The following is a 129,630-nucleotide window of genomic DNA, read 5'->3' on the forward strand; positions in this document are numbered from 1 at the left end:
CGTTGGACTTACTGATTGCCCATAAGCAATCTGTAAAGCATTAGTAAATGATTTATTAATCAGATACAGCCATTAATTACAGCTTTTGTAAATGGTCATTTATTAGAAAGTGGTATCCAGTCATCTGATGAAGACTGTGTGATAATATCAAAAGTTCAAGAACACGCCAGTAAGTAGACATTGAGCTGAGATTGTTTAGTCAAGTGCAATTCCAGGGTGGGGAATACATTTTCTCCATTACCTGGACTTTTCATACTTCAACCTCAGGTCCCTTTGGGGACAGATAGCCTGCTGACTCTCTAATAAAAACCCACCTGTATAGACTGGGTATATGACTTTTAGCTGTTATTGACTGTAAAGGAATGACTCTGTAATATGGTGAAATATAGGTGCATGAGGACAGGAGTGTGTTATGAGTGATCACATTACTGCAGTGTGTGTGTCTTCAGTCAGTCAGTAAGTCGCGCGCGCGCGCGCGTGTGTGTGTGTTGCTGGCCCTGCCTGCCTGCCTGCCAGAGAGGGGAGTCGAGAGCTCTGCTGGGAACTACATGGTGCTCAATTTTTCAAGATGTCGTCGCTGGAACAGAGGCTGTCGCGAATCGAGGAGAAACTAAAGCAGGAAAACGAAGAAGCCCGCCGGAGAATCGACCTCAACATCGACATGAGTCCGCAGCGATCACGTCCCAGGCCGAGTGAGTGTCCACCGGGGAGGACCAGGGAGTCGGTAACGGCTAGAATAGCAGGGGGAAAGATCGGAGAGGCGGAGGGAGGGAGGGAAGGAGTGGGGGTGTTAATGCTGCTCCTAGCTACTACATGCTAACAGGCTAGCTACATAAACAAACACCGACTCGGCTTGGTCGGTAGAGTTTTGTGTCAAATCACTTACTTAACCTGTGGGACAATTTCTATAGTGAGTGAAACAAAATTTTAAAAACCCTGAAGCGCTGTCATGAAATATGTCGCTGGCAGTCACGTCCCGAAATCTGTTTTGATTCTGTCCTGTCAAACATGCTAGGCTAACGGGCTAGCACTCTGAGTGATAGTCGGTGGCAGGCCCAGCGTCAATCAGAAAATTTGATGTGGTTTCCAGGCTGTTTAGGCAAATATTATAGACGTGCCATTTCACCTAACCGTTTGTGCAGTTTCATATAGTTATTAAGCAGTGTATTTGCCCATGACTCTTGTGGCAAAGTGAATTTTCCATGCCATTTTTGACCCTTGACGAAACAGACGCTAGTTTGTGCCAGCTACCAACATCTACCGTTAGCTAACGTTAAACATACGTTAACTCCCGTCGGCTGTGGTGTAATGCTGGTAACACGGTTTCTACTTTACACGGTGTGCTAAAATGTCAGTCAGCCGCTGACCCAATGGATAAAATCCCTTCAGAGTTTTTCAGTGAATATGAAGTCAGTGTTGTAAGAAGTGGTGAAACAGTAAACGCCGGGCCCTCGAACCGTCTCAGAGGGGAAAACTCAACCAAACAGCCCGGTTAGGTGAGCAGGGGAGTCAGCATGTTACACGGAGACAAACACTGTGATGGAGACAGAAACATCTCTATTATCATAGCAGCGTGTGATAGTGAACTTTTAAAACTACAAGCAACAATATAACAAACTTTGGTCACTCACTGATCATTCTTCCCAACAGATCATCACTTCTTGTCCAGTCATTTGAGGTTTAAGAGACATTGACCATAAACTTGCTTTATTTTTCCTTTTCTGATATTTTTTATTATAGTAGTATTGTGAGGTGACATTAGCTGCCTGAAAGTGGGGAAAGTGTGAATGAGTTAGAGCAAAGGCTGTGTTTCTCTTATACTCAGCAAACCCCATGAAAAGACCAACACCAACAATTATCTGATCCTACTAACAAGTATCATCTGTGTATCCAAAGCCTGATATGGCTTTTCTTTCTCTGTTTCCTCAATCAAAAACAAGAGACGCACTGAACTATTATGTTGGTATCACACACTGACCTTATTAAATAGATCAGGTGACAGCCATGTCATAACCAGTTCACAGTAAACACTGTTTCTTTATCAATGTCATACTGAAAGTCAGTGGTTTTCCAAGACCAGTCACCTTTATTCAGTCACCACAAGCCATCAACTCAGTTTTCACTGCACCAGCAGTCCCTCTCCATACTTACATGCAACAAGTATGGGGAAAAAGAGAGCATTGGTTCTCTGTTAGAATGATACATCCCTATCAAAAACACTGCAATGAGCCTCAAGGCTGCACTGCTTGACTGTGCTCATTGCCACATGGACACTGTAGCTTACACCATTCTGCTGCAGTATATACTCTTTAGTGCACCAAATGTGTATTAGTCTGCAGTCCCCAAGAAATACTTACCCCTGTTTGAGTAATGTTTGCTAAAAAACCACAGTGTCCAGCTGTGTTAGGACATTAATGAACATTTTTGAGAAATGAAACTGTACATTTCTGGATTTGTGACTTTAATAGGAACCAGTGGGAACCACAGACAGGGTAGGAAAGTGTGAAAGTATTGACACAATGATGCTTTGTTGACTTTGGTCTTTTCACGGGATTTGGCAGACAATAAGAAAAAGAGAGTAATGCCAGAATTATATTTTATATACTGCACAGATTTGTATGTATGTTTTTACGTGTGAAGAGTGAACAAAAGTCGTTGTTTTTGCTTATTTGTTTGTTTGTTTGTTTGTCGCTATTTGTGACATGATGGAGCACGTGTATGTGTGTGAGCACGTGTGATCGCCTCAGTAGTACAGTGCAGTAATGTGTGTGTGTGTGTATATTTTTTTTTCCTCTGTCTAGTCATCGTGATCCAGCTCAGTCCTGCTCCAGCCCCTTCCCAGCGTGCAGGTATCATTCAATCCATCGCTCTCTCTGCCACTGCACCTCTCTTTCTCCCCCTCCAACACCTGTGTCCCCCGTTTCACCTCCCAACCCCTCCTCCTTCATCTTTTCTAGTTGATATTACTTTATTGATTTTGTAATTTATACCACCCTTGAACTTATCAGTGAGTGTTATTAGCTTTGAAACGGGGGAGTTATTTACATTCTCACGTATTTAGCTTCCTTTGTTTTGCTCCAGTAGATTTTAATAAGCTCTCAATACTACCACTTTACTGACTGTTATTACTCACACTTGTTTAACACAGTTACACACATTTCTTACTGTCAGTGTGTAATTTAAAGTCTAAGAAAGACAGACTGTGTGGAAAAAGAACAATTACTCATTTTATGAGTGGCTGTAAATGTCAGTTTATTCTCCCGAGTAAATACAGGTGCACACACAGTTTCAGCCAGACCAACTACATGGTCTTTTAGTGACATATAAGATGCTATAACTTAAGTATTCTCACCAGCTGACAAAGTGTAGTCTGGTTTCACAGACATTGTGGATTATAACCACAACTTTTAAGCATGTTGACTTTGTATTTCAAACCACCCTCCTGCACATGCACACGCACACGTGCACACACACGCACACACACACACAAACACAAACACAACTTCTCTCCCACTCACACACTTCACACACAATTCCTTACCCTCTATCTCTCACCAGTGCCTGATAGTTTTACGACTGAATGAGAATCTCCGCTAAGGGGGGGTGAACGTTTTATTCATGTTTGTGAAACCAGTCCCTGACCAGGGCTGATATTTTAGCCCAGCATTTATTTACACCTCCTCTCAAATCACATCCTCCCTCCATCTTTCCATCCCTACTCCCCTCTCTCTCTATCTCTCTCTCTCTCTCTCTCTCTCTCTCTCTCTCTCTCTCTCTCTCTCTCCCTCCCTCTCCCTTTCCTTTCCCTTTCTCTTTCTCTCTCTCTCTTTCTCTGACTATGTGTGTGTCTGTGCCAGTGGCAGGGCAGTGTTGGTGTGTGTGTGTGTTTGATGTTCACAGTGTATGTGCGTGGACATGCGTCAGATGATTAACCTTCGTTTTGCTGGAGGCAGAGAATCACGGTGCATGTGGCTTTTGTGCACGGCACGATGTTTTGGGTTGTGTTTTGTTTGACACAGTCTCTAATCCAGCATCCCCACTGGTCTGTCTGCAGGAGTGCTGTGAACACTCTGGCTTCTCTTTCTCTCTCTGTTTTCTCTGTGTGGCGACTGAAGACTTGCCTTCCTGTCCGAGTCCGACTGACTGACTGTCTGACTTCCAGCTTAGTCTGTGCTATGCAGTTTTGGCTGAACTTCTCCTCTCTTTCTCTCTCTCTCTCACATCAGACTGTTTGATGTTGTTTGTCTGTTATTCATCTTCTGGCGTCCCTTCCCTCCCTCCTTCCCTTTGCAGCGGCACTGCACGAGTAGGAGGCGGTGCAGCAGTGCCTGCGAGTATCTGTGTTGTTTATGTGTCTACCCCCTCCTCCTCGCTCTGTCTGCCTGTCTATCCTCCCATCCGTCCATCTGGAGCCAGCAGAACTATGGAGATGCGATCTGTGCCAAAGACTGCCTGAGTCTTCCTTCCTCTCCACACTAACCCCTCTTCCCCTTCACTAACTGATTCTCCGTTTACAGGCCCGATCTATCCACAGGTGACTCATGGATACAAACACCCGCCGGCACTCTCAGAGGAGTTGCCAGCCTGCTACTACAAAAACAATAATGATTATGATAATAACAACAGTTGGCGTGTTCCACGAAATGTTTTTCAGACTAGTTCTCAACATGTAGAAAAGTTGCTGATGTGAAGTAGGGAGTTAAAATCTTAGCTGCCGACTTTCCATCTGAGCATTTGGTGCATGACAGGTCTGTGCTGATACTACTTTGGATTATTCTCTTGAAATTCTTTAACATTTCCATTCGAAAATGAGCCAGTTCTTGCATGCATACCTGATATTACAAGACCAGCAGAGTTTTAACATGTCCCTTCACGCATGATTTACGCCTATGTTTATATGGAGCCAGAAGCATGTTGCATATCCTGTTTGGATATTGGATTTCAGTGCCAGTCAGTTGTGAACTCTTAATTTGGCGTCCAGGGTTATAAAATCATTTATGTGTATCAGTTAGGCTGCAAGGCTTTGTGTGAATAATATTGACTTTAACCGCAAACCACGATTTATTATAATTTGGGTTTTATTTTCATTGCTCCAGCCATCAGTTTCATCGATTATGACAACATTGTACTCACCAAAATAATTACTGAGATCTGGGGACGTCACTAAAAAGATGTCCAACGGGGCAACAGACAAGTAGTTATAGGGTGTACAAAAGACACTCAAGTTAGCCAAACTTTTTTGGAAGAGAAAACACAGGCTAGGAGTAAAATTATTATTATAACTTTTCGTTGTAAACATTTCAGAGATTAATTTCTTTGTTTCACTTCCAAATAGACTGTTAGCTTGTTTACAGTCTATATGATCAGCTGACTGCTCGTGTTTGTTCCCCCTGTTAGTCATATTTTTAGTAATGCGTGTATGTCCTGAGATCTCTGCTGTCGCTTTAGTGAGGACTATGCTATCATAATTTAGACAAAAAAATAAACAATGGCTGGAGCTGGCAAAATAAACCCAATGTTTTAGTAATCTGTAGTTTTTCTTTTGAAAACAACCTGCAGACATCCACATCCCTAAACTGTACCTCCCAAGCTGTGGGCTAACCCTGTGCTGTCTCTCTCTGCCTGAGAATGGTGTTGCTTTTGCTCTGAGATAACCGTCCTGTTTGTTTTAACATTGGGTCGGGACATCAGCGAAACAAAAACAAAGCTGTAACTTTGAGGGGAAAAAAACCTCAACAAGTTCATATGCTGGTTAAATACTGTGCAGGGTCTAGATAGCAGCGCTGCAGCGAAAGAACTCTTTGACCTCGCCAAGGCCAGATTCTCTTCTGCTCTTGGAGTCTCATGGGAAATAATTTTCAGTCTGTATTGCACAGGATATAATAGATCACTTTTTTTAAAATTCAGACACTTATTTTGTGGAACTGAATGAAGGCCAGATTTCTAGGAAGGAAATACAAAGTCAGAAAACACAGAAATTTGTCAAACAAAGCTAATAAATCAGAAATAATAATACGTTATTACCTCCACTATTTGTGCACAATATCCTAGAATCACTAAAATAATGGCATCAGTGAATGCATGAATGAACATAGCCATCTAAGACCCTCTGGCATGCTGGCCTCTGGTGTAAAACACACCAGTCTACCCACTAGTCTCCTGTCTGTGTCTAATGTGTCATGTCCCCCCTCCCTACACCCCACCCCCACCCCAGCGCTCCAGTTGCCACTGGCCAACGATGGAGGCAGCCGTTCGTCGTCTTCAGAGAGCTCGCCTCAGCACCACCCCTACCCCAGCCGCCCGCGACACATGCTCACCCTGCCCACACCTCCCTATGGCCTACAGAAGAGTCTAGAGAAGTATGTTGACTCTTAGACACATGCTGGTGTTAATGACTTACTGCTACTTTAAGATAGTAGTAAAAGATTGTTGACTGATTGTTGATTCAATCTATTCAAAGAATATTCAATATATCTTTAATGCTGGATAAATAATAGCCTTCTGGGAATGTTAACTAAGGGATCAGTAGCAGTAAGTGCTTTTTATTAATGAGTATTTTACACTCAAATGCAACTAAGGCATCACAACTTTGAATCTGAACTCTCTGGCCTGAGAATGACACACACATATGAAGATGGCCACAAAGGATGAGAGAGAGTCTTAACTCTCTTTTTAAAAGAGGGATTTAAACATGGAGACGAAACAGACACACACAGTGACTGATGTTAAATATACACACACAAGATTGTCACATGAACATCCACATGCCCTCAGCTCAGCAATACACACACGCTGAGGACTGAGCAGTATGAAGGATCATTTAAAGCAGAGCAGGTTATGTTACACTTAATGGATCCACATGCAGAGAGTGTGGGTGGAGGAGATGTACAGAGACACACACAGCATCCATTTGTGAATCAGAAGTCTCCCCCTCTCCCTCCCTCTTTCTCTCTCTCACACACATTTCACTGTGGTGGTTTCACACTGAAACATACTTCATGTTGTGTTTACACTCCCTGACATTGTGCGTCCTTGTGTGTTTTGTCCCCACAGTGCAGAGATTGACCAGAAACTTCAAGAGATCATGAAACAGACGGGTTATCTGAAGATCGACGGTCAGGTGAGATGGACACATACAGACACACCTTGAGTTTCTCTAGTTTGGAATTGTTAATCCCTTACACGTTGTAAATTTATACCTGAAAACCAGGATGAGATGTCATATGTTTGTTGATATTTTTCTTGCTGTCAACAAAATTACATACTCAAGACTTGTTCTTAAGGTTTTACATCTTCAATAGGAACCAGTTAACTTTGGGTGCTACAGACAGGTTAGGAAAATAGGAAAATACAACTCATGGACTTATCCTGGAGTTCGTTTTTTTCTTCAGGCAACAATAAAAGCAACCTTGACCTTGACAACAAGAAAATAGAGACACAATCACAGTCATACATAGTAACTGAACTCTTAAGTATTTTCACACTAAAGGAGTTTTTTAAAAATGTTTTATTAGCACACTATTCTGAACAAGAAAAGCCTTTTTTTCACCACAGCGAAAAAGCAGGTAGGGTGTTTGAAGTGAGCACAGAGATCATTGTTCAACTAGGGCAAGGTTAAAATACTATTACAGCAAACATCAACACCACTGAAGTGTCCTTGAGCCGAGCACAGAATCTCAATCAGAAAAAACAACAGCTCTGCGTGGCATTTTTTTCTCTTTGACAATAAACAGAACATTATTTGTTTGTTGTTTTTGTCTGCCAAGATAAAATTGAGATTGATTGTGCATTGGCCTCATTTTTTTATTTTTTTATTTTTTTCCTCTTTCAGCCTTCAGGTCCAGTATCATAGTCAGAGCCAATCAGGGTTTAAAGAAGTTTGAAACGATGTGACTCATTGCTGCACTCAGGATTGTTTTTACTTCCTCTCATTAGCCCTGAGGGGTTGCTGCGTCATGCACTCAATAAGCTGTCACTCACAGCATCTCAGTCACCACTGATTTAATTTTAACAAAGCAGGGAAATCATGCATCTTCCCACTGTGTGCTGGTATTCTCAATTGTGGCCCGTGGGGGAGCAGCTTAATTACACATGAAAACATTTGTTACTAAAAGGCCCAGAGGGGTTCACTGTTGCCTCATGATGCAGAAAGTCAAACACTCTCCTCAGATTTTCATCTTGAAGAGTTTGCATCGAAAAATAATAACATTCAGTTAACTGTGCAACCAGTAAAAATGTCTAGAGAGGGATCTAAAATCTTGTTTTGTCATTGTTTGTGCTTTCTCGTGCGTCCACACACAGCGGTATCCAGCGGAGGTGACAGACCTGATCAGCGAGGGGGAGATCGGCAGCGGGACCTGTGGACAGGTCTTCAAAGTGCGATTCAAGAAGACGGGCCATGTCATCGCTGTCAAGGTAAGACCCTCCCTCACTTACCTGTTTTCACTGTTCACACAACCAGCCACATCCTGCCCAGACTGTGTAAACAGCTTCAGACAAGCATAGCAAAGTGTATGTGGTTAGTGAGACAGAGAGAGACAGGAGAAATACGAGTGAGATGGCCTCAACTTACTACTTTTAATGCAGCTGAATTTATAATGTAGTTGTATTCATTTACATCTTTACACTGTCTCTTGTCGGACAATTGAATGAGTATGAAAGCTGATTATGGCGTATAAATACTAAGTTAATCAGCAGATGTTATCAAGCTGTTCAGCTGCAGATAAAATAATAATTTTATAATCATGACATTATCAGACAAAATACAGAAAAATGCAGGTTAATAGTAATGTGAGGCTATATTGTTATTAAACAGCAAAAGTCAAACTCCGTCGTCATATTCAAGACCAGCTACTAAGCATCTGTCATTACAATGAAATCCGCTGCAAATGTTTGTTTATTTTGGCGACTGATAAATTAAAACAGAGGAACATTTTATCAGGCATAGTCAGTGAGGCTGCAAAGTTGATAAGAGTTGAACAGAAATCTTTTGAAGCCACAGGCTCTTACAAATGCAGATAAAGATGTTGTTGATCTGAGTCAACCTTTTTTTGTGAAATGAAATCTCTTTGCTCCAGGAAATGTTTTCATGTTCCTCAGTTTAGATGTAATAAGAATAAAATGTTTTCTTCCCCATGCCATAAGTTTATTGTTTACAGGATCCTCTTCAGCTTCAGCTTAAGTTAGTCGCCCTGGGATCCATAAATACATACAAATGGGCCTAAGTCTAGACTAACCCTTGACAAAATAATAACCAGAGAAATTTAAAAATACATCAACAATTAAATAATTAATAACGCAACTACTTTAAAACAGGACTGAAATGGAAGATAAGTACCAGATATTTACATTAGATTATTATACTACACTTATATATCACTCAGTTTGAAGTTCTTTTTAATAGTAATGTATTTGATGGGGTTCCAATCAGAACAGGCTCTGTACAGAACAATCAGCTTCAGATCATTTGTCTTAGGTTTGTGAGAACATAATTGACACTTCTAAGCATTCCCTGTCAGCTGCTGCTGTTTCTGGCCACTGTGTTTAAGCAGTGCGAGAGAGAATTTAGGTACTTCAGAAGATGGGTTTCCTATCAACAGCAGCTTTGAAAGGAAGCCACAAGTCTTCTCATAATGCATTTTCTGGTGTCTGGTAATATCTGATTGGCTTATATTTCATGCACGCTTACTGAAAGATAGATAGATAAATAATAGATAGATGATAGATAGATGTACAGCAGAGACAGCAACACTAGGTAACAACAAACATTATGAAAAGAGTAAGGAGTATAAATACTAAGAAAAATCTTTAAAATATATATACAGGAAAATAATTTAAGTTGCAGTTAAGGGCAGGATTGCAGATAAGAGTAGTTGCTGACTGCAGCATAAGGATATTTACAAATTCACAGTCTCAAATGATTAATAAATATAGTTATGTGCAGTATTTTAATCTAAGAATGGATGGGCAAAACTGGCATTGAAGTATGTAAAAAAATATGTACAATATTCCAACTACTGTGAGTGAATAAATAGTCTCAGTATTTTCAAAACGTGTACAGGTGGCAGTGTTCACGTGACACGCACAGGGGAGTTGTTAGAGAATGGCAGGAATGATTTCCTGTAGCTTTCCTTGTGACAGCGGAGCTGAATGAGTCTGTTGGGGAATGAGCTCCGCTGTCTCTGTAATGGATTTAGAAGGGGGTGAGATGGGTCGTCCATAATGGACAGCAGTTTGTTCAGTGATCTCTTGTCCCTCGCTGATTCAGACGTCTCCATCTTGTGTCCAATGACAGTCCCAGCTTTGCGGATGAGTTTTTTGATTCTGTTGGCATCCCTAGCGCTAATGCTGCTCCCCCAGCAGACTACAGCAAAGTAGATGGCACTAGCAACCACAGATTAGTAGAGGATCGCCAACATTTTGTTGCACATATTGAAGGATCTAAGTTTCCTCAGGAAATACAGTCTCCTCATCCCCTTCTTGTACACGGCATCACTGTTAGTGCTCTAGTCCAGTCTGTCATTCAAGTGGATACCCACATATTTGTAGTCCTCCACAATTCCAACCTTCCCACCCATGACAGTTATGGGTGTGGTCACAGTCCTAGTCCTCCTAAAGTCCACCACCAACTCCTTGGTCTTGTTGATGTTTAGGAGCAGATGATTCTTGTTGCACTACTCCACAAAGTTATCTATTAATCCCCTGTACTCCGACTCCTGCTCATTTCTAATACACCCCACCACTGTAGAGTCATCAGAGAACTGATGACATGGCATGAATCAGTGTTGTACTGAAAGTCTGAGATGTATAGAGTGAACAGAAATGGAGACAGGACAGTCCCCTGAGGTGCTCCTGTGTTACTGACCACCACATCAGACAGGGAGGACCTCAGCCGCACAAACCGTGGTCTATTTGATCCAGGACACGGTGGACATGCTGACACCCATCCTGAGCAGCTTCTCACTGAGCAACAAAGGCTGGATGGTTTTAAAGGCACTCTCACTGTGCCTTCACTGCCATCCATGTGAGAGTGGGCACGCTGCAGCAGACAGATTACAGCATCATCCACACCCACATGAGGCTGAGAAGCAAACTGAAGTGGGTCAAGAGCAGGTTTCACCTGTGGCACTAGGTGGGCCAGAACCAGTCTCTCCAGCACTGTCATCACATGTGAAGTGAGGGTGACCGGCCTGTAGTCATTGAGGCCAGATGGTGTGGCCTTCTTAGGTACCGGTACTAAACCAGCAGACTCAGGTTGAAAATGTGTTGCAGGATATTAGACAGCTGGGTAACACAGGACTTCAGGACCCTGGGGCTAATGCTCTAAGGTCCCGCAGCCTTGCCCTGCTGGAGTTTTACAAGCTGTCTCCTAACCTGGTCCACTGTCACAGTCACATGAGGCAGTGTGGTCAATCCAGATGAAGTTGGAACAGGGGGGTTGCAGTTAGAGGTACCGAGCAAGCAGGAATGGTAGTGAGGTGGTGGTGGAGTCGGCGTCTGAGAGGGTGTGAAGAGTGGTCCTTTGTGGGGAAGGGCCAGCAGGGAGTGCTAAGATGAACCTGTGGAAAAACACTTTCAGCTCGTTGGCTCTGTCCAGGCTGTCCTCCTGCTGATGGTCTTTGATGCTAAAGCCTGTGATCTGCTTCATGCCCTTCCACACCTCCTAATGTTGTTATAAATATGATAAGATAAATATGTAAAACCAGATTTCCTCACAGGACCATAAAGACTAAAAGTCTCAAAAATCCAGTCAACTTGATCAAAATACACTCAGAGCTTGATGCTCACCACGGCTTAGTCCTGCTCTTTCATTTTCTGTTGTGCTTTAATTGTGACTAGTTTACCAACACAGTGGCAGTAATAACCCCACGTAACAACCCTCCAATTAAAGAGTCGACTTAATTGTAGCCGTCCAGACTGTTTAACAATTAGGCAGGCAGTCAGTTCACCGGAGGAGTCTTTGTTTTGTGATTTCCTAATGGTTTGGTACTTAACTCGTTCACACAGCATGGTGTAAGTTTCATACATTCAGATGCCGGCGGGAGTCTCACATGTCTTTTTGTTTGTGTGTCACTAGCAAATGCGTCGTACAGGAAACAAGGATGAGAACAAGAGGATTCTGATGGACCTGGACGTGGTGCTGAAAAGTCACGACTGCCCTTACATCATCCAGTGCTACGGCGCTATAGTTACCAACGTGGGTGTCCTCAGAATACATTACTGTGTACCAAAATAGATCATTTGTATTTCTGTGTCTTAACACGGATATGTGTCTGTGTGTGTTTGTCTACACATACAGACGGATGTATTCATTGCCATGGAACTGATGGGAACATGTGCGGAGAAGTTGAAGAAGAGAATCCAGGGCCCCATCCCAGAGCGAATCCTAGGAAAGATGACCGTGGCAGTAAGTGGAAAAAACACACGCATACACAGACGGGGAAAGTGTAACACTGCTCACTCGATTGTTTTGTTCTCACTCTTACTATGTGTGTTTCTGCTCCAGATAGTGAAAGCATTGCAGTACCTAAAAGAGAAACATGGTGTCATCCACCGGGACGTCAAACCCTCCAACATCCTCCTGGACGCTAAAGGTCAGATCAAACTGTGTGATTTCGGCATCAGCGGACGCCTCGTCGACTCCAAGGCCAAGACCCGCAGTGCCGGCTGTGCTGCCTACATGGCAGTGAGTGAAAAACACACACACACACACACACACACACACATACAGTGTACACTCAAAGCAAGCTCAAACAACTCACATCCTGTCAGTCCTCTGTACACATGCAGTTAGTCATATTTGTGGTTGTAGCCTTACAAATTTACAGTTTATACACGATACACACACTGATTTCCTAAACAGTTTTGCTTGTTGTATTCCTGCAGCCTGAGAGAATAGACCCTCCAGATCCCACCAAACCTGACTATGACATCCGAGCAGATGTGTGGAGCCTCGGCATCTCTCTGGTAAGTCTTCCATCTTTTTATTATCATATATAAAACAGGTGCTAACCTGATTGGTCAGGGGTTCCACGAGATTTGTGTAGTTGTTTTTTTTTGTTGGAACTATAATAATAATAATATTAAATCTAAACAAATGTTTCAGATGTTCCTGAATGGAAAAATACACAACAAATATCTCACTAAATTGTTGTAATGCACAACTATGATGGCTAATATTTTGACTGGGTTTAAAAACTTAAGGAACAACTGTCTGTCACTATCATGTGATGCCACTATGTCACTATAAGATAAAAAAGAAGCAGCTGAGCATTTGGTGCATGATATTTGTATATGGTCTCAAACTTGTGGGTGTAAACACAGTGTGAATAGACTCTCCTGGTCAGCACAGAGATCTGATGTACTGACCTCGAACCAGTGTTCACTACCAGGCTTTGTACTTGTTTGCTTAACATGAACTACGAGCCCTGTTTCTGACAAGCTGTTTCATGTGAGGACAGGGATGTTTTCTTTCATCTGAATTTCCCACTGTAGGTTTATCAGTCATGAGTGGTTAGCTGATGATGCATATCTACCGCACATCTGTAATCAGTAGTCTCTTTGAATAATAATAATATAGCAATAATCCCCTATGAATCAAGGTGTGGTCTTGAGATGTGTTATTTATTCAAAGATAAAGATATTCAGTTAACCATCACCCACATGAAAGAAAAGCAACAAATCCTCACATTTGAGTCTCGGGGTCCTGTAGGTGGAGCTGGCCACGGGACAGTTTCCCTACAAGAACTGCAAGACAGACTTTGAGGTTCTGACCAAAGTGCTGCAGGAAGATCCTCCTCTGCTGCCTCTCAGCATGGGCTTCTCCCTTGACTTCCAGTCCTTTGTCAAAGACTGGTGAGTTCAAATCTCACACTAAAACTGACTCTTTTAAAATTCATGCATTGCAGCATCACTTCATGTGCATGTCTCTCCACAGCCTCACAAAGGATCACAGAAAAAGGCCAAAATACCACCAGCTGCTGGTAAGTCACCAGTCAGGTGTAATGAGCAATTGGCAGAATAACCAGAATTTCCCCAAACTCAATTGTAAGCAAATGTCTCCATTTCTTTGTGCGTCTCCTTCATCCAGGAGCATAATTTCATCCGGCGTTACGAGGTGCTGGAGGTGGACGTGGCCGGTTGGTTTCAGACAGTGATGGATCGCACCGAGTCGCCTCGCAGCAGCCAGTGTTACAGCCATCAGCACCAGCTCCACTCGCTCTTCAGTAGGTAGCCTAGCCTAGCCCAGCCCGGCGTTAGCTTAGCCATGCGCTAGTCTAGCCTAGCTTTAGCTTTGCCAAGCCCAGACTCAGTCTGTCCTAGTCTAGCCCAGCGTCAGCAGCTAAGCCTAGCGTTAGACCCAGCCCACCTGTCCATCTGTCCACCGGAGAACCTGACGAGGTGGAGGAAGAGAAGGAGACTCGATGGAGGACTCTGGATGGACAGATGGAGTGATGGACGGAGAGATGGGACTGATGGATGGGTAGACGCTGCAGGTGGTTCTCTTTAGGTTTGTGTCAAATCTGGACAGGCAGACACGGGGAAGGAGGGGGCTGAGAAAAGGGTTCACACTGTAGTTAGCTTCTTTCATTTACACACTGTTACATCACGTTACACTATCATATCACGTCACATCACAGTGTGTGTTAACAGACACACACACTTCAGTACAAACTGTGTGTGTGTATGTGTGTGTGTGTGTCATATGTGTTTCTACTATTTCCTCCACCCTTCATTAGTTTTTCACCTACATGTCTGTCTCCAGCATTGATCCAAGCCGTTTGGATTAGTCAACAGAGTAGTCACTACACACTGGAACAAAGCATCTGCTATGTTAGCAATCATGAATCGCTCTTGTACATAAACGTTATGGTGGACACAGCAATGTCCGGTGCAATTATGATTCTTCAGGTGTTTCTACTATCACACATTCTCAGGCTGTAGCTATGTGTGTGTATGTGAGTGTGTGTGAGTGAGTGAGCATTCCTGTGTTTGTGTGTGTGCGTGTATGAATAAATATCAAGACACAGTCACTGGTTGTTTTTATAAGTGAGATTATATTTCCTAGTCATTTATTCACCTTCACACTACAGCTCTAACACACAAACAAGAACAAATTAATCTGTTGGCTTATTTTTAACATGTAAAAATAGTAATTCTCATTAACATTGCTATGAAATGTGTTTAGAATATCCATCGTTGTATTTTGCAGCTGCACAATTGGAAAAAATACAAAAAAATTAGTTTTGCGTTCTAGCTTTGTAGAGGAGTCGTTTATGGGTTTGTTTTTGTGTATTCAGGATAGAGTTAGAAGAGCGTTAAAAGACAAGGAGGGATACTAAGAGGAGTAAGAGAAGAGGAGTCTCCGACTCTTTCTTGAAGTGTGGGGAAAAAAAGCAAGAGAAAGTAGAAGGTGGGAGCCGTGCGCTCGTTGGTGACCATTTGTAAGACTGAATAACTGTTACCAGTGTGAGGAAGGAGAGAGGTGAAAATGGGAGCAGAGTGCTTCATCATTAAGAGGGCTAAAGAACAGAAGCTTATCTTGTACAAAGAATATAAACGGAGTAGATTTTATTACCTGTGGAGCATTTCTTTACTTCACTCTCTGTTTGTCTACCTCTTCCTCTTTGTCCACCTCTCCGTCTGCCTCTGCTGTTTAGTGTGATGTAGTAGCTCCATTGTGTTTCCAGACCAAAGGCTGCGTGTAGGATGTTGCTGGTGGAGGCCAAGAGATTTAGACCTGCTCCTGTGAAATTTCAGAACCACACTCTTTGGTGTTTTTCGAACCTAGCGCAGGGGTTTCAAATAAAGAGGCCCGCATTAAGAATTGATTGTTAAACGACACCCACACATCAGTTGTTTTGTTTTATTCTATCCCTGTTTTTTTGGTGTGTGTCTGTCAGTCTTTTGAGGCTGATTTTAAAGTAGGTTTTTCCTCTCATTTCAGTCCAGAACTTTGTGATACTCCGTTAATAGAAAAGCAGAAAACCTTCATGTTGGACCTGATGTGATTTTTTTGCATTTTTGCTTGAAAAACTTTTGAAACAATTAATCATCTATGAAAATCTATCTGTGTATTGATGATTGAAGTAATGGTACCTTCCTACTATGAGCTTCAGACTTAGCATAGCGTACCTGACACTAGCTCAGACAGTTTTCAGAGACTTGGGAAAATTGATTAAGTTTTTGTGGAGTTTAATGTGACTTGTTTCTTGTCTCTCAAGGACAAAGCTGTTACCCTCCTTCAATACAGTCTGAAGCAGCATCACTCCACTTCACATGTAGAGCAGTATCATATTTATGAGAGAGAGGGGAGAGAAAGACACCCCCAGGTAATTTGACTTTGAGACCCCTGACCTAGAGGATTGTTAAGGTGAAAGTGAGTGTGTGTGTGTGTGTGTAACAGCTGAACTGGTCAGTGTGTTTAAAAACTGCAGCGTATAGATGTACTTCATGAGCGCAGGTCTGCAGAGACTGACCGACTAGAGTCCTACTGCCTCCCCTATTACAGGGCCACCGCCAAAGCCTGCTAGATGTGCAGACTCAAAACCTCCTACGCCCCGTTACGCACCAAACCAAATCACTGCTAGACACAGAGACCTGAGGTGTGGCATCGATCGAGACAAGAAACCGTAAAGTGTCGGGAGAGTGAGCGAGAGATCCAGGGATGTTGTCAGGAAGGCAGAATAGATGAGTGGAGATGAAACGACAGGAAAAAGGGAGGAGAGGATGGAGTGAGGTGAGAAGGAAGACAGGGAGCATTAAGAAAGTGGGATGGGAAGTTAAAGAAAAGTCAGAGACAAACTGGAGTTGGATGACAGGAAGTAAGAGTTTGAAAAAGGAGAGAAGAAATGGAGGGAGAACATCAGTCCAAGTTTCACGGGGCTGCCGAGCTCTGAGGCTAGCTAGTTATTGTAAAAAGCTTTCATGGTGTTACACCAACCTACCAATTATGATTTTAGCGAGTGAGTTAGCGTGTTGTGTTTATGATGTTGATGTTCTGTTCAAACTATGTTATTTATTACATTGCTACTGCTGCTACTTTTTATTGCTTTAGACGCTGCTGTCACTTCTTTTCCCCAAAGGACAAATACTTTATTCTTTTTCTTTTAAGCCAAATAAATGAAATAATGCAATGTCTACACATGTTACCAAATACTGAGGAGCAAGTGTGAAGAGGGCAAAAGCAAGTGAGATGGATTAGAAGAGAAAGTGCAGGGAGGTTGGCTTCACAAAAAGTACTAACTCACACAAAATGTAAACACACACCTCACCTCAAATGTAGCTCTATGTGTAATGGAAGTAGTTAATCATTTATATCCCATCGTCACACTACAACTCTGTACAGTGTAGATATGATTAGCGGGGATGTCTGTCTGTCCAGATGCTTTTTGTCACATCCATCCTTTACTCTGTCCATCCATCCCTCCGTTTGTCCACAGGTCGCCTGCAAGCTTGACAACCTTGACAGTTCACACCAAAGGTGTCCACAACTTAAACAAAAATACAAGAGCGTTGTTGTTATTGTTATGACTATTGTTATTGACATTATAATTGATTACTCTCAGCTATGATATATATGAAATCTCTCTATAGCTAGTGGGAGAGGGTGGGGGGGGCGCTGTAGTATAGCAGTGCCGTGTTTGTGTCATATACTGTACAGGGGGAGACTGGTGCATTAACATACGACAAGGGCCAAGCAATAAAAACCAGCTGGCTCCTCTTTCTGCTCAGTGAATCAAACTGACCACAGGCCTGTGTCAAGAAGTGAAGTTCATATTAGTCTAGGTCTCTCTCTGGGGCTGCCTGGCTTCACCGAGCCGCTGAACATCCTGGGAATCTGGTATCGCACAGCTGGTTACCAGCTGGCTCCGTTAACTCTGGCTTTACTAACACAGCTAATTCAGAAAGAGGCAGAGTGCTTAATTACAAACTAATTGAATGTTACAGAAGCAGCAAAAAAAAAGTGGTATAAAATATCATCACACAACCAGAAGAGTTTAATTAGATTAGTTTTCATAATTGTGTAGGTCTTTGTAGACGCTAAGTCTCTAAAAAACAATGGATTTCCCATAAATACAACCCTGATGGTTGAGGAGTACTAGTCCTGCTAAGTAAACTGAATTTTGTTACAATGGAGTGCCCCTTTAAATACAGTTGGTATTGTGGGTTAAGAGTGTTAAAGATAATTACTGTCAGGCCATTCATTAGGCTGTTAGTGTGTTAGTGTATAACCTCTTTATTTTATTAAGTCTGTGCTCCCAGCCACATCAGAATGATTGCGCCATGTTTCCTGAGATCTGATTGGTCTGTCTGTCCAGTAGATTGCTCTCTAGGTTACCATGGTGATCTACCCTGGTTATAAGTAAGCCAGCATTGTGACACCAGAAAAAAATCTGCCCCAAAGATAGTCCATGTCACTTCATGATACAGGCCCCTGAGCAGATGAGATGGAGAGTTGGCACTAGCTCCGTTAGCTCAGCCTTTGTCTGGTTTTTAATCTTGAGACCAGGACGTGACCTGGACCTGATGTAAAGCCATGGTTTACCTTCAGCAAAAGAACAGGGTTGTCCTGCTTTTGTAAACTCTCCAAAAATTAGCTAGGATTGAGGGCTGATCATGATCCGACCACTTAGCCTCCCTGCTCAAACTGTTGTATATAAACCTGGATCTGGTGCTCAGCATCCTTCAGGCTGGACCTGCGGTGCCAGCGCAGCCTGAGGTGTTCTCATTGGTGCAGTTTCAAATGTAAATCACAGTAGGAGACGGTGCAACCCACTCTCACTACAACTGTTCACTGTTCAAACTCTTGTTTCTGTGTTAACTTGCGTCCAAACGCAAAGCTGGACCCAGTCTCCCACTGTCGAGGTTTCTCTGTTATAAAGCTGATGTTGTATTTTACAAAACACGCGCACACACTCGCTCATCCGTTGCTGTTAGCGCGCACTTTACATCCAAAAAAACACACAGACTGGGTGACGGTGCCACGCGACACCTCTGTGAAACCAATCAGTCAAGTCAGGCCAGGTGTGCATCTGACTGTGTGAGTAGGTATGTGTGTGTGAGGAAATAACATGTCTGACACACACATTCACGCTAATGTATAAAGTTACCCATTCAACACAGCAATGCTGGCTACTGCCAATAGTGGCTTTATGTGTATATTAGCTTGCCGGGTGCGAGGCCAGCCGTGTATAAAGACACCTAGTTCACAGCGTGTACCTGCGCTGTGCCTTGGCACCGAGCAAGAGCGCGTGTGTGCGTGGTGTGTTGTGTGCGCGCACGCACGTTTGTGTGTGTGTGTGTCTCGTCGCCCCCCATCTGTAAGTAAACCAAATATCATTTTCACTATGCAGTCATTCAAACCATGTCAGCTTGCTTCGATGGGGAAAAAAAAGCCTCCTGTACATACACAGATTTACGGATAAACTGGAGTTAGCGACAGTGTGTTTTACTTTTCCTCCCTCTCCCTCCCCTTTCCTCCCCCCTGCAGCTAGTTCACAGAGAAAAAGAGAGAGAGCAAGAGATATGTTTTGAATGAGCTGACAAATATTTAAGGATTGTATTGGGGTCGGGGAGGGATGCGGGTTAGACTTGGGGGTTTGTAGTGTGTGGGGGAGATACAGATCAATGCTGTAAAGTATATCAATTGCATGTTATTGTCACCGCTGTAACTGCCATTGTTTTGTTTTGTTGTTTGATTTTGTTTTTTTGTTTTTTTCCAAGACAACGGTCGGTTGGGGCGGGGATGCACAAAACTTTATCCTTATTTATGATTTTTACACATATAGTCTGTATTTTTGTTTTTTGCGAAAATGTTGAATTTATTGTGTTTTTAGGAAAAGACACAGTTTTTTGCCTTTTTTTTTTTTTAAAGTTCTGTCGACTTTGCAATATATGTTTTCACGTTGGACCCGTAACTAGTTGTTGAGGAGGAGGAGGAAGAGCTGTATCTTTATTAGCAGACGGTGTTTGTTAGACAAATGTCCTGTTTCCCCTCATTCATGTGCCGTGTATCTTTCTTTTCAATTAGCTGTGTGAGCGAGCGGAGAGAGTGTGTGTGATGTTTATTCGTCTACCAAAAGTCTTTATTGATGGTGATCATTATTATTATTAGCTTTTATTTTTGTCCATTGTTTTTTATTATTATGATTACTATGATTACTGTTTTTATTATTATTATTATTTTTGTTGTTGTTATTATTATTATTATTATTCAGGGCAAAGATGACACCAAATTGAACAAAGAAATAAATGGGTGATCCCAGACAGACAGTGCTGAGAGCGTCTTTCTAAAGTTTTCTTTTTCTGGCGAGGTGGAGCAACAGTTTTTCTCACTGTAACGCTGTAGTGTCTGTCCACCTTATTTAAACTGCCACATAAAGATAACCTCTGAACTGAAAGTCTAATAGTATTTTATTATTATTATTATTATTATTATTATTATTACATATTGTTTTCCTTTGATCAGATATCATGATCAATTTATTTCTTGTTACCCCAGTTTGGGTCATAAATTGTGTGCTGTTATTTTATTCTTTTCCCCCTCTTTCTTCATCCCTGCCCACTGCTTTTGGATTTTATTTTTTATTTTATTTTCTGGTTATTCTTTTTTATTCTTTCTGGTTTGTCTGATGCTGTAGTATTGAGCTGATTGGTCTAATTACCAGAGCTTTTTTTTTTTTTTCAATCTTTTATTTCCCCTAATGCTGAGACTGTTGTGACTGATGTTGCACTTGTGATGGGTTTTATTTTGTTTTTGTTTTGTTGTTGCAGATTTGGGATTGTTGTGCAGAGAGGAGAATATTGGGTGTTTTCCTTATTTTCTTAAAGTCACAGCAGTTATTTTATCAATCATATAGATCTGTGACACAGAGCAAGAAAATGATTCAACAGTGTATTTTTTTCACTGATATTTATTTATTGGTCATTTGTATGTTGTTGTTTTTTTTTTTGGTTTGTTTTTTATGTGTATTGCTTTTTTTGTGGAGGGCAAACAGGACTCAAGGTAGAGGAGTAGTCTGTCATTGGCATTTTACCATTGTGTACAGAAAGCAAAATGTAATCAGTCATCACACTAACATACAGTTTATAAAGTAACAGAGTAACAGGTTAAAATAGAAACCTACAGTGCAGTAAAGTGAACTGCTTCAGGCTTTACTGTGACTGTCAGACTCACTGACATCCATTATTACCCTCTCAGACGGCCCTGACAAAAACAAACTGTTCATGGTTTAAAGCCACAGCATGGTGTATTTGAACTCTAGTGCTTTGCTATGAACTCACAGTTAAAGCTTGTACTGTTTGAATCTCGGATGGTTTTTAATCAGTAAAGCACTGAGCGCTGGCTACAAAGCAAACTAGATTTGTTTTTGTTTTTTCTGTTTAAGTTTTTATGTATTTGAGCTGATGATAACTACTATGATAGTGGACTGATTGGCTTGTTATTAACCTGCACTCCCTGTTAGTCGAGGTGGGACACACCTGCTTTGAAATATCATTGAGGTTTGACGCTTGGTTTTTTTTCTAAACGCAGTTCTCAGTCTAGATTGCATGAGTTTGCTAGTTCTGCAGGGTTGGGGGGAGGATTGACTTCAGTCACCGCTGTTGCAGTTCAAAGGCTTCTTGTATGTACGACACCACGGATATATTGTCTTGACAGTTGTATCAATTGACACAGCTTTACTGCCTGTTTCTTTAATTTTGTTTGTTTGTTTTTGTTTGTTTGTTTTGTTTTTGGCTGTATTTTATTCCCCCCCCCCCCCCCCAGTCTCATTTCAAACAGAATAAATGCCATTATATTGTGAATACCTCAGGATTTTTTTGGAGAAAAAAAAATAATAAAACACTTAAAAATCAAATAAATAAATAAATAAAAACTCATGAAAAGTTGATGTGTCGTGGTCTTTTTTTCCAACGGCATGTTTCATTAGAAAAGCAGGAGTTTTAAAAAAGAAAAACAACTCCCAAAATGCTTTGCTTTTGTGACCTGATACGTCATTATAATCATTAAACATATTTAATCTTTATCACAAAGAGCACTGAGCTTTAGTTCCTTAAATTTGACTGATGTTCAGTTCTGGCAACATAATAAAATAATATAGTGACAGTGTGTATTTATTTTTACAGTCGTTGGTACAGTCTGCAGTCGCATTCTCAGACTCAAGTGATCAGGTGCAGAGAGGTGAAACCCTAACAGCTAAAAATGTCTGAAATGTATTTGTTGCTGTTCATGAAGCTTTAGCTACCGTCAGTGCACAGCGAGCAAATGAACATCCATCTTAATCAGTTCCTCCTACAATTTTGAATGAGACAGACTGTGGGCATCATCAGGGTTATTTGTGGAGAGAAGACATGATACAACTGTTTTTACTCTTCATAACAAGTAAATGTAGCTCTGTGTGTAAAATATTCAATATAAAGTGTCAGTCCATATTTTTAATTTAACACAGGTATACATGTACAGTTTTTTTGCAATACTAAAAATGGAAAATTCAGCTCAACTTGTAGTTTCCCAAGTTGTCCACAGCAGGGAGCTCTGCTCATTCACCATTTCCTTTTACCTGAGACTGATGCCTTCAGGCTGGTGTAACTGTGTCATATCACAACCTGTTTTACAAACTCCTGTCACTTTGTTTCAAATGGTGCTTGAAGTCTCTTTTAGCCGGTGTCATCAATGGAGTGGATTTTGGACAAGAAACTGTGCGTTTGTGAGTCACTGTGCTTCTATCCGTCTCGTTCATCTGAAATAACTCTGGCGCTTAAAGTAAAATCTGCCCTCTGTCTGCTCAGCACAGACAGGCTGATGTGCTCAAACACGTCTGAATAAATCTCCACGCCGACCTCCTCTGACAACAGCCTTCACCCTCTCTTTCTGCTACGGCTTCTGCACTTTCCCCCTCAGTGATATTTACCACAATTACCTGCATGACATGACATGACTTGACATGACTCTGTTTTTGCTCTTAGTTTGACGCTTATGCAACAACACATTATGCAGATTTTAACTGACTTGAAACACTTTTTCTTCAGTCCACGAGATGTAATGGCATCTACACTGTTGGTCTGTGTACAAAGCAGAAAAAAATTGACTATGATCACCTTTCACTGAGGCCATTATGAGGTGTGTGAGGCTGTTTCCATGTCCTGAAGTGAGCTGCAGGAAGCTGCCATAATGTGAAGTGGTGTAACAACAGACTGTGCCCTGTGGCTGCAAAAACAAACGAGTGATGACTGAGAGGAGAAGACTTTTCATTGCCATAGATTCTAATAGAGTAGATGTAAGCTGTTCAGATCATTGTAATGTGGGTTGTTGAAAGTACTTGTAGCTCAGTTTTAGGAAGTTATAACCTTGCTTTAACTTCATTTATTTACATAGCACGTTACAGTTACAAAGTGCTTTACAAAGACTGATAAATACCAGATCATGTGAAGAAGATTGAAAATAATACACTGACAAATGAGGTTAGAACACAAGTGTACTAAAACAGAATAAAAACTTTAAAAAGGTGTAAAAAGTAATGGCAACACGCTGAATCAAGGGTTTTGCAAATGAGGCTTTTGTATCTGAAATGAAACATGATCTGTTCAAGTGTTAATGCTGTTTTTATCCCTCACAACATGTCGGCTAATCTGTTACCTTGTGAGGATTAAACCAACATCACTCTTCAGTTTATGTATGTTACTGTTTTATTTTATTGTCTACATTGGAAAAACAGTTACACTTTATAATGCCAACAGTGTGTGTGTGTCCATGTGTGTGTCCTTGCTCTATTTCATTCATGCTGCGACATGCCACCCCTACATTTCTATCAGACCATCTTTGATGTGTGACAGACTTGAAGACAACAGGAGGACCAGGGCTTGGGGTAATGACAGGGTTTGAAAAGAAACTTTACACCGCACCAAAAAAAAAAAAAAAAAAAGAAGAAGACAGAAAGAAAGAAAAAAACACAACAATAGTCCACGCCTCCCTCCACCTCTCTTCTCTGCACCCATCTCTTTTCTGGAGATCTCTCTCTCTCTTTCTGTCTACTCTCTTTGACCATATATGGTAGGAAATTAAACCAAAAGCTCATTGGTGGATGGGAGACAAAGTGCAGGTATACATTTCCCCTTGTTTGGGACTTTGTTGTTGTAATGTATTTAATTCATGTCTCTTTTCCCTTGATACACATGCATTTATCTTAAATTAGAGAGAATATAACACAACATACTGTGGGAAACTACTTTACACTGCGCTGTGTTTTTGCACTGTCACTGGACCCATCGACTTGTAACAACAAAACCATTCAAACATTAATATAAAAAACATATTGCGTGCAGAGGTCTTACATGTTGGTTTATCCTCTTTACATCTGGTTCCTCTCTCTACACAGTCAGTTATGTGTTTTGTGTCATATTTCCACCTTGGACACATCAGCAGTGCCACACCCCTGCTCCTGTTGCAGGTACAGACGAGGCTCTGCATTCCTACACACACACTCACACAACACTATCTGACCAGATACCACATTACAAAATCACTGTCTCGCTTGCAACAATGAACATATCTCAACACACTCCTTCTGTCTATAAATGGTGAGGCTGTTGATCATCTTTCAGAGTGAGAGTAGGGTGGATTATGTTTACATTTATACTGGGTTCTGATCAATGTACAAACTGTGTCATATCCACAAGATAATGCACACATCAGACTGGGCTTCCAGACAAATGAAAGTTAAACATGAAAATAACAAATATTTGTAAGCTATATGCAGTATGACTATATTCACTGTCTCAGTTTGTTTTTTATTAATCGGCTAATTATTTTGTAAATAAAATGTTGGAAAATACTTCATGCCTATTACTATTGCAAGCTCCCAGAGCCCAAAGTGAGTCTTCAAATTGCTCGTCTTGTTTGACCAACAGTATAAAACAGAGAAAAAGCTGCAGATCCTCTCATCTGAGAAGTCTAAAAATAATATACATAAACAACTTTAATTCTGAATACATAGGAAACATAAACAGTCTTTGCATGTATCTCATTTGGCAGGAAGCATTATTATTATTACTGACAGCAGAAGTTTATGGATCAGTCTGATGAATAAAGTTAGCTGTAACTGGCTACATCAGCATCAGTGATTTCAGTGACCATGACTCATCCTGTGTCCACTGGCCTTTCTGATCCACGCTGTAAATGCTGCCTTCAAGGACACACAGGGACACATGATTCACCATCTAAAATCTTGGTAAGAACAATATAAAATGAACATTATGTCAACAGTTGATCACTTGTGTTCAAGAGCTATAAAACAAAAATCTACTCGCTTTCGATGCTCTGCTTAATTTGACTCAGAACAGCGACATTTCTAAACTCCGGGTTTTCACGCGGAGCTCTTGAACGCGGCATGCACCGCGGGGGTTGTTGGGAGGGTGGGGGTGTGAGGGCGGGGCGTTTAACTTACCTGCGAAAAATAAAACTGGGCGGATCAAAGGTGCTGGCCGTCCATCCTCGCAGAGCCACCGAGCTGCTGGACCGCATGACGGAGCAGAGACTGTCAGCTGAACAGAGAAGAGACAGAGAGAAGAAGAGAAGGACCGAGCAGCTTCTTGTTTTTGTGAACAAAGTGTGGTGGAGCGGGACCGCGGTGCTGCAAACACGGACACAGGAAGACGACCCGAGCTCACCCACAGTGCCTGCAGCTGAAAACCAGGTGAGACCTCTTTTTGTTTTCGTCTGTGCCGGGGGACAGAGCAGGGTGGTCGCCTGCTGTCTGTGTCATCACGAGCTAATGTCAGAGTGTAGTGAAGGAAAAGTCCGTTTTATTGTAAGATATACACCCAGAAATAACTTGAGATAAGATGAGAAATAGGACGCACCTGGCCAGGTGTTCTCATCAGCACTTTAAACCTGCGCATGCTCAGATGTCACAGAATATCAGACAACTGATTTATCTCTAATGTTTTGCATTATGCATTATATAGGTTGATTAAACCTTTCAGTAGTCCTTGACTGACAACTAAGATTACACCTCTGTCAGTGATGCTCACATGAAAAATCAACCTCCAGTAAAACCAGTAACATCAACCAGTTATAGCAAGAATTTAAATGATAAATTGCTACATGAAGGCTTCTTTCTCTCCAGACAGTTTGATAATACAGCCTAATAACATTTTAGGACAGGTTATTTGTTTCCTTTATTTACCAGGAAATAATAATATGCTCAGTGATACCAGCAGCTTTAACAGGACAGGAAAAACAGGCCCGTCCTGTGGTATGAAAATTCACCTTTTCATCTTAGGCATATTCACTGTTTAGTTTTTATCTTATGTCTTGTTATGGCATATTTACTTCAGTTGGATCCTGTGGTGTATATTGTCTTATTGTTTGTGAACTGGTTTGCATGAGATGAGCACTTTTTTTTTTCCTTCTTCTTAACATAAACTGCCCACGCCCTGCTGCTGCTGCTGTGTGTGTGTGTTTACCCTCAGGATACAAATTAATGTGCATTCACTAAAGAGGATTCGGCTGTGTGGTTTTGTGATGAACTTGATCTTTGAGAACCAGCTTCAGCTGGGGTGTATTTTTACCCATGACTCGTGAAAATATTTTGCTGATAAGAACGTAGTCTTCCTCTTTTGCTTCAGCTCTGTAATTTCACACCATTGCTGCTACATCTGGAGACATAAAGAAGAACACCCACTCATCACTTTTTATACATGTTTTATTCAAGCGAAAGGAATAAATGTTGACTTTTTTAAACCTATTTCACATCTTTTCAGCAAACTATGTCCGCCCGTCCTGCCCCACCCTGAAACCTGACCGTTTCAGAAATCAAACATCTCCTCATTCGCCGCACTCGTACTTTGGCTAATCCCTGATGCCAATGGCACCACGTTGTCCCTTATCAGTCCCTCACCCCACAGCACGGGCTGCAGATGGCAGGGCTCGTGCTCTCTGCGTTAGGTAAGAGCCGTGGAAGCTCGGGGTAAAGCTGGGATTGACTGGCAGCCAAGAACAGGAGAGGAGAACAGGAGAGTGGAGATGCTGTTGAAAACATGCAGACAATAGGAATGCATCTGCGGCGATGACTGAGTCTAGAGGCTGTCCCCCCTGTGAGGGGATCTGGATCGGTTCTGTCTCCAGACACAGTTAGACTGGTCTTTACATGTTGGTTGAAAACCTGTCCAGTTGGACACTTTAGGTCTCATCCTTCATCCTGACCTTAGCATGATTTTGAAAGGGGATGTGCTGGATATTCTACTGCTCGTTTCCTTTTTAATCACTCGGTTTTAATTACTTGTCATTTGAGTCGATACAGAAGAGTGGACATGAAGACCGAAGCAGTTTGTTTTGTCATTTTGAGCCACAGTGTCAAAATGTGGCAGAGGCAGAGTTTGAGCAACTTCCTGAGGAAGTTAGCCCATGGATAGCATAAGCCACACATGTGAATGTCACAAGTTGAATGTGTAGGTCTTCGCGTGAAATCGCTTTGTGGTTTCAGTTTGATTATTAATGATGCGTTCAGGGCCTCTGTATATACGTGATGCTCTCTGTCTTCCCTGACCTCCCTCTGGAGACGCTGCAGTATTGCACAGTTTTTTTTTTTCTGCAGGAGTTTATTGCTGCATGTTAAAACCAGAAGAAGTGTCGGCGTGTTCCTCTTCCTCCTCCCCCACTGATCTTCAAGAGTCTGAGCACATAATGAACTTAGGAGAGACACAGATGACACCTTGTGCACTGATCCCTTTATCCCTCACTCTGTAAACACACACACACTCTTGTGTGTCTTTATCTCTCTCCACACACACACACACACACACACACACACACACACACTGTATATGCTCTGCTGTTTTTCTTAATCATCCATCCTCCACCTGAGAGGCTGCGGCTGCTCTGAGCGACGTCTGCTGTACAAACATTCATATATAAACATTTGTATTAGTGTTTATATTTTGTCGCCTCTGTAAAAAAGCCCCTGGGAGCTTGTCCTCATCTGAACGGCAGGTTTAAGGATAGAGGGCGTGTACAGCTGCTGCACAGGTTACAAAAACCCACTGAGACAAATTTGTTATTTTGGGCTGGATGGATAAAATCATTTAGGACTGAAGAGTGATGATACTCCTGTCCTGAAAATAAACCAGTGTGTGGACATTACTTGTAGGTCAGAGCATTTTTGTATTTACATTTATGCAGATTAGTGATATTTATGAAGCTGGCTTCACATGCAAGAACATGTCATTGATTCATTTCCAAATACATTTTATGTACATTTAATTGCCAAGTTTGTTTTGAAAAGTTGTTACAGCCATTTACCTCCAGTGTGTTTATTGAAATACTGAACAGTTAATCAGACATTACTGTTTGATTGAGCCGCTTGCAACTCAACTTGTTTTATTTGTTTATTGAGTCAACCTGGAACCTGACAAGGAGTCATGAGCAAAGATTACTTTTGTTTTTAAAGGGTTAAAAGCTGAAATGGTTGGGAGCCACTGCCTTAGTCTTAACAGAAGCAGGTAAAAACTCCTTCTGTTTGAAAGCTCCCTATTATTGGGATAACTTCCTGTCACACATTGAATCCATAACCTCTTTGATTTTATCCAAAACAAGCTTTTTTAGTTAGTTTAGTTTTATATTCACACATTACTGTCATAATAATCATTTTGTTTCGCTGCATGTTTTTGGTGCACGACCCTCTTGAAAATTAGATGCTGCATCTCATGGTTATAAAAAATATATATATATTTAAGATGATGTTGATTAAAGCAGAATCCAGGTGGTAGAGCATTTTTCTATTGAGTCTTCCTCCAGGGAGTGGTTGGGGAATAATGACATTTCTCTCTCTGCCTGGACTTGCCCCCGACATTCCTCCTCTCCCCTGTAGCTGCAAAGCATCCCTCCACCAGTCCCTTATCAGGACTTTTATCTGATTTTTAAAAAACTACAGTCTTTAGATGCACAGATCCTGATGCAGATTATTGTAATGGCTGCGCATTCATTACCTTTGGCGGAAATTGCGGACATGAGGGGAGGATTGCGGATAATGAGCAGTGGGAGAAGGAGTCGGGAATTTGTGGAATTCTGTGTAATGAGCTGGTGAGGAGGGAATGTGGGCCGCACGGGGAATAAAGGATGGACAGGTAGAGGGAGAGAGGGAGTCCTGCTGTAGAGCTCAGGTGAGAAGTGATTAATTGTTTTGTCTGACAGTGTCAAGCCTCAGGTCATAAATACACTGGCAAGGACTGAAATTTAAAATGTTTGACTTTATGGGATTTTTCCTGTGATCATCAACATTAGAGAGTTTTCACCTCTTCTTTGTTTACATTGCTCTGTTCTGAAGAGCTTCAGTGCACAGTTAGGTTTATAGGTCACAGGTAAAGAATTTGCATGCTCATAATAATACAGTAGAACATGACAGCTGTTGCAGAGATAATGTGCCCAAACCTGTGCTGTACCTCCAGTCACTTCCCAGCGGTGCAGTAAATTTTATCGCCTCGACGATTGTTGTTGTCAGAGTGTGTGAGTTTATGTCAGCACGCGCATCTCGGTTAAATATTGATGTGATATGTTCGTTAGCTGCATGTCAGAGCTAAAGTCATTTACACAAATAAAACAGGCTCATTATCACACGTGATAAGTGACAGTTCAGTCGCATGACAAGCAGCAATAACAGAGTCTGTTGTAGAAGTTCCAGGATCTGCAAAGGCCTCTTTAGTCGCGTTAAACTGAAAGGTGCTGACAATTATCTGTCTCCCCTCTGTGTGTAAAAGGAGGGTGAGCAAATCTTTTCAATATCATGCATCCAAAACACTATAGAGAATCATGGAGTCGAACTAACGCCTCTCTGACAGCGTCAACAGCTCAAAAACTGCAGTTAAAGTTAATGACTCATTACCAAGACTACACAGTCCTCTAAATTTAACGATAGAAATAATTATGGATATTTTTTTAAAGAATGTTTTATGCCATCTTTGCCTTTATTTGATTTCCACACCAGAGAAATGCCAGGAAAAAAAAGAGAAAAAGGAGAAAGAGAGGAGTGCATATGTTTAGAAACTCTTAATCTGAATCTCAATCTGCATCAAAATACACACAGTCATAGTCGGTGATGATGATTGGGTGCTGGTGGAAACTGGTTTTAAATAAAACCTAAATCCTGTTACTGAGCCAAGTAAAATAAAAGGGTTTTGTGCAACAATGAAATGTGCAAAGTGTTAAAGTGACTCAGACTTCTTAGCACTGAGTCATGGCTACTTGAACTTGTTATGAGGCTGTCGAACCACTTGGTTTGTAATTAATTACTTGAGGAAGTTAATGCCAGGGCTTTTTGGTTACTACTACAATTCTATATTGCTAAATAATATAGAATATCAAATACTACACAAATACTACACTACTCTCCGGTTCATTTAAATATGGTTGTGTTGTTGCCAAATTGTGAAACTGGGACTTGATCTTATTCTCTTTATTTGTGTTATTTGAACAGTGCATTATTTGTCTAAAATGTAATATTGCTCTGTCCTGAAGCTACCATGACGGACGCAGACAAGTTCCTGTATGGGGATCGCAGCGCGATTAACAACCCTCTGGCCCAGGCCGACTGGTCCTCCAAGAAGCTCGTTTGGGTTCCCTCTGAGAAGCTCGGCTTCGAGGCCGGCTCCGTCAAAGAGGAGCATGGAGACGAGTGTGTGGTGGAGCTGACGGACTCTGGCAAGAAGGTAAAGACTAAGGATTTGTCTTTTGAGTCTTAATTTGTTCATATCTTAGCATTATGAGTTGAAATTAAGTTGTTCGAACACCTTCGTTAACTGGCAACCAACCAGCATTTTGGTAAGTAACATGTTAAAGTTTAATTCACACGAGCAACAAACAGTAGGTTTCCTGTATCAAAGTCTTGTTCAGATGCTCATCTGACTGTTGTCTCTGTAAATCTCAGGTGAAGGTCAACAAGGATGACATTCAGAAGATGAACCCACCCAAGTTCAACAAGGTGGAGGACATGGCGGAGCTCACCTGCCTGAACGAGGCCTCTGTGCTGCACAACCTCAAGGATAGATACTACTCCGGACTCATCTATGTGAGTTTGGGTGTGGATGCCCGTGTTTATACAGCGGTGCCATGAATGTGTATTTGCACAGAATTGCATGTTACAGATCTCCTGTCATGGTATTATTTTTTTATTGCGTGCGCTTGTTTAATTAAACCTCTGTTAACACGCTTCTCTCTGACAGTAAGTGTTTGTTTTTACCCAGACATACTCTGGTCTCTTCTGTGTGGTGGTCAACCCATACAAGTACCTGCCCATCTACACTGAGGACATAGTGAACATGTACAAGGGCAAGAAGAGGCACGAGATGCCCCCTCACATCTACGCCATCACAGACACTGCCTACAGGAGCATGATGCAGGGTACCACAGATTGATTTTTGTGGAGAAAAACAATGTATTTGTATTAGACATTATGCGCCACAGTACATATAAGGTCCTGGGAGTGTGTATACATCAATATCATCAGGACTAGACAATAAGATTTCTTCAAAAACTTATAGATATTTAATTTACCAATCTTCATATTTCAGCAGCTGGACCCAGAGAATGTTTAGCATTTTAGCCTCACAGAGAACTAACAGATTGTCAAAAGAGTTGACAATGAATCAACTGAATTCCACTACGTTCTGCCACAGAAACTGCAGAGTCAGTCACCCACCATGTTTTTCTCTGCTGATTATTGAGCTTCACTTCAGCTGCCTGTGTTTTTTTCTATTATGTCAGCTTTGTTCCTGATCGGGACTTTTTCTTTTGTTCTTTCTCTTCCTCTAACAGATCGCGAGGACCAGTCAATCCTTTGCACGTAGGTCAATCTTTTCTGTTGGTACTTTCCCCCGTAATCTGGTTTAGAAAAACATGCACTTATTTCTTCAGTGATCAGTCTTTTTTTGCCTAAATTCACACAGACTCCTGCACAGTATGTCATCTATGGGTTGTCAAGACTGGATTTTGTTTAGCTCTCAACATCCTATAGACATAAGTCAAATATCCATTGTACAATAGAGCCACTTTTTTCCCAACAAAACAATCCAGCTTCATTTGGAGCTTTTGATCACATCACATGGTCTTTATCAGCAGATAAAGTACCAAATGCCCAGTTGTCATTAAACTGTAGACATGTAAATTACCTTTGTTTTCTTAGCACTTGGAGGAGGTTCAAAGTTCATTCTTGACATTGGAAACCTTGTATTGCTGAATAAAATGGTGCTTTTAATGTTGCCCAGTTGTGATCAATATTGCAGCTTTTTTATATCTGATTGACATATTCTGTGTATAAATCTCTGTATGTGTTGTCTTTTTCTGCAGTGGGGAGTCAGGAGCAGGAAAAACAGAAAACACAAAGAAAGTCATTCAGTATCTCGCCCATGTTGCCTCATCCTTCAAATCTAAGAAAGATCAGGTCAGTAAAGTGCTGCTGTTTTCCTTTTCATTCCCTCTCTCCTTCCACAGATGTGTAAAGGCTGCGATGGGAACCCCCTGTACTTTTCCTCTCCTGACATTCCCTGCTCGTTCCTGTCTCCTTGTTCCTCCCCTGTTTTGTAGATTTCCATGTTGGTCCATGTCTGTAATGTTATCTACCAGGGCAAGATGTATGGAGACTACTGAACATTCCTCTTGCAGGCCTTGACGTGCCTGCCTCTCGTCCCTGTGGTGACGTGAAGCGAAGCAGAATGCAGATGTGTGTGCGTGCGTGCGTGCGTGCGTGCGTCGTCGTGCGTACTCTTACACCTTATGTACAGGTTGTTTCACAAGACAATACATGAGAAGTATTATTAATCATTTCCTCATGAATCATCCAGTGACACCAGGCTTCCTCTGCAGTTACAGAATTTTTGTGCTGAAGTTATTATCAAATGTGTTGATCTCTCTCCTTTTTCACCTCCTCTCCAGGGCAGTGCAGTGTTGTCACATGTGAGTTCATCTCTCTGACTCCATAAGGATGGTGTTTTAACTGTTTGTGCACATGAACTACTCTACTAACAGGAAACGTTTTGTTGTCTTTGTCTGGGTATAGAAGGAAATGCATCAAATTACTTAAATGTAGGTTGTTGCTTTAAAGGAACAGTTCAGCATTTTGGGAAATATGCTTATTCACTTGCTGAGAGTTAGATGAGAAAGCTGATACCACTTGTGTCTGTGCAGTAAATATGACGCTCCAGCCCTTTAGCATAGCTTAGCATACAGACTGCAAACAGAGAGAAACAGCTAGCCTGGGTCTATCCAAATTAGCAAACCCACCTATTATCACCTCTGAAGTTCACTAATTAACAAAATTTGTGTTTATTAATGTTTAATCCATACAAATGTAAGGAATAGGCTGGAATGTAGCTCCCCATAAAACCACAGCTTGCAATTTTTCTTTGTTTCCCAGTCTTTATGCTAAGCTAAGCTAACTGGCTGCTAACGTTAGCTTCACACAAGTGGCATCAGTGTCCTCATCTCTTTGTAAGAAAGTGAATAAGTGCATTTCTCAAAATGTCAAAACTACTAAACTAAGATCAAGAAAAAGCTGCAACAGTAATAAAAAATTTTGTTTGTTTGTTTTTTTGTTTTGTTTGTTTTAGACTGTTTTAGACATGAGTTGGACAGACTTTCTTTTATATAATAAAGAATCTGCAGCAGGTTCAGAGAATAAAGAGATTATTTTTGCTTGTGGTAGTGAGCTGCCCTGCAGATCAGCAGAGCAGTTAAACAGTAACTTTATCTGAGGTTTGACTCAAATGTTGAACTACACCTCAGTGTCTCTGCTTAGTTTAAAGCAGTATTTGGTGGAGGTGTCCTCTTAGTCAGGCTTGGTTTTGTCATTGTTATGCAGTAGTATGTGTAGGTTTGGGGTTTTACTGTGCATTTCCTTTTGGGGGATTTTAGGCTAACCTGCCTGTGTGCCTCTTGTGTCCTCTTGTTTGTGCGTGCATGGACAGGGATGGTCTTACAGGGTTTTTGTGCTTGAATAGGCTTGCTGTGCTGCGGGAATGTTTATTGGAATGTGCAAGATTCAGTTTTTGCGTGTGTGTGTGTGTGTGGCTGATTGGGCAATGATAGCATCCCCTGAGGTAATTCTTTTGAATTCACAGAATTGTTTTTAATAAGCTTAGTGAGTCATTGCACATAGCTTATGTTTGTATTTGCCAATGAAAGATGTGCAGACCTGCAAGAAAATGCATGATTTTAAAGTTGTGCTTGCTTGTCCAACGTCCAGCACGGAGTCATGATAAGGGGTTATTGGAGTCTATAGTTTGCTCTGACAGTGTTTCCTCTCCATCAGGGGGAACTGGAGAAACAGCTGCTGCAAGCAAACCCCATCCTGGAGGCCTTTGGCAACGCAAAGACTGTCAAGAACGATAACTCCTCAAGATTTGTAAGAATGATTTCAAGCCCCTGAAAAGATCTTATATTTTTTCTAAAATTCATGTCTAATAAGCAACAATCAAAACAAAGGTGGAATAAACATCATTATGTGTTGAGTATTAGTTTAAACACAACACACAAATATAGACATCTTTAATATGAAATAACCAACGTTGCTCTAAATTAAGCAGATTATTTTGTGTTCTTATATGACCTCAACACTCACTGTAAGAAGCTGGGCCTTTTTAATTGTGTTATAGTCAACCAAAAAACATAATGAAACGTTTTAGTGCTGTATATTGAAATGTTTTAATTTGTTTTCTGTTTAAGGGAAAATTTATCAGGATCAACTTCGATGTCAATGGATACATCGTTGGAGCCAACATTGAAACTTGTATCCTTTTTATAAAATATTCCTCTTATTTTCTCAACTCTTTTCTATGGGGTTGTTAGGTGGTGTGGGGGTTAACATGAGCTTTGCTTAGAATAACAGAAAACAATCTGTATTTCTGGGCTGTAATACCCCACCCCAGCTTTGTTGTTAATTTTATATACATCTTGTAACTGTGATATGAACTGACATATTGAAAGTATTAAAAGAGTGTTTGACACAAGGCCGTACTGTCCCCCACAAGTTGAGTTGTGCTGTGTGGTTCATATTACAAAAAGAAATCTGGGTACTTTGCCTGGCTGATTGTGCTTCTGAACAGCATTTTGTTCTGCTGCGTTTGCATTTGTGTCCTTGACTGAAGTGTTTACAGATCTACTGGAGAAGTCTCGAGCCATCAGACAAGCAAAAGATGAGAGGAGCTTCCATGTCTTCTACTACATGCTGTCAGGAGCAGGGGACAAGCTGCGCTGTGAGCAATGAAACAGTTTTATTAGAACGTGAAAGAGAGATGAAATTGAAAGCTGCAAAGAAGTGGTTGTATTGACAGCTGAATGTGACTTGCAATTCAAGATACTTATGAAACAGGAATCCTTGAGAAACCTTTATAAGTGCCTGTGAAATAGCTGATTTAGGCTACTATGAGTGAGGTTCCCTTTTCTCAGTTCAGTTATTAGCATTGCTGGTGCAGAGCGCTACCTCAGGTAACCTGTGTTTATTGGAAGTCATGCTGAGCTGAGCAGCCTCATGTCTCTTCCACTTTACAGAATACTGTCCTAATGATAACTTCTCAATGAATAATTATCTTTTCTTTTTCACGGTCTAGCTGAGTTGTGTCTGGAGGATTACAGCAAGTACCGTTTCCTGTCAAATGGTAACGTGACGATTCCCGGCCAGCAGGACAAGGACATGTTCACTGAGACCATGGACGCCTTTGAGATCATGAGCATCCCAGAAGAAGAAAGAATTGGTAGCAATCCTCTTATTTTATTTAATTTTTAAAAAACTTGTTTATAGGGCTGTGAGTATCAATTAAAGATTCCCTGTGGAGTTGTAGACCTCTGGTAGTGCTATGAAACTGTATGAAACGATACTCGTGGATGACACGATAACATTTCTGCCCATAGTTTCACACCATTCCACTGATCACCAGGTAGCAGTAACATGTATAGATGTGCAGCAATGCGCCAGTAAAGGCAAGGAAAGAAGAAGACTGAAATTTATATCCATCAAGATATTCAGCTGGGCAAAATTATTTATATTTTATAATATATAAATAAAAGTATAATAATAATAAAAAGCACAGGTATTGAGTTTATTATCATATATGACAGAGAAAAGCATCAAATCCTGACATTTAAGAGGCTGGAACCAACATATGTTCTTTTTTTGCTCATCAGAATGGTTCCCATTTAATGTTCTGTTGATCCACATTCTAATACAATGGTGTTTTTATTTTCAACATGACATATTGTGAAACAGTGTTAGAGGGTTTGAATATTTTTCTCAATGTACCAACTTTAAAGGGGTAAATCTCTAAATATCTTACAGAATACAGAATTCATCATGTAAGATTATTTCCTCTGCAGCAGATATTGATCTCTTCTGTTTGTTGGTCAGGTCTGCTGAAGGTGGTGTCGGCTGTGCTGCAACTGGGGAACATGACCTTCAAGAAAGAGCGTCACTCTGATCAGGCCTCTATGCCTGACGACACTGGTACACAGACACAACACACCCTCATCATCATTATCATCATCATCATCATCATCATCATCATTATTATTTCCCCTGTGCATGCTGTCAGTCTCACTCCATCTGCTTAAACCTTCCTACTTCATCCATCATACACCTAATTACATCTTTCACTGTGACCCCCCATGTTTCACCCCCCAGCTGCCCAGAAAGTGTGTCACCTGCTGGGCATCAATGTGACCGACTTCACACGGGCAATCCTGTCTCCCAGAATCAAGGTCTGCATAGTAATTAGTACAGACCTTCGTTTCTGTGTAATGATAACTTTAGTATCACAGTATCACATTGGAGTATTTCTTTTCCCAGGTTGGCAGGGACTATGTCCAGAAGGCCCAGACTCAGGAGCAGGCTGAGTTTGCTGTTGAGGCTCTGGCCAAAGCCTCTTATGAGAGGATGTTCCGCTGGCTGGTGTTGAGAATCAATAAAGCTCTGGACAAGACCAAGAGACAGGGAGCCTCCTTCATTGGCATCCTAGACATTGCTGGATTTGAGATCTTTGAGGTGAGGTGTTCAGGGCTTGACAGATTGCTAGTTATGAAATGTAACAGTGATCACAGACAGAGCCCTCTGGTGGGGCTTTTTTGGTTTTGACTTATTTTTTTGTATGCATCCTGTCTCTTTAGAGTATACTTTTTTTTTCACTTTCCAGTGTAAGCACAGTATGTACAAAACCCCCACATGGAATAAGTATGTAGTATGGATTTGGGACATGCATTGTATGTGCACTGTGAAACTCAAGAGAAATCCCAACACACACAGCAGGTAAAACCTGATGAACAGGCAGAGACCAAGTCTGCAGCCCCACCATTCTGCAGACGACGAGATCTCCTGTGTCTCCTACCCCCCCACAATTTACCTCTCTCTCCTGAGATTTTTTTACACTTCACTTTACAACAGGGAGTGGGTAGGACAGAGTATAGTCGCCACTACTTATGTTTCAATAATAATATTGCCAGAGGAAGATTGAGCTGTGCTGTCCTTCCAAAAGTCTCTTGTCAGCACGATCTGCTCTGCCCATCTTTGTTCACCAAGACTGAATAAACATAACTGGTGCTGAATGATCAAGTACAACATGTTGTCATTTCAACATACAGTAGTCCCTGCATGTCATATAATGTATCAATTTCAAGATTATAACACTAGTACAGCATAATTGTATGAACTGCATTGCCACATTCCAAACTTATTGCATTCCAAATAATTCCAACTCTGGCATATTCAGCTGAATTTCCTCATTTTGCTGTGACTGACAAAACCCTTTGTTTTTCTCTCCTACAGTTGAACTCATTTGAGCAGCTGTGTATCAACTACACCAATGAGAAGCTGCAGCAGCTCTTCAACCACACCATGTTCATCCTGGAGCAGGAGGAGTACCAGAGGGAGGGCATCGAGTGGAGCTTCATCGACTTTGGCCTGGACCTGCAGCCCTGCATTGACCTCATTGAAAAACCTGTAAGATGTCTTCCTCTTATTATTCTTCATCAAACTATTTACACATAACTCTGTTAGCATTTGATTTGACCTGTCACAAGCTTTCTGTAGAACTCACTGCAAATACAAGCTGAGGCATGTAGCTGCACATGGATAATTAAACCAGCCAGGATTCTCTTGAACTGCAAACTGTAAACAACCATATGTGCCCTTCTGTTTGTTTAAGGCCGGTCCACCAGGCATCCTGGCTCTGCTTGATGAAGAGTGTTGGTTCCCCAAAGCCACAGACAAAACCTTTGTAGAGAAGGTGGTTCAGGAGCAAGGAACGCACCCCAAGTTCCAGAAACCCAAGAAGCTCAAGGACGATGCTGATTTCTGCATTATTCACTACGCTGGAAAGGTCACTGGGGATAACTTTAGTTGTGTTGTGGAAATTGTTTTGAAACAATTGAATTTTTTGATTGAATTTTAACACATTGAACACGTGCATTTACATTTAAGACACATAAGTAGGACAAGTTCTTGTCCTTCCCTTCGACAATATCAGTCACTGCAAGGCAAGACAGGCTGTCAGTTCAGTGTCATCACATCCTCTTGGGCTGTATTTACATGAATACAGTATTTTTATGTAGCTGGTGGAGTGGAGCTACTTCTGGTTGCAGTTTGAACTGTAAGAATAATTTTATAAGCTGATTATTTGAACAGTTGTGATCCATACCTCATCTAGTAACTATATCTGTCATAAATGAGGTATATTTTCTGTCAGATGTAGTGGGGTAGAAGTAAAAAGCAAAATAAAATGCAATACTCAAATAAAGCACAAGTACTTTAAGTAAGTGCTTCACACATACTTCAGAGTGGGTATCAGGGCATTAACTTAAAGTTAGAATGGTCCAGTGGTAACCTCAACTCCACAGTTCTTCATAATAAACTTATCTCTCCTGTGCAGGTGGACTACAAAGCAGATGAGTGGCTGATGAAAAACATGGATCCTCTGAATGAGTGTGTCGCCACTTTGCTCAACCAGTCCACAGACAAATTTACTGCGGACCTGTGGAGAGACAGTGAGTGGTGTAACAGTTCAATCTAATACAGCTGTAAACATCTTTTGAAAATGTCACCTCGCACCTCGCAAGTTTATTGGAAATGCAACATTTCAAAAAACAAGATTTTTTTTGAACAGCATTTAATTCCTGTATGCATGCAACACTAAATTTGTCACCATGTGACATGCAAACATGTTTTTATTTTGAGAAATTAAGATTTTTGTCCTGTATCCTCACAGTGGACCGTATTGTGGGCCTGGACAAGGTGGCAGGAATGTCAGACTCCATGCACGGAGCATTCAAAACCCGTAAGGGTATGTTCCGCACTGTGGGCCAACTGTACAAGGAGCAGCTGAGTAACCTCATGGCCACACTCAGGAACACCAACCCCAACTTTGTCCGCTGCATCATCCCCAACCACGAGAAGAAGGTACAGAACGAAGGACGATGCTCAGCACTGTAGCTGAAATTGATACAGGACAGGTTAAACTATGAGATGGAATGAATGTAGTGAACTACTAATGTAGAAAGCACATAAACAATTGTAGTCTTTGTTTTTGTCTCTTTCTTCAGGCTGGTAAACTGGAGCCTCACCTGGTCCTGGACCAGCTGAGGTGTAATGGAGTCCTGGAGGGGATTCGCATCTGCAGACAGGGTTTCCCCAACCGCATCGTCTTCCAGGAGTTCAGACAGAGGTAACAAACGGCAGGAGATGTATCCACAAACTTGTGGTGCTTTACATTTTTGTTACATTTTTTGCAATGTATTTATTTTGAAAGACTGATTTCTCTAAATATTTTTCCTCTTTCTCTTTCATTTCATGCCTGTCTAACGTAATCCCCCTCCCCTCAGAACATTTTCAGACAAAACTTAACACATATAGCCACAAGACAAACACACACAAAAAATGGATAAGACTAGTCACTCACAGAGAGGCTGTAGACACAAGATCTGTAGGCATGTTCTTTGCTGCGGTTAAAACTACAAAAGCAAGTCATAAAGTAAAAGAAATGAACTGCTGCTGTCCATAATTTAGTAGAAAAATCACTTCCTAAGTCATTTAACTCTGCTCATCTGTCTCTCAGGTATGAAATTCTCACTCCAAATGCTATTCCAAAGGGCTTTATGGATGGCAAGCAGGCCTGTGTGCTCATGGTAATAACAGTAAATCAGTTTTAGAAGTAACCGTTTCATCAGAGGAGGGAAAAGTATCAGAACTTTGTCATTGAGTCACTTCTCTCTTCTCCGTGTCAGATCAAAGCTTTGGAGCTGGACCCCAACCTGTACCGCATCGGTCAAAGCAAAGTGTTCTTCAGAGCTGGAGTGCTCGCTCACCTGGAGGAGGAGAGAGACATGAAGATCACTGATGTGATCATCAGCTTCCAGTCCTGGTGCAGAGGATATGTGGCCCGCAAGTACGAATAAAAATATATTTATCATTCAACATCTGTACATTTTGTAAACATCTTTGCATCTTTTTCACTCAGATCTTATCTTCCTCTGGTTTTGACAAATATGTTATTTTAAAAAAAAATATTATTATCATTATTATTTCTCTCACTCCTAGAGCCTTTGCCAAGAGACAGCAGCAGCTGACAGCCATGAAAGTTATCCAGCGAAACTGTGCAGCTTACCTCAAACTCAGGAACTGGCAGTGGTGGAGGCTTTTCACCAAGGTAGGAGATTAATTAAATCTTCAGGTGTAGTAAACAAATCCAAATCAAGTTGCAATTTTCCAATCTACTGCCATTCGAGTCAAAGTCTACAGTTAGATTTGTTGATTTATTTGATTCATCTGTGAAATATTGACATCTTTGTAGTGGATCTGTAGAGAGCATCATTTCATCGCCCCAAGAAAGACCAATTATCATTCTCTGTTTTAGTAATGTTGGGTGAATTTTTTGTTTTTCCTCTAGGTGAAGCCTCTGCTGCAAGTGACTCGGCAGGAGGAGGAGATGCTGGCGAAAGAAGAGGAGCTGGTCAAGGTGAAGGAGAGACAGCAGCAGGCTGAGGAGCAGCTCAAAGAATACGAAGCAAAGCAGCAACAGGTAGGAGGCGGAGCTAAATCTAGTCATGTAATCTAGTTTATGTTAAATCTGTGAAAGCAGACCAATTTATTTGTAGGTTTCTGTGAAGTCTTCTTTTGTGTGATTGTGGCAGCGTTCAAATCTGTCACCAACACACGCATATTTGTGACAAGTCGTAATGTATCATGCAGTCTCACCCTGACTTTGACTCCCCTCTGCTAGCTGAGTGCTGAGAAGTTAGCTCTTCAAGAGCAGCTCCAGGCAGAGACAGAGCTGTGTGCGGAGGCCGAGGAGATGAGAGTGCGTCTGGCCACCAGGAAACAGGAGCTGGAGGACATCCTGCACGACCTGGAGTCTCGCCTGGAGGAGGAGGAGGAGAGAGTCACTCAGTTGCACACGGAGAGAAAAAAGATGCAGCAGAACATCACAGTCAGTAAAGTCCTGTGGGATACAGAATGTAAGATGTGGAAAAAACTTGTTTTTGTTTTTAATGCATTAATGTTGCAAATTGTTTGTGTTGTTCATCCAGGACTTGGAGCAGCAACTGGACGAGGAGGAAGCAGCCAGACAGAAGCTTCAGATGGAGAAGGTCACCACGGACGCCAAGCTGAAGAAGCTGGAGGAGGATGTCATGGTGCTGGACGACCAGAACAACAAGCTCAACAAGGTTTCATACAACAAGTTAATTTAAACCTGTGGTCTGCTCTGTGCAGATCAGTTTTAGAATCCAGAGCTTTCAGTAACTTTGAAATATTCAGGAACAAGTGCCATCATAAAAAATTTGTGCATGGGAAAACAATTGCAATTGTCCCTGTTTTTATTTAACCTCAGGAGAAGAAACTGCTGGAGGAGAGGATCTCCGAGTTCACTACAAACTTGGCTGAGGAGGAAGAGAAATCTAAAAGTTTGCAGAAACTTAAGAATAAACATGAAGCCATGATCACAGATTTGGAAGGCAAGTATCTGCTGTTCACAATCCTTTTAACATGTTATGTTTTTTTTACTTTAACAAGTAATTATGGATTAAATTAGTAAATTACAACATTCCTGTGCCTTCTCACATACAGATCGTCTAAGAAAAGAGGAGAAAGTGCGTCAGGAGTTGGAGAAGAACCGTCGTAAACTTGAGGGAGACTCCAGTGAACTCAACGACCAGATCGCAGATCTGCAGGCCCAGATCGCTGAACTCCGAGCTCAGTTGGCCAAAAAGGAGGAGGAACTTCTCACGGCACTGGCCAGGTCAGGGTTATATTCAGTGTTTTTAAAAGGACTATGATGACAACTTGTTTTGGCAACATGTTCCCCCTTTTAATTATTTCCACTTCTACCAACATTCAAACAAAGTACCTATCTGTCAATCTCATTCCTCCTCTCCCCCTCATCACCTCCAGGATCGAGGAGGAGGCCGCAGCCAAGAACACAGCCCAAAAGAAGATCAGAGAGCTGGAGGCCCAGATTTCAGAGCTGCAGGAGGATCTGGAGCTGGAGAGGCAGGCGCGCTCCAAGGCTGAGAAACACCGCAGGGACCTGGGAGAGGAGCTGGAGGCCCTCAAGACTGAGCTGGAGGACACTTTAGACTCTACTGCAGCACAGCAGGAGCTGAGGTAACAGTCAAGTGTGTTTAGTCTGCTGCTAGATGTGGATTTTGCAACAGTTTTTGGAAAAACATGCTACTTGCCTAAATAATTAGTTGACTGAATCCACAGACATTCTCAATCAAAGCATTGAATGACTTTTCAGCAGCACAGTATGAAGCTAGACTTAGTATATACATATGTATGAGATCAAAGTCAATAAATTCATCCTCAGGCGACCAAAAATATTTGTACCAGTCCATCCAATAGTTGTTGAGATCCTCTTACACTTCAGACCAAAGTGTTAGATTGACAAACTGATTGTAATCATTGGCAAAAAAGACTGAATGCAATATGCTACAAAGATTTCCTCTGTCCTCTTCTCACACCTTTTTGTTCACTCCCGTTTTCTTCCCAGGACAAAGCGTGAGACAGAGGTCGCCCAGCTGAAGAAGACGCTGGAGGAAGAGGCCAAGATCCATGAGCAGCATATGGCTGAAATGAGACAAAAACACAATCAGGCATTTGAGGAGCTCAACGAACAGCTGGAACAGGCCAAAAGGGTAAACAGTGGTCAGAGGAGAAAAGACGCTAATGCTTAACCAAACGTCTAAACAACAGCAGTAACGTGTCTCATGTTTGCCACTCCTGCAGAACAAGGTGTCAGTGGAGAAAGCCAAGCAGGCCCTGGACAGCGAGTGGAACGAGCTCCAGATCGAGGTGAAGACTCTGACACAAGGCAAAGCGGATTCTGAACACCGTCGCAAGAAGGCCGAAGCCCAGGTTCAAGAACTGCAGGTCAAGCACGGAGAAAGTGAGCGACAGAGGCAGGAGCTGGCTGATAAGATAACCAAGATGCAGGTACGGACAGAGCGACCTCTCTTAAGCGTAACAGAGTTAAGGAAGGTGGTGATATTTCAGTCAGGGTGGATGTAGTGGCTGATTAAACTGTGACTGTGATCTGTTACTTCTTTCTGTCCGGTGTCTAGACTGAACTGGACAACGTAAACAGCCTCCTGAGTGAAGCGGAAGGCAAGAACATCAAATCCAGCAAGGACCTTTCTTCTACAGAGTCCCAGCTGCAGGATGTACAGGTACAAACACATTCACACGTTATTATCACTACTGACACTACTTGTAAATTTCTTCATTGTGGGACGAATAAAGGATTATCTTATCTTTTTACTAGTTTCTGTTGATGTCTAACACATTCTTGTATGTATATAATGTCAAATAGAGCTGGAGCAGTTAGTCTTATATGGCAACAGATTTGATAATCAATCAATCTTTTAATCCTTGAAGACATTTTGTTTGAATGTTTTTGTCAGCATCAAAGTAATCCAGTTTCTGCAAACAGCCAATTCACCATCAACTTTTCATGGTGCAATTTTTTTTTTCTTGTTTTCCTTTCTCTGAACTCCAGGAGTTGCTCCAAGAGGAGACTCGTCAGAAGCTCTCCCTCTCCACCCGGCTGAGGCAGCTGGAGGATGAACAGAGCAGCCTGCGGGAGATGCTGGAGGAAGAGGAAGAGAGCAAGAAGAACGTGGAGAAGCAGGTCTCCACTCTGCAGGCCCAGGTCGGTCAACAGCGTCTCCCTTGTCTGTGGACACCTATAAGACTTCTCCCTGTTGCACTGAAGCTTTGATGTATCCAACAAGGCCACTCAACCCCTCTTTTTATCTTATACATTCAGCTGGCAGAGATGAAGAAGAAGCTGGAACAGGAGGCCTTGACCTTGGAGGGGGCAGAGGAGGGCCGCAAGCGAGTCCAACGGGAAGTGGACAGCATTACGCAGCAGCTGGAGGAGAAGACGGCGGCCTACGACAAACTGGACAAGACAAAAACCCGTCTACAGCAGGAGCTGGATGACCTCTTGGTGGACCAGGACCATCTGAGGCAGATCGTCTCCAATTTGGAGAAGAAGCAGAAGAAGTTTGACCAGGTATCGTGCCATCAGTGTATTTTGTGTCCAGACCAAAGAAGAATTTTAAAACTGAGTGGATTACACTATGTTTTGGTTCTTTTTTTAACATTTCTTTAACCATGTAAGCCACGCTGAGTGGTCTTAACTGCCCCTTCCTGATCTGATCATCTCCTTTTCCTCAGATGCTGGCGGAGGAGAAAACTATTTCTACTCAGTACGCTGAGGAGCGTGACAAGGCTGAGGCTGAGGCCAGGGAGAAGGAAACACGAGCGCTGACGCTGGCTCGCGAGCTGGAGACAATGACGGACCTGAAGGACGAGTTGGACCGGGCCAATAAACTGCTCAAAGCTGAGATGGAAGATTTGGTCTCCTCCAAGGACGATGTCGGCAAGAGTGTAAGAGAAGACACTGACGTTTTGTGGTGCACGCAGAGCACATTTTTATGTTTCACTGATTCGTTCGTTCAAGAAGTTAGAAATTAGAGTACACTGAATATGTACAATGCAATCTCCTTGTCCACAGGTTCATGAACTGGAGAGGTCAAAGCGTGCCATGGAGCAGCAGCTGGAGGAGATGAGAGTTCAGTTGGAGGAGCTGGAGGACGAGCTGCAGGCCACAGAAGACGCCAAACTGCGTCTGGAGGTCAACATGCAGGCCATGAAGGCCCAGTTTGACCGAGACCTGCAGGCCAGAGATGAGCAGGGAGAGGAGAGGAGGAGACAGCTGGTTAAACAGGTACGAGGGAGGAATCTGAAATGTGTGGCATAGGCAGTTAGTTTTCCACTCCTGCAGAGTTGTAAATTTCAGTTTTCATGTGCACTTGTTTGCAAGAAAATGCTGAAGTATGATTTGACTCTTCTTCAGGTGCGCGAGATGGAGGTCGAGCTGGAAGACGAACGTCGGCAGCGCACTCAGGCCCTCTCATCTAAGAAAAAACTGGAGATGGACCTGGCAGACCTTGAAGTCCAGATTGATGCTGCCAACAAGGGTCGTGATGAGGCCCTCAAACAGCTAAAGAAACTCCAGGTAAAATAACACACACACAAGAATTCAATATGACGACTGAAAACAAGTAACAAGACCGTTGTGTCACTTAAAAATTAGCTCTTTTTTTAAGAATCTGTGAGTAGACCGACTTGTTGACTGTGTTTTCGCGGTCGCATGCAATGATTGAAGAGCCCTCACAGTGCTGCTGTGTGCATGTCTACTCTCCAGGCCCAGATGAAAGAGAATATGAGAGAGCTGGAAGAGCTGCGTTTGTCCAGGGATGAAGCTGTCAATGGGGCCAAGGAAACTGAGAAGAAGCTCAAGGCCATGGAGGCAGACGCCCTGCACTACCAGGAGGTACGAAAGTAACCACACAAAAAAGAAAAGAAAAAGAGTGCAATATCTGAGACCTGATTGGATGACAGGATTTAAGAAACTGGTCTGAACAGTTTCTTTTTGTAATAGATATAGTACATAATGACATAATTATGCAAAAAAATATGAACTAGTTATTTAATAAACCAACTCTACAAAGCTGAGATATGACCAACTTTGTACTGACAAAAGTAAGTCCACTGTTGTTCACACTAGACTATTTGACTCTTGTAGGAATAGGAAGAAATTATTTATTTGTAATGGTCCTCTGAGCAACGGCCAGATATATATATATATATATAATTTTCTTTCATATTTAGAGCTTCTGAAATTAAAAATTGGTAGTAGTGTATCAGTATCTGTTTGATGTATCTCAATCACAGCACATGTTAATATAGACTTCGTTTACTTCATCATTTAATACTAACTACCATGACCATGCATGGTTATCAAGGGTCAAGCTTCAAAGTTGCTCTTATTGTATTGGATTGAAGGAATTTCTTTCACTAAACACATTTAATAAATAAATAATGATAATGGTTGTCACTTTTTTCACAGGCACTAGAACAGGGCTCTATTTGAACACTGTTTTTTTTCTTGGTTAATTGCATACATTAAACGTTGTCTTAAGTTGGTTCAGACTGACAAAAGTCTTAATGTACTTGGACCCTCTGCTTCTTACAGGATCTGGCAACTGCAGAGAGACTCAAGAGACAGGCTCAGACCGAGAGAGACGAGCTCCAGGATGAGATTAACAGCAGCAACACCAAAAAGTATGAACCAAACAATAGCAACACCTATAGAGCGTGTAATAGAATCAGCTAACTAAAGATGAAATCACACAGTGTATTTATGTATTTATGCTGCTAAATGGTATGGATCCTCAAATTAGGCAACAAATTTTCAACTATTACAAATTTAGAAATTATATATTTACAATGTACAATACGGTGCATGCATAGTCTTTTTATCCACTTAGAGGAAGCTTATCTCTGTACATTAAACCATCACCTCTCCTCTTCCCCACTTGCTGTTGTCAGTTCTCAGCTGGCCGACGAGAAGAGGAGACTGGAGGCTCGTATCACCCAGCTGGAGGAGGAGCTGGAGGAAGAGCAGCTCAACACCGAGATGGTCAACGACCGTCTGAGGAGAACCACTTTGCAGGTAGGGACGCACAATATCTCAGATATGTTAAACGACTAAACCTATAAAGAAAAGACCTGCGGAAACCCAATTTTATCAAGACAGCACCTAAGATGAACTCATGAGGATTGCAGTGGAAATCAGCACCACAATGTGTACCTTCTAACAACGCCTCTCTTCTTTGTGTGTCTGTGGCGTTAGACCGAGCAGTTGACCACGGAGCTGGCTGCAGAGCGCGGCAACTCTCAGCGGCTGGAGGGGGCTCGCTCTCAGATGGATCGCCAGAATAAGGAGCTGAAACTGAAGCTGCAGGAGCTTGAGTCAACCATCAAGTCCAAGTATAAATCCTCCATCACCACCCTGGAGGCCAAGATCGCTCAGCTGGAAGAGCAACTCGACATTGAGTCTAAGTGAGTGTTTGGTAGTTGTGGTCCGTCTGTAAACCAAGCAAACACACGTCGCAGGAACTTTTTTTCTGTTTGTCCTAACTACTCCATTCTTGGATTATCTTCTTTGATAGTCGCTGTAATTGTTGCTTGCTTTGCTTAGATCTTAGAGTATCTCACAGCAATTTGCCTTTTCTACTCATTTCAGGGAGCGTCAGCAGGCTGCCAGGTTGGCCAGGCGGACAGAGAAGAAGCTTAAAGAGGTGATGCTGCAGGTGGATGACGAGAGGCGCAACACAGACCAATACAAAGACCAGGTACGCGTCATCACGAATCCTCCTTTTGCTCTCATCATGTTGTTAGGTTCTGACTTGAATCTTGAACTTGAAAACTTGCTGTTTTTTGGCGCTCGTTGCTCGCCACACTAAGTGAACCCTCTTTCTGCAGGCGGATAAGTTGAATAGCCGCATGCGTCAGCTGAAGCGTCAGCTGGAGGAGGCAGAGGAGGAGGTCACACGTGCCAATGCTTGCCGTAGGAAGCTGCAGAGGGAGCTGGAAGATGCCAACGAATCAGCAGACGCCATGAACCGTGAAGTCAGCACTCTGAAGAGCAAGCTCAGGTAGGGTCAGATGGTTTTCAACCCACAGCTGAGAGAAGAGCAGTCAAGATCCAGGGTTTGTGGAGCTTGGGCATTGTTTGTTTTGTTGTTTTTTTTTTTTTACTGTCATGTCAGTTACCCAACTTTGGGGAGCACAATACACTGGTGGGAAAAAAACACCCTTAAAATTTTACACAATCTCAAATATCATCATGAAATATTTGGGGAAAAATCTTTTTAGTGTTTCAAAAGGTGTGGCTGCATTAGACAGACACAAACAAATACAAATTCTATTTTCTTGTTTATAAGAAAAACAAACAAAACTAAATTCTTGACAGTTTCAATATGTCAGTTCTCAACAAAGTCAACAAATAAGAGAGAATGTGTTCAAAACTGAACAAAATAAATCAACCATCACATCATCAAATTAATATTTAGTAGTCCTGCCATTAGCACTAATCCTGGCTGGCATGTTCCCCACGAGCCTTTCAACTGTTGAGGGGTAATCTTGTCCCATTCTTCTTGAATTACTGCTTTTAATTCTTCTAAATGTGTGGCAAGGGGCATTATCTTGTTGAAACATCCAGTTTTGACCTCGACGGAACAATGCACGTGCAAAAGGGAGCATGTAGGTTTCGAGAATGGCACAATACTTGGCAGAGCTCAATGTGCCATCACAGACAGTGAAATGACCAACACCAGCAGCACTCATGCATCCCCAAACCATGATACTGCCTCCACCATGCCTGACAGTAGGTACTGTACATGCTGGAGATAATGCTTCGCCTGGCCTTCTGCGTACCCTCACATTATCAGGAGGAGGATAAAGCTGGAAACTGGACTCATCTACCCACAGAATCTTTTTCCAGTTCCTGGCTGTCCAGTTCATGTGTGCTTGGGCCCAACAACACTGGGCTAACCTCTGTCTCTCATTGATCAGGGCTTCTTGACAGCCTTGTAGGACCTTAAGCCATGATCTAAAAGTCAGCCACGTGCAGTGCAGGTGGAACACTGGACACCAGTTTGGTTTGACCACTGCTGCTGAAGCTCCTGTGATGTCATTTGGCGGTTTTCCCTGCACGTGCGGATCAGGATGCGGCCATTTCTTGCTGAAGAGACCCTTGGATGCCCAGATCTTGGTTTGTCTTCCAAGCTGTTGCTTTGTCTGTATTTCTGCAGAGTGTATCCAACTGCTGAAGGACTGCATCTGCACTTCCTGGCTATCTGGCAGCAGCTGTACCCTTCCTGGCTGAGAATCTGTATCTTCAGGCTGTGTTACCTGCGTTAGGTTCCTTGTTTTAGCCATTTTTGTCTCTGAAGAACTTTCAAATGCGCTGGCTTTATATAGACACAAAGCATGGCAACAAAAATTGTGTCTTTTAATAAAAAGCACAACCTTCATTACTGGATCACTGGTACCAGAATGACCCAATACTCAAAATTTCTTATGTGTTTTTATGGAACCAATCAATTTTAAGTTTTTAATGGTTTTTTCAGGATTTGTTCAGTATTTTGGCTGTGACTGTACTAAAAGAAATTGCACTTGAAGACTTAAGAGTGATTCTTAATGCAATATTTCACAAATGCATGGGGTCTCCGAAAACTTAATTCACCACTGTACAAAATCATTAGCATGCACATGTTTTGTAGTATTTAAGTAGCACCTAAGTGTGTTTAAACCATTGTTTTTATTTGTTTTAAAGACGTGGAGATTTGCCTTTCAATATGCGGCGTACCACGAACCGCTCCGGCCTGGACAGCGATGAGGATGTGGACTTGCCATCTGAGACACCTGAGCATGCAGCTGAGTGAGCAGGGGAGAACAGAGAGGGAGATATTATAATGACCATAGTCAACATGCAGATATAGTAAAACATTAACCATGCATTAGCCATATCAAGCAAGACTTTTTCTGAGAGGATTTAGCCTTTTATTCCCCTTGGCAATCTTCTTATAGCCTTATTGTCGCCTCCAATACAATGCATTTATATTTGGGTGTATCTCATTCGTCTCAGTGAATGTGAGCAATATTTTTCTACAGAGGCTAAAAGATTTTCTTGGTCTATTTTTCTACTCAATGGGTATATTATTGAATATTGCTCTTCTAACAAGCTATTGCAATTCCATTTTATCTGTGCTTGAGGTTTATTTGCTATTTACCATTTTTGGGGAGAAACACTGGTCATTTTATGCTTGTTTTGCACACAAATATGGATTTTTTTGGGGGGAGTTTTGATGCAGTTACAAACTGTAGTTCACATTTGCTAGTATCAGTATAAATCTGTACCTGTACTGTATGCTTTTCCTCTCACTGTGTTAATCTTTCGATGTTATTACCTCAACCAATATTGCACAATGCCAACACAGACGAAACAGACATAAGATTGGAAAATGTTCATTTCTTCAGAGTGGTGTGGTTGAATTTTGTTTTGTACCATCATCTACAATACCTTGGTTGATGTATTATTTCTTTCTGGTTGTACACTTTATCGAATATTGGTGGTGGGTCATCATGTAGTAGCTCTCACTGTACAATGTTATGTACTATGCTTTGCACAGCAGGGGGTTTCTATCAGCACGTTAGTCTCTGAATGTTGAATCCTGCATATTTTAGGTCCAGTATGATACATTAACACTGTATTATCAAAGAAAGTACATGGGATATTGATGCCAATATTTTAAGGCCAGTCTATATTTTATCAAATGCCTTAATGCAATAAATTGACCAAATATCAAATGCATTTGACTTGCTCATCTTTTGTGTGAATTAACTCAATTTGAAAAGTTGCTAGCTTAAAGGATAGGTTTATATTTTTTCCAAGTTTGGTCTTAACTCCTCTGTGTCCATATACAGACTGAAGCAGTTGTTCCTCCTGTCCACACTGGCTGTGAAAGGATCTCTTCCTAAAGTGATTTCAGGAGACAAAACTGACAGTTACACAAATTATGTATCTTCCAAAATTACAGTTGTTAGAGTACAAAATTCACTCCTTGTGTTTTAGGGAATGGTTACCCAAAACGGTACCACAATGAATGCCACACATACTGTTTGTCTCCTTCAAGTTTGGACAAGCTGTCCTCCTGAAAACATGTCAAAGGAAACTCATAACTCATAACCTTAAACTTCTTTGAGTAGTACTTTTCTAAACCAGGGTTACACAGTACTTCACACTGGTGGATTTGTGTCACAGGGTGTAGAGTCTCCAAAACTCCAGTGAATGCGTAACTTGAGTCATCTGGAAGTGTACTTGTATGTAATTAAAATACAAAGCACTAAAATGACAACAGATTCACATTCATTGTGACACATTGTATATTACACAAACATCTTATCCTTTGTAGACCCAAAGTGTTCAGTATTAAAACATGGAGCATGCTCCTTCAGACCAAAGCAACAGCCTGTTTATCTAAAGAACCTGCAGATGAGATGTGGCATAATGAAAGAAAAACATTCTTTGCTGAAAAAACAGCTTTGTGAAAAAATGTGTATTCTTAGAAAAAAAGAATAGCTAAAAAACTTATTTTGTCTGTATTTATTCATATTAGTACTGGGTCTTCACATGTACAGTTCTTGAAAGAGCTTACAGTTATATGCAAAAGTTGGGCACCACTGGGCAAATCTCATAATTTGTTGATTTTTTTCAAAATAAGTAAATACGACCCCTGCAGCAGACGAGTCTTCAAATGTTGACACCCTATTAACTCTTTATTTCATGAACTCAGTACATGCCACAGATACTGTTTTGTATTCATTTATTTTCTATTGTTTAAGCTCATGGAAATAAAAAGTAACTGTGAGTAAAGGTTTATTTTACTAATGTCTTTCTGCTGCACAGGTTGTGTTTACTGCTTTGCACTTCAACAATCAACAAAACTTTGCATACAACTGTACATATGTGACACTCGCATGTAAATAGTGTATCACCTTTACAACACGGGTTTCACTGGTTGTCATCTCAGGACTAGCACACAGGACAACAGCGACACCCTGCGGCTATTTGTTAGAACTACACTGACTGCACTGCACACCGGCTTGTTTTCTATGAAGTTCCAACCAAAACAAAAGATTCTAAATATGAATATTGTAGATATATTGATGCCTAATGACACATATCTCTCACACGGACCTCACTATCACCACTGACCGGACCAGCCAGTTTTATAACCAGTACTGCACTCTTGTGTGAGTGTGTGTGAGACAGTGTTTGTGTGTCGCTCCTGCTAGAGGTGAACCTTGCTAGCCAGATGCTAACAGTCACAGCAGCCCCGGCAAACAGCGGCAGCGTTAGTCGCAGTTGTGCAACAGACATTAACTGTGGTTTAAACTGTGGCTTTCCTACCGAAAGCAAAAGAGAAACAATAACGTGACCACGGAAGGACGCTGTTTGTTTCCCATGTTATTGTAGAAGAGAGTCAGACCAAAGTCAACTAACTTAACTAGCGCTAACGTTATAGCTAACTAGCTTTGCTAGAAACTTCTGTGTTCAGTCTGGGGGAGGGAGTGTTGACAGTCAGGAAACATTTAGAGATTGTCACAGCAAATACAAGACATGGCGTTTCTGAAGCTGGCAGGGATGGCCATCACCTTCATCAGTCCTTAACAGACTTCAGAGTCCGGTAAGAGGAGCTATTATGCTATGTTAGCTTGTTAGCTAGTCAAGTAATGTGTGCGTGTGGCTTACTGACTGCTGCTCAGCTACGGGATCTTTTACAAAACAAAGTCAAAGTTAGTAGAAGCAGTGTTTTTTGTTTTAACCAGACACCAGGCAGCCGGCTTGTCAGTGTTAGTTTGTCCTGTCCTGAGAGGCTGGTGGTGACCTGCCGGTTCCTCCCATATACTGACAGTTAGCGATAACTAGCATGCTGCTACCGGCTACTTAGAAACTATAATATTGTTTAAATGTGACTCATCATGGCCGCCATCTAATTTTTACTTCTTTTAGTAACGTTGGCTGAAATCAACCAGCTCCAAAACGGCAGCAGCAGAGGAGAAGCTGGACTCAGACGGTTCTACAGCCAGGTCAAAGATGGAGTTAGCCGCGGTGAGTGGTGCACCTGATGTCTGCTGACTGCCATGTTCATTGTGATCATGTTGACAGATTCACCTGCATCTGTGAATTAACTATTTTTTTTAAAATCAGCATTTATTCTCCTATATAAATCAAGCTATTAAGTATCTGGTGGGGTTAGACCTCTGTGTTACACCAAGCAATTGCTTTACAGTTTAAGTGTGTGTTGAGACTTCATTATAATATCCAGCAGTTACACATTTTCACCTTTCATCTTTTGACTTGTTCATCCAAGCTACCAGTTGTTGATTAACAATAGTAACAGGACACCCAGTCCAAGTTGATGGCACAGCAGTGAAATGTACATGCCAATGCATCTTGCCTGCTGCAGTGTCATCTGAAATTCAGTAAATTGTGTGGGAAATAAATTAAGAAACGTGTATGGATAATGGCAATGTCTGACAAATTAAGAAACTTCCAAACATCATCAAAATTGTGCTAAAATCCAGTATTACCATAGAGCAGTGCCACTCACTTGTTTGCAGCAGGGATAGCTATCATGATATAAACAGTATGACAACATTTCTGAAGGTGGAAACTTTTTAAACTTTTCTCACAGTATTGTCCATGTCAATTAATCCCAAAGAATGAAATCTGTTGTGTTTTAGCTGGTTTCTACTTCCATTTGGTTGAGACTTGTCTATCCAGAGCAACACTGACAGTGATATAAATGCATAATTCTCAACTGTGTTTGCCCTTAAACATTAGAGAGTGACCTCCTGCCCGTGGTAATGAGAAGCTGGTTCTATGAAACTGTCTAAAGCCACCCTAATAAATAAAATCAAAATCAAAGCCAGAATTGTCTTGATTCCTGGTGGTTTGATCTTTACCACAGGTGGGACCGAGGTGATGTGAAGGTTGTTATGGAAACATGCGATTGGTTTTTCTGAATTGGTGACCAAGCCATGCGGGCTGGGAGCCAGTGTCTACATGACAGTTTGTTCTCAAAGTTTGATTTTGGTTATGTTTATGGGATATTTTGAAATTTGGATGAGAAAATATTGTGGGAAAATTGTTCCGTCTTGTCACCTCACAGAGATACATGGTTGCAAGCAGATTTGTAGATGGCTGCTTAATAACTTGTGAAAATAGACTCCTACTGCATACATTTTCAGTGACCCATATTTAAAGCCCCCCCCCCCCAACACATACACACGCACACACACATATACACACAGCCACTTTATGACTCATGCCGTTTGACAAAGATGCAGTTTAGCAGTGAGCTATGCAGGAGGGGGACTGAAATACAGATGTGCGAGTGTGTCTCTGAAAAGATAAAGATAGAAGCCCATAGAAAAACGCAGGCTGGATTAAGCTTCTGCTTTGGCTGCGAAACGGGCGGGGGGGAGGGATGGACGAGAAGCAGGAGAAAGCCATTGTGGGTTGGCGGGAGAGAGATATACAGAGAGAGAGAGAGAGAGAGAGAGAGAGAGAGAGGAAGGAAGGTTTGTGTGTGAGAGAGAGATGGAGGTTTATTTTATAATATGGTATTTGTAACAGCAGCACCACAGAGAGAGGGAGGTGAAAGAGGGCAAAATGCAGGAAAAACAGGATTCTCAGAGCCGAGCCCCGGGCAGCCTGGGGAAGGTAGGAGTGTGTGTTTGTGCTTAATGTGTCCATTAAAGTGGCACGTGTGTAGAAGCTCCATACAGTATATGTTGTATGTTGTGTGTATAAGAGACATTTATGCATGCTGCAGACTGGTTATTTTGTGTTAGTCATTGTTGCTGTAATTGTGTTTATTGTAATTATCTTAAGACAAGTGATTTATTTTCCAAATTTTCATGATTTTCTGTGTCTTTACCTTCAAATGCTGCTAATTTCAGTGACCAATTGTCTGTCCATGTCTGTGTGCCATGCCCTCTCTGCCTGTATGTCCATAAGGCATGCAACCACAGATAATGTTGAATCGCAGTATAATTCTACTCAACAGCCCGTGTGTGTGTGTGTGTGTGTGTGTGTGCGTGTGTGTGTGTGCGTGTGTGCGTGTGTGCGTGTGCTTGTGTGTTTGTGTGCATGCGTGTGTTGGGTTTGTGGACTGTCTCTGCACATCTCCATCATCTCCACTGTGTAGGGACCTGGCCTCTCCTCTGTTTACACGTTTGTTTCACCATAATGTTGGAAACCTCACACAAGCATATTCACATTCAAATTAAAGTCCAGTATGTGTATGAAGTAATATTCATTATTTTGGGGCACATTTCTGTTGTGGCAGGATTTTTGATGCAGATATTTGTTTGGATAATGTTTCCCTTGCTTTCAACAAGAGGTGACAAACAGCGAGAATGATATTGAGTGGTACATTTTCAGATTATGCTTTTTACACTGTGACTAATCCTTCACATTTCTCTTTGCCTTATCCCCTTCCTTTTCTTCTGTCTCTCTATAATTCCAATATCTTTCTATCTCTTCTCTCTCTCTCTGCCATTTCTCCCTCCTGTCACTTTTCTCCCCACATCCTCTCTTTGCTATTTCCCCCATCCCCTCTTTCTTTCGTTCTTTCCATCCCTCTCTGTCTCCTTCATCCAATCGTCCCTCTCTCTGTCTGTCATTGTCCTCAGGCTCACCCGGCTCTCAAAGCCTTTATGTGTGGCTCTCTCAGTGGCACCTGCTCTACGCTGCTCTTCCAGCCTTTGGATCTGGTCAAGACACGACTACAGACCCTGCAGAACAATGCCAAGCCTGGGTGCGTGTGCACACTTAACACACAGACACATCTTGTGTGTGTGTGTGAAAACACACACATTTTATACTTAATGCCCGCATGTAATCAGACGCATGTACATCAACATGCCTCCAGTGTTACTTTGCTTTGCTCTCTCTCTGACTTTGACTCACACACACCATGGTAAACAACATGCTGTCCAGGCATGTAAGGCATCACGACAAGCACACACGCACACGGCATGGCAGGGCAAAACGTGAAGGCAGTGCCAGCCTGAGTCTGCTGTTATGACCCATATAGAGCAATTAGTCACACCAGCACCATGTAATCACACTGTCAGGCTGCTAGGTTGCAATTACCTCCATAAGAACAGGAACAGGAAATGTTAACTGCTAAAAGTGGGTATTTATTTTAAACAATGATCTACAGGTGGAGAACATGCTTAGCTCCACTTTCCAGAGAATAATTTAGCGGTAAATGATTGTTCAAAGGTGTATTGTTCACACAATGAAAATCTAAACTGTTTTATCATTTGTCTGTTTTGAGTGTCTGTATATTTTACATGTTTGCACATTCAAATATGTTTGTAACCATTTCTAAATTTCATCCCGCAGTGCACCGAAGGTGGGGATGTTTACTGTTTTCGTCAATGTTATTAGGACAGAGAATTTCTTCAGTCTGTGGAAGGGAGTTTCACCAGTAAGTATCTGAACTCGTTTATTATTATTTTCAGTGTTTACAATAATTTCTACAGTTACAAATTCTGCTGTTGTACGTAGGCAGTAGTCAGTGAGGGCTTTTTTTCTCCAGCACAGATCTGCCAACACACTCTCTGTCTTTCAGCTTACATTAGCGTTACCTCTCTGTCTCTAGCTCTAAGAACCAGACAGACACTCTGCCAAATTAAGTCTCCTGTTCACTCTAAATATCACAAAGCTGTTTTTTTTTTTTAGCTAAAGCTTTATGCATCACACAAAGCAAAAAGCTGAATCAGAGAAATGTTTCACACTCGTATTTCCCCCTGGCAGTCGTTTGTGCGCTGCATCCCCGGGGTCGGCATCTACTTCAGCACCTTCTACTCCCTGAAGCAGCACTTCCTCTTGGATCGGGCACCCAACGCTGGCGAGGCTGTTCTCCTCGGAGCGGGTGCCAGAGCTGTGGCTGGTGTCTGCATGCTGCCATTCACTGTCATCAAGACACGTTTTGAAGTGAGTGACATTTTCTTTAGACACCGAAAAGAGATGTGAGATGTGTCATGTGTTGTATGATTTGTGGACGTTAAACACTTTTCTGATAATCTCTTCATAGTCATGTTTCAGTTAATGTTTTTACCTTCTCAACAGGGCAGGTTACAACTAAAGGCACTTGTTGTTAATGTATGATTACCTTTAGTCGGTGGCGCAGTTTTGAGCAATGATTAATGATTTGTCCTCATCATCTGTTTTTGAACCTGCCTCATGGGTCTTCAGCAGACACACGCTTTCAATAGGTGACAATAATAACAAATGTATTGATCCAACAAATGCATTTCTGAGCACTCATGCCTCAAGAGGGAAGGAGGGAAGCTTCTTTCTGCATGAGGTAATGACTCCCCAATACGTTGGATAACTTGTTTTATGTCCTCGGGCGCTCCTCATAATCATTTGTCAGCTTGGCAACAAAAGTAGCATTTTTATGTTCTTAAAATACATGTGGTCGGAGGTGCTGCAGCTACTTTTCTGGCTCTGGCACAGGAAGATGAGGCCCCTCTTTCTGCTGCAGGGGAAAACAGAGAAGGGTATTTTTGTCTGTTTTGGAATTGATATTTAAAAAAGTTAAGTCCCTTATATCTTTTCCATTTGTATGAAAGCAACATATTCAACAAAGAGTGAGACATGTCTACCTTCACCTTATTCATTTAACATGAATCTTGTTCTTATTGACTGAAGTGCCACTGCGTAGATGACAATAACAAAGATCAGCGACAAAGAACTATGACGCATGTATCATGAGTAAGAGACATTGTACCTAATGAATGATCTTTCCACCTGGCTTCCATAAATGAATGACCACAATTTACAACTGGTAGTCCACAGCAGCAGTCTGTTGCATGGTAGAAAAATCTGTGTCCAGCTAGGTGATCAGGAAATTATTCTCAGTGTCATGAAAGCAATGGCATAAATAAACCTGTTCCACATTCATTGTAGATGTTTGTATTTTGTTTCAGAGTGGCTGTTACAACTATATGAGTGTGGCGGGGGCTCTGAAGAGTGTGTATGAGACAGAGGGAATCAGGGCTCTGTTCTCAGGGCTGACGGCCACGCTGCTCCGAGACGCTCCGTTCTCTGGCATCTACGTCATGTTCTACAGCCAGACCAAGAGGACACTGCCCCAAGGTGAGAGCCAAGCTGCCTTAGCAAATCACAATGGAGGTCATGAAAATGTGAAGGACTATTTTCTGGCTTCTACCACAGAAAAATCAATCAAATGTGTACTATATGGTTTAATGCCTTTGAATCTAATCTAATGCATTTTCAATGCAGATTATACAATATTTACATCTTCCACACAGTTTTTGAGTTGTTTGAAGTTTGACTGGCAATATTTACATTTTGTCATGTCAATAAGAAACTGACTGGAGAATTAGCATCATCAACTGTTTGTCTCAACGAACCAACTCCTGATATTCACGTAACTGTAGTGGATGGAAATGTGGATTAATTCGCATTTTCTATTACTAATTTTCTGGAAATTCAGTCCAGATTTGCTCTACATTTGTTTGAAAGTTTGACTACTGTTGGAGTTCATTTCAGTGAGTATAACAAGGTGTCCAGAGCTCTATTCCACACTACATTGCCTGGTCCAATATTGTCAGCTAATATTATCTTAAATCTAACACTCAGAATGTGTTGCCTGGACAGAAATGCTAAAGATATCATATCCTGTTGATCACATTTCTTTACCAGAAATGTTTGCATATGTTATGCGTTTTAAGATATGACTTACAACACATAATGTAACAAACTATAATCAGCAGTTCACCTCACAACACACATCAGTATGCCCATGTACTTTTTTCTGATTCCTGGTTTCTCTTCTTTCTCAGAGGTGACTTTGTCGGCCTACGCTCCACTGGTGAACTTCAGTTGCGGAGTGGTGGCAGGTGTCATGGCGTCGCTGGTCACGCAGCCTGCAGACGTGGTGAAGACCCACATTCAAGTCAGCCCATCCCACTGGAGCACGGCAGATGCTGTTAGATACATATACAGGGTGTGTGTGCTTATTGAATCACAGCAGGCAGATTCATTTTCACTGTGAAGCAGTACCGCTCGTTGTTGTTGACATTGCTACTATACCAGTATCATACTGAACTTTCCTACTCTGTCTTCTCCCCCAGGAACATGGCATGGCTGGGTTTTTCCGTGGGGCTGTACCCAGGTCTCTTCGGCGCACTCTGATGGCAGCTATGGCTTGGACTGTCTACGAACAGCTGATGGCTCGAATGGGCCTCAAATCCTGAAGAGCAGCGGGGCGGAGCCATGAAAAAAAAAAGAAATATGAGGGGACACTGATCTGTTTTCTCACTGAAAGCCTCATGTAAGAAGAAAAGGGAACTGAGGATGTTATAGAGAGTGAGCCAGCGCTACCAAGAGCAGAGGAACCCTAGTGGATAAATGTCTGAAAAAAGATAGTGAGAATGCTGTGTGAGTGATTGTGAGTGAGTGTGAGTGTGTGAGTGTGAGTGTAAGCTTGTTTTTACGTTCTAATGGGGACTTTATGCACACTAACCCCTGGGGATTCATGACACAAAATTTCATGGTCCCTACAGGCAGACACTGCTTTTTTAGGATTAAGATTGTTTTAGGGATCAGGTTACAGTTAGGTTATGGTCAGGGTGTAAGGTTAGGCATTTAGTTATGGGGGTTAAGGTTATGACGAGATGTCCCCACAAGGATAGTAGAACAAGACTGTGTGTGTGTTTTTGTTGTTATTTAAATATTTGTGAAAATGTGCCTGTTGGTGTCTGTAGGTGTGTAAGTTTGAGATTGCGATGTTACACCTGACACACTCTTAATGTCAGTCTTGGACTGAAGTGACACTCCCTGCTGTGAAGTGAACTTATTCCCTCCTCTTACTATTCATGTCTGGACACCCTGAGGTATAGCTACCACTCAAAAAAAATGCCCTTGACACAGGGCCTGTATCTCTGCTGTGAAGCTTAGTTGCCTTTGACAAGGTGTTTGAGACTGCTGCCAAGACAAATGGGACACTCAGCAAGCTGGTGTACCGTACCTTTGCTGAGCTAACCAAAATAAAGCACTGCAGAGACGCAGAGACGAGCTCTGGCTTCTGCCATATTTATGAAACTTAAGATTGAGCAATGTTTCTTACTTGCCAATGATATTAATTGACAAGCAGACTTAGAGGACATTTATTTGTTTCAGGCTCAGACAATCACAAGTACTCATACAACTACATTATGGGAAGAAGATCTGGGCTAACTTCAGTAATCACAATAAAGCCTTTGTTGCCATACTGCTCAAAATTATGCCAGTTTAATCTTTATATACAATGGTGGTGCATTTTCGCAGATGTGCTTTTTAAACAAATAATATTGATAGTCACATCTATAGCTAAAATATTTTCAGACCTGTTATGGCATCTCTGTCAGATCAGGATTTTGTGGATTTTTCTGAGTTTTATAATTGAAATGCTTGATTTCTTTGAGGAATCAAAGGTATCCTGTGGTGTTTTCCTGTGCATTTCCTTTTTGTTTGTATTGTAATTAAATCTGCTTATAGACAGTTGGCATGCAACGAAACGTAGTAATGCTCCAACAAAGGAAAGGAAGAGGAAGACTGTGAGCTAGCAAGTAATGCACATTTTAAATTTTCAAAAAAAGCAGCTTTGCAAATGTTTTATGTGGCAGGAAATGCATTCAGCACATTTGTTGGACTTTAATGATGCGCACAGTGCTCCTTTGGTGACAAAAACTGAATGTAAGCTTGTTTGTTTATAAGAAAACTCCACAGGACACCTTTAATCAAAAACAGCAATGCAGTTTGCATTGTTTCCTGAGTTTAAGTGAGCACTTACATAAGTTGACTTTTTTCTACAAATTAAGTAAATATTTTGATGATAGGGTGATATATCCAGAACATTAAGCTTGCAAGTAAAGCATTGCTTAATCATTGTGTTAATATGTTTATAAAAACTGAACAGAATGCATATCAGTGCTGGAGAGATGTTAATCTTGACAGTTTCCAGTTTCTCTCCGGCTCATAAACATTTGACTTAACACAGAGTTAGTGCTTGTAAAACATGAAGGACATATTTTTATGTTGCTTGTTCAGTGTACTCCTTCCCATAGATATTATTTATTAGTGTTGATATGAGAAAGAGGTTATATATAGAAAATTATTATTATGTATAAGTGTTGAAAAAAATGGAGACTGAAAGATTTAATTGTCTGAACAAAATGGATCTTTAATCACCCTAAATGTAATCTCACTGAGGACTTGTGTTAGTTTTGGTAACATGACAGAAAAGTCACACATGTCCAGTGTGATCTGTGACAGAGCAGGGAAACCTGAGCAGCAAAAACAAAAGATAAAATTCAAACTCAGTATTATCTAACAAGACTACTGAGACGAAGCAGTCAAATGACAAGTGTAGCACAGTACAGGCTGAGGCATTGACTATCTCCGGAACAAAGGTAGATGTGAGGCTACACAGTTGAACCTGACAAACAGACATTTGTGTTTTTATAGGTCAAAGTTGTTGGCGTGTGACAGGAGTTGATTTCTTAATGCCTCAGTGTTTTGCCGTGTAACACAAGCTGTGTATCTAACTGTGCCCGACATGTGCCATAACTAACACATGGACGTTTTACCTCATCAATCATCTTCATCATGAACCACTCCTGTAGTTTGTTGTCGCGACTGTATTGTATGACGTCATTGTCATCGTCTATACCTGGATATTTGTTGGCTCAGACAGACGCTGCTCCTGCCTGGTTTTTACCGTCAATAAATTTTCCTCTTTTATTTTCCAAGTAATTTTGACTTTCTGTTGTTAGAAATCAAGAGGCAGTTGACTTTGCTTTATTGTATTTTTTAATGAATATAACATTCTGTATTTCTAGATAAAAGCTATTATATCAGCTATGTCATTAACAAACCAGAGTATGCATGCTGCTACTAAATATTATCAGTTGACACGACTGTTGCACAGCCAAAACTAGCCATTATAACCACAATTATTAAATACAATACATAGAATACAAAGAAAATTATATTAGACATTCATTTGCAAATAAACCAGATTACTAACTTCTGAAATAAATTTGTAATTAAAAAGATTTAAGTCAAATTCTAATGTATCAACATTCAATTAGATATTTAACAAGTAAAGTTGGAGTATTGCTCTCTTCACAAACCTCTGATCTTAAGTTTCAAAGACACAAACTAGATAACTCAAAGCTAAAATCACAACACTAACTTCACCTTATCATAATAGTATAAATGACAGTAATAGAAATATTTGCAAAATGACATCTGTACTAGGTGGCATTTCAAAGCAAAATCTTAACATTTTACCTAACCAGCAAGAGTGACATGTTTCAAACTTAAAATAACATGAGTGAGATTCAGTGGCAGATGAAGAAGTGTTCCTCCTTGCAGTCCTGGGTCACCCACTCTCCCTCTGCATTGAGAGCTCCGCAGCGATTTTGTTTTGGACACTGGTCTCCTCCTTCGTGCCAGTCACCAGCCAGAGGGCTGCTGTCCACCCAGAGCCAGGAGCCACCCAGGTAACGCAGCCCTGTCCACACCAGGCCAGTGAGGCCAGCATCCTGCACCTCCCTCATCACCAGGAGACGCTCGGTCTTAGAGAGCAGGCTGGAGAGGTTACTTTGTCTCTGTCTGCAGTGCTGCATAGCATTCTCCCAGGTATGCATCTGCTCCACCAAGGTCATATTAAAGCAGAAGAAATGTCTACGAGTTCCATTAATATCAGATTTCCATCCATCCTTTGTCCAGTAGATAAAATCCTGACCGTCGTATGCTCCATAATTCCAGTTTTGGTAGGTAACGTCTTCTCCTCCTGACCACTTCCATCCAGTACTGCTTCTGAAATCCCTGTGGAGACCAATCCATCCAATCTCGTTTTGGATAGTTTCTCTGAACACCATTTCCTCCAACTCACTGGTGATTGGTGAAAGGTCAATGAAGTGGTCCTGGCAGAATTCCTGAGCATCTTTCCATGTCTTGTCTTGTGCGATATAGACATGTCTTTTAGAGAAACAGCACGCACTTGTAATAATGAGCACTCTGACAACAATCCTCTCCATCCTGGTTCAGTCTTTTGCCTGGGAGGAATGAGACGTGTGGTTTTGTTCTCTTGCTCTTGGACTGAACTAGTGACAGAATGAACGTTTGCATACATATAAACAAAACCTACGATGACTTTGACAAATTCAAATAACGTGTCTACAAAACAAATCTCAAGATGGACATTCAAATATTTTTTTATACGTTGTGCTGTGTCAACCCAGGAAGACTAACAAGTCAGATTATTGATATGGTAACTTGACTTATGTTAGTTGGCTCATTTATTCATTGAAATAAATATATAAATCACTCATTGCCTCAAATGTAGGAAAGGAACAGCATCTGTAGATCAATTGCAGATAGGAATTTAAAATGAGGAGTGTTGAGACAAAAAAGATGTCACATACAAATTTAAAGCAAGGGGCAATAAAGATAAAGATAAAACTTTACTGCTGTAGAAAAGAATGTGATTTTATGTACAGGTTAACATATTTTAATACAGACCAATTGTGGCCACAAGTTGGATCTGAAGAACGGTTTGCATGCCTCTATAAGCAGGTAATAACTGTGTCCTCTAAACAAATTGTAACACAAGGATTATTCAAATGAACAAAGGATGTCATTCTGCAGCTGCACTGCATCTCATCTGTGGTTAATTTAAAATAATAGTGTGATCATATTTTCTGCAGTTCTCAGGAGCTGCTTGCCTTCAAGCAGAAGTAACAGCAACAGGGTTAAGAGGCATGTTCGTGTAGGCTCAGGATGTCCTATAAAGCCCCATGCAAAGGCATGCAAACAAGAATGGTCACAAGTGAGGATCACTTTCACGAAATCTGTGTCGAATAACAACAAATGGCCAAGCCCTTTACTGTTAATGCTCTGAAAATAGAACTCTCTAATAGGTTTTGTTTCTCCCACTAAACTTGTGTCTGGAGGTCTGAATGTGCTGCAGGTGATGGCAAGGAATTTGGCTTTCTTCTGTTGTCTTCTCCAGGTGTGTACATTATTAACCTGAGAAAGGCATAGGGGAAATTGCTGCTAGCAGCCAGAGCCTTTGTTACCACCAAGTATCCAGCCAATGTTTGAGGCTACACCTCTCTGACTATGAACACTACAGCAGTTGTATCACAGCACTGTCATTCCTTTATGGGCTTTGTAATGGCCAGTATGACCGATGCAGGGTTTTCCACATCTATAATAATCAGTCAGAAGTTGCTGATTGCTTATGTTGAACCGTTTTTGTCATGTTTTTGTTCCCCTGAATGCAACGTGTTATGGAGGCCTGGAGGCAATCCCTACAAATCTGACACAAATGTTCATTTAGACTCAAGGATGAACTGATTAGAATTTAGCGGTCAAGGGTCACTGTAATCTACAAGTAACATACACTGTAACATGTACACGCAAGGTGGTAATTCATCCAAAGCATTAACTGTTTGCTTTTCAATCTTGTCTGACTGAAGAAAGGCTCTGTCTGTCCTCTGCTATGCAGCCTACTTGATTTGATGTTTGCCTCAAGCTGTTTCACCTATGACTACAATGAGTAAAAAGAAAATTGGCTTTGTTTAATTAACTCAGAAATATCGTCTGCATATCACACAAGATAGCAGAAGATACCTGTATTGCACTTGACATGAAGCATACTGTTAAAACCTGATCATGTCTGTGTTTAGGTGTCGGAAGTGTGCCAGAGTGACCTGAGCCACACTTTCACATTACATACTAGCGTGTTTTGATTTTTTCATAGTCTGTTTGTCTTTTTTCTATGGGCCCATTTCCACTGAATGCCATCATCTTTGCAGCATTTGTTACCTTGTTTCTTCAAAGCAAATGGCAGCATGTTTCCATGTGGAACCCACAATGCACTGCCTGGGGTTACTTCAACTATTGTATTGGCTTCAATGATTCAGCAGATTGTTTAGTGACAGGATTCAGACCCATCTGCAGGCACATTGTCAGGCTGTTTGTTGTGAGCTTTACTGGTTTCTTTCACAGGGAGGCAAAGGATGAGGGATGCAGAAATTAAAGCTGAAGATAATGTCTTTGTCAGGTGTTATGATTTGTGATTAATTGTGCGTCACATGTCATAATTAATGATTTTTTTACTTGTACAGAATTTTCTTCATGTGCATAAATGATACATGGTGTTTATGACCTGATCCAGGAGCTGGTCGAATGAGGCAGCATTAGAGGGTTACACCACCAGGGCTAAAAGTTAACTTGTGTCAGCTCTTGTTTACCTTTTCTCTGTCAGAGAATATTTCTACCTTTTACTGGGAATTAATGTTACCGCTGACTTCTGTTGATGTGTAGGATCCTTCCATCTTATATACTAAATATTATCAGGTAGATGATGATGTTGATTTTCCTCTTGTTCCCTACAGAGGACTGGAGTGCCCAGACTGCCACTGAAAACAGGTCTGCAGCTTCCACTGCTCAGGCTTCAGGTTGGAGCAGTGTCATCTCTGACTGGTCCTAAGTCAGTCAAGTTTATTCATTAAACTGTTCAATTTAATTCTTCTGGTCCTGAGTGAATATATGGTATGCACAAAAACTTATTTTTTTCCCAGCACTGTTCAGCATAGGGCCAGCATGGGTTTCAGGTGTGGTACAAATATGTTTTGTTAGTGTATTTTATTTTGTTTAGATAGATTTTTTCCCCCTGTAATTATATTTTTTCTCCACAGAGTTACAGCAGAATTATATTGATACTCATTTACAAAAACAGACTCATATAAGCAAATGTATGCTTTGTGTTGCACAACAGGACTTGAAATGAAATTAATAGATTATCCACATGCAGTAAACAGAGCCGGTTTCATTTACTGGTTGAATGAAAGAATTGTTTTTTGCCTTGGAAAGAAAAGAGCATATGTCACTTCTGTTTGACTGTCTGTGTAACATTAAAACTGATTATTTATCATCATTATGAAACGTTACAAGATCATTTGCAAGGTGTCACGCGTTATTTTCTTTAGTCTAAAACATTCCACCCCAGATGGGACTCGAACCCACAATCCCTGGCTTAGGAGGCCAGTGCCTTATCCATTAGGCCACTGGGGCAATCTTATATAAACACTTAGAAAATTAGACATTTTATTGAAAAAATCTACAATGAAGTGCTTGATATGAATATACATATGTACAAAATTGTTTGTACTAATATATTTTATGTTCGTTCCTTGCACGAAAAATAGATTTTATCAAAAAAAAAAAAAAAAAAAAAAAGCCTTGGTGGCATGGCACCGCCGTTTCTCTCTGTTCCGTTGCTAGGCAACAAAGAACAAACCACTGAGTCAAGTCCGACACAGAAGAGCCGAGCTGTTTCCTTTTCATCTGTTACGCTACAAAATAACGATATTATAACACAGTTGTAACGTACGATCTTTTTATTCGACTATCATCTCATACTTGCTCCGCTCAGACGGGGCCATAATGTGTGTGTTATATTAGCACTTCACCCTGAATATAAATGTAACTGCCTCGCTATATAAGCAGGTCCCTTCTTTGTGCTTTTAATTTGAAAATACCACAGCGGAAGATATAATATATGCTGCAGCTAAACTAATGTTATCAGCCATAGCTAGCTAACACTAACCAACACCACACTTAGCAACAATCTGCACGGGATAGTGGAAAACGTGTTAATTTTATTATTTCATCGCGGATATGTTAGTCAGAAAAGAACTTAACCTTCATTGATAGCTTCACCTGGCTGGTTTCAATGAAAGATGAAACTACGGGGCTAACACCTAACGTTAGCTAACGTTAACAATTAGTGTTTTCATAGAAAGGAAACCCCAACGTTACCTAGGTTAGTGATAAACAAGTCTCAGTTAGGTAACAGCCACCTCTTAAAGACTCGTCAACATGGTGAGTTAACGTTTCTATGCATTTAAATTTCACACCAGGACCATCATAATGCTATGGCAGTCTCAATAAGTTCGTGTATTTATGAAACTTGCATTTTGGCCTAGAGACACCCACCACCAGCCCACTGAAACTCAGAGTTGTGTGATCACCTGAGAAAACCGATTTTTTTGTCTTTGTGCCTGGCAGATCCTCTCTCGTGTGAAACCAGCGGTAGGAGGAGAAACGCAGGTGAGCATCAGTGAGAAGAAGAAGAAAAACAAAACAAAGGTCCCCCGCTTGGAGGAATACCTGCAACAGAGAGACTACCTTGGGGCCCTGACACTGTTGGAGGTAAACACACAACTCAAACCAAATCAACCGACATCTTAGCAATCAAATCCAGTCTATCATCACATCTTAATATTGCTCCAAATTCAAGGTGGTGTAGGTAGGATGCAAGAGCAGGAGGATTGGTCAAATGAGGTCAAACTGGACACCTAACAATATGAAGAGATAAACTTGATTTGTGACCACGTTATTGTGTGTCTTATGAGCAATCCCTCCTGCAGATTACCCTGCATAGCCCTGGAATTAAAGTTTCAGAAATAGAAATACTCCCACATCTATGTGACAGACAACTCTATTATTGAAGCACTGCTGCTACTGTTGACGTGTTGCTATGTCCTCTCCAGTTTCAGAGAAGTATTGGAGAGAAGGAGGAGCATGCAGACCTCTGGATTGGCTACTGCGCCTTTCACTTGGGTGATTACAAGAGAGCTATGGAGGTAGTTTTTCTTATATATGTGTGTGTGTCTGAATGAGTGTGTGTAGCTAGGTACACAAACTTGTACATGAAGTGCTCTAAATACAGTATTTAATATATGAATATCTGTTTAATTAAAGATTGTGTCAGATCACATTTGTAATATTTCCATATCATGTTCTGACAGGAGTACAAGTCTCTGACCATGAACCCTGAATGTCCTGTGGAGGTGTGGGTCTATCTGGCCTGTGCCCTGTTTTTTCTGGGCCTCTATAAAGAGGCTGAGGAGGCTGCATCTAAGGGTAGGTATTTCAGCCTTTAGACTCTTACCTAAACTTTGTACAGTCTTATTTGGGAAAAAATCATTTTCTAGCTCATTAGTACTCTGTGGCACTATTAAGCTTCCTCATAAAATAAGGGAACCAATAGTTTGTGAACTACTTTCAGTTTCTTGGGCAGAGTGGGTTTTAAAAAACTGACCACCAATCAATTGCATGTATACATTTGTACATTCACCATTGTTTAACTATAAGTTCACCATTTGACTCAGGGCAACATTTTGTTTGCCTCTAGTTTATTTTAATTCAGATGTTCATTGACTATAGTATGCACATTTAAGAAAAAAATAATTATGACGTAGTCTGAGGTCTTTCAGCCAAATGGGAGAAATATAATCCAAATGTCTCCAAGTGCAAGTCCAAGTGATGTGCACATTTCCATCAATTTTTCGGCACAAAATTTGGCATAAATCTGACAATATGTTGTCCTCTTGTGCACTGTTTGCTGTTTAAGTGGCCTCGTAATTCATTTGATGGCTTCTGTTGTGAAGGAGCTTTTATTTTGAAGACTTTTTCTGAACTTAATGTACACAGATGTTTCTCTCAGCATTGCCCTGTGTTCAGTAGATTTTGCTAATTTTGTTCAATGGATTTGCTCTACGCCCATAAAACCACTCCCCAGTCACTGTGTAATTTCTATGCCGGGTCAAGTTATAGTACAGTGCTGTTTAGTCCATTAATTCACTACTGAGAGAAAGGTTATGATGTTAATGAATTGTGCCTCCTTTTCTCTTGAGGTTTGCTGTCTCACTAAATTTGGTATCTCTTGTTCTCTTTAGCACCAGTGTCCCCCCTCCAAAACCGGCTCCTCTTCCACTTGGCTCACAAGGTTGGAAAATAAATGATATTTTACTATTATGCGTTTTCTTGTTTTCTCTGCCATCACTCAATCACCAACAATTCACTGCTGAGCCGCCCTGCAGTGTGGATACAAGTTTATATCTGTAATATGAGGGATATCACCTACAGTATATCACCTCTACTGTCTCTGTCAGCAAAGACCTAATAAAATCCCTTGGATTTCTCTTTTCTTCCTCATTGCGTCTTGAGATATATGCCCATTTCCACTGTTTATGACCTGTTTGTTCCACAGTATAATTCATGTCTTCCTGCTTTGCCTCCAGTCTCATAGCATTTTTGTCACCCTGATTAAGTCTCTGAAGTTTTTCTGTTGTCTTCACATCACACCTCAGTTCAATGATGAGAAGAGGCTGATGGGTTTCCACCAGAACCTGGAGGATGTGACAGAGGATCAGCTGAGCCTGGCATCCATTCACTACATGCGGTCCCACTACCAGGAAGCTATAGACATCTACAAACGGCTTCTACTGCAGAACAGGTCTGTGCTTTCCCTGCCTCTCACTCTCTTAAATTAGCCTCACAGTCCTGCTACACTTGGGCACATGTACCACCCTAACACCACCTTGACAGGTGTTAGCTTTTAATGCAGGAGTATTATATTTCATGTGCTTCAGACCTTGTGGAATCATAAAGATAATTCAAGTGCCAGTGCTGCAGACCTGCTGAGCTAGCTTCCTCTAACACTGATATACTGTATCTGTAGTAGCGAGGGCAAAAAAATGAAAGACTTTGATTTCACAAGGTTTCCTGTGCCACTTCTCAGAGATCTATTCATGGCTTTGTGGCGTCTGTGGGCTGAGGTGCATGTAAGTGTTTTTTACAGGGCTGACAGCAGATGTGATAGTGTTAGCTGCAGGTTTCTGCAACAGCTCTTAGCACACTTATCGTTGGAATGCAAATCAGCGTCACCACTATTACTACTTCTTCAGACTGCTCACAGACAAATGCAAAAATATCAAAGTAGGGTTATGCAAAAATTTGTGTTTTGCCACATTTGCACATTTGTAGTCCGTCCCATCAAATCTTCACTTTTGTCAGGTCATAGATTAGAATGAATTCTTGACTGACTTAACAGATTTAAGTAATAATTTAACAGCATCTCTATGTGTGGTATTTTGTAAAATCAAGAAATAATAGTGATTCCATTTTTGATGTCCCTTTACACTAATAACATATACTTTGTTATATACAGCTTTTCTAAGCAGCTATAAATACAGACAGCAGTAATGTGACATGAATAGAATCTTGTCAGATCAGAAACATCTTGTACTCATCTACTACAAGAAATAAGCCTGAGAGCCAAGTTTCATCCCATATTACATCTTGTCCTTTCAGAGATTTCTTGGCCCTGAAGGTGTATGTGGCTCTGTGTTACTACAAACTGGACTACTATGATGTGTCCCAGGAGGTTCTGGCCGTGTACTTGCAGAGCATCCCTGACTCCACCATCGCCCTCAACCTCAAGGCCTGCAACCACTTCAGACTCTACAATGGCAAGGCAGCAGAGGTAAACCATGCATTGCATCTTTGTAACAATCACATGTATCCATGTATGTTCCTATGCTACCATGCACCCGTAGGTGAATATAAAAATTCCAACAAATCTAACTTGCACTTATTCAGCTTTCCTCTGGGGAGAGTAACTGATTTTAGGTTTGACTTAATGCGTGCATCCTCTCCCTCTCAGGCTGAGCTGAAGAACCTAATCGACATCTCCTCCTGCTCCTTTGAGTTTGCTAAGGAGCTTATCCGACACAACCTGGTAAGCTCTTCACAAGCTCTATCTGTGAGAGTGTAGGTGTGTGCATACACCAGTGACTTACATGCTAGATTCCCACACTCCTCAATCTCTCCCCTTGTGTACTGCAGGTGGTGTTTCGCGGTGGGGAGGGGGCGTTGCAGGTGCTGCCTCCTCTGATCGATGTGATCCCCGAGGCCAGACTCAACCTGGTCATCTACTATCTCAGACAAGGTGTGTAGGTGTGGCACTGCAGTTTTCTGGGATAAGCAAAACAAGGAGAAGATTTCTATTTAAATGCATCACACGTTTCATAAGACACAATATTCTCAGCCCTTTATTTATAAGTGCAATCACCTGTTCATCAAGGAGAGGTTATAAATACCCAAATACAATACAAGAATTTCTAAACATTTCTATTAGTCTACTAATATTCAGTTTAAGTAAAATGAAAATCATCCAAAATGAAATCCCACTCTTATGAGACAATGCTGTGCTAGAAGATGATCCCTTTTTCCTTGTCCAGCTCCTACACCGTCACATTTATCATGCGTCATTTAACACAAATTCAGGATCCTTGTTTCCACGTCACAGTTAATTTTATGTATAGCTGTTTCAAGTGTCAGATACCACAGGAAACTCGCTCTAGTTCAGGGATTCACATGCTCCATTGTACACTTCCAGATGATGTCCAAGAAGCTTACAACCTCATTCAAGATTTGGTGCCCACCACACCTCAGGTGACCGTTCTCAATGATTTTAATTTTATGTTTTATGAGATCTTGTTGTAACTACCTGGCCTTAATAAGATAAAAGTTAAAACAGTAGCTGTGTTTAACTATAACCAGTGCTCACATTGATTTTTTGTATTTTTAGTACACTGAAAACCACAATAATGCCAGATTAAATGAAGCCTGTTAATAAACCTCTTCCCCTTGTTACTTAAGAGTCCCTGAAAAGCTTTTTCTTGCTTATGAAAGTCACTTGAAACTGTTTGACTTTTGTGTCTCTAGTCATTTTGTTTAAACAGGTTTTGATGATGATTGAAGCAGCAGCAGATCAAATGACTCACTCTGATCATTTGTAATTTCTTCAGGAGTATATTTTGAAAGGAGTGGTAAATGCCGCACTGGGACAAGAAATTGGTTCAGTGAGTATTTCTGTTAAACTGGGAGAGTTACATGCAAATAAATGTGATAACAGAGAGTGTGAGACAAATGCGTGCCATTGTGCTTATCTGTCTTTTCAGAGGGATCACTTGAAAATTGCACAGCAGTTCTTTCAGCTGGTTGGAGGCTCAGCTAGTGAATGCGGTGCGCCGAATAGAAATTTAATCAATACGACCTTTTTAAAGGAAACACCGTGCGAGCATGTGTGTGTAACATTTTTGTCCTTTCAGACACTATTCCTGGCAGGCAGTGCATGGCCTCCTGCTTCTTCCTCTTGAGGCAGTTTGAAGATGTTCTCATATATCTAAACTCAGTCAAGGTTAGTCACATTATGTGGCATTTTCCAGTGAAGACTCGTAGTGTTGTTACTTTACTGTGGTATCAGTATGTAAGAAAGAACTGTAAAAAAGACTCCCACACACTGGGTGAGAAGTGTCACTTCACATGACAAGTGGTGCTTTACAGATGCGCTACACTTATTCAGATATGTGTTTGTGTATTTTTCCCCTGTGATTCGTACCACCAACAAAAAGCTGATACGTCGTATGCTCTTTATTCCTGGACATGTAGGCACTCATCCCGTTTTTTGTGTGGGCATAACTATTCTTTTCTTTTTGCAGGGTTACTTCTATAATGATGATACGTTCAACTTCAACTATGCTCAGGCTAAAGCAGCCCTCGGCAACTACAAAGAAGCAGAGGAGGTACCTTCAGCAAACATCTAACAGCAGCTGCTTTGTAGACTTTTATTCATTGTGACTGAAGTTACTGACTATTGTATTAAACTAATTTGAATCTTTCTTTCAGGTTTTTCTGCTCATTCGGAGTGAAAAGATCAAGAATGACTATGTTTACCTCAGCTGGCTGGCTCGATGCTGTATGTATAGTAGTTGTAGTGATGATTGTATATTTAAAGGCAAGATGTAGGACAATTCATACATGAGACTGTTTCACAGAGACGTATATACATTTAACTTTAAAAGAGTGACTTAAAGAAAATGTGAGCATAAATACTAATTCAGAGGCGCTCCTCATATAAAAGTGAAAGCAAAGATCAACCTCAACGTCAAAGAATCAGAGCCTAGTGCTGGCACCTTTACTTATCCAACTCTGGACAGATCTCAGGCAAAGCTTTGGCACAGGGATTTTAAAATGTTGGGATGATTGATAATCTAAAAGTGATAACAGTGAAGTCTTAAAATCCTTCAGGTAAATGCCACAGACCAACAGCATGAGAATACCAGCTCAAAATGCCAGACTGGTGTGAGCTGTTTGCTCAGTAAGAAGGCTGGGAGTTGACATTTTGCATACTGTATACTATAACTAGAGAGAAAACGGTTCCAAACAGGAGCAATATGATCCAGTCCCTTAGTTTTCAGCCAACAGACTTACTGCTGCGTTTGGCAGCTGCATAAAGGCAAGGCCTTTTTAGGTAGGTACATGAAAAAAGTTACAGTAATCCACAGCTGTTGGAGAGCACTCTCAGAGACCTAAAGCTGGTAAAAACAAGACTGGGGAACCTTTTATACTTGTTCACTGAGGCTGTGATCTGAAACAAACATCACTGCCAGATTTCTAGCCTTAGGCCTGTGAAGAATTTAGGGTTACACCCAGCTAGGGTTACACTCAGCAGCTCAAAGAAATGGAAATCTCCATTAAAAGATTTTTCTTCTTTTCTTGGCTTAATCCACATCAATAAAACCTGCCCAGAGGCCTTCAATATTTTCCAAAATTTGAATCTATCTCTAAAAGTTGCTGAAGCTGGCTGTGAGTGATAGAATATTGAACTCTCGTCTTGTTCTTGTCAGACATAATGAACCAGAAGGGTCGGCTTGCCTGGGAGCTTTATCTGAAGATGGGCACTTCCTCTGATTCCTTTAGTATCCTGCAGCTCATTGCCAACGACTGCTACAAGGTGACGCAATCCTCTGTCTTCTGCCTCTTGTATCATCTGTTACCAGTTTAATAAAAATATACATGTACACGTATGAATTAGGTCTGAAATGATCTGTCAGTTTCACCCTGTTGTTTCAGATGGGCCAGTTCTACTATGCAGCCAAAGCGTTTGATGCACTGGAGAAACTAGACCCGGGATCCAACTACTGGGAAGGCAAGAGAGGGGCATGTGTCGGCATCTTCCAGCTCATACTGGCAAACAAGGAGTCCAAGTACGTGTGGCTCTTTTTACCTGGGCAGTAGTTTTGTCTTTACACATTTAAAAAGATTTTTCTTCACAATCCCCGTCATTAACCAGTAAAACTGATCTAGACTTACATATCAAACATCTGTGGTGCATCGAAGTGGGTGTGATGTCTAAATAAAAGAAACACGAGAGATGGCACATTCTTGATCTAATCTTGTTTCCTCACATTTCCTGTTTGTGTTCTAGGGAGACACTTAAAGAGGTGGTGCCCTTGCTGCGAAATTCAGGAAACCCCCAGGTTGAATACATCATCCGAGCTCTGAGGAAGTGGGCAAAAGACAACAGAGTCCTCCTACATCAAGAGTAGCTACTTTATGCAGAAATCATTACAGTCATTACAGTACATTTGGTCATTGTCAGTGAGCTGTATGAATGAATATCTATGCCACATGAAGAAATATGGAGCTTTTAATGTAGTGTTTTGTATCAAAAATATAAGTTTTGATTTGCAATTCTCTATATACTTGTATATTTGTATTAAAATGTGACTTTGTATTTTGTAAATTACTTTTGTGTTGTCGGTGATTAATTGCATGAATTTAGTGCAGTAACTAACTTAACACACTTAAAGGAAAGGGAAGGGGTAAAAAATAGGAAAAAACAGAATAAGACAAAAAACCAAAACGATTATTATGAGCAAAATAAATATTCATGTATGTTTAGAATTATACATACATATGATGGCAAAATTAGTAAGATCTATAAGTCACTGTCCAGATTATTTTTAAAAAACAACAATGTTGTCACACAGTTTAATGTAATTAGGAGCATGAGACAAGACTCATTTCTTAACTACATACTTATCTAAACAGGTTTTAAATATGTAGTGTGTTGACGCTGGGAGGAAAAGTTATAATAGTCAAATAAGTCAGTACTCAAACTAATCAACCCTTAATTTTGTAGTGTTGTTGATGTACATCATTGTCCCACTTTGCATTGTGCAAATGAATTGGAGAGGCTGTTCTCAGCTGCAAAATGTGAATTAAAAGTGAACTGTGGTCCCTCATGAAAGATCTTACAAAACATAAGAAATAGGTTTGAATATGTAAATCTTTGGAAGAACATTTTGCGTTTCTCTCCATGAAGTGTATTTGGCAATGTCAGAGTGGTATTTTGATAAACATGCGCTGGCACACAAATTGTACCATATTTTGTAAAGGTAAAAAGAGCTCTGAGACATTATACAACTGTTTGATTTGTGTGACTCATGACAATTAGACTGGTTCTAATATGTAAAATTGGTGAAATGTTCCTCCAGTTGAAAATTTAGCAACTTGGCAGGACTTGCCACATTACACAGAGGGCGGTAGGTAGGTGGGACATTAAAATGGGCCGCAACAGCAAATTTTTTCCCTAGGGCTTTGTAACAGGTTAATCAAGCCACACAAGAAGAGAGAATACAAGGATGACTGCCAAATTTAAATGTATTCACAGCATTTGTGGTAATTAGGAGCATGTCTGCTACACTAAAGACACGTTTTGATCATTGTTACTTCTCTTGGATATTTGACTCTCACTATGCAGGCTGATGTATGTGCAGACATTGACACCAGCAACGGTTTTCATGTTTTCACCTTCATCTGCTGGAGGAGAAGATTTTCTCCAAGTTCACTTTAAATCTAAGTTTAAGGCTCATACCTGATTTGTCACATCACAATCGGTCTGGAGGCAAATCCTTGGCCCTGTTCTTCAAATGTGGTTTAGCTAACTCAGGCTAACGTGCTGTTATCAGGCTAAATAATCCTGTTAATTCTCATCCGACTAGTTTTGTTCTTTGAGTGCAGCTTGGATTGGTGTGTTAATCTAGGATGAAGTCATCTGGAATAACAGCACACACTAATTTTGAGTTGCGTTGAAAACATGATCATTGTTCATTTGATTGCCTGAATGCTGATGATCCAGCATGCACTGGGACATCAGATTCACGGACACAAGTCTCATGAGTGTTCCTGTTACAGACGTCCTTTGTTTTACCTTGTGCTCCACAGTGTTTCCACACGTTCATCACGTTACCCCTGAATGTGGCCAGACATGCAAATACTATAAGCCTGCTATGAAAATGTAACCCTATTCAGATCTCATGAGGCAGCTTTCATTGCGTGAACAATTTTCAGCAAAGTGAGTTCATTTAGTTTGTCTTTTTTCAGTTGAGTTTATGTGTCTTTGGTCACAGTATCTCAAAATCTGGACTGGTTCGTTCTGTTTCATATTTCATCATATATATGAAATTAAATTGTGATAATTACATCAATTGATCAACATGATTCCTCAATAAACAGCATGTTCTCAGCTAACATCATAATTATATAAATATTGTTTCACTGAGGAAGCGAACCATTCATCTCTGACAATTAGGGATTTACCCTAAAAACCTCCAGCACATTTGAGGGTTTGGGCATGTTGAGTTTTAAACCAGCTTTGAAGAACCAAAAAGACTCATGTCTAATCATCAACATTATAATCTGGGTAATTTGGTAAACCATGGTCTGGTGTGCTATTTACACTCGTGTGATGTGGAAACTAGTGGGAGAGAGCTTTTATCCACTAGTTAAAGTGACAAACGTTTACATATTCAGAGATTCTGGCTTTTTCAACTAGGGGGCAGAGAGGTGTACATGTCATTTGAATTATTTAACCATATAACTGAACTTTTTTTTCTAGAGAGACCACATCCGACACAAATTATTATTCGGAGAATTGTTATTTATGTGGCAGGGACCCTTAAACACTATATCAACAGGTGGTGATCAGTGTAAGTTAATCAGCTGTTGGGGTGAGACAGGCAGTCACCTGGCTTCCGTTTGGGATTTAATGTTTGAGTGTGAAGCTGGTGCCATTGTGGAAAAATGCACTGTTCAGCATTTTCCCCGGGCAGACAGACAGAGAGAGACGCCCGGTGAAAGCTGTCGATTTAAATGAAGCTGTTAATCTGTGTGTGGACGCACGTTGAGCCCGGACACTTTATAAAGGTCATAATATTTCTAATAGTGTTGTTATTATCGCCTGTTGTGACAGAGGCGGGTTTAGGATCGGGGCACGCGGTGATTGGCCGCGATGACCCCCCCTCACCCTCCCTCGTGTCACGATGGTTCCGTTTCGTGCGTATGCGCAGGCGCAGCGACCCCTCTCTTCTGATATTTTATTTACTCCCGAAACCCAAGATGGCTCCTGTGAATGTCTCGGTCCCATAGCAGATTGAGGATGCGAGTAGCTACCGAAAAAACAACTTTTCCCCGACCGTCGCATCCCCTGGAGTTCAATTCGTATGGTGCGGAGGAGGCCCTGACATCCGTCTAGGCACCGAGCAGCCGTCGGAGCTTCGCGAAACCTTCTTCAACCCACCAATTTGGAGTAGTTTCGCGAAGTAGCTCTTCTCCTCGCTGTCGCTGTCTGTCCGGAGCGAGGTTCAGGCAGGCAGCTCATCCAAATGGCCGAACCGAGAAAAGTGCAATTTGTCACCCTCTCGGCCTTCGCAGCTGGAGCAGCCGCGGAGTCTAGGAAACGCCGGCTGGAGGATGAGGCCGACTTCAGCTTCGGTGGAGCCGGGGAGGTCGAGGCAGCGACCGGGGCAGGGGGTGCTGCTAGCAACGGTCGCCTCGGCAAAACCGGCGACAGGGACAAGGCAGGAGCCGAGAACAGGGCGACGGTGCGGCTCAACCTGCCTCTGTCCGAGCCCGACGACCGCTCCTCCGCCGAGTTTAATTACGGCGAACTCATCCAAAACCTCCAGGTAGGGGGGGGGGTCTCCCAGTTTAACTAACATTATCGGGCCGGCAGGGGAGGGGGGGGAGGGCTGGAGCTGGAGTTAATTTTATCGCTCTTGGAAGTGTTTGTGTGGACTTGTCATTGCTAAGTAAAGGGTGGTGGTGGTGGGGGGGGAAGTGCACCTTGTCCTTCCGTGGACTAGCGTGGTTGAAACTGACCGTTAGTGCGACTCAACACAAAAGACAAGCGGCAGTTTTTCATCCAGCCAGTCCACTCCGTGTGCTTCCCAACTTCAGCTGCGCTCTCGCCTTTTAACGAGGGACCTCCTCTTTTATGCACATGTCGAGATCGAGCTTAATCTTGCGCTTTGCTACCTGTGTCCTGTTCACTCTAGACTTGCCCAGCAACAGCCCCAGTCACACACAGCCATTTCAGCACTTGGGAATGCCACATGCAGTTTGGCCCTCTGGCTGCGGGTGATAGATAGATGAGAGAGCATTGCTGATGGAAGTACCAGGATGTAGCAATGGGAGCAAGGCAAATGTCAGAGCTAAGGGATCAAAGAGAAGCTCGCCTCATTTTTGATCCTGTGCAGCTCTGGCTATAATGTTATTTAACATAAGTGGAAAATTTCATCCAAAAAAAAAAAAAAAGTTTGCAAACCACAGAATAATAATATATTTTGTATTTGAATCCATAAGATGGCCATTGCTGCACCATGTTTGGCCAATTTTATGGTTTTTAGATTCAGTTATTTTAAGTTTCATGGTAATATTGTGATAATGTATTTATATGTTTATTTATTTGTTTTTAAATTAAATTCCCAATATTTGTTCCAGGCAAAGAGTAAACCTCCAAGTCTGACTTCAGCCCCCAATCCCAATGACCCCTTCGACGATGATGAGAGAGAGAGGCTCCAGGTTGAGGCCCTGGCAAAAAAGTTTGAAAATAAATATGTGAGTTACTTTTACTTTTATTTGTATTTCATTGCTGCATTTTTGAAATGTTTCTCATCTGATCATGTTAAGATTATAGCCTAGCTGATACTGAATATACCATTATCGATATTTTAGTGTTAAAAACATCTGATGAAGGTATGTTGACCAATAAACACAACCTAAACAAATATGATTGGGGCAGTTTACAGCTCTCTGGGAGACAAATAATGAAATGAAATTTAGTGCTCAAATATCTGCACTAAGCTAATGTTGGCCAGCATATCGGTTAAATTTACTGTTTTTATTATTTTTTTCTTGAGAATTTAAAATATCTGTTAATAATATGATGTGTGATAAACTTTTTTTCATCAGTTATATGGGTATTATGGGCCAATATCAGTCAGGCACTAGTTGTTTCCTCAGTCTAGTGTGAGTTTGTTTTCTTATGAGGAGAAAATTGTCCCTAAAAAAACATCCATTTGGAGAAAGTGATGAGATTTTGTCAATCCTCACTCTGAAAAGGGGACATTTTAAGATTAATGTTAGCAAAAAAATGCGAGGAATTGTCATGTGAATCAGAGAGAAAAGTTTGTATTTGTGTTTGGTTTTTATTATTTTTTATTTTTCAGGGTAACACAGGGAAGAAGAAGAGGAAGGACAGAATGCAAGATTTGATTGACATAGGCTTCGGCTATGACGAGACAGACCCCTTTATCGACAACTCGGAAGCTGTGAGTATCCTTCACTTTATTAATAATGAGGTGATTTTTCAACTTATGTGTCGTTTTTTTTCCACCGATGTCACTTTAGTGTAGTCCATATGTCTCTTTTCTGTCTTTATGATAACATGGCACATTGTTCTCTTTTCTCTCTTATTATCTGCTGATTTATTTGCTGTCCTCATCACATTCCTGAACTGTTGTTCCCTTGTCTCGCTGTGTTGAGGTAGACATTACTCTTCTGTGGTTAAGTATTTATTTCCCAGCTTGATGTTTCAATACAGTACATTCAAAGGCCCTTCTAAAGATAGACACGTGTGCTTTATTACAACCAACCTGAGACTACAGTCTAAAACTGTCCTCTTGACTCATGAATACATACAAGCTCCTTGCGTCCACATGGGGATATGTCATTGTTTTTGTTTGACTGTGTTTGTCGCTCAGTATTCAGAGGGTATCACTCTCTGTCTGACTGTAATAGCTAGAATTATGCTCTTTGTATGGATTCTCTGCCATTATACGACATTTGTTGGTTTGTTTTGATAGCTGTCCTCTCTGCACTCACATATTGGCAGTGCCTGCTTGACCCTTTTTTCTGTTTTGATATCCTCTGTGATGGAAAAATGTTTTCCTCTGTGGCCTGAGGGACTGTGATTTTTATTTATTTTTTAGTGATTTATTTATTTTGGCGCACGAGTCGTCCATTTTCACTGACCATTAGGGGAGCGCAGGCTGCTTTCTGAAATGTTAACAAAAAACATTACCAGTTACTCAACATCTTTTGAAATGTGGGGACGACATCTGCATTTTGTTGTGTAAGAGGATTTATTGTTTCCTAGTTTCCAGTGATCTTATACCAGATACTGTCCTTTGTTGTTATTTTTCTCAGTATGATGAGCTGGTTCCTGCCTCTCTGACCACAAAGCTGGGGGGATTTTACATCAACACTGGCACGCTGCAGTTCAGAGCGGCCTCTGACTCCGAGGGAGAGGAGGACAAGGTGAGGCTACCATGAAGGCAGGATTTACTGTACTGTTGTATTAGACTGCATCAGTTTTAGCTAGGTGTACCTAATACACTCGCACCTATGTGTAAAAAAATAAATTATATATGATATAAAACCTTAGACCTCAAGTTTTCGGTAGCCAATTACTGACTTTGATATGAAAAAGTAACTCATTCTGATTATATGGAATTATATATGCTGTTTTCCAAAATTATTTTTTTAAAGTCCTGTGGGTTTTTAGCCACGTTAGCAGCCTGGTTCTACGGGTGACAATGCTGGTCAGTTGGTCAGGCCACCACATTGGTCTAGCCTGAAATATCTCAACAATTACAGAGTGGACTGACACAGACACAAGACATTCATGGTCCCCTACTGTCTTTGGTGATCCCCCTGCCTTTTCCTGCTTTTGCCAATTAACAATTGTTTGGATGTTAACATGCTAAATGTTAAATGACAATGCCAAAGCGCTTCATACATTAACATTGTCACTGAGAACATGTTAGCATTCTGGCGGTAGCATTTAACTCAAAACTATGCTGTCTGATTATAACCTCATAGTGTTGTTAGGATAGCTTGACTCTTAGTCTTGTTTTTGTAATGCACTACTTCTTGTAAAGAAAAGTTAAGCAAAGTTCAGTTCAACAGAATAATACCTTGGACACTGGAAATTGTTATTTATCTTAGATGTTGTACATTTTGTGGTGTTATTTCAGTACCAAACCACGCTTAGGATCTCAGCAGTCCTGATGTTAAGACATATGAGTGTCCTCCCAACAGGAGCTTGATTTTCATTGGTTTTAGTAAGATGTGATGTAGACGTTATCCTTCACCACATCAAGAAGAATCTCTGAAGGACACACTGATGCACGCTCACACACATACACACACTCACACGAGCACAGAGTGACAGAATCGATCCTTTGCCATTGTGTACTGTCGTCCTCTTCTTATTTTACTTAAGGAGTGCATGTGCTCTTGTTTCAGAAGCCGAATGAAAACAGAGAGCAGGTGATTAAGAAGAGGAAAAAGAAAGAAGTGAACAATCTGGAAGAGAAGAATCCGAAGAAAAACAGAGTACCTAAACAAGGGTGAGAGTAATATTATTGTTTTCTATTTTTGTGGTTGACTTGTTGGTGAAGTTGTACTTCTGCATGTAAGGGATTTTTGGGTTTCTATTAATTAAAAAGTAGAAGGATTCAAGGGCTTGTGAATAGCTGAGCAGGATAAAACTTGTGCCATGTCACTCAGTAGTCATAAGGCTGTCACTTTCAAAGCATCTGTAAAATAGACCTTGAGGAAAAATCTCCCACTTAATCAGATGATTCATTACCATTAAGCTAAGCTACTGACTGACTTTGAAATGTCAAAAACGCACAGACACTGTTATGTAAATGGAGATATTTTTCTCCTGTACTTGAAACGTTGACCTTTTGGACACCCATGGATTTGTGAACCACTGTGAATATGTGATGACGCATTTGTCCACTTTTTACGCCGCTAATAATCCACCACCCTGTGTGACATTATACTCCTCTGCTTTTGTGCGGACCCTCTCATACATCTATCATGAGGCAGGGATGCTGACTGTGACTTGCTCTTTGCTGCTGTGACAAGCCAGAGCCACCTTCTAGAAAACGCTCCATTATCCACGCTCAGATAGGCCGAATACTCCAACGTGCCACCATTCTGAAAACAACTTCTAAAAATAGCAGCAGCTATTGCCATTGTGCTATTATGAAACGGATGATGTTATATATGGGTGCTTGTGTGTGTGTGTGTGTCAGATCTTTCTTAGCAGACTGCAGGTTAATCCCCCAGAATCCCCACAGTTCCACGCTCTTCCCACGCTTTCGAGTCGTCTTTGCCAGTGTGTTTCGATGCCTCACTTTACCTGTGAAAATGTCACTTGCTGTATTTGTAACATGTGTTTCATTTATTCTTCATCTTGCACTTTAACCTCCGCCTGCTGTTCCTTAAATGTAACTGAATTGTTTTAGTTCCTTTAGTAGGAGTTTGAAGGTCAGCTGGTGGATTTTTTAAAATTTTACAATAAGGAGTGGAGTAACTTGGTTTCAAACCTCTGAATAGCTGCCTGCATCTCAGACCTTCCCATTTACAGCTGTTTGCAGCAGCTGGAGAAACGGTTAACTAATTAGACCTTAGAGGATGGGAATAAGAATGTGGACATCATCTTCCTACATAGCTGGCTAGCTACGCTAATGAAAAACTGCGACAGGAAAATGGCAACAGGCATAGATGAGATGGACACAGCTGTTGTAAGTCGACATATCAAAATTAAACGATGTTGCACGACTTCAGGCTTTATTTACTGAAAGGTCACTACCTCGAAGAAGGCAAGATAGCTGAAAACACCAAGTGAATATACCATGGTTGTACTGGAGATGAGCTTTGTGACGCGTTTAATTTTAACTGATTCAGACTGAAGCTCACGTTGACCTACACCTTGCATTCTCAAAGTTAGAAATTGTTTTAAAGTTACTCACAGAAATAACAACTTAGGCACTGTATGATTTTGATAAAACTGAAAAACGTGGCTAAGATATTCAGGAATCAAAACACAAGTGCACACAGAAAATCAGAAATCGTATCAGATACATGTAAACAGGGAGCTTAATAACTCTGGTTGTCATGTTGCATGTAAAGGTCATATCCTGAATATTAATAAAAACCTGGATAAGACTAAAAAACAAGCGCAGAGGGAAGTGAAACAAAATGCCATTGCAATCTCAGGTCGAAACATTTATGTAACAGTTAACAGCTTAAAAAAGGCATTGCTGTGTTTTACCCCATCAGAGTGACAACTCTCAACCTCCATCGACCGGAGAAGAAGAAGAGGAAGAAGCTGATGAAGGACTCGCTGTACCTGGCAGCCATGCTCCGCCGCTTCACACGGGAGAAGGAGGAGATGAGGAAAAGAAACCCCAACATGGCTCACCCCGGCCTGGCAGGAGGTGTGGCTAACAAGACCCACTCTGCCAACTCTACAAACCACCTGTTAGCCTCTAACTCCGCCCACCCACAGGGCACCGCGGCCAGCAACGACCTCTCGCTGGCAGACCTCACCTCGGACCCCGCTGTGATGACACTGCTGGGCTCGGCCAACGAGAAGGAGCTGCAGGATCTCCTAGGCGACCTGGACTTCAACTTGTTGGACACTGACCAGCAGCACGCCATGGCGACAGCCAGAGAGAACGGCATTCTGGGAGTCGGTGTTCCGGCTCATAAAGCAGCAGGAGGAGGGGGCCAAGGGCGAGGCCTGGGGTCTTCCAGCGGACTGTTTTCTCCGCCCCCGCTGCCTGATGGACTGCCTGCTCCTCTTATTAAACGCATCGAGGACCTGCGGGCGGTGAGTCAACTGTAGCCTGTCTGTGGGTGGCTGCAATTACCGGTGAAGCCTCTTTACTGAAGTTAAACACAAATGCCAATCAGCCGAGGAAATGGCACAGAATGTTTATTGTTATTGTTTAGTCCAACAAGAATAGTCTTGGTATTGGCTCTGAGCTGAACCCTGAAGGTTTTTATGTAACTACAACAGGGTTGGCATCGCTACTTTTGAAGAAGTTCTTATTTTCTTGTTGCTTTTATATCTTGGAGCCACAGAGTCAAACTGTAGCAGAGAAATCTTTTCCTAGATGTTGGTAAATGTAAAAAGAGGCAGAGAAAGGCAATTGAACAGGATGATGCAAGTGAAGGATACAGAGGTGAAGAGGAGGGAGGCAGAAAAATAAATAAAGAAATAGTGCTTTTTTGTTGCTTCCAAAGATAACATATGGGGAAAGCTTGAGAGATTCAGCATTATTAAGTATTTTCTTGAAATGATTAAATGCTGAATCACTTCACCTGACGTGTATTTTGGCTTAACTTGTGTTTAAACTGAACCTCCTATGTCACAAGTAAGGACAGAAAAGGATGAAGAGGAGGTGTTTGTACCTTAATATTACGGCGTTTTTAAAAAATCCCATGGCTTCACTCCACAGATGAACCGCACCAGAGTTCCCTCTAAGTGGACTGAGATCTTTATTTTCATTTGGTTTTGTTCCAGTTGTTTAGTCTCAGTTTGACAGTGAATTGTCACACCAGCCCTAAATTAACTGCACTGAATGGACGAACGCACCAGAGTTTATTTTAACTGAGCCCTACAGGTCAGATGTCGGAACACCCTTTGAGATGTATAGTTAAAATTAGATTAAGGCGAGTAAGGTCAGTATCAGGCAGGCAGAGATAAGTATTTGTGTCTGTCAGTGAAGCCCTCTGAGGCTCAACATCACAGATATATGTATATGTATTTGTACTGTATGGAACAGTGCTGTTTGCTGACTCAACCTTTTCTCCCACAGGCTTCGCGGCAGTTTGATCAGGAGGGCAGGAAGAAATTTTTCACCCTGGACATGAATAACATTCTCCTGGAGTGAGTAGGACAGCTTTTAAATCACCGTCAGCCAAATCCCAGCTCACTCTGCTCTTCCCTTCTCAAATCTTTCTCACTCATTTTCAGAAGATTTCCCTCATCACCTCTCCTGCTGTCTTTAAGTGTTTTGTTTTCTCTCTGTCTCTCATTGTCTGTGTTAATGACATGCTTCTCATTCCCATTCTACTCTCTTGTTTCTCCAACTTTTGTTTATGTTCATCCTGCACTCATTCCTCTGCCACTGCCCTTTATTGTTCTGTCTCTCTTTTGCTCTGTCTTTATATCCCACCATCTTTATCTCCCTCACTACTTCCTCCCTTTTATTCGTCTATCCCTTCTGTATTCCTTAATATTGACTTTTTCTCCCTCCTCTTCCTGCTCTCAGTATTGAGCTGCAGGTCCAGGAGCAGCCTCCTGAGGTGCGTTCAGACATCTACTCGCACATGGAGGCATTTGTGCCGTGCAACAAAGAAGCCCTCCTCAAACGCCTGAAGAAGCTCAGCCTCAACATCCAGGTGAGTGAGGCTTATCTTCAGAGGAAGTGAGAAATCCCTTCACATTACATTCATCTAGAATGTGAGTCGGAAAAAATCTTTCCTGCCGCAGTCTTTTTTTGATTGCTCTGTGGTCACTAAAAGCCAGATTCAGGAAGGGCTGAAACCTCTGTTCGTGTACACAAACCTGATCTGTGAACCCTGCCTGTTTTCAGTTGAAAACACTTCGCAAACATCTGGAGCTGCAGTCACAACAATAACTGTACTCAAGGGTTTAGGATCCATCTAAGAACTATTTTATATGATGTGTTGTCTCACCACATCTGAAGGCAAAAGTGTTTATAGCTCTTCCAAATGACTGCACTCAAAGGTGGGGGTGTAACGCCTGCGGTCATAGAGAGGGGTGAGACACAATAATTGTACAAATGGGGATAACTGCACACACATTTGGACAGTCGCTCCTCGAAGGCAGTCATGATGTTACACTTGGTTGTTCACACAAAAAGTAACTGATGTAGTTGTGTGAAGAATGGTAAAGTAGGGTGTGAGAGAGAGAAGTTCAAATCTGTGAACTTTCACACCTCTGCACACCTGGCCAGTCACTGCCTAAAGTGGGTGTGCTGTTGGCTGCTGAGAGGACATAACTTTCATAGTTTTTATGGTGACTTAGCTCTCGGTTTCCATTTTGGAAATTTAGATGAGTTACTAAAAAATGCAATTATTATTTTAGGACTAATTGTTACAACTTGACATAAAATAAGGTAAAACAAATGCAGTTTCCAAATAGATTTATGTATTATTACAGTCACAATTGTGTAGATGATTGAAAGTGAGGGTTTGCAGGGAAAAATGCATGTTCAGAGTAGATTAGAGGGAGATTAGAGGGTTTAAACTATGAATCTTCATGTTTTAGCTGCATCTCTTTCAATCTTATATCTTTGCAGCGATCTGATTTGTAGAGGTCTGTACCTGTCACGTGTTTGACAATTTGGTTTCTCATTTTTCTCTTCTCTTCTAAGCACTTCTCGTTTTTGGATGTTTCTCTTTTTTTATTATATCATGCCAGTGATTTTTATGGTCCCCCGTGGCTCATTTGGCAACAAATTCATTCTCATCTGTGACCACAGAATATCAGCTATTTGGGGATTTTTCTATCAGGGAAGCAGCAAAATGTTGTTCCAAGTGTTTCCTTAAAACTCTCTGTTTTCTGATTTGCACTTATATTTCTGAGCATTTTAAGTGCTTCATTCAGCTCCCACTGTCTAAACCCATATCTGATCCTCCATATTATTTTTGCATTTTCGTAAAGCTTTTAATCCCCAGCCACCTTCAGTCGTTAATGTGCAGGGATCTCAGTGTAGGCAGACAAGTGCAGTAAGGACTGCCACTGAAAACAGGCTTCCTTGTCTTTTGTCATGGACCATTAAAGTAGCATTGTTGACAAAATACATCAACATACCCCCCCGACACTTTCTCTCACTGCCTCTCTTTCTCCCCCTGTTCCTCCGTCCTTCAACTTTTTGGGTTTCCCTTCTCACACTCTTGTTTCTGTGTCTGTTGCCCTCTGTCCTTAATGCACCCACCCTTCTCTCTCTCTCATTTTCTCAGGATGATCGACTACGGACGCCATTGTTGAAGCTGAAGCTGGCTGTGTGCAGTGTGATGCCAGAGCAAATAGCAAGATATAACATGGACTGCATGGCCAAGGTTGCAAAGTAAGTAACTCTTTTTTTGTTCCAGAAAAAAAAAAAAACCTAACGTGAACTTACACTAAAACCTCTGCTTACATTTTTTATTATTCTCTGTCCTTGCTTTCCTTTTTACCACTTTAAAAAATCTATCTAAGAAATTACAGTTTGAGTCATGTGTACTTAGAGAATATATAACTTTTTAAGACAACATCACATTTGTCTTGTTAATTTGAATTCCAGCTGACATGTTTTTATTTTTTGACAGCCAGGTGATCCTTTTTAACTGGACATTCAGATACTCACAGGAACATAGTAATTATTGTTAAGGTTACACCAGTAAAGTTCATTCAAGCTGTTGGGTTGTGAATGTATGAATGTATAATATATTTATATATGACTGACTGTGTTTGTGTGTCGTGCAGGCAGCAGTCAGAGGAGGGCGACAAGAATGGCTCAGAGGAGGAGGATGAGGAGAAACCTGGGAAAAGGGTGATGGGCCCGCGGAAGAAGTTTGTCTGGGATGACAAGCTCAGGTAATGATTCAGGATTGTCCTGCTGGAATAGCTGCAGTGTGTTTGTGATACTTTAGGTTTGACGTTGTATCCTCAAGTGTTTGCCTCAAATCCAGTTCCTGTTGTCTGTTGCTCTCTTCTGTTGGTGGAGAATCTAGTAAACAGAGCTTGAACAGGCCTTAGAGATTCCTCAGCTGGGTAAAAACAAGGCCTAAAAGGTTTTGAAAATGAATTAGGGCAAAAATATAACATGAAATGGGTCCCCCGAGTATGACTTATTATTTATCTACTGTTCAAGTTTTCACTGAATTTCACCAAACAATATATTTAATATTACCAAAGAAAGCCCTGAATTCATGCTGTCTGAAAGCGGAAATTCTGGATAAAGAATTAGTGTCCCAATGAAATGACACAAACCTTTAGACTCGCTTGCTGCTGCTTTTCAATCATCATTCATTCTCTCCACAGCTTCCACATTTTTAGAAAAGGTTTTTTTACGGAGTCATTATTACCTCCAACTCCCTGAAAAATAAGCCTCCTCTGTCATTATGTGCTCTGCACCTGCAGCCTAATGTAGATTTTAATATTGAATGATTTGATTTGAATTGGACATTTGTGTTTGTGCAGGAACCTGCTGTGCAGCTTGGTGCGAGTGAAGCTGAGCTGCTATCGAGATGGAGAACCAGTGCTCTCAGTCTGTGGAGGACTACCTCAAGGCCTTCTTAGAGAACGAGGTCAAACCACTATGGCCCAAGGGCTGGATGCAGGCCAGGTCTGTGTGTGTGTGTCTTGGGCTTACATAGCTGTTGACAAAATGTCCTTATGGTGATAACTGAAAATTCAGGGTTAGATAAGTGGAGTCAACTTTCTCACTAGTTTCTACTAGTTTCTTGTCAGTGAGTGGGTTTAATAATTTTCAGAGCATGTTAAGCCTCCTGTGCAGCAGTGGTAATCATCAGTCATCAAGAGTTATGTGTATATATTCAAAGTCATGTTTCAAATCTACAGTGGGAAATAGGTTCTAACAAAATGCAGGGTTACAGCATGTTAATGAAATGCCACTAAATATTAGTGCAAATGGCTACTTAGCAGAAGTAATTGCGTGATGACATGTTTAAGAATAAAGTCTTAAACATTTTACGAGTTTTAATTTAGAGGCTGGCGTTGTTTAACTCCTTTTTCTTTACATTTAATTTCTTTATTCATAAGGACAATGTACATTAATCATTGTGTTCTTGTAATTTGCCAGTGTCAGCCAGCTGCACAATTTTCAAGTAGACTCCTTTAGGAAGATGTTATAAAACCAATAAGACAGTAAGATGCTGAAATGACAACAAAGGCAACAAAAGCAGTGTGCACTCAGGAAAGTGTACAGTTGTTGTTGTGACTGAACAATGATCATATCCGCTCTTCAGTGCATTCAGCAACAGAAAATAATGAGCAGTTCTGTTCTCGACCACATTTCACATTAACCATGCAGAACAATGAGACATATCAGTAGTTAAAGTAAAATCTTGATCTCAATAAGATGTTGACAGAAATTATTTAAAAGCTGGTAAACATTAAGCTGTGCAAGATGAAGTCATAAAACATCATTGTTTACTGGTCGATCGAACACTCCCAACTTCTCTGTTGGCTGGAGACATGCAGCTGGTTGTTGTCTTCATGTGTAACTTGTGAAACTTATAATGTACAAACTGAGATTCCCTACTTTCTACTTGGAAAAATAAGATAACACAAAGTTTGAAGGTGGATGTAGTTGCTCTTGTGGCGACAGCTATCAAACATTTTTTATACTTGTTATATTTATAATTTTTAGTGTGTTAACTAGTATCTCTGCTGCAGGTAGACACAGTCAGTTTTTGCCTTTTTCTCTGTCACCCATGTTTTTCCTCACGTGAGTTCAAATCACTAGTGATGCATTAGCTGCAATTTAATAGTCAAGCCTGTGCAAGTACTTGAGAAATTCAACCTGACATTAATCACATATTTGTGCTGCTCTGATGTTAACACTGCTGTGTGTTTCTTCTTCTTAGGATTCTGTTAAAGGAGAGTCAGGCCGTTCACAGTCACCTCACTGGAAACCTGTAAGTATTTACATTTTCTCAAACAGCTCATGTTTCCATAAAAACACTTAACAACTCTGGGATTTCTCTGAGACTGAACTTGAACATAAAATGTAAATAGAAAAAGCTGAAATATTTGCTGGTATTTTTCCCGCACAGAGTCAAGAGGAGAATGATGCCTGGGCCCAAGGCCAAAGCCAAGGTGAGTGACAGCTCAGACTATGTACTGTACCTAAAAAATATCCCACTGTTTTTTTTATTTCCAGTATAGTTCATTTAAATTTAAACCCACAATGTTTATTTAATGTGAACCCATTTCCTAAACAGCATTCTATCATGAAACTGTACAACTGACTGCATCACTTTAGTTTAATGTGTCTTGGCTGCTGGGATCATAATCGCTCAATCGTGGAGACAGAAATTCTATTTAGCATTCATTTAATATTATTCGACTGACACACGACTGAAATGTATCACAGTACTTGATCACTCAAGAGTCCTATTTTATTATTTCCATGCTAGAGGGCTGTTTTTTCTTTGTAATTGTCATGTAAATGCCAGTATTCAAATTAGAGTCTCAAATAAAAGCTGTGGTGAGCAGGAACAAATAAAGTGCTGGTAAAAAAAAAAAAAAACACAGAGAGGTGAAATTACCTGTGGCCTACTACAGCAGTTCACTTGGTAAATTTAGTATTGTGCACATTTCTAGTAATTTCATCGGTAGAACAGCAGAGTTATGTCATACTGACAACTCTGCTCTGAGTTTCTCTTAACAGATATTTTCATGCTCCAATTAATCCCATTTGTTTCTTTATTTGTCGCACTCATGATCGATCATATGCTACCAGCAACAAAATTTAACACTTCATTATGAATATTTTAATACATTAAAAGCCCACCTATGAAATGAAGTGTGGAGTTTCATTCATGGTAACTTAACATGGTTCTGTGAAAGAGGCAAATTGACACTCAACAAATGTCTCCTGTTCTTTAGGAGGGTCTGTGGATCCACAAACCACCTCTCACCGTGACCTCCTCATCATCTCTGCCCACCTCCACATCCGCTCTGACCTCCAACCGCCAGCCCCCCTCCTCCTCGCCCTCAGAGCCCATCTGTCTGTCGGACTCTCTGGATGAGGATCTGACTGCTCCCTCTCTGGACTCCATCTCCCACGCTCTGGCCCTCCTCAGCAATGCGTCTAAGGGCCTCGGGGCCTCAGACAGCCCCCTGTCGCCCCCACCCCTGCAAATCCCCACCTCCTCTCCTCCTCCCGTCACCCCTCACTACCCCTCAGCGTCTCAGCTCTCTGCCTCGGTCACATCCACGACGCAGCATCATTCCCTGTCTAAGGTGGACACTGCTCCGCTGGCTACTGCGTCTGCTGGGAACTTGCCAACAACAATAACAACGCTACCAACCTCCTCTTCTACCTCCTCGTCTCCGGCTGTCTCCTCCATGGCTCGTGTGCAGGCGGCAGGCCGGTCGCTGGCCTCTAGAACTGCAGATGGTCCATACGGCCCGATCAAAGGATCTGGCATCGTGGGCCAAACCCAGAATCAGAGACATGTTACTATGGCATCGCCCAATCACAGGCCAAGCCTGGTGATGGGCGGGAGTAGCAAGATGCATCCGCACCCCTCCCCGTCGCCTCCGAAGCAACGGCCTCCTCCCACGGCTTCCCCTCTGCTGCCCCCCCACCAGAAGGGCTTTGTCAGCCCAGCGGGGATACTGGGAACTATGGGAGCCCCTCAAGGACTGGCTAAGAGCAGTGCCAAAGCCAGCGGCATTAGCAGCAACGGCAGCGCCGTGAGCAGCAGCATCACACCTTCTTCCTCCCCTTCCTCCCAGTCCCGCTCTAACTCTACCTCCCACCCTGGTCTGCAGTCCTTCTGCCCTCCCTCCCCAGTGGCGTCCTCGCCGTCCCCCACCTCCCATACCTCACACTCTCCTCAAGCTAAATCCCACACACACCACCACCACCAGCCCAACTTCATCACGCCCATGCAGGCCACCCTCACCAAGTCATCCCACAGCAGCAACTCCTCTCCCATCATCAAACTCACCCCTCGGCCTCCTGCACCCACTCCGCCTCCCTCCTCCTCCCCCTCCCCCTCATCATCACCTTCACACCCGCTCTCCCATCAGATGATCCCCAGCCAACAGCAGCAGCACCAGTACTCCCCCAAAACCCCCAAAATCTTCAGACCCCCATACAGCGTATCAGGCGGGGGGCAGGTGAAGCAGACGCAGGGCAGCTGCAGCTTCGCTGGAGGCCAGAAACCTCAGTCAACCACAAGCAACAGTAGCATCAACAACTCCAACAACAACAACAAGGGAGTGGTATCTGTCTGTAGTCACCCAGACAAAACTCCCCCATCATCTTCGCCTTCAGTCTCAGCCAATCACGGGCAGAGGCAGAGGGTGGTGGGTGGGGCCAACCAGGGCTCAAAGGCAGGAAATGGTTGGGCGGCTTCAGGAACTTTGGCCACGTCCTCCACAACGTCACACCTCTCACAGGTTAGTTTTCATGCTAATAAGAAGAGTCACAATTTTGAATGAATTTGAAAAATAAACAATGTGACGGCATGCTGTTTCTGCAGGTATCAACAGCAGGCACTCCTCTCCTGGGCAGCCCATCTGCTCTGCCCCTGGGCTTCGGGATGTTGGGAGGCCTGGTGCCCGTCTCACTACCCTTCCAGTTCCCTCCCTTGCTCAATTTCAGCCCTCCTGGAGCCCCAGGGGCTGCTGGCATGGGCTCAGCCCCCAGCTCCAACTCAGGATACCCCCTAGCACAGAGCGACCTAATTGGTGAGTGGGCACACAAATTATTACAGTTTGTCATAGATTAAAGACAAAAAGAGAGTTACATGTAGTGTCTTTTTGGAGGTCCAGAAGAAAAAAATCAGTGGGAAGCACTGGAGATGGGGTGTGTTGTATAACGTATGCAGTAACTAATATTTTTTTTTCTTGGTTATAAAATCATTTTAAAAGACAAAAGATTCAAGTTACTCAAACAGGAATTAAATAGTGCATCTGCTGGGGACTATTTTCAGCAGTGGATTAATACACATTTGGTCCTATAGTGAGTATTTACTGTAACAGGACAGTGTATATGATACAGACCCAAAATAAACATCATCATTCATGATCATGTTCATGGTAGTGACAGAACATGTCAGCCAGTGCAATGATGTGACCTCCCGATAAGTTTTTAATAGTTTTTATACAACAGTGGCGCTTTGTGTCCCAGAGGAAGAAGCTGTATCAGGCTTTGGATACACTGATGATACTTGTTAAAAGCATCAATTCAGTACAAAAAATGTAGAGCGTCCTCAGCTGTATCTTGTTTTTTTTCACCTTTACAGTTAAAAAAATAAAAAATAAAGAACATTTTCCCCCAGATATTCAGGTCAATATTTTGAAGATTTTATGAATCAAGGGCTGAACCAGTTTTTATAGCAATACTGTAATTTGGAAGAACGCAAATTAATATTAATCTTAAAAAGTTATACAAATATTACTGAAAATTAAGAAGTAGCCAGTTGAATTTAATCTGCTGTAGCTGAGTTGTTGTTGAGCTTCTTGTTCTTGGTACAAACTTATTTTGTTCAATACAATGTAAAGAGCCAATACAGGTGTAAAAATTGCAGCCATATTTGTCAGAAGACAAGCCGTTTCCTCAAATCATTCGGCTCTGTGTGAAGATTTTCTCCTGGAAGGTGGTATACATGAAGCAGGATGGTTTTAAATAAGGACAGTTAACAGTTAACTGAGAAAGGAGACTGTGTGTGCGTTCATACTGAAGTAAACCAGCAGTTACTCCACTGTGCCTGCTGCGCTCCACATCTCTCACTGTGACCCTCTCGCCCTCTTTTTTTATAAACCACCATCTCCCTCTTTTGTTCTTTCCATCTTTTGTGTCCGTCTCTATCATCTCAACCTTTTGTACTTGGACGCCTCGCTGCCACTCCACTTTGATCCCCTCTTCTCTTTTGTTGCTGCTGTTCCATCTTAACATGCCCCCCTCCCCTTTGCGTCATATTCCCCCCTTGTTGTTGTTGTTGTTGTTGCCTTCTTCTCTCTCATCTGTCCATCCTTCCCTCCATCTCTCCTCAGATCTGTATAAGAGTCTCCAGTCAGGGTCGCAGGCTGCCCTACCTCCTCACTTGCAGCTTGCTTTCTCAGGTAATCTGCATTCCTCCTCCTCCTCCTCAGCCTCCATCTGTCTGTGTCAAGTCGACCTGTCGTCCTCTGCTCTGCTGCTGTGTTGTTTGCTCTGTACCTTTCTGCTTGCTTCAGTATATTTGGTATTTGGCATGCCTCTGGTTTGTCCTCTGTAGCTGTAGCACAGTAGACGCATGTTGTAAAGCTACTCAAGTTAGTCAGAGATTTATCGTTTTTTGGGTTTTTTTCAGTAGTTTGCAGAAAACACAGTGAAGATTCAGTTTTATCCTGAGCTGTGCAGATGGTTCTTTGATTTTGAGAGCAGCAGTCTGATTAACACATGAAACAGCTATGTGTGATTTGGCTGTCTGAATTGTGAAAAATAGAAAAACATTAGCTTCTGCTCATGCTAGCTGATGTCTCGCGGACATGTGGTTTGAAATTCTGTCAACCACAAATCAAAAAGTCTTTGTTTGATTCTCTTTATTGAACAGTTTCAGTCTTTGTAGAACCTGTTGCAGCTGCTTTTCACCTTCCCTGTGTTTGACTTCATCTGTAGCTGAATTCAGGTGTATTTATAGTTGTAAACAGAGACTCAGAGCTCACAGTTCAGTCTCACCTGGATCGTTCACGGCGCTCCGGTCAAAGAACCATCTGAACCAGGAAACAGGAACTTGAACACAGCTCATCCTGTGTGAAGTAGCTGCCCGTTGCTGCCTGGTTATCATCAGAAGCAGCCTGTAAAACTTCTTCTGCAGCCTGTTGCACCAGCTCAACATGTGATGAGCCTCAAGTTGAATATTATAATGAAGTTAGTTTGACATGTTACCAACAACTTCAAAATTATATCATATATGAAGCATGCAACAAGAGAAAACTGATTTTTTTTTTTTTTTTGTGAACACAATAACTCAACAACAATACACACTAGAAACTTAATACCTACACCATAGATACTTTGTATGGAGATGATGATCTGACTAGATCTGGGAGACTGGTGTGCTTGGCAGCATATGTTTGCATATTAATGACGTTAAAAAAAAAGTGAATAGTGAACATTCTTGATGAATAGTACTTTGGAAGTGCTTTTATCACCTCTTTTTTTTTTCAAATTTTAAAAAAGATAAAAATTGAAAGAAAAGATTATTGTATTTGGCCATTAATTTTCTGTTAATAATTTAAGCAGGAATCAATCCAATCAATATTTTAGTCGGTGCAGTGTAGAGATTCAGGCGCAGGTTCAGTTGGTGCTCCAAGCTGCTGGATCTCTGTCAGGAGCGAGGATTTCTTATCGAGCTGACGTCAGATTTTTGTTTTAAAAAAAAAAAAATCTGCTTCCTCTTTACTCAGATGCGAACCAAAGCCAGGGTGGAGACATGAAGAGGAAACCCCACTGACCAATAACAGTGCAGGAGACGGACACCTGGTGGGGTGACATCACAGCCTCCTAGACACATCTACCAATAGGAGTCTTCACTTTGATTGACTGACATGATGATGTGGTATGGGGGGGACGGGGCTCCACTGCCTCTTTAAAAAAAAAAAAAAAAACGGACCTAAAGGAGAATCATTTTATCCTCTCTACAAGTGGCAATGATGAATTAATTTAACTGTATTTTCTAATGAACCGGGTATGAGAACAAGACGGAGTGAATGATGAGAACACTTACTTTTGTTCGGCTTATTTTTATTTTTTGTCAACATGTTTACATATGACCGACCTTGATCACTGTGGAATGAGTGTGAGCGAGGTGGTGGTGGTGGTGGTGGTACAGATGAGAGTAGTAGTACGCTACGTAATATAATTTGTATTTAAGCTTATGTGGAGTAACAGGACTCTTGTTCTTGCAGTACAAAAAGAAAAAACAAAAACAGACTGAGTAATGAATTTTTATTTTTCTGTCTTTTGTCTCAGATGTGGGAATCGTCGTGTCCGTAGAAATTTTATTGTTGGTCACCTCTGCTCCCACAAATGACTGTTAAGTAGTAGCTTAAATTAATATTGATAAATTATTTGTAATTTACACAGGGACAGCAACATGTTATGGTGTGTGTGTGTGTGTGTGTGTGAGAGAAAGCGAGAGAGAGAGAGAGAGAGAGAGAGTGGTGAGGTTGATTTAAATGTGTGTTTGTACATAAAAAAAACACAATATACTGTTAATTTCTTTCCAGATAATTCTGTATGAATGGGTAAGGACGTGTATCCCCTTTTCACAATAATGAGCGAGTGTAAGTTTGATGCCCCTCTCTTGCTCAGTGTGTTTTTGGTGCTGTTTAATCACACTGGACCTTTTCTGGAAAAAAGACTTGAATTGAAAAAGTTTTGGGCTCCTCTTCTGGAGAGAGGAGCCACTTGTGAGAGAGGGGGGAAACGTCAAGATTGTAGCCTACTTGAATTTTTTTTTTTTTTTTTTTGTGAGTTCAGATTTTTTATTTACCTTCTCTGCTTATTGACTCGAACCAACTTAATATAACACAACGCCTTAGTTTGTATTGAAAAAGTATGAAAAAGATCTATGCAGGACTGTAAAACGCTCAATGCAAAAGTGCAAGTTGTCGCTTGGCTTTCAACCTCTACTCAACTTGTCAGTGCATTTTTCTGGAGTTGTGAATGTTTGTAGATGTTATTATGTCACTTGAGACTCCTCCATTTCCGGTGTGTGTTCAGACAGAACGTGACGGTGAATTTGAGAAGCAGGGCGTTGGCCTGATTACACTCAAGGTACAAATTGGCGTGAAAATGTTTCAACTTGAGCAAAAACGTTTTGCTGCATTCACACAATGTTAGCAGAATGGGAAGGAAAGGGAAAAAAAAATGCTTTTGCCAGCTTGGGAATGTTCAGGCATTATTCCAACTAAGTTGTCAACAACTTGCAGGCTAAGACCGCTGTGTTTTTACACAAGTGGTTGCGTGAGAGTTAAAAAATACTACGCATTGACAATATAATGGCATATCTGTTAAATGGGTTTTATTTTACTAAATGGTCTTTGGCTGATGTTAGGAGACCACTTATGATTTTTAGACACCTCCATATTACTAAGTTCCAAGTTGGATATAGTGGAGCTTTCAGAAAAGTAAGGATTTCTCAGTTGTGATTACAACTTTTAGGTTGACATGAATGCTGTTTATAAGTCAGAAACTTGTAATTTTGATAATTATCTAAGGATACGTCATGAATGTGGCATTCGCACCTCTGCTAGCCTTGTAGTCACACCAAATAAATAAGCTTCTTTTGTTGTGTTACGTCATTGTCATAGTTGTTACCGAGTGAAACTAGATACGGTGTGTGGCTACTGTAAATTTAGCTGAATCGATTGTTCTAGTGTTAATGTTGAATTGTACTTGTAGACATTCTGCCAGCAGTTTGTTGACATGTCTATGATGTTAGTCATGTTCACCAAGTGGGAGATATTGTCGATGTCAGAAATTCATGATATTTCCAAGAGCGAAAAACCATTCAGCCTTCCAAGTTGGAGATGTTAACAAATTTCTGATGCTGGTGATTTAGCTAATTTTATATATTAGCTACACACAACACTTTTTGTTTATATCTGTTTATATTTGGTAACTGCTACAAATACAAAACATAAAAAGTAGCAAATTTAAGTTAAAGGCTAAAGACCTTGGAATAATGCATGAACATTTTTTTTCTCCTTGTGAATGCAGCATTGTCCCCGGGCTTTATGAGTATACATAAACCTACAGAAAGGAGAAGAATAAGTTTGGAGGCTGATGTGAACACAAACAAGACAGAAATGGTTGATGTGTCCGTTGCTGGTTTATACGTTGGCTGCAAAAAACTCCAATGGTCAAAAAAAAAAAAAAGTAAAAATTCCCCTCGCTGTTCGTTTGAACACCATGATAGAGATAACCTTCCCTCTGCTGAATACCTCTGTTAACAAAACTGTTCTTCCTGAGTCTCTCGCTGTCCCCCCCCCCCCCGACTAGTTCCCTGCCCTCTTCCATGTGTGTCTGACTGACTGGCAACACCAAGAACGACGCCAAAGATTGCTCCCGTAGTCCTCTTCCGTAGATGGGGGTGTTGTTGGTCAGTGTATGTGATTGATCTTCCCCACATCTGTAAACCCATGAGTGTCATTGTGAAGTCATGTGACCGGAGCAGTGGGTGACATCTTATAAATTGTGCTTTCTTTTGGGGGTGGGGTGGGGGGATAAAAATGACATTTCGTGGTTAACTGGTTACTATTATTTGGTCTTTTGTAGATTATTTTTGTGTGTCAAATATGAAATTAAACAAAACAGGTGGTTTTCATGATGACTCTCCTCGACTTGGTTCTTCTTCCATCTTTGCTCACCAGCCACTGAGGCTAGTGGTTTTCCAAAGTTACTAGCCATTCAGCAGTTTCCTTAGTTTGTAGTTGGGAAATTACGTTTTATTTCATTAATACTGACTACAGTATGTTGCAATTTTTAATGTAAATGATGAAATAAAGGCCCAAATCAGGACTACATAAAAGGTACGTGACTAAAGTACTGGTAATGAATATTCAGCTCTGATAAGGTAAAGATCCTTTAGCATGAAAACATGAAGATGTGATTCCCAAAGTTGAGATTTTTTTCAATAACTAACTTCCTGAACTGTTTTGGGTCAGCAAGTTGCAAAGTTTCATTGTGTACAAATATAAATTGGATTCAATTTCATGAGAGAGGCTATATTCAATTAAAGGTACGGCAGAGCATGGCAGAGTTTTGGCTTTTGTATCTTCCTGTGTCAATTTGGAATTATAAATGGCTACATAATGGCTACACAAGTGTAGCATCCACTCTAAACACCAAATGCATGGTGCTACAACTACAGAGGTCAAAGGATAGAAAAATATTAAAAACACTTGTTTAACTAATTAGCTCAAGCCGGTAGGTGTCCGCTTGGTAAACCAAAGACTACAAATTTGAATCTCATCTGCGGAAGTAACTTCAAGTGCAACACCAAATACAGTAAAAATGGATACAGAAAGATACAAGAAGTCATTCTGCTAATTAGCTCAAGTTGTTAGATGTTGGCTTGGTAAACCAAAGGTTATCTATCTGCGACAGTAAATTTTGAAGTGCAACACTCAAAGTTGAAAATGCCTCTGAGAGAGAGCTATGTTAATTGCAAAGGGGATTAGTGGCGCACCAAGATAAGTTGAGACCGTAAGGCACAATTCAAATAATGAGTGAGAGTGCAGAGTCTGGTTCGAGTCAGGACCTGGAGCAGGAAAAAAGGGCTTCACTGCGATTGCAGTGGTGAAATGTAGTATTTTTTACAGTTATGTCAGAATCATCCAACTTTAATCTAAACAATGACTACTGGCTACACTTAGCCTCCTTGATGTCTGATCTCTGCACCATCTGTGTGTCATTGTTGATGTTTGCAGGCATAGTCCATGCACGTCTCTGGCGGGGCCGGATCTAGCAGGGGCAAGAGGGCCAGCCAGCCCCCCAAACAAATGTCTTGCCCCCTGAATTCAAAATTTTAGAAGGTAAGAAAACATATACATCACCCACAGAATGAATGTGTTAAATGTCAACCCAATTAATCACAGTAGTTTCAAAGTCTGACTAAAAAGCCTTCAGTAAATATCCAATCACTGTTACTCATGGATATATTATTAAAGGCATTAGAGGCACCGTATCCAGTTCTTATAATACATCCGGACCTTATCAGTATCCTACCCTCTTAATTACCAAAGAAGCATGGATACTAAAACAAGCTGTTTTCTCAAACGCGAGTGGGGCTAGATACTGAACACGCCTGCAGAGCGAACGTAAGGCTAAGGAGCAAACTAGCTAGCGCAAGCTTTAGCATTTGCGTTAGCAGCGAACGTTAGCATTAGCCTTCTCTTTTGACTTAATCTTCTGACCTTAACTCAATTTTCAGTCGTTTGTGTTTGTATTCTCGTGACTAAGGTGTCCCTGACATGAGTTGTGGACCCCCAGTATGGATGGGTGAAAACACAACGAGCTCTTGATAGTCTTTTTAAATACCTGTTGCAGTTGTTTACAATCACTTTGCCAACATTTGCCAACATCATCTCTTTGTAACTTTTTGTTCCATACTGGTCATTTTAACTCAGTTTATAGTCTATCATGTTTAACTCAGTCTATCATGTTGTTGCCATCGTTTTGTGTCTACTTGTGGTCATTTTGTATTGTATCGCGTCTGTACCTGGCTGCTTTACACCTGAATGTTAGCGTTACCATTAGTGGTGAGCGTTAGCATTAGCCTTAGCCTTATCTTTTTATGTCTTCTGGGCTTTTTTCCCTTTTTGTCGTTTTTATTTGCGTGGTTTAAAGTGTGTTTGGGTTTCTGTGAGTTGTGGGCACCATCCGGAGCCAAGGTAACTGTTTAGTAGTCTGCTGTCTAATTATCATGTCGTTGTGATCATTTTACATCTTTACTTGCCTATTTTACATCTATTTATGGTCAGCTTCTTTGTTTCTATGCAATCGCTCTTACTGCGTCTCTGTAGTTCTGTGTCCTGTACTGATCATTTTACATTTCGTTGAGGTCATTTTTTGTTTTATTGTGGCGGTTCAGCATTTCACAGTGATTGTTTTGCGTCTCAGTTTTTTTGTCACGTTCTTAAGGACGTGATGCTTTTTCCTGTCATATGTGATAGTAACAGTAACAGCCCATTTTCTGAAACATTCCTCTAATGTTTGGAGAATGGTCTGGTTCAGCTGTAATGATGTCTAGTAGGGGTGTGACAATACACACGAGTCAAGATTTTAACACTTTTTAAAGAAACTTCAATGATGTAACTGAAAAGATTCTTTTATTTGAAAGTCACAAAATGTGAAACAATGCATTTGCGTTGTGAAATGTCTCATGTGAGTTGTTCATAAGTATGTTAATTTTAGCTGTTGGTCAGAGGGTGATTTAATAACAAGCAGTTCTACACTTATTTACTTTAAAATTTTCACTTAAGCTGCTGTTAAGGCCTTTGGTCTTTGGTTTGGAATTTGGTTGTTATTCATTAAACGAAAACAAGACATTTTAAATATGTGTTAATAAGAAGAAGGTTGAAATGTGAAATAATGATTCTGTCAGACTTTTTACTGAAGTATAATACAAAACATAAGTTAAATTCCTGCATTCCAAAACTGACTTAACTGATGTTGAAGTGTTTATTATTGTTGTGCAGTTCACTGTAACATACATGATTGCTTCAGTGATAACTTGATAGACACGCTATTAATAATCATTTACTTTTTCTCAAGTATTTGTTGATGTTAGTTCTTCAGAAGGTGATGACAATCAAGTGTTAATTTTCTGAAACAGTACAATGTTTGTTAAATGTTGTGGTTCAGCTGTAATATTGAATATTTATCTGTGTTTTCATGGTTAAACTGTTGATGAGGAATAGGTAATAGTGTATTGATCATTTTCCTTTGTATATTTCTCTTTAATTCCCTCCAGGTGTCACCACTTTGTCCACAATTACAGAAACACAGTCCATGATCAGAGAGACATTGTTGAGGATGAGGGAGACATCGTCCACGATCAGATACATTGTCCGTGATCGCAGAGACCTTGTCAAAGATGAGAGAGATGTTGTCCTTGATCAGAGACATTGTCCCATGCTTCGTAGAGACCTTGCGATAGAATCGGCGGAGACGGGGGTCACCGATTTGACGGCACTGCCCGCGATCATGGAGACATTGTTGATGATCACAGAGACACCGTCTATGATCTCAGAGACATCGTCCACGATCACAAAGACATTGTCCATGATCACAGAGACTTTGTCCATAATCTCAGAGACATTGTCCGTGATCGCAGAGACGTAGTCCACGATCGCAGAGGGTCTCCATGCAATGAAGAAGTTCTTTGAGACCAGGACTGAGGCCTCCAGGTAATTCAGAAACAGCTTTACGTCAACTGTCCAACACAGAATACTGATATTAAACTCTTTATGTCCAGTATTCAGTATATCAGAAAAGTGTTAGAATAAAAGTAATCTGCAATATAAAGATAATGTATAAGTAATTGTATTACTTTAGATTATTGATAGAAGTAATGTAAAAGTAACTTGCATTATCAGTAGTAAGATGGTATAGGCATCAAAGTGTTTTGTTAAATGTTATGGTTCAGTTGTAATGTTGAATATTTATCTGTGTTTTCATGGTTAAACTGTTGATGAGGAATAGGTAATAGTGTATTGATCATTTTCCTTTGTATATTTCTCTTTAATTCCCTCCAGGTGTCACCACTTTGTCCACAATTACAGAAACACGGTCCATGATCAGAGAGACATTGTTGAGGATGAGGGAGACATCGTCCACGATCAGATACATTGTCCATGATCGCAGAGACCTTGTCAAAGATGAGAGAGATGTTGTCCTTGATCAGAGACATTGTCCCATGCTTCGTAGAGACCTTGCGATAGAATCGGCGGAGACGGGGGTCACCGATTTGACGGCACTGCCCGCGATCATGGAGACATTGTCGATGATCACAGAGACACCGTCTATGATCTCAGAGACATCGTCCACGATCACAAAGACATTGTCCATGATCACAGAGACTTTGTCCATAATCTCAGAGACATTGTCCGTGATCGCAGAGACGTAGTCCACGATCGCAGAGGGTCTCCATGCAATGAAGAAGTTCTTTGAGACCAGGACTGAGGCCTCCAGGTAATTCAGAAACAGCTTTACGTCAACTGTCCAACACAGAATACTGATATTAAACTGTTTATGTCCAGTATTCAGTATATCAGAAAAGTGTTAGAATAAAAGCAATTGTATTACTTTACATTATTGATAGAAGTAATGTAAAAGTAACTTGCATTACCAGTAGTGAGATGGTATAGGCATCAAAGTGTTTTGTTAAATGTTATGGTTCAGTTGTAATGTTGAATATTTATCTGTGTTTTCATGGTTAAACTGTTGATGAGGAATAGGTAGTAGTGTATTGATCATTTTCCTTTGTATATTTCTCTTTAATTCCCTCCAGGTGTCACCACTTTGTCCACAATTGCAGAAACACGGTCCATGATCAGAGAGACATTGTTGAGGATGAGGGACACATCGTCCACGATCAGATACATTGTCCGTGATCGCAGAGACCTTGTCAAAGATGAGAGAGATGTTGTCCTTGATCAGAGACATTGTCCCATGCTTCGTAGAGACCTTGCGATAGAATCGGCGGAGACGGGGGTCACCGATTTGACGGCACTGCCCGCGATCATGGAGACATTGTCGATGATCACAGAGACACCATCTATGATCTCAGAGACATCGTCCACGATCACAAAGACATTGTCCATGATCACAGAGACTTTGTCCATAATCTCAGAGACATTGTCCGTGATCACAGAGACGTAGTCCACGATCGCAGAGGGTCTCCATGCAATGAAGAAGTTCTTTGAGACCAGGACTGAGGCCTCCAGGTAATTCACAAACAGCTTTACGTCAACTGTCCAACACAGAATATTGAGATTAAACTCTTTATGTCCAGTATTCAGTATATCAGAAAAGTGTTAGAATAAAAGTAATCTGCGATATAAAGATAATGTATAAGTAATTGTATTACTTTACATTATTGATAGAAGTAATGTAAAAGTAACTTGCATTACCAGTAGTGAGATGGTATAGGCATCAAAGTGTTTTGTTAAATGTTATGGTTCAGTTGTAATGTTGAATATTTATCTGTTTTCATGGTTAAACTGTTGATGAGGAATAGGTAGTAGTGTATTGATCATTTTCCTTTGTATATTTCTCTTTAATTCCCTCCAGGTGTCACCACTTTGTCCACAATTGCAGAAACACGGTCCATGATCAGAGAGACATTGTTGAGGATGAGGGAGACATCGTCCACGATCAGATACATTGTCCGTGATCGCAGAGACCTTGTCAAAGATGAGAGAGATGTTGTCCTTGATCAGAGACATTGTCCCATGCTTCGTAGAGACCTTGCGATAGAATCGGCGGAGACGGGGGTCACCGATTTGACGGCACTGCCCGCGATCATGGAGACATTGTCGATGATCACAGAGACACCGTCTATGATCTCAGAGACATCGTCCACGATCACAAAGACATTGTCCATGATCACAGAGACTTTGTCCATAATCTCAGAGACATCGTCCACGATCACAAAGACATTGTCCATGATCACAGAGACTTTGTCCATAATCTCAGAGACATTGTCCGTGATCGCAGAGACGTAGTCCACGATCGCAGAGGGTCTCCATGCAATGAAGAAGTTCTTTGAGACCAGGACTGAGGCCTCCAGGTAATTCAGAAACAGCTTTACGTCAACTGTCCAACACAGAATACTGATATTAAACTGTTTATGTCCAGTATTCAGTATATCAGAAAAGTGTTAGAATAAAAGCAATTGTATTACTTTACATTATTGATAGAAGTAATGTAAAAGTAACTTGCATTACCAGTAGTGAGATGGTATAGGCATCAAAGTGTTTTGTTAAATGTTATGGTTCAGTTGTAATGTTGAATATTTATCTGTGTTTTCATGGTTAAACTGTTGATGAGGAATAGGTAGTAGTGTATTGATCATTTTCCTTTGTATATTTCTCTTTAATTCCCTCCAGGTGTCACCACTTTGTCCACAATTGCAGAAACACGGTCCATGATCAGAGAGACATTGTTGAGGATGAGGGAGACATCGTCCACGATCAGATACATTGTCCGTGATCGCAGAGACCTTGTCAAAGATGAGAGAGATGTTGTCCTTGATCAGAGACATTGTCCCATGCTTCGTAGAGACCTTGCGATAGAATCGGCGGAGACGGGGGTCACCGATTTGACGGCACTGCCCGCGATCATGGAGACATTGTCGATGATCACAGAGACACCGTCTATGATCTCAGAGACATCGTCCACGATCACAAAGACATTGTCCATGATCACAGAGACTTTGTCCATAATCTCAGAGACATTGTCCGTGATCACAGAGACGTAGTCCACGATCGCAGAGGGTCTCCATGCAATGAAGAAGTTCTTTGAGACCAGGACTGAGGCCTCCAGGTAATTCACAAACAGCTTTACGTCAACTGTCCAACACAGAATATTGAGATTAAACTCTTTATGTCCAGTATTCAGTATATCAGAAAAGTGTTAGAATAAAAGTAATCTGCGATATAAAGATAATGTATAAGTAATTGTATTACTTTACATTATTGATAGAAGTAATGTAAAAGTAACTTGCATTACCAGTAGTGAGATGGTATAGGCATCAAAGTGTTTTGTTAAATGTTATGGTTCAGTTGTAATGTTGAATATTTATCTGTGTTTTCATGGTTAAACTGTTGATGAGGAATAGGTAGTAGTGTATTGATCATTTTCCTTTGTATATTTCTCTTTAATTCCCTCCAGGTGTCACCACTTTGTCCACAATTGCAGAAACACGGTCCATGATCAGAGAGACATTGTTGAGGATGAGGGAGACATCGTCCACGATCAGATACATTGTCCGTGATCGCAGAGACCTTGTCAAAGATGAGAGAGATGTTGTCCTTGATCAGAGACATTGTCCCATGCTTCGTAGAGACCTTGCGATAGAATCGGCGGAGACGGGGGTCACCGATTTGACGGCACTGCCCGCGATCATGGAGACATTGTCGATGATCACAGAGACACCGTCTATGATCTCAGAGACATCGTCCACGATCACAAAGACATTGTCCATGATCACAGAGACTTTGTCCATAATCTCAGAGACATTGTCCGTGATCGCAGAGACGTAGTCCACGATCGCAGAGGGTCTCCATGCAATGAAGAAGTTCTTTGAGACCAGGACTGAGGCCTCCAGGTAATTCAGAAACAGCTTTACGTCAACTGTCCAACACAGAATACTGATATTAAACTGTTTATGTCCAGTATTCAGTATATCAGAAAAGTGTTAGAATAAAAGCAATTGTATTACTTTACATTATTGATAGAAGTAATGTAAAAGTAACTTGCATTACCAGTAGTGAGATGGTATAGGCATCAAAGTGTTTTGTTAAATGTTATGGTTCAGTTGTAATGTTGAATATTTATCTGTTTTCATGGTTAAACTGTTGATGAGGAATAGGTAGTAGTGTATTGATCATTTTCCTTTGTATATTTCTCTTTAATTCCCTCCAGGTGTCACCACTTTGTCCACAATTGCAGAAACATGGTCCATGATCAGAGAGACCTTGTCAAAGATGAGAGAGACATCGTCCACAATCACAAAGACATTGTCCATAATTTCAGAGACAAGGTAATTCACACACAGCTTCACATCAACAGTCCAACACAGAGCGCTGAGATTAAAATGATATTTAATATATATTTTTATTTCTATAAAAAACACATCATCAAAATATTTCTGAAACCTCATATCAACAGTTTATTCAGTTATAAAAATATAATTTTGAAAGAAAGAGACACTTCAGCCAAAGAAAAAAAATCATGTAACAAAAGTGCTAACATAAAAAAGTGTAATAATAGAAACAATTTGCAACATACCAATAATGTAAGTAATGTATTAGTAAACTGTGATAATAAAAGTAATGTAACTGAAAAGTAATTAATAGTAGAAAGATGTTAATAGTTATCTGGTATCTATGGAAGTTGGCAGTAATCGAATTTAGTTTGCATCACTAAAAGTTATCCTGTATCCTATAAACTAATATCCAAGGTTATGTTAAAAGTAATCAGAAGTAATGTGATACAGAAGTAATAGTAACCTAAAATGAAGGTTAAAATGACCATCAAAATGTCATAGCATAGTTAGGCATCAAAACCCATTTAAAAAATGTTATAGTATATTAAGGGGTCAAAAATGGTAAAAAAAAAAAATTCATAATATGGTATGGTGTCAAAAAACAGTCATAAAATGACATAGTGTATGGCGTGAAAAATCTCCAAAAATTCTCATAGTATGGCATCAAAAATGGTCAAAAAATGTCCTAGTAATATGGCATCAAAAAGGGTCAAACAATGACACAGTACAGTATGGCATCAAAAACGGTCAGAAATTGTCATAGTATAGCGTTGAAAATCACCAAAAGATGTCATAATATAGTATGCCATCAAAAATTGTTATCGTGTAGTATGGTGTCAAAAATCACCAAAAAATGTCATAGTATAGTATGCCGTCAAAAAACGGTCATAAAATGACAGTGTATGGTGTCGAAAATCTCCAAAAAATGTCAAAGCATAGTATGGTGTCAAAAACGGTCATAAAATGACATGGTATAGAATGCCATCAAAAATCTCATAAAAATGACATAGTATAATATGGCATCAAAAATGGTCAAAAATGTCATAGTATAGTACGGCGTAAAAAAATGGTCAAAAAATGTCCTAGTAGTATGGCATCAAAAAGGGTCAAACAATGACACAGTACAGTATGGCGTCAAAAAGGGTCAAAAAATGACATATGACATATGGCGTCAAAAATCTCCCAAAAATGTCATAGTATAGTATGCCTTCAAAAATCATTGAAAGATGTCATAGTATACTATGGTGTCAAAAATCACCAAAACATGACACAGCATAGTATGCTGTCAAAAACGGTCGAAAATTATTATAATATGGTATGGTGTCAAAAACTGTCAAAAAATAACACAGTATATTATGGCGTCTCAAACGCTCAAAAAATGTCATATGGTCATAGTATGGCGTCGAAAATCACCAAAAGATAACATAGTATGGTGTCAGAAATGGTCATAAAATGACAGTATAGTATGCCATCAAAAATCACATAAAAATGACACAGCATAGTATGGCGCCGAAATGGTCAGAAATGGTCATACTGCAGTATGCCGTCAAAAACGATCAAAAAATGTCATAGTATGGCGTCAAAAAATCTCATAGTATAGTATTGTGTTGAAAATCACCAAAAAATGTCAAAGTATATATTATGCCTTCAAAAAGGGTCATAGTGCAGTATGGCGTCAAAAAATGTCAAAAAATGTCACAGTATACTATGGCGTCAAAAAGGGTAAAAAAAAATGTCACAGTACAGTATGACGTCTAAAATCACCAAAAAATGACATAGCATAGTATGGTGTCAAAAAGAAACAAAAAATGTCATAGTATAGTATGGCATCGAAAATCACCAAAAAAATGTCATAGTATAGTATGGCATCAAAGAGGTAAAAAAAAAAAAGACACAGTATAGTATGGCGTCGAAAACGGTCAAAAATTGTCATAGTGTAGTATGGCGTCGAAAATCACAAAAAAATGGCATAGTATAGTATGCCTTCAAAAAGGGTCAAAAATTGTCACAGTATAGTATGGCGTCAAAAACGGTCAAAAAATGTCACAGTATACTATGCCATGAAAAAGGGTAAAAAAAAAACAAACAAAAAAAAACAGTATAGTATGGCATCAAAAATCACTAAAAAAATGACATAGTATAATATGGCATTGAAAATGGTCAAAAAATGTCGTAGTATAGTATAGCGTCAAAAACGGTCGAAACATGTCATAGTAGTATGGTGTCGAAAATGATCAAAAAATGTTGTAGTATAGCGTCAAAAAGGTTCAAAAAATGTCACAGTATACTATGGTGTCACAAAGGGTCAAAAAATGACACAGTATAGTATGGCGTCGAAAATCACCCAAAAATGTCATAGTATAGTATGCCTTCAAAAATGGTCAAAAATTTTCATAGTGTAGAATGGCGTCAAAAAGGGTCAAAAATTGTCATAGTGTAGAATGGCGTCACAAAGGGTAAAAAAAATGTCATAGTATGGCGTCAAAAAGATTTTAAAAAATGACAGTATAGTATAGCGTCGAAAACGGTCAAAAGATGTCATAGTATGGTGTCAAAAATTGTCATAGTATAGTATGACGTCCAAAATCACCAAAAAATGTCATAGTATAGTATGGCATCAAAAAGGTTAAAAAAAAATGGCACAGTATAGTATGGCGTCGAAAATGGTCAAAAATTGTCATAGTGTAGTATAGTGTCGAAAATCACCAAAAAATGTCAAAGTATAATATGGCGTCGAAAATCACCCAAAAATGTCATAGTATAGTATGCCTCCAAAAATGGTCAAAAATTTTCATAGTGTAGAATGCCGTCAAAAAGGGTCAAAAATTGTCACAGTATAGTATGGTGTCAAAAAGGTTCAAAAAATGACATCGTATAGTATGCCGTCAAAAACTGTCGAAAATTGTTATATTATAGTATGGTGTCAAAAACAGTCAAAAAATGTCATAGTAGTATGGTGTCGAAAATAGTCAAAAATTATAGCATGGCGTCAAAAATCACCGAAAGATGTCATAGTATAGTATGACATCAAAAAGGGTCAAAAATTGTCATAGTATGGCGTTAAAAAACACCAAAAAATGAAATAGTATGCCTTCAAAAATGGTCAAAAATTTTCATAGTGTAGTATGGCATCAAAAAGGGTAAAAAAATGTCATAGTATGGCGTCAAAAAGGTTCAAAAAATGACACAGTATAATATGGTGTCAAAAACGGTCAAAAGATGTCATAGTATGGCGTCAAAAATTGTCATAGTATGGCGTTGAAAATCACCAAAAAATGTCATAGTGTAGTATGGTGTCAAAAAGAAAGAAAAAATGACATAGTATAGTATACCGTCAAAAACGGTCGAAACATGTCGTAGTATGGTGTCGAAAATGATCAAAAAATGTTGTAGTATAGCGTCAAAAAGGTTAAAAAAATGTCACAGTATACTATGGTGTCACAAAGGGTCAAAAAATGACACAATATAGTATGGCGTCGAAAATCACCCAAAAATGTCATAGTATAGTATGCCTTCAAAAATGGTCAAAAATTTTCATAGTGTAGAATGGCGTCAAAAAGGGTCAAAAATTGTCATAGTGTAGAATGGCGTCAAAAAGGTTCAAAAAATGTCACAGTATACTCTGGCGTCACAAAGGGTAAAAAAAATGTCATAGTATGGCGTCAAAAAGATTTTAAAAAATGACAGTATAGTATAGCGTCGAAAACGGTCAAAAGATGTCATAGTATGGTGTCAAAAATTGTCATAGTATAGTATGACGTCCAAAATCACCAAAAAATGTCATAGTATAGTATGGCATCAAAAAGGTTAAAAAAAAATGGCACAGTATAGTATGGCGTCGAAAACGGTCAAAAATTGTCATAGTGTAGTATAGTGTCGAAAATCACCAAAAAATGTCAAAGTATAATATGGCGTCGAAAATCACCCAAAAATGTCATAGTATAGTATGCCTCCAAAAATGGTCAAAAATTTTCATAGTGTAGAATGCCGTCAAAAAGGGTCAAAAATTGTCACAGTATAGTATGGTGTCAAAAAGGTTCAAAAAATGACATCGTATAGTATGCCGTCAAAAACTGTCGAAAATTGTTATATTATAGTATGGTGTCAAAAACAGTCAAAAAATGTCATAGTAGTATGGTGTCGAAAATAGTCAAAAATTATAGCATGGCGTCAAAAATCACCGAAAGATGTCATAGTATAGTATGACATCAAAAAGGGTCAAAAATTGTCATAGTATGGCGTTAAAAAACACCAAAAAATGAAATAGTATGCCTTCAAAAATGGTCAAAAATTTTCATAGTGTAGTAGGGCATCAAAAAGGGTAAAAAAATGTCATAGTATGGCGTCAAAAAGGTTCAAAAAATGACACAGTATAATATGGTGTCAAAAACGGTCAAAAGATGTCATAGTATGGCGTCAAAAATTGTCATAGTATGGCGTTGAAAATCACCAAAAAATGTCATAGTGTAGTATGGTGTCAAAAAGAAAGAAAAAATGACATAGTATAGTATACCGTCAAAAACGGTCGAAACATGTCGTAGTATGGTGTCGAAAATGATCAAAAAATGTTGTAGTATAGCGTCAAAAAGGTTCAAAAAATGTCACAGTATACTATGGTGTCACAAAGGGTCAAAAAATGACACAATATAGTATGGCGTCGAAAATCACCCAAAAATGTCATAGTATAGTATGCCTTCAAAAATGGTCAAAAATTTTCATAGTGTAGAATGGCGTCAAAAAGGGTAAAAAATTGTCATAGTATGGCGTCAAAAAGGTTCAAAAAATGTCACAGTATACTCTGGCGTCACAAAGGGTAAAAAAATGACACAGTATAGTATGGCGTCGAAAATCACCCAAAAATGTCATAGTATAGTATGCCTTCAAAAATGGTCAAAAATTTTCATGGTGTAGAATGGCGTCAAAAATTGTCACAATATACTATGGTGTCAAAAAGGGTAAAAAAAAAAGTCATAGTATGGCGTCAAAAAGATTTTAAAAAATGACAGTATAGTATAGCGTCGAAAACGGTCAAAAGATGTCATATTATGGCGTCAAAAAGGTTAAAAAAATGGCACAGTATAGTATGGCGTCGAAAACGGTCAAAAATTGTCATAGTGTAGTATAGTGTCGAAAATCACCAAAAAATGTCAAAGTATAATATGGCATCGAAAATCACCCAAAAATGTCATAGTATAGTATGCCTCCAAAAATGGTCAAAAATTTTCATAGTGTAGAATGCCGTCAAAAAGGGTCAAAAATTGTCACAGTATAGTATGGTGTCAAAAAGGTTCAAAAAATGACATCGTATAGTATGCCGTCAAAAACTGTCGAAAATTGTTATATTATAGTATGGTGTCAAAAACAGTCAAAAAATGTCATAGTAGTATGGTGTCGAAAATGATCAAAAAATGTTGTAGTATAGCGTCAAAAAGGTTCAAAAAATGTCACAGTATACTCTGGCGTCACAAAGGGTAAAAAAATGACACAGTATAGTATGGCGTCGAAAATCACCAAAAAATGTCATAGTATAGTATGCCTTCAAAAATGGTCAAAAATTTTCATGGTGTAGAATGGCGTCAAAAATTGTCACAGTATACTATGGTGTCAAAAAGGGTAAAAAAAAAAAGTCATAGGATGGCGTCAAAAAGATTTTAAAAAATGACAGTATAGTATAGCGTCGAAAACGGTCAAAAGATGTCATAGTATGGCGTCAAAAAGGTTCAAAAAATGACACAGTATAATATGGTGTCAAAAACGGTCAAAAGATGTCATAGTATGGCGTCAAAAATTGTCATAGTATGGCATTGAAAATCACCAAAAAATGTCATAGTGTAGTATGGTGTCAAAAAGAAAGAAAAAATGACATAGTATAGTATACCGTCAAAAACGGTCGAAACATGTCATAGTAGTATGGTGTCGAAAATGATCAAAAAATGTTGTAGTATAGCGTCAAAAAGGTTCAAAAAATGTCACAGTATACTATGGTGTCACAAAGGGTCAAAAAATGACAGTATAGTATGGCGTCGAAAATCACCCAAAAATGTCATAGTATAGTATGCCTTCAAAAATGGTCAAAAATTTTCATAGTGTAGAATGGCGTCAAAAAGGGTAAAAAATTGTCATAGTATGGCATCAAAAAGGTTCAAAAAATGTCACAGTATACTCTGGCGTCACAAAGGGTAAAAAAATGACACAGTATAGTATGACGTCGAAAATCACCCAAAAATGTCATAGTATAGTATGCCTTCAAAAATGGTCAAAAATTTTCATGGTGTAGAATGGCGTCAAAAATTGTCACAATATACTATGGTGTCAAAAAGGGTAAAAAAAATGTAGTATAGCGTCAAAAAGGTTCAAAAAATGTCACAGTATACTATGGTGTCACAAAGGGTCAAAAAATGACACAGTATAGTATGGCGTCGAAAATCACCCAAAGATGTCATAGTATAGTATGCCTTCAAAAATGGTCAAAAATTTTCATAGTGTAGTATGGCGTCAAAAAGGTTCAAAAAATGTCACAGTATACTCTGGCGTCACAAAGGGTAAAAAAATGACACAGTATAGTATGGCGTCGAAAATCACCAAAAAATGTCATAGTATAGTATGCCTTCAAAAATGGTCAAAAATTTTCATGGTGTAGAATGGCGTCAAAAATTGTCATAGTATAGTATGACGTCCAAAATCACCAAAAAATGACATAGCAGAGTATGACGTCAAAAAGAAACAAAAAATGTCATAGTATAGTATGGCATCAAAAAGGTTAAAAAAAAAATGGCACAGTATAGTATGGCGTCGAAAACGGTGAAAAATTGTCATAGTGTAGTATAGTGTCGAAAATCACCAAAAAATGTCAAAGTATAATATGGCGTCGAAAATCACCCAAAAATGTCATAGTATAGTATGCCTCCTAAAATGGTCAAAAATTTTCAGTGTAGTATGGCATCAGAAAGGGTAAAAAAATGTCATAGTATGGCGTCAAAAAGGTTAAAAAAAATATCACAGTATACTATGGTGTCAAAAAAGGTCAAAAAATGACACAGTATGGCGTCAAAAATCACCCAAAAATGTCATAGTATAGTATGCCTTCAAAAATGGTCAATAATTTTCATAGTGTAGAATGCCGTCAAAAAGGGTCAAAAATTGTCACAGTATAGTATGGCGTCAAAAATCACCAAAAAATGTCATAGCGTAGTATGGTGTCAAAAAGAAACAAAAAATGACATCGTATAGTATACCGTCAAAAACTGTTGAAAATTGTTATACTATAGTATGGTGTCAAAAACAGTCAAAAAATGTCATAGTAGTATGGTGTCGAAAATAGTCAAAAATTATAGCATGGCGTCAAAAATCACCGAAAGATGTCATAGTATAGTATGACATCAAAAAGGGTCAAAAATTGTCATAGTATGGCGTTAAAAAACACCAAAAAATGAAATAGTATGCCTTCAAAAATGGTCAAAAATTTTCATAGTGTAGTATGGCGTCAAAAAGGTTCAAAAAATGACACAGTATAATATGGTGTCGAAAATGGTCAAAAAATGTCATAGTATGGCGTCAAAAAGGTTCAAAAAATGACACAGTATAATATGGTGTCGAAAATGGTCAAAAAATGTCGTAGTATGGTGTCAAAAAGGTTCAAAAAATGACATTGTATAGTATGGCGTCGAAAATCACCAAAAAATTACACAGTATAGTATGGTGTCGAAAATCACCAAAAAATGTCATAGTATTGTATGCCTTCAAAAATGGTCAAAAATTTTCATGGTGTAGAATGGCGTCAAATTGTCATAGTATGGCATCAAAAAGGTTCAAAAAATGACACAGTATAGTATGTCGTCAAAAATCACTGAAAGATCTCATAGCATAGTATGGCGTCAAAAAGAATCAAAAATTGTCACAGTATAGTATGCCATCAATATAGTATGCCATCAGTATAGTATGGTGTCAAAAAGAAACAAAAAATGACACAGTATGGCGTCAAAAATCACCCAAAAATGTCATAGTATAGTATGCCTTCAAAAATGGTCAAAAATTTTCATGGTGTAGAATGGTGTCAAAAATTGTCACAGTATACTATGGTGTCAAAAAGGGTAAAAAAAATGTCATAGTATGGCGTCAAAAAGATTTTAAAAAATGACAGTATAGTATAGCGTCGATAACGGTCAAAAGATGTCATAGTATGGCGTCAAAAATTGTCATAGTATAGTATGACGTCCAAAATCACCAAAAAATGACATAGCAGAGTATGGCGTCAAAAAGAAACAAAAAATGTCATAGTATAGTATGGCATCAAAAAGGTTAAAAAAAAAAAAAGGCACAGTATAGTATGGCGTCGAAAACGGTCAAAAATTGTCATAGTGTAGTATAGTGTCGAAAATCACCAAAAAATGTCAAAGTATAATATGGCGTCGAAAATCACCCAAAAATGTCATAGTATAGTATGCCTCCAAAAATGGTCAAAAATTTTCATAGTGTAGTATGGCATCAGAAAGGGTCAAAAAATGTCATAGTATGGCGTCAAAAAGGTTAAAAAAATATCACAGTATACTATGGCGTCAAAAATCACCCAAAAATGTCATAGTATAGTATGCCTTCAAAAATGGTCAAAAATTTTCATAGTGTAGAATGCCGTCAAAAAGGGTCAAAAATTGTCACAGTATAGTATGGTGTCAAAAAGGTTCAAAAAATGACATCGTATAGTATGCCGTCAAAAACTGTCGAAAATTGTTATATTATAGTATGGTGTCAAAAACAGTCAAAAAATGTCATAGTAGTATGGTGTCGAAAATAGTCAAAAATTATAGCATGGCGTCAAAAATCACCGAAAGATGTCATAGTATAGTATGACATCAAAAAGGGTCAAAAATTGTCACAGTATACTATGGTGTCAAAAAGGGTAAAAAAAATGTCATAGTATGGCGTCAAAAAGGTTCAAAAAATGACACAGTATAATATGGTGTCGAAAATGGTCAAAAAATGTCGTAGTATGGTGTCAAAAAGGTTCAAAAAATGACACAGTATAGTATGGCGTCGAAAATCACCAAAAAATGTCATAGTGTTGTATGCCTTCAAAAATGGTCAAAAATTTTCATGGTGTAGAATGGCGTCAAAAATTGTCATAGTATGGCATCAAAAAGGTTCAAAAAATGACACAGTATAGTATGGTGTCAAAAATCACTGAAAGATCTCATAGCATAGTATGGCGTCAAAAAGAATCAAAAATTGTCACAGTATAGTATGCCATCAATATAGTATGCCATCAGTATAGTATGGCGTCAAAAAGAAACAAAAAATGTCAGTGTAGTTTGGTGTCAAAAAGAAACAAAAAATGACATAGTATAGTATGCTGTCAAAAACTGTCGAAAATTGTTATATTATAGTATGGTGTCAAAAACAGTCAAAAAATGTCATAGTATGGTGTCGAAAATAGTCAAAAATTATAGCATGGCGTCAAAAATCACAGAAAGATGTCATAGTATAGTATGACATCAAAAAGGGTCAAAAATTGTCACAGTATACTATGGTGTCAAAAAGGGTAAAAAAAAATGTCATAGTATGGCGTCAAAAAGGTTCAAAAAATGACACAGTATAATATGGTGTCGAAAATGGTCAAAAAATGTCGTAGTATGGTGTCAAAAAGGTTCAAAAAATGACACAGTATAGTATGGCGTCGAAAATCACCAAAAAATGTCATAGTATTGTATGCCTTCAAAAATGGTCAAAAATTTTCATGGTGTAGAATGGCGTCAAAAATTGTCATAGTATGGCATCAAAAAGGTTCAAAAAATGACACAGTATAGTATGGTGTCAAAAATCACTGAAAGATCTCATAGCATAGTATGGCGTCAAAAAGAATCAAAAATTGTCACAGTATAGTATGCCATCAATATAGTATGCCATCAGTATAGTATGGCGTCAAAAAGAAACAAAAAATGTCAGTGTAGTTTGGTGTCAAAAAGAAACAAAAAATGACATAGTATAGTATGCTGTCAAAAACGGTCGAAAATTGTTATGCTGTGGTATGGTGTCAAAAACAGTCAAAACATGTCATGGTGTCAAAAAATGTCATAGTGCAGTATGGCGTCAAAAATCACCAAAAGATGTTACAGTATGGCGTCAAAAAATGTCAGTAGAGTATGCTGTCCATAGAGTAAGGCATAAAAAACTGTCAAAAAAATTTCATGGTTTTACTTTTGATTGAGGTTCTAATTTATTTTCTGATTAAAAGTGATTTTGTAATGCAAATATTCTCTACTTGCAGCTTGCAATCAAAATGTATAACTGAGGCTAAAAACTCTAATCCCTGGCTAAAAGGCTTAACCCTAACCTCTGGCTAAAAATATTCAGTTTTCAAAAGTATTTATTTGAGTAAGATATTCCTTCATCAGTCCCACAATGGGAAAATTCAGTGTTGCAACAGCAAAAATAGAAAAGGGCATTGTATGTACAACACAAGATATAAAACAACATAATATTTAACATATAAAAATTATAGTCAATATGATCAGTATAAACAGAACTATGTACACTAATAGAATGGATTTGATTACTGATATTGCACTGTTTAAAATAACAAAATAGCTAAATGAAAATCTAACCTAACCCACAAACATTGTGTAGAGATTTGAGTGTATAAATGTGTGTCTTTGGAAAACAAAGGTAAGATAGTTCCGTTGTCTTAAGCCACATGTAATAGTAGAGTAAGGTGTCAAGACAAATATTTTAACAGTATAGTACGGCATAAAAACACTGTCAAAAATTGTCAGTGTAGTAAGGTGTTAAAAATTATCCTAGTAGTAAGGCATAAAAACATGAAAAATTTTGATTTACTGATCAGTTTCTGTGATTAATGCATGTTCTTGTCTCTGCAGGAGGAGAAGATGACAGCAGTTGAAGACCTGAAGCATTATCTTTGTTGTGATTTGTTAAATGTTCTCTGGAATAAAATCATTAGAAGTGTCTTCCTAAACTTTTGAGTTGTATTTCTCTACTTTGAAACTGGTTTTATACAAATAATTTTATTGCATTTTATTTTAAGAAAAATGTCATGATTCTCTTGTTTGAATTTTTTTGGATGTATTTTTTATACATTTTGAAAATATATATTTCTTAAGGTTTTATATTTATTTTCTATGGTTTTATACTGATTGTTCAGACATTATACACAATACTATAACTACTTAGAATTATTTAGTTTTTTATATTTTATACTTGTTTAGACATTTTTTTAAGGTCTTAAAATTGTTTTTTGTTTTTTTATTTTTTTAAAGATTTCATGCTTAATTCTTAGACCTATATTTAAAGATTTTTATTTATTTTTTTTTACTTTTTACAAATTAGGTTTTTAAGGTTTTTAAGTGTCAAACTGCAGCTGAGATAATGACAGAGTCAGACTGAAAAGAATAAACTGACCTTCTGGAAATGTCTTCACATCTGTCTCTTCTCTCTGTGAAGTTTGAATCCTGTGGAGAAAAATGCAACAAACATTGATATAAAGATGTGACTTTTAACAGAAGTAAAAGCCACTAAATCTACAAAGAAACCAGAGTGTGCACTAACTGGTTCTGGACTAATCACTAATTATAGTTAAAAAGTGTGACAAATGTGCAAAAAACAAAGTAAACACTTTTTGACAGCAATGTATAGACAAACATCCATTCACTCTCACATTCACACCAATTTCAGAGTCACCAATTAACCCTAATGTTCATGTCTTTGGATGGTGGGAGGAAGCCAGAGTACCCAGAGAGAAATTATGCAGGCACAGGGAAAACATGCAAACGCCACACTCCCCGGGCCTGAACCAGGACTCAAACCCAGAACCTTCTTGCTGTGGTTGACAGTGGTAACCAGGCCCAGTTTTAAAAAATTGGGATTTTAAAAATCTTTGAGTGTGTGCCAGGCCGAGGAGAGCGAGGGAGAGAGACAGAAAAAGACAGAGAGGGAGGGAGAGAGAGAAAGAGAGAGAGAGAGAAAAAGAGACAGGAAAAGAGTGAGAGAGAAAAAGAGACAGGAAGAGAGTGAGAGACAGAAAGAGACAGAGGGAGAGAGTGAGAAGGAGCAAGGGAGAGGGAGGGAGAAAAAGAGAGCTGATTTTGTTCTCTTTTTTTTGGACTGTACATTTATGAACTATGTAAATAAACTTTAATAATGAGTTAAATCTTTTTGTGACAAATCTAACTATTCAGACTTAAAAATCAATTACTGAAGATATACAATTTAATGTCAGTGCTCTGTGTTGGACATTAGATGTAAAGTTGTTAGTGAATTACCTAGAGGCCTCTGTCCTGGTTTCAAAGAACTTCTTCACTGTACGAAGATGCTCTGTGATCGTGGATGAAGTGGTAACACCTGGAGGAAATAAAAAGAGAAATATACAAAGGAAAATTATCAATACACTATTATCTATTTTTCAGCTACAGTTTAACCCCAAAACACAGAAATATTCAACATTACAGCCGAACAAGAACATTTTCCAAACGCTAAAGGACTGTCTCAGAAAATGGGCTGTGCAACCATTAGCAACCATGTTGGGTCACCAGTTTCTGGTTGCAAAAATGTTACCACAGATCCTCATCTCATTTTACCCTTCAGATCTTTGCAGCCTGCACACATTTATTACTGGCTAGATAGATCACATTATGACACAGACAACTCATTGCAGTAAAATGGTTTCCCATGACATAATAACACAGATGAAAGACTTAAAGGCTCTTAAGAGATGGATCTCAAGTGTCTCAGACCAAATAATTCAGCATGTCAGAGAACCCATTGGAAGTTTTTTTTTTTTGTGTGTGTGTGTGTGTGTGTGTGTGTTACATCCTTATTGATTTAGAAAGATCAAAACATATTTTTTCCAACTAGTTGTCTTTATATAATGTGGCCAAGAACTTATTTATGTTTACTAGGTAGGTTAGCATTAGCAACAGCTAAGGTAATCTTACAAGGGAAAATCAACAGAGGAGACAACACTACCATCACAAAGATTATTACCAAGCTTGAAGAGGCACAATACTGAAATAACATCTGAATCAAAAGTGCATTGCCTTCTTGCCACCACTTATAATTCCACTAGGGACACAGCAATCATAGCACATAGTAATGTGTGAGATTAGCAGGTATGACGACAGATTTCCCTGATCCACATATGATAATTTTAAGGCGTTTCAAGGAAAAACAATTGGGTATTAATAGCTTTAAATCCCTGTCAGTGGGCAGTAGCATAAACTACCCATAAAGCCTTTAATGGATGGTAATTAGCTTCCTGTGTTCAATGCCTGTTTCTCTCCCAATGACTCTTAATTTGTCTCTCCTGCCAAAGTGTATTAAAAATAATTCAGTGAAACTATATGCACCTTCATTTCATCTTTGTGTTTAAATCTTTGTATTTGAAAATATGTCTTGAAAAATGTCCTAATAGTACATAAACATAAGAAAAATGTGTTTTATACAATAATATATTTACATGATAATACTATATTATGATACCATAATGTCTGGTTTGTGCTGTTGTTAATTTGAGTCTCTAGGTTCCACTGTAAATATCAATGAAAATATAGCTCAGCACAGGGACATAATGCTGATCCAGGAATTTATAACACCTGTATACCTGTAATGCTGATCTATGTCTCTCTGGTCTGGTTGATGATCTTCTGTTGAATTCTACAGGTGAAGCTGTTGCTGCGTCCCCTCTCCAGTCACTCTGCTACTCACAGTATAGAAGTCATTAGGACCTCTGACTGTCTCTGTAGGTCAAACAGAAAGGAGGTTTCCCTCACCGTCCAGCTGTCAATACTCACAGGTGAGGAAACAGAATTTGGTTATGAAAGAAGGAAGCCACCCACTTTTTGAAATTAAAATTTCCAACAATTAGACTAAGTTGTGATAGTCATGCCTCCAGTTATAAGTCAGAGGAGCCTACCTATTAAATCCTTTGATTTTAGAGAACTTTCTCTCCTATCTACCACTTGTTAAAGTAAGTTACATATCAGTAAACCATGTCACAGATGGAGGAAACAGATATGGTGGTAATCCATAACTCTGCCTTTATCTTTGGACCTTTTGAAGATGTTGAAATTAAAATCGGAGGCCAGATAGAAAATATCTATATCCATCTTCAGCATCAGTTCGAAGCAATAGGCCCGATGAGGCAGTTTTAGCAAACAGACTAGACCAGACTAAAGCCATATGTAAAACTTTATTTGGGCATTTTGCACTTCGGGTCACTGGGGACCATAACTATAGGTTATTCTAGACATTTTATCAATGACAAGGGCTAAGTATCCTAACAGGTTCAACCAGTGGATTTTATCAGCATTTAAACTACTACTGTATGTAAACTTTTTCACAGTACACACACTTTAATATATTCTACAGGATATGCAAGGGCAATGCTGAATGAACTGAATGAGTCAAAATACCTAAATTACACACAAAATCTGAGTACAAAGTAAAAAAGTAATGCAAAGTAAAAAGTAATGCAATTACTTTGTGCACTCTTCCCATTAATTCATCCCTGTCATTTGAGCTGCTCAGCTTCCTCCAGCATATGGGACTAAAGTGCAGAGGAAAATATTTAATAGATTGAGTGACCTCATTAAATACGCAGATAATCACCTACATGCCATTCCCTCATGAAGACTGGAAACTAAGAAACTTGTCCATGTTTGTTTAACTACTAGACAACTACTGTGCATTTCTCAAAGGCTGTGTCTAAGTAAACCAGTGTTGTGTTTTGTTGCTGTTAGCATAATAAAAAAAACAAACAAATGAGTAAATAAGCAATGATTTTACTTGATATCCAACACAGGAGCATACATGTACTTCAAATACCAATACAGATTTTAAATGGAGTCACTGTACATTATCTACGAGCTGAATACCCACTTCAGAGAATCCGCATTACAAATAGTTAGAGAATGTCCTTCTCCCAATTGTGGTTGCATTTTCCCTAGATGGTTGTCCAGTTTGTTTTGTGTCGAGAAGTGGCGAGTCTGATGGCAAGAAAGGGCTTCCTAAGCACTTTGAGGGACATGGGTGGATGAATCCATTGCTGGTTAGGTGGTACATAGTTTGTGCAAAAGTTTGCAGGACTTGGGTTCCAAGAAGATGCATCTTGTCATGTTTACATTGTTCATTAATGGCCATAGTTTGTGTTTAGTCAGCTGAGTTGTGCAATGTTGGCATGCCACTTTGCCTTGACTTGTGGGGACTGGAGGTCAGGAGGTCAAGGCAGTATGCAGGGCTTGGTGAGCTTAGGTGAGGCCACAACAATCAAAGCTTCCTGAAAGTTGGATATCTAACAAAAATAAATAAATCAATAAAAAAAATGCACAATTTGTAAAAACCAACCAAAGAATATAAAGAAGTGGATAATATATCTGAGAAAACACACCTGAGGACATCAATCACGTGTCACACATCATCATCAAGGAGAGTTTGGTACAGCTTGGTCTTCCTCTTCAAGTCCAGGACAACTTCTCTGGGTAACAGCCTCCCTCGCTGATTTTTCTGGGATCACAGAAAACTGCTGAACCAACTGCAACCTCCGTCACCATATGGGGCTTGGGCATCCTCCAACTATTCATCCAAAACATAATGAGCTGTATTCTTGTTCCTGTAATTTATTTAACAATGCCTGAGTTTCCTAGTCTTACTTCAAAGATTGGTGCCAATTGGTGTCTGATATAAATTGACAGGACTCTTGAGACAAGGCTGAATTGTCGGAACTGAATAAAGCGGTGAGTGCCACAGCTCTCTCACAGGAAAGTCCCTAATGTCCTCTCTCTGGGCCAAATACTTCAGATTACAATATAGCTGGCTTTACATGTGACATTATCTAGCTCCTGAATCTAGATGCCTTTAGGCTCAGTAAATCTAGTTTTGTCACTTGGATGACCAAAAAGCGTTTAATCCTTTGATTTCACCTTTTGTTTGACTAATTTGCAATTCAACATGTCTGTCTATAAGCCCAAAACACAGCTGGTAACCTGCTAAGATGACTAAGCAGTGTTTGACGCATCTGAACTACATGCTGGATGGCTGGATAGCATCTGAGACTCCCTCTTACCCAGACCTTTCCAACATCAGCTAACAGGTGCCTGTGTTGCCAATCATCTATAACTTTCCAGAATCAACAATCTGACTGACATGCATCATGTCAAGACTGGCCAGCTTGGAGAGTCATTCAGGACAAAGCTTAATCCAGTGTCATGATTTGCTACACAGGAAACAGCTATCACCTAGCTGTCTAGACAAAGTTCCCCCTCAGCTCCCAATTCTGCAGCCTACCTAAAGTTTCTCTCTCTACGTCAACCCTCATTTGGCTGCACATCAAACAATCACACTGCATTTTCCCCAGGTCTCCTTTTCTCATCAAGCAGCTTTCCAACATTCAACTGCTGCTGTTGTCACATCTGCAAAGGGAGCAGTTTCCTAACCTGGCATTGTTTTTACATGTTTGGTCAGATATGGCAGTAGACCACTGACAAAGCAGACAATTTGAAATGCCAGACCCTGATACACCCAAATTCTTCAGACTCACACCATCCACAAGTAGTAATGTTAAACATGCTTTCTTTCTTGCTAAAATTATGTCCAATTGTAGAATGTGTCTTGGAGTAAGCTCATAAGGGTGGCCAGCTGATTCAAAAAACCAGAGGGATCCTTGTCTGGTTTTGGAAACCACACAACCCAGTGGGGGTCAGTAGTCTATATGCTTACTGATAGGGCCAGGTTTTTTTCCCCCAATTTCTTAAATTCCTCCAAGTTGCTTATCCATTACAAGTACAGCTTTAGACCAGAATCAGCAACAAGGTCTAAATTTACAATAATTTTACTTAAAGCACAGACTTTCACACACAGAGAAGAAGGGGAAGGAGAAACGCCTTGCCTTCTTATGTGATATGAGCCGACTCTGTTTACCTTGTTCTCTGTAGCGTTAAGATGTCCTAGCTCATTCCTGGTTGTGATTGCCAAATTTGGACAAAATATGTAAAAGTTTGTTCCAAATTGCAGGACAGAACTTCAGATCTCACTCTGACATTGCCAGGATAGTCTCTCAAAACTAGTTCTGAAGACGTATTGTCCAACCATGTCAGAAATCAAATTTATAGACTGTAACTTACGGTCAGTGTGAAGGAGTCTGCTGAACCATTTGGACAAATCAGAATCAAGCAGTTTACCTGTCACGTGTCTTGGACCTGCAGAAAGACAATAATATGCAAATTGGTCAAATAAAAAGATAATCGAACACTATACAGCTGAGTACAAGTTTTTCACTATCCAAGTGACAAAGTTACAGTAAAAGGGACAAAAGAAATCATAGAAGTAATCTTCCACAATGGAAATCTCACTTCATATAAGCAGTCACTTATTTAAAACTACAGCTGTCTCCTGTAAATATCTCCTCCCACATTAACAATGACAGTACTTCATCTACCACAAGTACGCTCCCTGCAGCATCTGGCTCTAATTACAAACAAAGTCCAAGAGTTCTAATTCTATCCTCCGTCTGCCTCAAGACAACACCGACACCATCTCTGGCATTTAGCCTACAGTATTAACTTTCTAATTCAAATATGTCAATACCAGGTAACTATGTAGGAGCAAATTGTAAAATGTGGTGAGAAGTTGGTACCCTTCAACACATCAATTTGGTTTTCATAGACATCATTGCTATCAACCTCATCACCAGTAGATTGAAATTAAAGGTAACATACCCAAATCGGTGTTCAGAGGTTTCTTCAGATTCTTATCAGAGGTATCCAAGTTGTCTCTTTCTGCCAGGTTTACTCCCTCCCAGAGAGCCTAAACGTGCCACTGTCAGGTAACCATCTACCAAGCAATAAAAAGGATAATCCCATGTACATATGAAACTGCCCAATTTATCCTGTGTCAGTTGACCCAGTGCATCTCGTCCACGACTGATATGACCATACTCTAGTGGCGTAATGCTTTGCAGGGGTGGGATAAAATTCCCCTGCTGGGAGGCCTCCCAGTATCGAGCATATAAATATGGATACAAAACTGAATGACACCAGACCTACTTAAACTCAAAAGGTTCTACTTGGGTCTCCAGTTGGAATTAAACTTGGCAGAGTAAAACAAGACAGTCTAACTTCAAAATCCATTTAAGTGTAGTACAATGACTATAAATTTGGTATCAAAATTTGGGTGGTGATGATCAACAGCAACACTGATATGTAGTATTTGAAATTCTCTTACTTAGGATATCCAATTAATCTACTATCTGGACATGGAATAATGGAACCAGGTAAAAACAATCCCATTTATGGAACTGGCAATGATTTGTTAAATATAAACAGCAACTACACTGTGCAAATCATAGCAAGCTTGAGAAATAAGAATAAGTATCAACAACAAATAAAAAAACACCAACTATGAATGATAAGTGATCTGAGCTGGCAATCACCTAACTTTCAGAGTACACATAAGCAAAGAGAAAAATAAGCAGTCTTCAACCAATTTGGGACAAAGAATTTCCCCCAGCAATCAGAGAAACCCCTGACTTTATACTCTTATAGGCTATGTGTGACCCTAAAGTTTAGGTGGTACATAACGCTAAGGCTTCATCAGGACAGAGAAAAAGTGAGACATACAGAGACAGCAACAAAGACAAAGAGAGAGACAGAAAAGGGACTAAAATAGAGAGACACAAAGACAGCTCAGCAAAAACCCAACAAAAAGAGATAGGGGTGGCCAAGACAGCACAGACATGGTGAAATTGCTAAAACACAGTAAAATTGAGAAAGAAAAAAAGTGATACTTTTAAGACTGTCAGCCATCCAGGTCATGGTATTTCTAAGTGCTATACAAAGGCAACTGGACAGAACTGAAGAAGCCTTTCAGATGAAAGGTCTTCAAGAACCTCAAGCAAGCCCAGTTGCCTTTGTATAGCACTTAGAAAGATACTTTTGTAGATATACCTGGGGGTGGGGGGGAAACTTGCGGCAACAAAGCATATCCAAGCCAATTAGACAAATGAGAATAAATTGTCATGGCACAAACAATGTTGGCCAAATACGCAAATTTCTTTCATGCATTTTGGACATTTCTGTCCTGCATGGGTATAAGTTTAATTGAAAATAATTGTTATTCAAAAGCTTTTTATATGGATAAGATTAGTGAGGTTTACATATTTTTGTAAAAATTACCAATTATTTTAATATAGGTTTCTGATTAGTCAGTTCGTCACAGTCAGTCCATCCAACAAAGCTAATTTGACCACTGATTGTCCAATAAAGCTAATCTGACAGTGAGTTGGCCAGTCAACTAAAGCTAAACTGAATGTCAGTCAGACACAAAAAGACAGACAAAAACTAACACACAAGACAGACATAGACAAAGACAGACCCAGTCTGCTAAAGCTAATTTGAATGTCAGACACAAAGAGACAGACCGACACACAAGACAGACACAAAGTGTAAGTATCAGTGTGCGTGTTTGTGTCAGGCACGGCGGCCTTCAATACACAACAGGATAACTGAAAAAAGACAGTGGCTAGAGTGTGTAAGTATCCGTGTTTGCAGATGTATGCGTGTTCATGTGAGAGACAGAGGAAAGAAAGGGGTGACTTGGCAACCATAATTAAGCAAACATGGGACTTACTTGTTTGTAGATTCACCAAGAAATAAACGAAACTGATTATACTAACTAACGGGTAGACGAATAATAATCGGAAATCTTGGATGGACATCATCTTGGGTGCAGCCATGTTGGATGAATACACAAGAAAGGGATAGATTGGTAGATGGGCACGGCCGCCAAGATAAACCAGTGAGGGATAGACAAGAGATGGCACGGCAGCCCAATTAAAAAAAAACAAAGACGCAATTCTCTCCTTTTGTAGGATGTAGGATGAAGGCTGAAAGGGAAAGTAGTTAGTTTTGGTACAGCGGTCAAGCAAAACACTTACTTGTATAGACTGTAGATCCACCAGGAGCTTGTTGTTTGGAAATCCTCCAGGCAAAGATGTTGAACAATGGAAACTTGGACTGATGAATGCATGGACTGAAATGCAGCCATGCTTGACAAACACGCTCAGAGAAACACAGAAGCAGACATACTGCAGCAAGTGATGACACAGCGGCCATCCAGAAGTTGGAAAAACAGAAATAGAGGAGTTTCGGCTCCAAAGTATAGCAGCTAAGACAAAGCACCACCAGTACACAACTGAAAACAGGCTAATGAGAGATATCCGACTTAACCTTAATTTACACCACATTGCAGCCCAGCTCTGACCTAATATTTGATTATTTCAGATCATTAGCTCAGCAATTACCAAAGGGGAAAAACAGTTGAGATTAGATTTTTAAAGGATTAGATTGATCATCTAAACAGCTATGATGTTCAGATGATCAGTCTAATCATAATCACCTATTTGATGTTTGGATGATTAGAAGGATGGATGAATGGGGCAAAATTCGAATGGATGGACAGTGATGTTGCACGGATGAACGAGAAAGGGATAGATCGGTAGATGGGCACGGCGGCCAAGACAAACCAGTGAGGGATAGAGAAGAGAGGGCACAGCGGCCCAAAAATAATAAAAAAACAAAACAAACAAAGACGCAATCCTCTTTTGTAGAATGAAGGCTGAAAGGGAAGGTAGTTAGTTGTGGCGTGGCAGCCAAGCAAAAAAAAAAAAAAAAAAAAAAAAAACAAAAACAAAACAAAAACAAACAAACCACTTGTGCATGAAGTATGGATAAAGGGTGAAATAGAATTTGGTTGGTTAGTTAGCTTTGGCACGGTGGCCAAGCAAAACCCAGCACATAAGGAAAAAAAACAGCACTTACTATTGTTGACTGTAGATCCACCAGGAGCTTCTATTTGGAGATCCTCCAGGGTAAAAATGAACAATGGGCAAGCTGACAAACGCACGGCCTGAAATGCAGCTAAGTTGGATGGACGAACGTGTGGCCTGAAATGCAGCTAAGTTGGATGGAAGAATGCGTGGACTGACTGGCTCTGATGGCCAGAGTTGTCTATCAAAAGTTGTTTGTGTGGTGATGCATTTGGCAAGAAAGCCCAATTCATTGAAAGAAACACACATAGCTCTAATGGATTTATTAGTCTAAAACAGTCAAAATATAACATAACAAATCTAGAGTAAGACTGAACAATATGCAAAAAAATTGCAGCTCAATATTATAAAACGTGATTACAATAACATTAATTGTTCGTCCCTACTATAGAGACAGATAAACAAGTAGGCATCACAGACACCCTAGAATATATATAAAATAAATAACTCAGGTACTCACCGATTGTAGATTTACCTACAAAGAAAACGTTAGTGCACAAATATTGATCAAAACACATAATCATGACAGCCAAGACAAAGCACCTTCATTATACAGCCAACAGGCCAAATTAGAGACTTCTGACTTGTAACATTACAAAACTTTTCCAATCCTATCATCTGCTACAGCTGCACCAAATCATTGTACAAAAAATCCTCCCCTACCTATACTCAATAGAAATTCAAAATTCAAGGACCAGTAGACCATCTGTGAACATAGAAGTCTCCATATAGCCCTGAGAGAGTCACCTCAGGCTTTGCACCCTATCAGTCCAGCCCTGACCAAACATCTCATTATTCCTGGTCACACCATCACTAGCTTAGCAGTTTCAAACAAAAATTCCCTAAAACCAGAACCAGTCTTTTCCTACTAGTATTTAAGCCCAAAAAATAAACAAGGGGACAGAATTTCTCTCCTACAGGTTCCAACCATTCTGCAATCTTCTAAATAACCTCACTATCCAACACAGAAGACCACTAAATGCTTTAATTGTGTTGAGAAACCATCACTCCCAACACAATTAAAAGGTCAGCTATCTGCTCAACAGAGAGTGAGAAAAAAAAGAAAGGGAAATAGATAAACACGAGAGACAAACAAAAAGGGTGGCCATTTTGGACGAACCGGTGAACAATTGGGTGGCCGTGTTTTGAATTGAATGCGAAGACTATGTTGGCTAGACGGACAGTCATATTGTCAAAAAAAATTAAAGTAGCATAGCACAAAGCATTGGCATGGCAGCCAAATACACAAAACATACAAAAAAAAAAAACATTTAAATGTCATTTGACAGAAACAGTTATGACCCGGCAACCATGACTAGGCACTACACAGCAGCGAGAGAGGGGAGAATGTAAACATCAGTGTACGTGCATGTGGGCGTGTTTGTGATAAAGTGGCACGGCGGCCATCCAAAACCACAAAGAATAAAAAGAAAATCAGTCTTACTGGTTCATAGATCTGCCTGTGGAGAGAGAGAGAGAGGAAAAAAAAAAAAGCAGTGACAATAAGTAAAGTCTCACGACGGCGACAATTACCTAGCCTTGAAATTCACTTTAGTATCTGTGTGATATAAAAGGTATATGGACATTATGGAAATTTGATTTAAAAAAAAAAACAACAATAGGACATTATATGCAGCAAAGGTCTGTTAAATAGGTTACTATAAACATTAAAGTTAATGAGCCTAACAGGAACCAACACACCTGACAGTGGTGACATTGTCACTATGCTAACCTGTGGCTACTGGCTACTTTACAGGCAATTCTTACCTTTATGGGTGAGTTTTAAAAGGACAAGATTCTCCTGGCATCTTATTCCCCCCACACCTTACAGGAAGGCAATGTGCTCTTAAAAAAAAATAAAAAAAATAAAGTGTGTCATTTTCCAACCTTGAAATTCACTTTGGTGTCTGTGTGGTATTTTGGAGAGGTAGGAAAAGAGGCACAAACAGGTGGGAATATCATTCAAATTATTCAGCTGCCCTAAGAGAGCAGACGTCTTAAAACCATGTCAGTTTATAGTCCAATGTCAATCCCACGCCACTTGTACTGGCAGTTTCATTAACAGTAGCAAATTAAGTGCTAGAGAAAATGAAAACCCAATAGCAGGATCATGCTTACTCTGTAAAACTCTTGGCAAAAACAGGAATTTTACCTCACAGAACATAGTGTTGCTAAAATACCACTGTCTGATCAGTTAGTTTGTGTTACTGTGTGGTAGGTCTACTTTTATTTAAATCACACTACAACACAAAGACTGAGGCAGTGGTTATCCAGCAACTCTGCATTATGCTTAGAAAAACTGCTGTTTGTTAGTGTAGTCTTAGTGGATTTTAATCTTTAATAAAAAGGCTGCTCCATAGAAATCCTATGCATAATGACAAAGAACTTTAGTAGACAAATGAATTACAATGCAGCAGCTGTTTGGTGGCAGGCACAGCACATGTGCTCAATCCCACCTGTTAATCCGTTCATAACTAATAAAGGTTTACAGCATTGGGGGTTAATCCCGTGTCCTTCTGAGAGACCACACACACAACTCCGATTTTATGCTTTCTTTTTTTAATCTGTGCAATTTGTATTTAAATATGGGCGCTGAATAAAAACAGGATGTAACTCGCTGCAAAAGCTTGCATTCCCACAGCGCAGTTAAGTTAAACATCTTACTCTAAACAAACACAATAAGTTACAAACTTTCTGAGCCTGACACTGGCCGACACACCTGCCGGCAATGGCATTAACGCACGCAACCTCGCGGTTAAATTAGAGGCATCTCTTACCTTTCTGAATAAGTTTCCGAGCTCCTCCTGTTATTGGACGCAATCGAACCGGTGTCTCTTAACTTCCAGAAACTTTTGCAGTCAAGGGCAGTT

The 129,630-nt window shown here is 40.2% G+C and overlaps 6 protein-coding genes, 1 long non-coding RNA gene and 1 other non-coding gene across 9 annotated transcripts; 5 read left to right on the forward strand and 3 right to left on the reverse strand.

The window, feature by feature from the left end:
• Positions 1 to 482: 482 nt before the first annotated feature.
• Positions 483 to 21,891, forward strand: map2k7 (mitogen-activated protein kinase kinase 7). Of its 2 annotated transcripts, XM_018664996.2 has the most exons (12): positions 483 to 692; positions 2,802 to 2,849; positions 6,215 to 6,359; positions 7,054 to 7,120; positions 8,302 to 8,415; positions 12,077 to 12,196; positions 12,299 to 12,406; positions 12,506 to 12,685; positions 12,886 to 12,966; positions 13,712 to 13,854; positions 13,937 to 13,982; positions 14,090 to 21,891. In XM_018664996.2, exons 1-12 carry the CDS (start codon positions 569 to 571, stop codon positions 14,231 to 14,233), a joined length of 1,320 nt encoding a protein of 439 aa, XP_018520512.1. In that variant the 5' UTR covers positions 483 to 568; the 3' UTR covers positions 14,234 to 21,891. The 2 variants fall into 2 exon arrangements, with proteins under 2 accessions (XP_018520512.1, XP_018520513.1); XM_018664997.2 differs by lacking the exon at positions 2,802 to 2,849 and having other exon boundaries at positions 484 to 692.
• A 1,779-nt stretch (positions 21,892 to 23,670) lies between these two features.
• LOC127142491 (uncharacterized) lies at positions 23,671 to 25,548 on the reverse strand. Its single transcript, XR_007813276.1, has 2 exons — positions 25,446 to 25,548; positions 23,671 to 25,225 (listed from the first exon to the last, which is right to left on the reverse strand). It is a non-coding gene; the product is annotated as an uncharacterized LOC127142491 (long non-coding RNA).
• On the forward strand, positions 25,494 to 50,754 carry LOC108875904 (myosin-9). The gene is made up of 43 exons (XM_018665093.2): positions 25,494 to 25,694; positions 30,512 to 30,702; positions 30,921 to 31,061; positions 31,237 to 31,393; positions 31,808 to 31,835; positions 32,339 to 32,432; positions 32,924 to 32,944; positions 34,299 to 34,391; positions 34,712 to 34,775; positions 35,143 to 35,241; positions 35,596 to 35,739; positions 36,390 to 36,485; positions 36,663 to 36,739; positions 36,828 to 37,022; positions 37,800 to 37,973; positions 38,179 to 38,352; positions 38,902 to 39,016; positions 39,238 to 39,428; positions 39,572 to 39,693; positions 40,084 to 40,153; positions 40,253 to 40,413; positions 40,566 to 40,674; positions 40,915 to 41,046; positions 41,248 to 41,454; positions 41,555 to 41,692; positions 41,857 to 41,980; positions 42,093 to 42,264; positions 42,417 to 42,629; positions 43,018 to 43,162; positions 43,254 to 43,460; positions 43,589 to 43,693; positions 44,023 to 44,175; positions 44,293 to 44,541; positions 44,706 to 44,918; positions 45,046 to 45,258; positions 45,388 to 45,549; positions 45,739 to 45,867; positions 46,570 to 46,658; positions 46,926 to 47,049; positions 47,230 to 47,438; positions 47,623 to 47,731; positions 47,862 to 48,034; positions 49,717 to 50,754. Exons 2-43 carry the CDS (start codon positions 30,517 to 30,519, stop codon positions 49,823 to 49,825), a joined length of 5,886 nt encoding a protein of 1,961 aa, XP_018520609.1. The 5' UTR covers positions 25,494 to 25,694; positions 30,512 to 30,516; the 3' UTR covers positions 49,826 to 50,754.
• Positions 50,755 to 52,043: 1,289 nt separating this feature from the next.
• slc25a38b (solute carrier family 25 member 38b) lies at positions 52,044 to 61,788 on the forward strand. The gene is made up of 8 exons (XM_018665160.2): positions 52,044 to 52,630; positions 52,957 to 53,055; positions 55,647 to 55,771; positions 56,365 to 56,449; positions 56,779 to 56,958; positions 57,957 to 58,125; positions 58,836 to 58,999; positions 59,127 to 61,788. Exons 2-8 carry the CDS (start codon positions 53,041 to 53,043, stop codon positions 59,247 to 59,249), a joined length of 861 nt encoding a protein of 286 aa, XP_018520676.1. The 5' UTR covers positions 52,044 to 52,630; positions 52,957 to 53,040; the 3' UTR covers positions 59,250 to 61,788.
• LOC108875940 (lithostathine-2-like) lies at positions 61,713 to 64,169 on the reverse strand. Its single transcript, XM_018665161.2, has one exon. The coding sequence runs from the start codon at positions 63,078 to 63,080 to the stop codon at positions 62,379 to 62,381; it is 702 nt and encodes a 233-aa protein (XP_018520677.1). The 5' UTR covers positions 63,081 to 64,169; the 3' UTR covers positions 61,713 to 62,378.
• Positions 64,170 to 66,050: 1,881 nt separating this feature from the next.
• On the reverse strand, positions 66,051 to 66,123 carry trnar-ccu (transfer RNA arginine (anticodon CCU)). Its single transcript has one exon. It is a non-coding gene; the product is annotated as a tRNA-Arg (tRNA).
• A 389-nt stretch (positions 66,124 to 66,512) lies between these two features.
• On the forward strand, positions 66,513 to 74,491 carry ttc26 (tetratricopeptide repeat domain 26). Its single transcript, XM_018665156.2, has 18 exons — positions 66,513 to 66,933; positions 67,120 to 67,263; positions 67,605 to 67,697; positions 67,863 to 67,977; positions 68,793 to 68,842; positions 69,207 to 69,352; positions 70,210 to 70,381; positions 70,562 to 70,636; positions 70,744 to 70,846; positions 71,297 to 71,352; positions 71,709 to 71,762; positions 71,862 to 71,925; positions 72,012 to 72,100; positions 72,402 to 72,485; positions 72,589 to 72,658; positions 73,590 to 73,696; positions 73,816 to 73,949; positions 74,171 to 74,491. The coding sequence occupies exons 1-18, from the start codon at positions 66,931 to 66,933 to the stop codon at positions 74,289 to 74,291; spliced, it is 1,680 nt and encodes a 559-aa protein (XP_018520672.1). The 5' UTR covers positions 66,513 to 66,930; the 3' UTR covers positions 74,292 to 74,491.
• A 127-nt stretch (positions 74,492 to 74,618) lies between these two features.
• ubn2a (ubinuclein 2a) lies at positions 74,619 to 97,983 on the forward strand. The gene is given in 18 exon segments (XM_018665162.2): positions 74,619 to 77,714; positions 78,529 to 78,645; positions 79,257 to 79,358; positions 80,236 to 80,346; positions 81,337 to 81,440; positions 83,167 to 83,719; positions 84,711 to 84,781; positions 85,167 to 85,296; positions 86,884 to 86,990; positions 87,389 to 87,499; positions 88,106 to 88,148; positions 88,150 to 88,250; positions 89,515 to 89,565; positions 89,704 to 89,746; positions 90,539 to 92,062; positions 92,146 to 92,353; positions 93,662 to 93,730; positions 95,060 to 97,983. Coding segments are annotated over 18 exon segments (3,795 nt in total). The 5' UTR covers positions 74,619 to 77,411; the 3' UTR covers positions 95,107 to 97,983.
• The last annotated feature ends 31,647 nt before the right edge of the window (positions 97,984 to 129,630 follow it).

This window comes from Lates calcarifer, linkage group LG5, assembly GCF_001640805.2.
Source record: "Lates calcarifer isolate ASB-BC8 linkage group LG5, TLL_Latcal_v3, whole genome shotgun sequence".
Lineage (NCBI taxonomy): Eukaryota > Metazoa > Chordata > Actinopteri > Centropomidae > Lates > Lates calcarifer.

Bases quoted from the DNA above. Each gene is read 5' to 3' on its own strand.
- map2k7 (XM_018664996.2), top strand. From the start codon at position 569: ATGTCGTCGCTGGAACAGAGGCTGTCGCGAATCGAGGAGAAACTAAAG. The intron at 693-2,801 runs GTGAGTGTCCAC...TCCTCTGTCTAG, and splicing joins GCGATCACGTCCCAGGCCGA to TCATCGTGATCCAGCTCAGT. The intron at 13,983-14,089 runs GTAAGTCACCAG...TCCTTCATCCAG, and splicing joins CAAAATACCACCAGCTGCTG to GAGCATAATTTCATCCGGCG.
- LOC108875904 (XM_018665093.2), top strand. From the start codon at position 30,517: ATGACGGACGCAGACAAGTTCCTGTATGGGGATCGCAGCGCGATTAAC. The intron at 31,062-31,236 runs GTGAGTTTGGGT...GTTTTTACCCAG, and splicing joins ACTACTCCGGACTCATCTAT to ACATACTCTGGTCTCTTCTG. The intron at 37,023-37,799 runs GTGAGGTGTTCA...TCTCTCCTACAG, and splicing joins CTGGATTTGAGATCTTTGAG to TTGAACTCATTTGAGCAGCT.
- slc25a38b (XM_018665160.2), top strand. The intron at 56,450-56,778 runs GTAAGTATCTGA...TCCCCCTGGCAG, and splicing joins TGTGGAAGGGAGTTTCACCA to TCGTTTGTGCGCTGCATCCC. The intron at 56,959-57,956 runs GTGAGTGACATT...ATTTTGTTTCAG, and splicing joins TCATCAAGACACGTTTTGAA to AGTGGCTGTTACAACTATAT.
- LOC108875940 (XM_018665161.2), bottom strand. From the start codon at position 63,080: ATGGAGAGGATTGTTGTCAGAGTGCTCATTATTACAAGTGCGTGCTGT.
- ttc26 (XM_018665156.2), top strand. The intron at 70,382-70,561 runs GTAAACCATGCA...TCTCCCTCTCAG, and splicing joins ACAATGGCAAGGCAGCAGAG to GCTGAGCTGAAGAACCTAAT. The intron at 73,697-73,815 runs GTGACGCAATCC...CTGTTGTTTCAG, and splicing joins TTGCCAACGACTGCTACAAG to ATGGGCCAGTTCTACTATGC.